This window comes from Sprattus sprattus (assembly GCF_963457725.1).
Source record: "Sprattus sprattus genome assembly, chromosome: 2".
Lineage (NCBI taxonomy): Eukaryota > Metazoa > Chordata > Actinopteri > Clupeiformes > Clupeidae > Sprattus > Sprattus sprattus.
In genome coordinates, this window is record NC_137921.1 from 54,050,069 (window position 1) to 54,194,247 (window position 144,179).

At 40.9% G+C, this 144,179-nt stretch overlaps 2 protein-coding genes across 3 annotated transcripts; one reads left to right on the forward strand and one right to left on the reverse strand.

Moving 5' to 3' along the window:
• Positions 1-17,899: 17,899 nt before the first annotated feature.
• On the reverse strand, positions 17,900-100,242 carry patj (PATJ crumbs cell polarity complex component; the record flags this gene model as incomplete). The annotated part of the gene is given in 30 exon segments (XM_080860297.1): positions 17,900-18,139; positions 18,389-18,474; positions 20,481-20,553; positions 25,103-25,299; positions 51,634-51,751; positions 57,270-57,380; positions 57,525-57,702; positions 58,103-58,174; positions 59,974-60,070; positions 60,597-60,675; positions 61,016-61,072; positions 61,169-61,393; positions 62,976-63,062; positions 63,064-63,183; positions 64,648-64,992; positions 70,764-70,928; positions 73,031-73,165; positions 73,410-73,466; positions 73,606-73,685; positions 80,161-80,277; positions 82,585-82,726; positions 83,403-83,491; positions 84,529-84,631; positions 85,296-85,550; positions 90,534-90,662; positions 92,953-93,118; positions 93,446-93,585; positions 93,833-94,018; positions 99,838-100,016; positions 100,210-100,242. Coding segments are annotated over 30 exon segments (4,050 nt in total). The 5' UTR covers positions 100,232-100,242.
• Positions 100,243-101,617: 1,375 nt separating this feature from the next.
• tm2d1 (TM2 domain containing 1) lies at positions 101,618-115,576 on the forward strand (the record flags this gene model as incomplete). Of its 2 annotated transcripts, none has more annotated exons than XM_080832755.1 (7): positions 101,618-101,751; positions 102,869-102,942; positions 106,119-106,227; positions 106,401-106,492; positions 107,432-107,505; positions 114,251-114,371; positions 115,101-115,576. In XM_080832755.1, 6 exons carry the CDS (start codon positions 101,618-101,620, stop codon positions 114,359-114,361), a joined length of 594 nt encoding a protein of 197 aa, XP_080688881.1. In that variant the 3' UTR covers positions 114,362-114,371; positions 115,101-115,576. The 2 variants fall into 2 exon arrangements, with proteins under 2 accessions (XP_080688881.1, XP_080688880.1); XM_080832754.1 differs by having other exon boundaries at positions 115,106-115,576.
• Between the last annotated feature and the right edge of the window lie 28,603 nt (positions 115,577-144,179).

Here is a 144,179-nt window from a genome sequence, read left to right on the forward strand (position 1 = left end):
GTATAGAGAGTAGACCTGCTGAAGAGGACCAGGGTGTGTGGGCAGGGGTGTAGAGCTCCACAAGGTTTAGAGGAGCATGTCGATGTAAGGGGGAAAATTTAATAAAATAAAATTCAATTCAATTCAGTAGGACAAAGCAAGCCAGTGGAGCTGGATGAACAGAGGTGCTTTAGGACTCCTTGAGTTGGAGCATGTAATGATCCTTGCTGCAGAGTTCAGAATCAATTGGAGCCGGTGAAGGACTTTCATAAGGATGAGATAGGATGAAATTGCAGTAGTCGATGTGGGACGTAACATAAGCATTGACCTCTGCTCTGTACCGAGGGCATAGTCTAGAGATGGAAAAAGGCATACCAAGTCCTCATAGGCAAGTCTCACCAGTCTGCAGCTATCTTGGCAGCTGTTTTGTGAATGATTACAGATCCATAATCTACCCAGAGGTTTATAAGTGATTGTTATTATAGTTGTGTTGCTGAGAGTCTAGCCTTGACTATTTTCCTTAATTTATTTCATCATCTTTTTTTAGTTGGTGCATCATATGCTGGTGATCATGGAGGGCGAATGATGTCAATGGGTCCAGTTTGACATCTCCCAAGGTGAAAAACAAAGATCCTGGAGGGAGAATGATGTCATGGGTCCAGTTCGACACCTCCCAAGGTGAAAAACAAAGCAAAAATCTGGCAGACACAGATCCCACCCATGTATGAGGCAATCATGACCCATTCAGTGTAGTTAATTAGAGGGTTGAACACAGTGGTGACCTTTGACATTACTGAACAGAGGCCTTGGAGAAGAGACGCCACTCACTGGGACCTGGAATCAGATGGAATGTACTGGTGGACTCCCTAAAGAGTAAAGATGTCCCTATGAAGGGTTTGAGCGATTGCACAGTGGTCTGACGGAGCACAGATTGCTGTCTATAGTCTTTGTTGATCTGATAGCAAGAAAACTAACAGTGACAGGAAGTTGTTTCTAGTCTTTTTCTAACTGAATCCCTAGTCCTTCACATGTTCATCTCCACCAAGGAGCGGACCGAGTGTAGAGTAATGTGTTTGAAGGCCAGGTTGACTCGTTTTAGTTCTAGTTCTAGTTCTTGCACAGGGCACAATAGCTGAAAGCAAGCTCACATATAGACTCAGCTTCTCCCTAGACTCTAGTGTGAACACACCATGAGCTGATCATCATAGTCCTCACGGAGGGAAGCCAAAAGGAAGTGGATTTCAAACTCAATGTTTTCACAAGTAACACCGACTCACAACAGAAGTTTTTGTCTGTGTGCACGCATAACTACAACAAACTGATTTAATAATTTGTTGTTTAAAAGATGGGTAATCTGGTTTTCAATGAATCTGTTGATTTTATACATGCAGCAACCTTAGTATGTTCTAGCTGCATAGCTGAAAAGAATATGTTTTACAAATATTGTGGAGATTCGTGCTCTTAAGCATTCCGTTACATAGTCATGTGGGAAAACATGACACAGATTACTTTGTCGTTAAGGAAGACTGAGTGGGAATACAAAAAATGTCTCTCCCAGGTAATTAACAAGGTTCGTCTGTGAAAGAGGCTTGAAATGAAGCAAAGGCTATGTGGTGACTTTGCAGAAAAGTGGTTTCAAAATCCATAGTGATCTTTTGTTGATTATGCAGAAAGTCAGTATATAAAACGTAGCAGCTTGCAATCATCAGACGTTTCACAGGGTTTCTCTTCGTACTGTCAATGGGTTTCCGTTTATGTACAGTCACTCATAGACTACTATTTAACATCTATAAAATGGTCTCAAACTGAATGACATTTAAAAGTAGGCCTTTGGGTGTGTGTTGGTGGTCCAGGTGTCAGGTGTTGGGTGGTACAGTTGTTAGCATCGCTGCCCACCAAGCTACGTATCATATTTTCATGGAGGTTACTACATGTAAACCAGCAGATACTAATTCCTGCATTCAAATAATATTATATGAAAGTTGGGATGAAATGGTAATTTATTATCACATAAGCATTTAATGATCACGGCTAACAATTACGCTGCACTGAACTGTAAGTAAAGTTTTAAAAAGTTAAAATAACTAAACCTGTAATTATTTCTTGTGAACGAATATCATTCACGTCTTACTAAACATAGACACTCCGAAGTGAACTAGGTTAATAAGTCCTTTCTGTTTCCTCTTCTGAGCCTATGCAGGTTACGTGAAAAAATATCCAGAGCCCAGTCAAAATGAACGAAACATTTCGGTTTTCTCTAGCTTCCCATGCTGAGCCTATGCAGATCACGTGAAAAATGATCCAAATACTTGTATCCGGCAGATGACCTAATCGTTCACCTCCCGACCGTCTTTGGATCAACGTTTCGTTCATCTGCCGGATATCGTTCAATGATTCGTTCTTTTGCCGGATATCAGTCTTTCGTTCAATGATTCGTTCTTTCGCCAACCGTGTCTTTGGATCTATGATTCGTTCATCTGCCGGATATGGGTATTTCGTTCAATGATTCGTTCTTTTGCCGGATCGTTCAATGTTTCGTTCTTTTGCCAAACGTGTCTGTTTCGTTCAATGATTCGTTCTTTTGACAACCGTGTCTTTGGATCTATGATTCGTTCATCTGCCGGATATGGGTCGTTGGATCCTTTCCCACGTGACCTGCATAGGCTCAGTACAGTCAGTTAGAGGAAACAGAAATGATTCGTTCTTTTTCCGACTGGGTCTCTTGGATACGGGTCTTCTGATCATTTTTACGTGACCTGCATTCAACAAATCATTTCTGTTTCCTTGGCTTAGCCAATGCAACAGTCCCAGTTGTCCCGATGCGCGGTCATGAACGAGAAAAAGAACGAATCTTTTTTTGAGAGGACTCGTTACTCTCGAGTCGTTGTAAAGATTCGTTCAAAATGAACGAATCGTTCACGAACGACACATCACTACTTCCCACAGAGCTTTATGAACAATATCAGCCTCCCCAGTACATAACGATTCTCCTCCGTCTGTTTGTTATGTTCAAAAATGTTCCGCTGATGCACTATCTAGCTGCCATGATGTTGACCTACCCAAATTTCAGGGAGCAATTGATATGGGTTTTTTCAGCTTTCTGCCAGATGCTCCAGGCCTTTCAATCCACCCGTTGTCCGAACTGAGTCTGCATTAGTACCACTTCCAAACAGACGGCATGGGAAACAGAACAGTGCTCGTTTTGATGTGCTAGCAGTTTCCCATGTCTTTCTGTCATACCATTCCGTCTTGAAAGTTAAAGTCACTTTCTCACCATGCTGCAGTCTGACTGGCCCAAAACTTTTAATTTCGAATTTCTCTTCCAACGAAAATGTATTAAATTGCACCCTCAACAAATAGTCTTCATTATTCATTGTAGTCTGAATTAAAACACTTCCAAAATACTCAACAACTAGCGATAGCTAACCAGCAGTAACGTTACTGGTTGTCGCGGCGTAATGGACTGTCTGATGATACTATGTTTTTTTTCTCTTAGTCTCGGGGTACAGTTCTCGCGGGTTTCGCATTATCCCAGTCTATATTACGTAGAATACGTAGATTACGCAATTTAAGTCTAGGGGCAAATTTGAAATTGCCCCTAGCCTCAATGTTAACTTTGACCTGTGTGGTTCGCGCTCATTGGTGTTTCTATGGTAACGGAGGGGCAGCGTGGGTCCTTGCCCTCCCGGAAACCGGACGTTGCACAAAGCAAGCAGCACCATATAGACATATAAACGTTCATTCATGTCTATGGCAAGCACACAGGCAGAAAAACACACAAATCAAATTACTCCAAAACAAGACTATAATGCTTGTGAGGGAAGTTTATTCACACAAATAGTTACGCTACTTTGCATATAAATATATATATAGTTTGCCACGAAGTAGGAATGGATTGAGCCTTCTGCTCAACAGCGCCATCTGGTGGGGCACTGCCCCACCTGCCCCTAATGTAGAAACGCCACTGGCTGAGACAGTACGGATGTCCAAGCCACCTCTTTATGTAGGAGCTGATGGTTCTCTCTAGCTTCTCACCTTTAGTGATCGGGAGTTTCGTACACTGTCAGATGCCACTATTATTATTCCTACATTATTCCTTCTTTCAAAGGTCATGTTGTAATGTATTCTGTTGTGAGACAGAACATGGAAGTAGTTTTTGGCACTTGGAAGTAATCAGAGCCTGTCCAGAGGAGGGAGTGTGGGATGGATCCAAGAGCATTAGCTAGTTTGAGGAATAAGACATGCAGATCTCTTCCATCAAGGGTCAGTTTTCTACTTCAGGTCTAAATGGAGCTGCAGCAGTCACTTTTAATTTGAGGTGTACAGGGTTCAGGCAAATAATTGGAAATGTGTGCAAAAGTAGCCAGAGAGGCCTCATATACATGTCAGTCTCACCTGCAGGATCTGGTCTCCAGCCCACAGACGGCCGTCCCTTGCTGCTGCTCCTTCCTCATAAACCTCATGAATCACAATAGCATCCTGAAGATGGTGGGAGGTGAGATGAAGAAGAGGAGACAGAAGAGACAGACAGAAAAGGAGTCAGTTTGTCTGTATGTGTGTCATTGCAGTCTTGGGGTTTCCCAGGTGGCTAAAATGAGCAGCCAAGACTGATAGGTAATGGTTCCTAATGCCTCCCAGATGCAGAATCAATCAGTTACAGGCAGGACAACAAAAGAAGAATCAAGGGTTTTAACTAAGTAAGCTGAGATAGATAGTAGAAGATCTAAAAAAAAATGCAAACAAACACTATAGCCAGACATGGCAATACACACAAATGAGGTTTCATGGGTTGAAGACTCAACAAGGGCAAATATAGAAAATATCGTTTAAATAATGCGATGAATCACAGACAACAAATCACAACAGGTTGCGCAGGTGAGATCAAATGACTAAACAAGTTCACATCAGTGACGTGTCAAATTTGGGCATGATCAGGTTTACTTCCTTTAAGTTTTTTTTTTACCTCTTCACTGCTGCCCTCTGATGGTTAGAGAACCTAGACATGTACCGCATATGTCAGACATTTTGACACATAAATGTCATAGATTTCCCAACATAATGGAATAAATGAAATAGATTGGCACAATGGAGCAATGGTATGTCTGGCCTATGGAAATTAGAAGTTTAAAACCCTCAACTGTTTTTTGAGTAGAAATGTCTACTTAATTCACAAAATAAATACTGACATAAATAATGGAGTCCTTTTCTACATGCATTTCTACATTCTTAAATCACACTAAAAAGGTGGTGGCTGGGCCAGGACAAGCATGTGAATAGAAATGATGCAGGGCTGATGTTTTACGGCGAGGGAAGGACAACAGGTTAACATTGGGTTGGAAAGAGATTCTTTTTGTTGGTATTTGGAAATTGTTACATCATCACCAAGGAGGTCATGTTGTAATGTATTTAGACTTGGTCATAGACTATGACCATTTCAAAGTTTGGAAATGGTTATCTGATGATTGTGATGCAGCTGGTTCTTGGATGGCTATGGGATACTGTGATGACATTGTTAGGGTCTGTGATGGCTGTACCAGCTGGGTGTCTTTGCCACCAACGATGCTGAGACCAAGTCCGGAGCGACCTTTAGAAATCTCAATGATGGTCTCAAGCCCTGGCAGGATGGGACATATGGTAGGATCTATGAGAGAAAAAGAAAAAGAACAGCGTCTTGGTAGTATAGCACTTCTATAACACAGCACTTTCAATTTGAGTTGTGAAGCTGCTGTGGTATAAATTAAAGTAAAGTGGCAACAGCACTCAGTCAATATTTTTAACTAAAAGTAAAGATTACGTTTTTTCACTGTTATGCACTCACCCCCAATTCACTTCCAGACACAGTGTTGAATTTTTTATTTTATGTTTTGTTGTAGAGAAGGAGGAGTTCAGCAAAGCAGCTCTTAGCTCTGTAGCCTACCAAACATCATGAGACAATGCTTGAAAATGACCATGCAATCCAATGAGGGAAAGACCATTTTGTGAGTGTTTTTTTAAACACATGTTCTTTTGACATAATCTTGCTTTTAATAATTTTCACATTATCGATCACGTGTATTAAAAAATATCTGTATACAGTAATGATCCTATCCAAAAGGCTAATAACATTGGTCAGCATTACAAGCTAGAAGCAAGTATTAACAACTTCCTAGAAATGGCTTTCAGTCAACCTTTGGTGTTCCTTTGAAAAGTTAGGTACCACTTTACAATAAGACTCCATTATAAATGGTTTAAAAATGTAAGTCATTAATAAGCCCTTATAAATGAGTTATAAACACAATTTTTATACGTCGATGCGGGCTCACTATTTCGGAAGATCCCCATCTTGGCAACCCACTGTCTATCCCTTAACTTGCTCTACTAGCCTAATTGCACACTCCCAACCATTTTTGTATCTGTTACTAGAGATCCATCCCCCCCCCCCCCCCAAAAAAAAAACAACTTTACAATAAGGCTCCATTTTGCCAGTTATAAATGTTTGTAACTCACAACATCTCCAGAGGGCTCACCAGTGGTATCTGGCACATATGTCACAACCCCTGACAACACCACATACACCTCAAGATGCACCACAACAACCATGTCCAAATGCTAAATCCAACAGGGTTCTTTATACTCCAGTAGCAGCCCATAGGTTGAGTATGAAGTATGAGCGGCATGACTTTTCTCAATGGTTTCTGGCTAATTTGACCATGAGGAACAAAACTAGGGTGCTGTCATTTACTGTGACCCGAGCAAACATCGAGATTTTGCCACACCCTTTTAGCAAACGTTCAGCGCATCTGTACCTCAGCTTCTAAAAGTCTGAAGTCTCAAAATGACCGAAATATGCATGTTTATATATACACTATGAAGTTTTCTTGGCTCTTAAACCTTTACCTTCGAGATATTCAAGATTTTTTGGGGGGGATATTCGCGTGTTGGCGTAAAAAGCTTCAAATCTTGAACGTCTTGAATATCTCGAAAAGTAAAGGTTTTAGAGCTTAGAAAGGGAAGGGAAAATGGCAAATGGAAAGGGAAAATGGCAAATGCCCTTCAAGGGGTTCTGCTACAAATAAAGTGACTAAGAAAAGATTAGACGATGTAGAGGAGGAGAGAGACCTACTGAAAGAATATAGTAATTCAGTCTTATCTTGTCATAATGATGGAGCAATACACGTTAAAAATGATCAGGTCAATGACACAAGTTGAGAAGTGTTAGAAGAGGGCATGTAATAAGTCGGTGAAAAACAGCATACCTTAGGACAGACAACTGGATATCTGATATTGGCTGCTTGGCTGCAGTAATGCCAGAAGTGAGGATTGTTGGGATAACCACTCATATTCCCAGGGCAGTAATGACCAGCGTACAAATGTCACGGTTAAATATCCAGTGTCACTAATTCACTTCACCACCGTGCGTTAAATATATATATACTATACTATATATTCACACACCATCACACACCTTAATCCCACAGAGTAAGAGGCAGTGGGAAAGATTGTGTGGAAGACCACCTGACAAACACGACCCTCTAGAGGTCCTAACCACACTGGAGACCTGTGAGAACGTACACAGATAAACAGATTTGGATGCTTGTGTTGTGCTTAGCATGTGTCTTCCATCTTCATTATCCAGAGCAGGGGTTTCCAAATGCCCTCCATTTCTAAATCATTTGTCTTGGATGGTTGGATGGAGCTGGACTCTTTTGGAGATGGTCTTATAGCTTTCCCAAGACTGATGGGCTGTCAGAACCTTCTTCCTGATGTTCTCGGATATCTCGTTTCCTTTCGGCATTGTTGATCTGTGTGGGTACACCTTGGCACTACAGTAGTTTGGTTGGTTTCCTCTCTCTTTTAATCTGTGATGCCCAACCCTTTTCCTAAGGATGTCTCAGTTGATTGGTTTGGTTTATTGACTAATTAAGCACCCAAATATGTTTCACCGAATCTGTTACCTGCTTGACCTTACCAATGCAGCTGGGGGTTCACTTACTTTTGAAAATACACTAATTCCATGTTTCATGTAGTTTTTTGGCTACTCAAACAATTCCCTCTGAACAAGTACGTGCAAATGATAACCATCAACCTGACATTTCTTCTATGGAAAATTGGTGATGAAAAAAATGAACTCTTAAGTGCTCAAGGGGTTCACATACTTTAAAGTGGCACTGTACCTGTTTTGTACATTGAGTTTGTAGGTAACTAGGCAACCTAGTTCTGTCCACTCACTTTATCTCTTTCCTTCATATGGTTTGAAAGAAGGTCTTGTTTATGTTTGAGCAGAACAATGTCAGGTCCCTTTATAGTGAGGAGTCCATTTGACCTGGCACACTTCAATAATTTGGCCTTAAAACTGAAAAATGTTAAAAACCTTGAAAACCTTTACTCCAGTCGACAAATTGTTTTGGTTCTTTAAGTAACATATCGTTTATTGAGATGTGTCACTCTTCTTTTACCAAATGTTAGAGGGACTGAGAGAAAATGGGACTGAGCAATGACTTTAAAGTACATACCAAGCTTCATGGGATGTGTGCAAAAAATTGGCATTGCAACAGTCTTTTTGTCATGTACTATAAAGGACGAAAAACACTATTTACAATATTCAGATGAGGTGCATAGTTTCACCTATCATTCCATGCTGCAAAATTTCACATTTCCAGTGGTGGCTCTCAAGCTTGGGCCTGCTGCATGATCACCAGCAATTGGCACAGGGCGATGACCTGCAGGTCCAGGAATTCTGTGAAGAGGCCTGTCACACAGCTCAGCAGGAAACTCCTCCAGAAAAGCTCACTACACTGCATTTACCAACGATGGCCACTGCCATATTGCCAAACAACGTTTTTGTGATACAATTCCACATTCCCATCTTCAAATGGATCCAGGTTATTTTTGTATTCATCTTCTGTCATGCAATTCAAATTCCTCTGTCTCTGAAGAAGTGTCATTGTTGTCGCTACTTTCCCATACAGCAGCAGCAACTTCAGCAGGAGTTAACTTCTTTTCCATTTTTTGTGAGTGTATCAGATGTTGACTGTATGAAAGGTGGATTGTTTACAAGGTGCTGGTTCCTTAGTGATTTCCTGAGAGCCGTTGGTTATATTCACACAAAATGTAGATGGACACACAAATCCACTAGTTGAGCACGGCGAGATGCAGTTATCGAAAGCAACTTTTGAACCATATACTGTATCTGCTCAAAAGCAGACATACGGGTACAATAAGTATATTTCAGTTATTTATGTATTATGTTAGTTCATAAGTTAACTATTTCACCTTTGGAAATACAGCATAAATGTTCACAATAAAAATACTAAGAGGTACAATATGTATGTATGTATCTTTTGCAACTCAGAAAATAGTGATGACACATGATTTAACAGCCAACCATAAATATTTAAGTAGTTTGTATGCGTTTGTATGTTACTGAGCTTAAAATGAGGATATATTTTGGGATTAAAAAAATTGAAGCAGGGTTAAATATCCATGTAGTCATTGATCTGTTTCCTGAAATGTATATGAGGAAGAGCAAACCTTTGCTACAATCTGGAGAGTCTGGACTGGTGCAGGAAGGGGGTGCAGCTGATGTTGATGTGGACGTGTCCACAGCGTCCATAAGGAGTTCACTGGTAGTCCCAGGGATATTAGGAAGACTGTCAGCCTAGAAACAGGACATATAGGTCAGCACATCTATACACATACAAACATCAACTTGTGTGCACATTCACATGCAAAAAACACACACATACAGACCCAATATTGTGAATTCAGATTAAGATGTTAAGATGACAGTATTGCCAAATGATTTGTTCTTAATCGATTTTCTGGTTTTAAGAGTTATCATTCTATTAAAACTGCTTTATTAATAATAATAATAATAATAATAATACCTTTTATTTATATCGCGCTTTATCAATGACTCAAAGCGCACAGTCATACCAGTGACGGAGAGCGAGGCAACCAAGCCCATACTTATTCTCTCGCTGACATACTCATTCTCTCTATTACACGCCCACACATACTTTGGGCTTGGCAGCCCCCCCCTCAGACCACCAACATTCATTCTAACAATCAGTCTTACAAGCATACGAATATATAATATGTAATATAAGCTCTGAGGGTAGTAGAAGCTTCTATTTAGTGATTTGTTCTTTTCTCACTAGACCTGTCAGATCCCTTTGACACATTGAACCAGCACATTCTCCTTTCAGCACTGTTTTATCTTGCCTACTGGAGTACTTCAGGGTGTGATGCTTGGTCCCCGCCTCCTTTTGATTTACACCATTATCCTGAATGCAGCAGTGTTTGGTATTCGATTAGATGTCACATGTGAATCCTCTGCTTATTATCCTTCGCATTTGTGGAACCCTTTTCAACTAAGCTAAACTTAAACTAAAACAAAAAATATTGAATACATTTTCAATTATTGATCATGTTCATTGGCATTTGATAAGTAATTTTGGATAAAACGAAGGTCTTGGTTTTCACCTCGTCAGAAGGCTCTAGCCTTCTCTAAAGACATACAGTTCTGAAGAGTAACGAGTTCATGAAAAGTGATAAAAACATGGCGATACATACAATCATACATAAAATGATACATATTGCAAATTAGAAACGAATGTAATTTTACTCAAAGACTTCTCAAAGATTTAGATCTTTCAAGTTCAAGAAAATGACCACGCCTGGGCAGATTACCCCAGCTGTCGGGCTATTCTAGCCCGCGGTCAACATGAAACTGCACAACACAATGGAAACTGGCAACCTTGAATATGAGGCCTCTCCTGGACTTGTACCGTGGTTCTGTTTGACCCCATTGAAAGACAGCCCTGGTTGCTGCAGAGCTGAGTCCATACACTATGGCCATTACCACTGTTAGTGAGACAAGGCTCCTGGATGAAGGCTGCTTGACAGAGTAAAGGATGGGCTACACCTTCTTCTAGAAAGGTTACTTCACAGGTGGACAACTGGCCATCAAGAACACAACGTTTCACCCCACTTCTCAGTGCTTATTCATCTCTGCAACCATTTAAGAATAATACCAAAGAATGCGGCGTCTACTAGTCACTTGGTGAAGTTCTTCACCAGATCCCTATGAGCAGGTAGGAACAGGATGTGGAGTGTAGTGCTTGTCAGACATGATATTGCGCCTCCTCTTGTGACTTAAATGGTCCACCAAGAAGTGGCTTAATGTTCTTGTCTGGGTAACATGAGTAAAAGGAAATGTGTTCCAAAAACATCATGGAACAAAGGTGGACATCTATCAGCTCAGCTATCTACTCAAAAAACCTTGGGCCATAACAGATATCAAACATTAAACCTAATGTGTTTAAATAAAATAATTGAATCAAGCTTAAAATCAGAAGTTTTATTATTACTTTTAGACTTTTAGTAGTAGTAAACATTTACATTATTAAAACATTTTATACAAAATATGAAGGCCCCAGGTGGCTTAGTTCAGCCCTTCATGGATTAGAAACACCCTAATTAGACAAACTTTTCCCATGTGGTTTTTAGTTTTGTTCTAGACTATTTGTCTTCCTTGATTTTGATGTATTGTCCAAAGATTTTGACAGCGTCCAGGATGAACTTCAAAGGGGAGCCCTGCTCAAGTTTGGCTGCCCCAATTTTTCATCATCCTCCGCCAGTTCCACAATTGAATGATTGCCCAGGTGACTATAGGTCAAGAGTCTTCCCATTTCCTTGCGTGTCCAGGGTTAAGGCAGGGATGTGTGCAAGCACCAGCGCTGCATCTTCCTTCCTCATAGGCATCACCCATTTTCTCCACCAGGAGATAGAGCACAGTGATGGAGCGACGGTGGACTTCAGGCTAGAAGGCAACCTCTTCAACGTCAGGGGGTTCCAGGCGACTGCCAAGCTGTACAGAGAGTGGGTTTTTCATTTCAGTATGCAGATGACTACAAACTGGTGGCCCACACTCTGTAACACCTCCAGTCTGTCCTTGCTGGAGCAGTGAGAATGTACAGCAGGATGGGACTCGACACCAATAAAACTGAACATGTTGTATCTAGGTGTAAATATAAAACTTATAATCAAGTGTTGTAAGAAAATAAAATTGCCAAATGTTTCCATACTGAGGTCTCATCTGAACATCTGTAAACTATTCTAACACTCGACAGCCAACGACTGACTGCTCTCCACACCCAGAGATTACGGTCCAGCCTGGTCCCTCAGAGGAGGAATGAGCTGCCCAATTTCATCTGATCAGAAAAAAGTCTTGACATTTTTATCATACTTTTCAGAACTCCTTTTTTATTTTAACCTTTTCTACTAATGCCCCTCTTTATTATAAATATTTGATAAATGTCCAATTATTGATTGTATTCATTGTCATTTGATAAGTCACTTTGGCTGATAGCTTCATAATAAAAATATAACTATAGATCTCATTTTGCTACAGACCAGCTCCAAAAACCCATTTGTGTGTTTTCAACATATATGTCCACACTCACCGACTTCACCAGGGTCTTGGTTTTCACCTCATGAGGAAGCGGTTTTCCCCTCTCTGATGACATTTTGACAAGATTCTGGAGAATGAAGAGTTTGTGAAAAGTCATCAAAGTAAAATGAGGGTAAACATTGAAAATCTGTCATTCCTGTTCTAAATGCTGTTATTCAAAGATTTAAATTCAGATCTGTTCAAGCAATGCCTGCAGTGTACCTCCTAACAGTAACCTGGTAAATAGTACTCTGGCACGATTAAAGAAGGGTTGAGGGTGAAAAAAAGGAACGAGAAACGGACACAACCAACAACAAGTTGAGAGATTGCTAGCCTAATTATAAATGCAACGGACATGCACCTTTCATAAACACTGAATGCAACAGACATGCACCTTACATAAACACTAAATACAACAGACATGCACCTTACATAAACACTAAATACAACAGACATGCACCTTACATAAACACTAAATACAACAGACATGCCCAGGGGCGGACTGGGGGGGAAAAGTGGCCCGGGAGTTCCTGTCAGACCGGCCCACTCAATACACGGCGCGCGGCCCACTAAGTACACGGTGTGCTGCCCACTCAGTACACGCCGCATTGCCCACTCAATGGATCACACGAATCGACCAGTCAGTGGCCTACTGGGAAAAATACCCATACACTTAACATTATTTTGGATGATTACAAAGAAATTACATCATATATGCTTGTTTTTTAATAACATTTGGATCCACCAATTTGCCTGGATGGACACATGGAATAAAATGATACTGGCTATTGTAACACTCCAAGGTAGGTATAGTTTGCTAGATGAATAGTATCAGATCAGATCAGATGGTTATCAGATCAGATGGTTATACGTATAACTACAAAGCCTATTGGTTAGTACACTCAAAGCGTATAAGATAAATATACTTGAAATAAGTGCTGTCAAACAATTAAAATATTTAAACACAATTAATCACAATTTTTTGGTCTATTATAAATGTCCCTTCATTTATTTTTTATCCATTTTTTATTCCAGCAGCAGAATCATCAATCTAGATAACATATTAACATTGTTTATAATGTAAGTGTTGTGAAACGCAAGCTATACTTGGCCAAGTCAACACCTCTAGATAACATATTAACAATCTAGATAACATATTAACATTGTTTATAATGTAAGTGTTGTGTGTAACACAGTGATTTTAGCATAACAAACTAGCTGGTTAACTTATTTGACAAAAGTTAATAGAAATTATAAGATTGCCCTATTTACAACTACCACCATGGATAGCTTGCTCATCGATTGTAAGCAAGTGACTACGGCTAACATGTTAAAATAGATAATCTCGATGTTGACAACAGCACCAGCTTGCTTATTTTACCAGACGTTCTCAATATAACACATACCGTTAGCTAGGCTAGCTGTAGGGAACGTTACCTCATCTGTGAATAGCAAGCTAACATTTGGCAAGGTCAACGCCACATCTTACCTTATCACTGTCACCAGTCGGTGGTTTTCCAAATAAAATGTAGGCTAGAGTAATTGACATTTAATAACACCTAAAACAAAATTAGACTAACGGAAGAGATTGACAGAGGCAGCGGCGAGCTGTGCCTCATCCCTGTTAGAAGGGCTGACTGCACACGTCACTACGGTTGCGTGCCCTGACGGGGTGTGTTGCGTGTATGTATGCAAATCCAAATTTATGAATCTTCTACCTCAATCGGCAGCGCTGAGAATACTTCGGCTGTGTAAGAACCAATTTTCAGGTGTTCATTAATAACGTGGAGATATTTTCTTACGTTGAACTTCCAGAGTCCGTAAAACACAAGAAGTAACTTGCAAAAAAAAATCAAAAAATAGTCACCATAAGTGTGAAGACAGATCGCGAGTAGGAGTATAAAATTCAGTCAGTGCTTCTACAAAGTTACGATTCTCAGGGAAAAGTGGATTTGTGTTGTCTTCAAAGGCGTAAAGTAGATTGTACCGCTACACTCTGCTTTGGTAGTGGGCCTGATGGCGATGGGCCGGTTGATAATGATAGTGGGCCGGTGTTTTGGGCCATCGGCCCACCGGGGATTTCCCCGGTATTCCCGGTGGCCAGTCCGCCCCTGGACATGCCCCTTACATAAACACTAAATGCAACGGACATGCACCTTACATAAACACTGTATGGATTGTATGGGCCAAGTGAAAGGGTTAAAAACTTTTAAACGTTTTAAACAAGAGCTCTCAAATAAATAATCAATGCCATTTTTTTCAATGCCAGACAAAGTATCTGATTTATCTCCACAGAGATGTCTTTAAAGAGGAGTGAAAGAAAGAGTTAATTTAAGGAAGATAGAGAAAGGGGGTATAAGTGCTTACTGAAGGCTTCTCCATCTCCAGGCTCTTCACAACTGCTTCCTGAGGCCCAACACTAGTACTGTACACCGGTTCCTGAGAAAGAGAGGGGACATGATCAATACAGCCAGTTAAGCTGTTTTCTCCCTCAACCTGATTTAACATGACATCATTAATTCGATCTCCCTCCAATTCTAATGATGGTCTACACTCACCGGCTTCACCACGGTCTTGGTTTTCACCTCATCAGGAAGTGTTTTTTCCCTCTCTGATGACATTTTGACAATATTCTGGAGAATGAAAAGTTTGTGAAATTCATTAAAGTATAATGAGGGACCTCTATAAAAGGAATAACATGTAAATGTATTCTCTCCCTCAAACTGATTTAACATGACATCATTAATTCGACCCCCGTCGAATTCTGATGATGGTCTACACTCACCGGCTTCAACACGGTCTTGGTTTTCACCTCATCAGGAAGTGGTTTTTCCCTCTCTGATGCCATTTTGACAATATTCTGGAGAATGAAGAGTTTGTGAAAAGTCATTAAACCCTTAGGGGACAGAGGCCTGTTTGACTTTTTTAGGAAGTCTCACATGCCTTGATGTTTTTGTATATTTCCCCTAACTAAAAGTATTGATCCACAAGTGGCATATATGATCAAGACATCAGCAATAATAACATGAGAGTAAAAGGAATGTAGTAAAATTCAATTTTATTTAAATCAAATGTAAACACACCCTTACGGAAACCTTCATTCAGAGGTGCTCAGAATTTGCAATTTTTTTTTTAAAGATTTCGGACCGAGACTTTTGAACTCTGAACCTTGTTAACATAGGTGTTGGCTATACATATGTGAGTTTAGCATTCACCAAGTGTGTGTGGACAACAAGAACACATTTATAATGATATGGTCATCTCCCTCAACCTGATTTAACACGACATCATTCATTCGACCCCGTCAAATTCTGATGATGGTCTACACTTACCGGCTTCACCACGGTCTTGGTTTTCACCTCATCAGGAAGTGTTTTTTCCCTCTCTGATGACATTCTGACAAGATTCTGGAGAATGAAGAGTTTGTGAAAAGTCATTAAAGTATAATGAGGGACCCTTAAAAGGGTAAAAATTGCAAATAAATGTACATTTATTTTCTCCCCCAACCTGATTTAACATTACATCATTCATTTGACCCCCGTCACATTCTGATGATGGGGAGTTCCAGAGCATTGGTGAGGTCACTAACATCATCTGTCTGCAGGTTGAGCGGCTAATTCTGCCTCACGATCATCTTTCACATTGAAGAACAGGGATTGGCAGGCAAAGGGTTCTTATGTTAGTCATATCAAGACAGATCTGGAAAGACTATCCTCTCCAACATTACAGGGGACTTTCAACAGATTTGTGGTCATTACTGAGTTCATCGAAGAGCAGGCACTATGGGATTCTCTGATTCTCCAAATGGCAGTGTTTCCCACAAGATTTTGTGAGACTATGATGGGTGGACCTCACTCTGACCCTCTAGGGTGGTCTGGGAGCATGATCACCCGGAAGAAGAATGTGGTTTAAAAAAAAAGTTAAATGCCTCAATCTGGTGCACTTTAAGAGCAAAGGAAAACGGTTAGATCGATTAAGAACTTTGTGTTCTAAACAATTTTGTGCTTAAGTCATTTAATCATAAACACAGGTTGAATAGGTATGAATGGTGATGACGCAGCAAAAAGTTTCACAACTCTTTCAACAACAACGGCCGTGGAAGTCAGGGCTGTGAGGGGAGCCGCCAGTGAACCGCAATCCCGGAAGAAGCATTGATAAAAGTTCGCAAATCCAAGGAAGCTCCTTGCGGGTGAAAGGAGGGGGCCACTCCAGGACTGTTTCGACCTTTTGCCGATCCATCTCGATGGTTCCGGGAGAGATCACGTATCCTAGGAATGTGACTGTTCTCTGATGAAACTCGCACCTCTCAGCCTTCACAAAGAGCTGGTTCTTCAGCAGGCGTTGAAGGACAGAATGTACATGGGACACATGCTCGGACAGAAAATTGGAAAAAATCATCAAAATAGACAAACACAAATCTATTTAGCATGTCTCTTAGGACGTTGTTCACTAAACTCTGAAACACCGCTGGGGACGAGGTACTCGAAGTGTCCAGAGGTGGTATTGAAGGCTGTCTTCCATTCATCTCCCTCACGGTTACAGATGAGATGGTAAGCGTTTCTGGAGATCAAGCTTAGTGAACACTGATGCGTTTTGAAGTAGCTCAAATGCAGAGGACATTAGAGGTAGAGGGTGACGATTCTTGGTCGTAATGTCGTTGAGCCCTGATAGTCGACGCATGGGTGCAAAGAGCCGTCCTTTTTGTCAACCAAAAAGAAACCAGCTCCTGCGGGGGAGGAGGAGTTTTATGCCCGCTGCGAGAGACTCTCAGATATACTTATTCATAGCCTCTGTCTCAGGCCGTGACAGCGAATAGAGGCGACCTCTGGGGGGAGAAGTACCAGGTAAGAGGTCAATGCAACAATCATAGGGGAGATGGGGCGGGGGGTTGAAACAGTCTTAAGATCTATGTACTCACAGGGAACAGCTGACAGTTCTGGAAACTCCTCTGAAGTTCCAGAGGCCGGGGGCAACCGGGTCTGGGCTTAAAGGAGCCAGTTTGAAAGACAGGTTGGGCTCCAGCCCACAATTCTCATGCCTCTCCAGTCGATATGGGGATTATGCTTGGCGAGCCAGGGGTGGCCAAGGACCAGAGGGGCATTTAAGAGAGTCGATAACATAAAAAATCATCTCCTCGTGATGGTTACCGGAGAGGAAGAGACCCACCAGAGCGTTGATGTGTGTGATGCTGGCCAACCTTTGGCCATTCAGCGTGTGGGCCAACATTGGATTCTTGAGTCGTACGGTCGGTAATCCCCACTAAGCCACGAAGCAGCAGTCAAGGAAATTCTCCTCCGCTCTGGAGTCAATCAACGCGACAACCTCCTGTTGCACTTCAGGATGGCAGAAAGAGAAGTACGTTGTTCAAAAGAAGTGTCACGTTCACTAGTACCCCTCTTACTGTTGAGCGTTAGTTTTTACTGGGCAGGCAGAGATGAAGTGCCCTGGCTTGCCACAGTACAGGCAGGAATGGGAGGCGAAACTTCTCTACCGCTCAGCCAGGGTCAGACAGGTGCGATCCACCTGCATAGGTTCTGGTCCAGGATCCTCAGACGCCGAAAAGAGTTCTGGTTGGGTGACAGGGGTGACCATAGAGAATCTGCGGGACCCCTCGGAAACCCTAATGCGTCGGTGCTGTTGTATCCTCATGTAGATTCTGATGGCAAGGTTGACCAGGGCAGCGCAGGTGTGGGGTAGATTATGGGAAATCAGCCCGTCCTTGATTTCCTCAGACAGCCGGTTCAAGAACGTAAATCAAAGAGCGCATCGGCATTCCAGCCAGAGGATGTTGCAAGGGTCTGGAAGTTCATGGCATAATCCGAAACGGACCTTTGCCCTTGGCACGTATGTACTAGTTCACGAGCAGCCTCATGCCGTGTTTGGACAGATCGAAAACCCTTTTCATCTCGTCAGAAAAGTCAAGTTGTTGCAGGAGGGCGAATGGGCATCCCAGAGAGCGGTTCCCCACTCTCTAACCCATCCGGGCAGCTGGGTGATGACATAAACCACCTTTGAGCGCTCAAAAGGGAAGGAGGTAGGTTGCAGCTCATGACGACAGATCACTGGGAGAGAAAAGAGCGGCATGTGCCGGGCTCACCAGCATATTTCTGAGGAGGTGGCAGCTTAGGTTCATGGGCTGGTGCTGGAAGCTGGGGCGAGGGTGGAGTAGCCCACGGAGGATCGGCTGAGCTGAAAAGCCTGCATATAGGCCGTCAGGTCTCCAAGGCTCGCAAGGGCGACTTCCAGCTGAGTCTGGTGTCGTCCTAGGACTCTGCCATGATGTTCAAGGGTGGCCCTCACTTGGTCAGGGTCTGCTGGGCCCATTCTGGTCTAACAAGCTAGCTAGCTAGCTAAAGGACACTTTTAAATTACCTCAAATGGCAGCGTTCCATTTGCATGACACGATTGCTAGTTATCTAGCGAATGTTACAGTCTTCTCAAAATTATAATAGGACAACCTTCAGGGTGCCTGTGCAGCGTTTTAACTGTACTTTAGTTACTGTAGTTACTATTACTGCCTACTTAAGTTACTATTACTATCTACTTTAGTGACTATGACTACCTACTTTAGTTATTATTACTTTCTACTTTAGTTACTATGACTACCTACTTTAGTTACTATGACTACCTACATGAGTTACTATTACTACCTACTGTTGTAGCGAAACAATCTCTTCAAATCATAGAGTTGATAAAGTCAGGAGTTGAATGCGATGAAGTTTATTCAATCTTGCCGACATTCATTCAATCAGAGTGGTGGTCCATGGAGCAGCTCAGTCAAAAGCTCAGTCGTTTTATACTATGTTTTTCCTCACTATGCTTTTCCAATCGAAAGGTTAAAGCATATCAAAGTTGAGCCAATAGAATATTCTGCTCTAACCTAAACATTTTTCCAAGTTGAGCCAATCAGAATATTCTGCTCATGAATTGCCGAAGCACCTTTCAAGATGGTGACTTACAATGAGCAGCTTTGTCCTTTTCAGTGGTTTCAACACTCCCCTGTTCTGACCGGTTATGTCGTCAAGGCTCTGTTTCATAAATGTCTTGGGAACTTCTGCCTGCCCTATGATGAATTCCACATTCCCTATGCATAAACCATTTAATTAATATGTGGCTGTCTCTGAAAGCCTGACCTGTGGAAACTGTGCTGTCATGGTTTTAGAAAACAGGCCTCTGTTTGACCTGACCTCCATCTCTACACATAGGCCTCTCTGCTTGGCCTTACAAGGCACTAGTTCTTGCGAAACTGCTTAATTTTCACTACACCACTGTATTACAACCATGGTGTTTTCTACACTACTTTAGTTCAAATTAAGCCAAGATGGTTCCCTAAGCACAAGATAGCTAGGATAGTTAAAAAGCTACGATAGGAATAAATCCTCTGGGTGCTTGTGCAGGTTCATATTAACATGAGTTTACATTCACACCGTAGTCAAATGAGTTCATATTACACACAAAAGCAATTACCAACTGTTAAGATGCTAGAGATAGCAAGTATAGTTTGTAGCTAGGTTAACTGGCATGAGACTGCGCATGTTAAGTGGGAATACACACACCCGTTTCATTATCATTATGGAAGACGAGACGAGTGTAAATGAAAATAAGGTTCTATCCCATAGAACAGGTTGTTTTTACCAGATACATTAATGGGATTTGTATGCCCAAGAAAAAGATAGACCCATTCTAACTGGCAGAATTACTGTGCTCATTATCGACTTCCAGGCAGAAAAAAATGCATACCCATGTATAGACTGTGTATTAACCGCAAGGCCGCATAAATAAAATAAAATCTATATATGAACCGCGGTTAATAGTTTGGAAATTACAGTTAATAGAGGTGAATAGTCTGAAAATCTACTCGCCCAAACATATTGACAATTCCCCTTTCAAGACACAAGACTAGTGTCGGTGCCATTTTTGCACACACAAGTTATTTTTATGCTGGTGATTTCTTGCTGCATTTAACTTCTAACTTCTTGAAAACAGTGCATTTTATAACACTTCCAATTTGACTAATATAATTAGGCATCCTAAAGAATTGAGTAAATATATTACATTTTTTCCTTACCTCGTTGGGCAAAATAGGCGGCGGTGGAGTGGGAAATGCAGGGACAGCCATTTGATTGATAGCCTCTCTGTTCCTGCAGGGCGAAGGGGACAAGGTTGTTGCAAAATTCAAACCTCAAAATCTTACCCTGGTTTAATCTCAAATAATACATCAGCCATTAATGCCTCCAAGGGAACAACTTCGAATGGGAACCCTGTTCTCCTGGAAAAAGGCGCAACTGTAGGACTGAGTAAGAGCTATAATGTCATTAAACACCGTTTACTTCAGCTCCTGTTTAGTACAAATGACGGCTCTGAATATTAACCATGTCATCTGTAGATTGTCTACGCATCCAGGTTCAGATATACACAAAAGACGACTTTGTGTTAATGGCTTTATTTTGTATGAGTCTTATACTAGTCTAGACTACTACAGTCTTAAAAGTAAATACCGTAAAACCTCAAATTATGGCCGGGGTCTTTATTTACTTAGGCTGCACAGCGCACAGGCCTTTATTTGGGGCAGGCTTGTATTAGGGGCAGGCCATTATTTCTTACTTATTATACGGCTCTTCAGAATGTTGAAAAAAATCCCTGTAATTTATTGATATTCACCACTGCGGAAAGTTAATGGCCGCTGTCATTGGCAACGGGTTTTGTGTTTCTAATCTTTCATATCATTCCGCAAGCAGTCCGATCATTTAACGTAGCGGAAAGTCATTGTTACTTGAAGTCAGCAAGGAATGGGTTGCTACATAACACCAGGGCCTTTAAAGTTCTAAAATGGCACAAAAAGAAAGGAAATTTGTGTGTAGGAGATTATTTCTTTGTTGTAACAATGCTTCTTCTACAAGGCACATTTTTCATGGGCACAACCCACATACTCAGCTGTGCTGCTCATCCCACAAATGTATGTTCCTTACAAATGTGGCACCATTTAAAAGGGTAATAAACAGGCTTTCCAACAGTTCTACCAAACACACATTCCCTAACTTTTTGTGCTATGTTTAGTAGCCTGAAGAAGAAAAAAATCTTCTAAATCACTAATCACTAAACGGCAACAAAATCATTCAAAAAGAGGTATTTTGGACTGATGTCTTCTATCATTTTGGCAAGTAACTGTATAATAACAAATTTGCCTAGTAGGCTCAAACATTCCTCTTTTTTTATTGCAAACAGCCTATGAAATTAGCCAACAACATTAATCATGTTGTTACAACTGCCATATTTCAGAATTGGAATGGTGTTTCTTGGGGCATGGACTAGTGTTTCCCACATCAAGTTGTTCAAGAAATGTGGATCTTCTTGAACAACTTTTATTCCACCCTCCAATAGAGTCCAGTTTTATGGACAGTTCTTAGGATTGTGGACTCCTATACCTGCACCCAAACTCCAGCCACTGAACTTTGTAGATTTTTCAGGGTGATTGCTGGAGATAATATCTTCCTCGGATGCTTGGTTTGGGGGACAATCTTTTCTCCAAAGCATCTGGATGGTGTGATGCATTTCCACTTTCTTCTATTTCTTATTGATCCAATGGTGCAATCAAAACATTCATTACCATTCTTCATGAACACTTCTAGTCAACAACCTGACTGATGACCCTTAGACAGAGTGATTCTGTATATCCAAAGGTGATTTACTCTACTTTATTCACTCGTAGGCGGTAGCTCATTATGACTGCCGTGATCATAGAGTGAAGGTTTGTTTTCCTTTTTTTTCTTCTTCCCACTGATGTTTGGTTGTTTCGATGTTTTAAATACCATGCCAATTACCACAAATGTTAATGCCAAGTCCACATGACTTTTAGGCAAATGGAGATTTTTAGCATAGCCTATCCCTAAAGGTGAGTTATCTACTGCCAAGGCACCAAACTACTCCGTGTAGTTCCCAAAAACAGTTCCAGTCTTTTGTTCAAGAACAATCTGAGATAAAGTTAAGAGAGCTAAGAGTTACTGACCTGATGAGGAGAATCTTGACCTTCGATGAAGCACTTTTTATAACTGCCGAAGCACTTTGGTGACTCCTACCATACAACACCTGGTTGTTGATCTAAATGAGTGAGGTAAAGAAGTATAAAAGAGAAGAAAGACATTCTAATGAAAGTAACATAAGGACATTGCATGCTACGTAAAACTCATGAAGGTAGCCCATCATATTGATGGTTTATTGATGGTACCCCTCAGGAGTACAAACCCAGGTTAGGGTCAGGGAAGGATTTAGATATGAACCCCGATTTGAATGAAACGCTTGATGCATCGACCACACCAAATAATTCACAGTTTGTTCCCAGAATAATTCTAAGTAAAAAGGCCATGTAAAGCATAACATTTCAAAGTAACTCATGTAAAATACCAAAGTTACCTGAGACTAACCTGAGATGCTATTACAGTAAAAAGCAGTGGCGGTCCGTGCATTTCACGACTAGGCCTTCAGCGATGTCCTACACGATGTTAAACTGAGTGAATCCACCTCCTAATACCATCATTATGACGCCATGGCTCTCGAACCAGTATATTTTATACAGAAAGGCAGTATAAGTGAGCATTGCATCACCTTAACATAGTCGAGTACAACAGACTTTATTAATATTTCCGGAGCATTTCAAATCAATACACCCGTATTAACAATACATTAAGAGTAGTAAACTCTAAGTTATATGATCGCTTGGATATTACTGTCACAACTTAAAAATAAAAGGCGATTTTCAGGGATTAGTCTACAAAGTTTTATTAAGTCCACCAAAAGTAGTCTATGTGACTCAATGTGAGGTTTAACAAGTTTAACAAGTAACATCGCATTGTCCCACCTGCAAAGCAGTTTCATTAAACTTCCCATCCTCACGATATCCAGTTTTTCTTGAAAGTTCCGTCTTGAAAATGGCGTTGTAATTGTATCAAAAACTGGAATTATCAAGTTTGTGTAAACTAATTTATTTGAGTTGGTTAATGTAATTATATTTAGTCTTACCAATTGAAACAACTAGAAGAATAAGCATTGAAACCGATGTACGTCGTTTTAGCCAGCTAAACTGAGCACTGAAGCACTGCACCGGTCTGCCTCAGTATCCAATCAAAGGACGTTTACGTGTCACGTTCAACACGAGGAAAGAAATCTTCCGGGCCTTCTAGAAGGCCCAGTGTCGCCAACTCGAAATCTGATTGGTTGTCACAACTGTCTGTTTCAGTTCATTCAACTTAAATGAACTGAAACAGCAAGTTGTGATAGCCAATCAGATGTACACGGGCCTTCAATGTGAATTCTGAAGGCCTCAGGGAAGATTTCTGTTCTCTGGGAAGATTTAAAGGAGCGTGGCAACACATGATAGCGGAAATATGATTGGATGAAAGCTCTAACATAAATGAACAACGCTGGAAGCATGAAATGAAGATAATGGACTATGGGGAATCATTTAATACATATTTATGAAAAGAAAATATTAAAATTAAATTTATTTTATTACATTTATTTTCTGATGATGTTTAGGCCAGCAGAGAAGGCCTTGAAGGCCCTGACGGACCGCCACTGGTAAAAAGATAATTCTTTCGCATCACCACTCGTGGGCTATGCTATAAAACTTTTATTTTCATAGAAATAGAGCTGACCAGTTCTGCTCCCACAAGCCTCACCACAGCGAGTGACAGAATGTGTGCTGAAACATTTAAAATTACAGCAAAGATGCAAGCTATACATTTTTCGTTTTAGTACCTAGCTAGCTCCAAAGTTGCAAATGTGTGTCATTACACGAATTTAGATCATGAAATTGAATATGTATCACATGCTACACGTGAGAGGAGCTATATTGATCTTGACAAAAATAACATAAGGTTGTCATGGAATCTACGTGAAGACTCTTTCTTTTTTTTAAAAGAACAAAATCATTCAGTTTCGAGGGGATGTGGCTAGGGCATTGTAAAACAGGTCTAACAAGCTACAATTATGTTTCTTAATGGGAATCTGGAAGGACATCAAGATTTTTAGCACAGAAATGGAATGAAATGAGTAATCAAACTTTTTTTGATTGAAATAATCAAATCTTTGGGTAAAAACACAAATTCTGATCATATAGGATTCAATCAGCATTATGGAGTTTTAGTCTAAATACTGCCATGCAAAACCTTGGCATTGGTGAAAGCTTTGGCAATATAATTGATGTTGTGCTTTTCTTACATTTTTACAGGGTGTTTCATCCTGACCATATAACATTGGAATAAAGTTGAAAATGCCTATGCCTATGGAAACAAAAACCTCAAAAGGGGCAAATTGTTGCATAGTGTCACTTTAAATTTCAATGATGTGGCGACGAAACAGACCAAAACCCTAGGTGTCACTGCACCCCGACACTGTCCTCTGTACTTCCAGCACTCACCAGCATCCCTCACTCATCTCCCACACCTTATCCCTGCTCTCTCAGGGCACAGTCTCAAGTGTAATGATGGTACTCAGTCAGATATAATCAGTATTATACTCAGTATAATTCAGTGCTACATTACATATACAATAATCACAGAGTATAGATAATAATAAAAAAAATTCAAGTAGGTGACCTCAAGGTCCACTTTGAGGGGCATTTCAATAGTGTGTGTGTGTGTGTGTGTGTGTGTGTGTGTGTGTGTGTGTGCATGCATACGTGCGTGCGCTCACCTCCAGCAGCTCATCTCCCACTTGGATGCGGCCATCTTTGTATGCTGGGCCACCTGCAGTTATCCCCACCACAAAGATACTAATCTGTTTTCTGTCACGATTCCCAGCCAGACTCAGTCCCAGGCCCTGTCGCTCCTTCTCCAGCTCCAGCAGCACTAGCTCCCCGGGCAGCTCCCCATACCTCTGCCTGATTCCCTCTAGGAAACACAGACAGTAACCACATGAGGCAACATCATTGCAGAATAATTTGTACCTGACCCATGCAAACATTACCATTGGCCATAACCACACAACAGAAATGAGTATGCACACCCATTTATGCAAATATTCATAGCAAGCTAACAACCATGTGCCTCACAGTACTAGGACAGACCATGGAAGTGGAGTGGCTAGCAACAATTTACGACCAAGGTTTTTTCGCCGAAGAACAGAACGTAAGTTTAAATACTTTTAAGTTCTTGTCCTTAGTATTGTATACCGAGAGTGGAAAATACACAACCAGTGAACTTTTCTTTCTTATCTCCTTTGCTGCCATCCAGTCATTCAATATGAATGAATTAAATGATTGGACAGAAGTTGTCAGAGCATTTATTTATTCATTGCTATCAGGATGAAAAGAGGATTTAAAAAAATGTTTTAAAAATATCACCTTCCCTGCCTTGAACATATGGCTCAGATATTGATCTTATACTTCTCCCTGAAAATCCTACCCTGTCTCATTTTCAATATGCATTTAGAACTCTGCACACCACCAGATTCATTCCACTACCACAGACACTGTTTATCTGAGGCACTTGCCTATTCTCACTTCAGGCGCACAAACACATTCTCATTTCTTTTTCGACCTACTCACAGATAATGACAAAAAGGCGCTTTGCTCAACCATCGACTCCATTGCACAACCCATGACAGAAAAAGAGTAGCACCATGATACGCGATCAGACTTAAACAAACTACTGGAGAACCAAGAGAGAAAAGGATACCCCACTAAACAAGAGGTATTTCTCCTGGCCACTCTCTGACACCCAATACGCCTATCATTCTTTATTAATAAAAGCAACCCAACCCAAGTCTTCCTTTCTATACAGAAACAACATCTAAAAAGATTTTCAATCTGGCTTTAGAGCAGTGGCGGTCCGTCAGGGCCTTCAAGGCCTTCTCTGCTGGCCTAAACATCATCAGAAAATAAATGTAATAAAATAAATTTAATTTTAATATTTTCTTTTCATAAATATGTATTAAATGATTCCCCATAGTCCATTATCTTCATTTCATGCTTCCAGCGTTGTTCATTTATGTTAGAGCTTTCATCCAATCATATTTCCGCTATCATGTGTTGCCACGCTCCTTTAAATCTTCCCAGAGAACAGAAATCTTCCCTGAGGCCTTCAGAATTCACATTGAAGGCCCGTGTACATCTGATTGGCTATCACAACTTGCTGTTTCAGTTCATTTAAGTTGAATGAACTGAAACAGACAGTTGTGACAACCAATCAGATTTCGAGTTGGCGACACTGGGCCTTCTAGAAGGCCCGGAAGATTTCTTTCCTCGTGTTGAACGTGACACGTAAACGTCCTTTGATTGGATACTGAGGCAGACCGGTGCAGTGCTTCAGTGCTCAGTTTAGCTGGCTAAAACGACGTACATCGGTTTCAATGCTTATTCTTCTAGTTGTTTCAATTGGTAAGACTAAATATAATTACATTAACCAACTCAAATAAATTAGTTTACACAAACTTGATAATTCCAGTTTTTGATACAATTACAACGCCATTTTCAAGACGGAACTTTCAAGAAAAACTGGATATCGTGAGGATGGGAAGTTTAATGAAACTGCTTTGCAGGTGGGACAATGCGATGTTACTTGTTAAACTTGTTAAACCTCACATTGAGTCACATAGACTACTTTTGGTGGACTTAATAAAACTTTGTAGACTAATCCCTGAAAATCGCCTTTTATTTTTAAGTTGTGACAGTAATATCCAAGCGATCATATAACTTAGAGTTTACTACTCTTAATGTATTGTTAATACGGGTGTATTGATTTGAAATGCTCCGGAAATATTAATAAAGTCTGTTGTACTCGACTATGTTAAGGTGATGCAATGCTCACTTATACTGCCTTTCTGTATAAAATATACTGGTTCGAGAGCCATGGCGTCATAATGATGGTATTAGGAGGTGGATTCACTCAGTTTAACATCGTGTAGGACATCGCTGAAGGCCTAGTCGTGAAATGCACGGACCGCCACTGCTTTAGAGCCCATCTCAGCTCAAGCGAATCTTTGGGATTTTTCAACCTGAGCCCTATTTATAGATCTTTTTGGTATTTTTTTTTTCCTAGGGACAAAAAACAATGGAAATGGGTCAAGTATTGAGTTAGAGCTGTAAAACCGGCAACTGCCAAATGGCTATACATGGAGTCCTATGGAGCAGGCATGCATGCAAGTTAACCTGCAACCCCAGCCCTTCCCCGGTTTGGAAAAATTTGCCATCCAGTTGGGTGCCTTATTTTCCCAACATTTCGAAATAGACAAATCCTTGAGATCCATCATCCAAAAACGTGCACATTTTAGTACAGTACCAAAAGTATCCATGAGGAGTGGTGTCGAACTTATGAATTTTGCCTCAACTATAGTATATTGGTCATTAATTAGTATTGAATTTGAGATTCTATTAGTGGAGTTGTAAACATTCCGTCCATTTTTTCCCACTTAATATACCAAGATCTTTATTCTCTGGGTTATTCAGTAAAAAAATGTGTAGCAATTCGTCATTACACTCAGCTTTAGTAAGGATATTGTGTCTTTTTTTAATCCCTTTTATGAATTACCTAATTTCTCGTATCTCTAAAACAAAGTTTTCTGTTATCCAGTTTTTCAGTTTGAAGTCCTTAACAATCTTGATGTCTTTTAGCTTAGATTTCTTTTTAAGTTTATGAAATGAAGGTACTGAGTTATTATCTATAATATCCGTTCTATTTCTGAATTCACAGTATATTCATGTCTCCCAGTGTAGTTGAGTGTTTAGGATGGTTATTGATGGGTTATTCAAAATGTGTAAATGTTTATGGATTCCTATTTCTTGAATTGAAACATGCAAACAAGTCCACTCCTCCAATAGCAGCCAATAGGTTGAGTATGAAGTATGAGTGGCATGACTTTTCTCAACGGTTTCTGGCTAATTTGACCATGAGGAACACAACCCGAGCAAACCCGCGGCCCATGGGTTGGGAAACCCTGGTGTAATGTATGCATGCCATAAGCAAACTGACTGCCCTGGCACATAACTGGTTTTGCACTTTGTAACCTTGGCATATTTCAAAGGACTTTGTGCACCCACAAAAATAGTCTCAGGACTAACTTTTAATTAAACTAAATGACTAGCTAATCATCAAGCTGCAGTAATAGAACAAGTCAAAAAATTATCTACAAAAAGGAAAACAAAAGAACACAACTCAAGAACACAACAAGGACAAACCCAATCTGAGAATAAGCAAAAACTCAGTGGTGAAACTAGTTCGAGCATAGGATTGAGGGTTTAGAACGTTGGTTAATCCCAACCTGTTCATGTAGATTAAGGTTAATTAGGGCTATACATTTTCAGGGGGAAACTAAATTGATTACACACATGCATCAGTATATAAGCCTGTTTATGCTGTATTTACATAGGCTCTATCTCATTCAGACTGACAAAAGAGCTACCATGACACACACAGACACCCGTTGTCCCTTTTTTTAGTTGCAGGCATCAACCCTATCAATGACACCAAGTCACATGCTGAGGGGGTCACCCTAATTTAGTGTCCTACAAAGAGGTTAGTGTGCGTAGGTTATAACAGAATCACACACCTGAAGACATATTAAGTGACCGCTTTAACAGAGATGGGTGAAACACAGTGACCTTCAACCATTATTTTACTGCCAAGAGGCAAAGATAATGAGATAGTGAGAGAGAAGGCAATGGGTGTGTGTTTGACCCCTAAACGCCTGTGAGTGTACAGCCATGTACAGCTGTGCCCAGATTTAGAGGCTGCAGTAGTCTCCATCTTCTCTCAGTGTCCTCTCTAGTGTCCCTAAGTAGCCCACGCTACCACCATACACCAAGCCTCAGCATTCACCACACAACATGAACATGTGCTAGCATATGCCCATAGGCACACAAAAACATGCAGGTACACACACGCAGGACAGCCACTTAGGACAAATCATTTAAACCCAGATCATTGTAATGCACAATACGGCCGAACACCATGTACATTTGAGCCATATTCAAACAGCAAAACAGTTGGGGGAAATGTAAAAGAGCAGAACAGGCGATATCAAACACATCTACCTACCTGGCAACATCGTCCATGCTTCAGCTCATAGGCTCTCCTGTGCTCATCCTGTTCGTTTGGCTGACAGAGTGTTTGATGGATTGTGTGCGCTTGAACAAGCACACTGACCAGATCGAGGAGAGGAGCGGCTTTTGTACGTGGATGCATGCACTCGAGAACTGAACGCTTGCACTCACATGCTTCCCCATCTCCCTCGCTCCTTCTCCGCCTCCCTCTCAGTCACTCTCTCACTCCCTCTTGCTCATCCACCCTTCCCCCGTATGCATCCCTGGCTTTACCTTTCTCCCTCTTGTGGTCTCCCTCTCAACCACAGGCACATGCAAATAACATTCAAGATAAGCAAATGCTGCGTTCATTTGAACTATGCACGTTCTTTGATACTTGATGTGCATGTTTGTAAGAGGATCTTACTGTATAATCTTGATGTGCATGTTTGTAATAGGATTTTATTGTATAATCTTGATGTGCATATTTGTAAGAGAATCTTATTGTATAATCTTGATATGCATGTTTGTAAGATGATCTTATTCTATAATCTTGTGAATATGTTTTATGACCATAAGGTTGGCCTTGCTTATTTAAAATTGGATAATTATAATTGAATGAGCTGGAAAAGAAAATTATCTCAAGGTGAGCGCTTTATTTACATTCTCAGTAGAGCTTCACAAACATCTGTAAAAGCTGATTTCTGTTCTGTTGATGTTCTGTAATGGGAGTAAAGTAAGTGTGTACGATTTCTCAGGCGCTGATTGTTAATTAATGGTGCTATAGAAATAAATGAAATTTAATTGGACACCAAACCTGAGATCAATAAATAGTTTAAAGGTAGCTTCACAATATAATGCAAAAATACACTTTTGGAAAACCCTGACAGTTGTGAGGAATGTCAGGTTTAATTGGTTTAAAGGATTTACAATACAAAGCAAAAAGAAAGTTAAAATGAAAATATAACAAAATTGTGATCAGTATCTTCCAGTATGTAAGAATTACAATATTCCAACACCAATTATGAAATACCCATTCTTTCTATGAAGGTACTGTCATGCTTAAACAATATTTAAGAGTAATAATAAATATTTACATAATAATGAACGTACAAACTTTCATTCCTGCATGCAATAACTTTGCATGATGTGGCGTCTTTGAGCGCTACGGAGTGAAGCTAACGTTAATGAATCTCAACCAAGCAACATCAGCGTGGCTAACATCAGCGCTTCATCTGTTAATATTGAAGGTAAATTCTTAACAGTCTATTGTGTTAGTGGCATTTGTTTCATTGTGTGAACCACCTTTCACTATTTATTTATGTCAGTTTTATTGTTAGGTGAAGGTGAGTACACTTTAAAAAAAACAGCACTGTAATTTGCATGTTCAAATATTATATAGCACAGCGGTTCTCAAACTCTACTATCAGGGACCCCTTAACTGCCACAAATTAGACCAAGGAGGGATCCCTATTTGATAAGATTATTTTCCAGGCTCCCCTATCTGATGAGATTTTTGAAATGAGATGTTTTATTACAAGAATTGTATGAAACCCATTACCAAATCAGTCATACATTATGTTACTTATGGTTGGAATTATAGTCAAAATAAATACTTTTTTTCTTTGTTGGGACCCCCTGGCACCCCATCAAGGAGGATCCCTAGGCTTTGGGTCTCTGGAACCTACTTTGAGAGTTTGTTGACCTATTCTTAGGTTTGTTTTTGGTTATTTAAAACATGTAAATGTATACATACATACTGTTTAAGCTGTGCATCATCTATTCAGAGAATATTATATAAAAGAAAATTAATGTAAATAAACTTTTTTCCATGCCTAAAAAGAATCGATAAGTAATCGAATCGATAAGCAAGAATCGTTAAGGATTCGGAATCGTTACAATCTTATCAATTCTCATCCCTATTCTGATGCCTACATGGCCGTGGTAAAGAACACTATACACAGCAGGGCGTGATGCACTGTGTGTTGTAACACATTTCTCCTGTAACCATCATTAAAACCTTAATGACGTGGGCCATAGTAGCCCTTCTGTCAGTTCAGAACAGATGGAACACACATTGATTAGGCCTTCGGTGCCCAGTACCCTTTCGCTGCATCATGGTTTGGCCCTCCATGTACCACTGTTGGAAGGCCCCCCGCCACCTGCTGTTTTAGGAGATGCTCCTACCAAGGAATAGGTCATCTGACCATCAAAATTTGGTCCATTTCAAAGTCAATTTCTCCAATATCCAGCATGCCAGCCTGTAGTTTGCTTCTTGTTTAAAGCATTCCACACACTGAAATTCAGTTGTTACACGTTAATCAATGTTATTCACTTAACTGTTTCGGTTCACCGGTTTGATGAGACTTGGGTGAGAGTCAAACATATTTTCATGGATCATGGATTTCACGGAATTCTTGTTTCACAGTGAATTGGCTGAATTTGGTTTAAATGTTGCAGAAAGTGTGGTGGGTGTGGATTATTCCACATGCAGGCTTTATTCAGCAGACCATTGGTATTCCAGACAGCAGATCAACAGTGCAAACCCTAAATCTCAGCACACACATTCCAACAGAGAACCATAGCACAGAGAAGAACTCCCACACCCAAAATGATATCCCAAGAGGCTCTAGGCAACTTTTGGAAACAGGACCTGATTTTGTCTAGGAGCCTTCAAAAGGGACTTCATTATGCAATGGAGGGATATGTACAAAATGTAAAACTAGATATGATGGATGACAAGCTTAAATTGGAGGCGAGAATTTACAAATCACAATGCAAGAGGGAGAAGCCTCATCTCACAGTCATCATGATTGCAGATAACAACATCCCATGCCAGCATTGTTCATGCACCGCAGGGAAAGATTACATTTATTGACCTTAATTTAAATTCACTCATCTGGAGAGGCACTGAGATGTAGACCTACGTTTATTAGTTTATTAACTAGCATTACCCTGACAGGGCAGTGTCCGAGCGTAGCTATGTCATTTATCAGACAGGGACAAACATCGGCCATTCTGTTAAACAATCAAAAATGTTTAATAATGGAATAACAATCGATATGCTCAGTTAAATAATGGATTAACATGACAACGTGAACGTTTACCGATAACACACGCAGTCCGATAATTAACACGTTACGATAACTGTCTAGCTACTGTACCTAGCGCAGCTAGTGAATAGCTAACGTTAGATAGTTTTAACCAGAGGTAACTTGCCTAAGCCTAGCATAACATCAGTGGTGAAAGTAAGCCGGTACAGTCAATGACAATAATGTGAATAATGAGTATGCCTATGATCATGTAGGTTTAGTTGATAACTTTAGCAGAGTAAAATTCCAACCTTACATGTTCCATTTGGGTAGCCTGACGATGTCATACTCATAATTCTAGTCAGAATATGAGTCTGAGTCTGCTCCATTGAGCTGTGATTATGGGGCGTGTTTCAACGAACCAGGAAAGAAAATGCCTCTTCGCTCAATTGGATACCTTGAACTAATCAGAGCAACGTAGTATGACCATCTGATACATTCAACTTTTACCGGATCCCGTAGGAAGGACGGCAAAAACATCTTTTCGATCGACAAATGCCTTAAATCACGTTTCTCTGTTCCTCTTTCAATTTGAATGCGCCGTCAATATCTGTGCGATATGCTTGATCACGTTACACATTAGCAGCTAGTTTAGCTAGCTACCATGTGTTTGAATGAATTTTTTGTGTAAGCGTTAGCAATAACCTAAAAATAATGGTCTAAAGACCAACAATATTCTGCAACATTCGTGTTGCACATACACAACTAACCGAGTCAATTTAGACATTAAAAAAGTCGTGTAGATAGCTTAATTCACATAAAATATTTCCCACTAACAGGCTCACGAGACGGTGCCTTCTTTGTTGGATTTCGAATCTACCGCTTGATCATCTGTCCATCATTGTATAAAGCCCGCCCTGGCACTTTGATTGGCTGTACTGTTTTCTACCAGGAAAAATGTCTCCCCAACGGCCCCTGCCCAAAACCTCCCCTGCCCACACCAACAGAGAACCATAGCACAGAGAAGAACACCCACACAAACAGAGAACCTTAACACAGAGAAGAACACCTCATTATGGGATTGGAATACACAGCCCTGACAATTGAATGAAGGTCACCCCCTGGGTGTGGGATGACACAAGCAGTGACCATTCAAATGCTCCAGCATCTTTTGCTCTCAGACAAACAACGCAGTATGCTAACACACAATTGACATTACCTGACCTGGGAAAAGGAGGACACCAGTGGTCTGCCTTAGTGACCTGGTTCTGGCTAGTAAAAGTGTGAAGGCACATGCATATTACAACTGCAGATGATACTATGCTTAGCCATTGACAATAGATTATATGTATACATATATATATATATATATATATTCGCCGGAAAGAGACCAATAGATAGTGGCACAGAGACATGATGACAAACGTTAAATCAGACCTGCCCTGTTAGAGAGGGAGCTGACAGGGACAGAGAAGACTTCATATTTTTGTTACTACTTCTTTCTGTTTTACTTGTTCTAAGTAACTGTTAATAGCTGTGCCAATTTTATTTAGTCAAAATAGGATGTAGAGTCACAAAGAACACTCAAATAAAGACAACATAGATAATAAAGTGAGCGAGAGAGAGAGAGAGAGAGAGAGAGAGAGAGAGAGAGAGAGAGGGGTGGCTGAAACAAACAATCAAAAAGACTTATTAAAAACAGACAGAATGAAGATTATAAAGAGGAATACACTCTTACAGATCCATTAAAAAAACCTAAGGAGAAGGTCATATCCAAGGCCTATCACAAGTGTAAACCTAAGGAGAAAGTCATATCCGAGGACTATCTCAAGGGTAAAGTCATATCCAAGGCCTATACTATCTCAAGTGTAAAGCTGTGTGTCTTCTTCTTCTTCAGTGACAGACTTGGGATCAGCTCATTGTGACCTTACCAAATCACTTTCCACATCTTCACAAATGCACAAGATCCCATAGACTGTGCCTTGGACTCAAAGAATGCAGTGCTACACTGGGCTAGTTGTAGTGTTGTTCTAGTGGGCAGAGTAATGTCTGTGTTTGAGAAGAGGGAAGTGGGCCAGGTGCAGGCAGGGCTATAATAAACATAGCCAATGGCTCAGGGATATCTCCTCAGCGCTGCTACTTGTGGCCTTGACCTAACTGTTTGAAAGCAGGTGCCCTACATCAACACGGAGCCTGGGCAGAGCCCACTAGACTAGAGTTTGCTCAGACATCACAGAGACTGAGACACAGACATAACAAAAACACGTTCAACATTAGCTCTCTTTGACTCATTAGGGTCTAAGAGTCTTGTCATAGCGCATTCATCCATCATCACTACAGACTCTAAAATTGATCTGACTCTGCTCTTGCAGATCCCAATGCCGATATTTAGAGAACAGGACGGCCGATGGCCGATATATAAAGCTGATATCATGGTGGTTGCAGGAGTGGCGTAACCAGGACAACAATTGCCATCTCAACGTGTTAATCTGGATGGCAAACCTTTGGTAAACGATATCAAAACCGCTGTGTGGGCGGACATAGTTTTTATTGCGAATATGCATACTTGTATATACCTGGGTTAGTGTGTACAGGGCATAAAGCAATCGATCCTCAGCTCATGGATCAAGGGTGTTCAAGGCAGAAAAGGTAGGTAAATTATGATATTATTAGAAATAGAATATGAGCTGAATTTATTCTCTAATTTTTTTCTAATCGATGCCGATTAACAAAAAAATTCCACTTTTTCAAACATTTAGAGAAAAAATCATGTTAATCAATGCAATAACTTTCCCAAGTGTAATGTTATGCAGTAACGCAAAATTGTAAAATCGAAATGCTAAATGTTACATGTTAAATCTACAAGTCAGACTTGAAAACGGAATATGACAATACGAAAACGGTAATTAGCCAATAAACGTCTGCATTGTAATACTCAGTTTTTCAACTCTGAGATGCATAGAGAACATTTAACATTTACATTTAATATTTACGTTTAGCATTGAACATTTAACATTTGCATTTACATATAGCATTTTACACTTTCAGTTTCATTTATATTATTTAACCATTTCTTTTCAATGTCAGAAGAACAGATTACGTTATGTGGTTTACTTCTTACTAACAGATGTGATGTACAAAAGGCAAATGTGCAAACATCAATGACAAACTGATTTTAGCACTGATTTTAAGAACTGTTAAAAGTTTTGGCTTTGCGGGCCAATGGTAATTTTACCTGGGCTAGAACGTAGACTGGTGTATGTAAATGTAGGGTGCATGTATATTAAATATGCAAAATGGTAAAATATAATAAAGATTACCTCTAAAAAAAATGCAATTTGATTATTTCCCATTATTATGTGAATCCTTCCCCCACAAGAATGTATCACATTAACATTAAGTAAACTGATACCTTAAGCCTTTGCACATTGAGGCGGCACGTCCATTAACATGCAAAGGGTCAGCAAGACCTTCATGTCCGCAGACCTTCACCTAGGCAGACCCCATATTTTCATCTTTTTGATATGCCCCACCTTACATCTTGAAACAGACCCACAGACACACCCATTATGTTAAGTACAGTATGTTGTGTATTGTTGAATAAACTGGCAGCCTACCCATCGGCATTCCATCGGGTCTTTTGCTAAATCCTGTAATTACAACTAACTTCAGAGTTAAAAGTTGTGTTATAAAATAATACAACAGTTTACTTTTTCACCAAAATCGTTTAATGATCCTATCCATGACCACATGCCATCAAAATTAGTTCAAGGATGTTATAAAAAATGAGTTATCTACAAAGGAAAGTCACTTTAAAGCTTATTAGTTAAGGCAGAAGTAAGGAGTTTTGGTTGAAAACCTGCAATCTAACTACTGAAAAGACAAGCAAAAACCTTACAACACCATCAGCACAATTGGCACTGATAAAAGGTTTGCTAGCATGCTAACTCATGTCTTTTGGCGATATAGTTGGCGATGTCGTATTGTGACAGGACCACAGAACTTCCTAGTGCATGGCCTCTGCGGCTAGGTCGAACCATAGGGTGCTTATCTGTCCTTTACATGACCATATACCATACAAACTCAAAATACCAGTTCTTGTTGGTTATAAAACCATGCTTCAAACACTGGCAAATAGTTTCATTCTGTCTCTTTAACTAATGATGGTTCATCGTGAATGAACTTAACATGTATGCTGGAGAATGTGGGAAATGGAGTGGAAGAACACTCAAGGCACAAAAACACTGTACACTTATTGGACATAAGTTATACTTAACATTGTCAGTAAGAGGGACTATTTCAGCTTGGGTAAAAGAATAATTGAAATTCAACTATTTTGTTGATCAAAATGATAATGTTACTCAATTAGCTAACATGAAACAAGCCAATACATTTGTATACTAATAATAAGTCTTGAGCTCAGGGAGATATGGAGATACTCGCCAGGCAGGTGAGTATGGGGAGTAGTGACGGAATGCACTGCATAAAATACCACATTTGACCAAAATGGAATCTCTTCTAGAAAACCTCGGCCTGCATTACTGGAAGACAGAACACCACACCAACACAAGTAATTCTGCATGATTTATTCAAGACATTTTCTTCACTTAAAAGTAATAAAGGAGAAGAAACAGAGGGCAAAATGGACTCTTTAGATGTTGGCATCTCAATAGAGCAGAGACTACTGATAGCACAGCGAAGCCTCCAACCACCACAGCATATGATAAAAGATATTTTCTTATACTGTAGCCTTCATTACAAAGAATAATACAATCAATGACACTGACCAAAATAAGAAAAGCCCTTAAACCATATTTACCAAGACCAAGAAGTGTGGAAGAGGGAGCACAGGCAGCATATAGTGTAGTCATGTACCACAGCCCAACACCAGACTAGCCTAGGGTCCTAGGGTTAGGGTTAACCTACAAAAGTCCATCAAAACCCTCACACCAACCAACAGTAGGGGAATTACATTAGAGTGCAAATATAGGAAGAGAATTCTTCAGATTTCTCCTGCAGCTAACTACTGGATCTTGGCACCACATACTCGGCCGATGACATGCACAGAAGTGTTATCCAGTCTAGCCTGTGAAAAGAGAAATAAAAGGTGTTACTACAGAGACCCTGATCTCATTTACACCATTCAAGAAGTATCTGGAGGCCACCTGCCATAGTATGTTACTGTTGATTTAGTCATGTACTGGGGATCTCTGCACTACAGTTTGTCAGAACTTTGTAAAGCTAGTTGGTACTATGGGCTACATTAAAATAATGGTGTGACATGCTAAGGTGTGACATGCTAAGTGGGGAAAGACAGTGGCTGAGAGTGAGTGCTAAGTATTCAGCATTAGCTTGACCTTCAAGACTTTACTATTTAGCTAAATAGAGCATTTAACAGCAGTCCAAACAAATGTCACTAAGATGGCCTCTCAACAGCCATACTGAGAGACAACTCAGAACAAAAGCAAAGGGACGGTTGGAAGGGAGTGCAAAAGAGGAGGACTGATAGGACAGGAGGGAAGGTAAGGTAATGTCACTGACATTTCACCTTTTGGATTTACACAAGATTTGGGTAATTTGATATGCTTACATCATTTTAGACCTTCACCACAGCTCCAAATATATATCCTAAATCCATCAAGAGATGACTAGTATTTTAGTTGTGCAAAAAACATATAGGTACTAATACAATGTACACACAATCTACACAAGCATTTATTCTCAGTAGAAAAAAATATCATAACTTATAAGTCTTAATTATGCAGAATGTAATGATTCCTTCACGGTGTCAACAAACTCTTAAACTGCCTCCCAGCAACTATATCTGATGTTACATTGTTAACTCTGCAGTTGGTAAGACCTTTTGGTCAGACACATTTTGTCTCTCCAAAATATACATTTTCCAATTAAGGGATAATTTATAGAACGCCGGCCATTATCGGGAAAATAAGCCCAGACAGGGTGAACAGCACCCCGACGCGAAGCGGAGGGGGGTTGCTTCACCCTGAAGGGGCTTATTTTTCCTTGACAGCGGTCATTAATGCATAGCAACGGTCAATTATCGGAAAATAAATGACCGCAGAACGTTGGGAAGCCCCATTCAAGTGAATGGAGCATTCTACAGCATTAAGAAGAGCCGTGTAATAAGTGTTAATAATTTTATCAGGGCCCCAGACTAACTTTTTACACTGGTTTCGCTGGCACCCAAAATCTTTCACCTTGCCTTTTGGCACAGCAATAATACATTTTAAGAATGACCCTTTTTGTCCGTTCTCATACACACTGGAAATTCTATTACAGGTATATTTTAAAGTTCGAAAGGAGAACAGGGTGTGGTTTCACACACTCACAAACCCACTCATATTCAGAAGATATCAGGGTCAGAGCCAATCAGAGCCAGAAAAGGGACGGGTCTTCGCAGAACATGGGCTTTTCTGGGGAGTATTGGGGCTCCTTTTGGATGAACTACTGAACTACTCATCTTCAAATTAATAAATTGTGTTAATATATAGTCATGCGAGGTACAAATAAACACACCTGCCATTCCAACTAGCCAGCCAGGCTATGCACTATGTAGTTCTGTGGTCCCAGGCTATGCACTACAGTGCCCTCCACAATTATGGGCAGCCTTAGTGAATGTGACCAAAACAGGCTATGACAAATATATATTTTTGCTGTTAATCCTCTTGGTCTTTCAGTCAAAATTTTCACAAAAGTCTTACCTTTTCATTGAAGTAAAATTATTGAAAGTATTTATTTTCGACATTTAATACAATACTTTTCTCCAAAACATGGGTGCCAGAATTATTGGCACCCCTAGAACATCTTATAATTAAAATCTAACTGAAGTATATTACCAGTCATGTTTAACATTTTTAAGTTCACCTGTTTGATTAGGAACTCTTGAGTGGTCAACCATGACTTCCTTCTTCACATGGGTATAAATATGCGGTGACATAGGCCAAATACCCTTAGTCATTCATCAAGATGGAAAAGAAAAAAGAACACAGTGTCGAAGTGCGACAAAAAGTTGTTGAGCTGCTGAAACCCGAATATAGGGATATAAGGAAATATCTAAGCAGTTGAAAATACCCATTTCCACAATCAGGGCAATAGTTAAGATCAGTTCAAAGCAACAGGAGATGTAAGGAATCAGCCTGGAAGAGGACGTGTCTGTGCATTGACCCCACGCATCATGAGGGGGATGGTTCGACTGGCAAAAGAATCTCCAAGGATCACAGCTGGAGAATTGCAGAGGTTAGTTGAGTCCTGGGGTCAGAAAGTCTCCAGAACTACCATCAGACGCCACCTACATCACCACAAGTTGTTTTGGAGGCTTGCCAGAAAAAAGCCTCTGCTCTCAATAAACAACAAACTGAAGCGCCTACCGTTTGCCAATTGTAAGTCAGACTTTCAATGGGACCGCGATTTATGGTCAGATGAGACCAAAATAAAAGCTTTTTGACACCAAACATCAAAGGTGGGTTTGGCGTAGACAGAAAGATAGCCATACAGAAAAGCACCCCATACCCACTGTGAACTATGGTGGTGGATCTTTGATGTTGTGGGGCTTTTTTTCCCCTCAAAGGCCCTTGACATCTTGTTAGAATACATGGTATCATGGACTCCATCAAATACCAGCAGATATTAAATGAAAACCTAAGAGCCCCCTTCTAGGAAGCTTAATATGGGCCATGGTTGGCCCTCCAGCAGGACAATGATCCGAAGCACACCTCAAAATCTACACAAAAATTGTTAAGCCCATAGAAAATCTGTGGGAAGCGCTGAGGCCGAATCTACAAGTGTTGACCTCAGAATCTGAAGGATCTGAAGAGATACTGTATGTAGAATGGTCTCAGATCTCGTGCCATGTGTTCACCAACCTCATCACACATTATAGGAGAAGACTCAGAGCTGTTATCTTGGCAAAGGGAGGCTGCTCAAAACATTAAATTAAGGGGTGCCAATAATTGTGGCACACCCGTTTTAAAGAAAAATATTTATTTAATGTAAAAAAAAAAATTGCTTTCAATAATTTTACTTCAATGAAAAGGTAAGATTTTTGTGAATATTTTGAGAGACCAAATGGCTAAACAGCAGACATATTTTGTCACGCCTGTTTTCGTCACATTCACTAAGGGTGCCAATAATTGTGGAGGGCACTGTATATAGTTCTGTGGTCCCGGTTGGAACATCCCTTGAATATGCAGGAAGTCTTCATAGAACGACATTGCCAACAATATTGCAAAGGACGCCAGTTATCATGTTTGCAAGGTTTTATATATAGTTGGTGTATGCAAGGTTTTTGCATAATTCGTAAGTAGGTAGCTTGCTAGTTAAAGACCAAAACTCCATGCTTTAACAGCATTACATTTACATTTAGTCATTTAGCAGACGCTTTTATCCAAAGCGACTTACAATTTTTACATTATACACTGATGGCACACTGCACATCAGGAGCACTTAGGGGTTCAGTGTCTTGCTCAAGGACACTTCGACAGAGAATCGAACTAGCAACCTTCTGATTACTAAACGACTATTCTACCTCCTGTACCACTGTCGCCCCAGCATCAAAAATGAGTTGTGTAAAATGAATAAATGTTATAATTGTGTAAATTCTGACAGTCACACAATAATCTAGTCTCATGCAGCACAACTTTAAGTGCTGTGACTCCTAAATCCATCAAGAGATGACTTACAATCACAACTTCCACCTTCTTCAACATATTGTGTCAAGTATTAGCAAAAACCTCATAGCTGTGATAGCTGGGTATGAGGTTTCCACCTAGGTTTAATAGCTCCACATGGTGTTATTTAAGATGAACACATATTATGCATGTATACATCATACTGGCCACCAACACCTGTACCAACAATGTTTTTTTCTAGATGCCTTCAATCTTGGGCAGTGAGAACAATCTTACATTTTTATATTCAGGCCGTACAGAAAGGTAAGTATTTATGCATCGAACACACAGTGATGTATGCCTCCTTTTTTAAACATACACTTTAACCTTATGCTGAGAAATAACTATTAATGTTTAAGAAATAACAAATCAACCATTTAGAAATGTATTGTATTCAATATCTGTAAGTAGTGTTATACTTTGTAGGTAATCAATATTACCACAAATAGTGAAAGAAATACTAAGCATTTACACACATTACCAGCATACTTATTCAATATTCAATTTAATTACCAGACTTCTTTAATGATTTTTCTGTTACTTCAGTTTCAAATTATTACAAATCTGATATGTTTGATAAATGTTGAACAGTTAAAAATCTTAAATGTAAACATTTTGTTAAATATTGTTGGTATACAGCATATCACTTCTGTCATGTTTATCCATGAAAACTCATATTCAGTCCATCAAATAAGGTGCAAAATAAACAGAAAATAAAGTCAAGATGACTTACAACTGTTAGAAATAGCTAATATCGGCTTGAAACTTTGCTTACATCAAACAATCCTCCATTTGCACCAAAAGCAGCAGTTTGATCAAATTGTCAGCTTGAGTGCTCAACGGAGAAATCTAGTATTCTATAATGAGTAGAGTAACCAATCAAAACAGCCCATAGCTATGCACAGCCTCTCTGCTGCATGCATGTGCAAGATAATGTTACCCCTTCTGAAGACATATTGAAGGGTTTGTTAATGTTATTCTATTAGAAACGTGACAGGATGTCTAACCAATCAAATCTTTGATTTGCTGGGGAATCCAACAAGTTAGAAGGTGTGCTCACTACAAACAGCCCAAATTCTGTATTTAAATATTTAAAACTCAGACTGTACATTAAACTGAAATATACAGAGTCTAAGACAACAAATAGGAAAACATAAATGGACAACCGAGAGACAGCTATGTAAAAAAAATCAAGACAAATAGGGAGAAGTAGCTAATATGCTGCAGCTAGGAGCAGAAGTAAATGCTAACAACGAAAGAAATGAGGTGATGAGAACTAATTCAGACAAATGTTTTCACATCGAAATTCGATGGAGTCTTGTCTGATATTCAAGATATTAGGAACAAAATTCATGACATTGTAGGCAGGCTGTCCGAGGCTGAACACTGAATAAGCAACACAGAAGACAGCGTTGAGTGGTCCACCTCCCTTAAAAAGTAGAAGGGACAGATGCCATGAGATTTTTGGAATAGTGGCTACCTGATGTGTTTGGAGTATCAATACCAAATCCAGTTATAACTAAACGAGCGCATTGAATTGGCAAACCTCTGACAGCTGAACAGAGGTATCCCCAATTGCTAATTATGAAGTTCCTGAACATTCCAGATCGGCAAAGAATTATGGAGGCTACCAGAGAGATATCTGATGAATCAGGTGCACAACAAGGAGACACTGAACAGCAGGGTAAACTGAATGACTGACTGACCTGGTTTATGTTTTTGCTAGGTCACAAAGTCCCAGTCTGGAAGGCTAATACATTTTAGGTATAAAGTCCACTTGGAAAATGTTTGTTTATAGCAATGATAGTCTTTTCCTGTCAAGCCTAGTTTGCCTGACAGAGATAATCTAACCTAGTTAAACTATCCAACAGTTATGTGTAGAGAAAAGATCACTAATTGTTGCCTTTACTTTGTTTGTCTGTTGTATTTAGTGGTTGGCTGGTATGACTAGCTCCTCATCAGTTGCGCCCACTGCTGAGTCTTTCATGTTAAGGGGGACTGTTAATGATTTGATTTTTCCTTGCTGACATTGAGTTTCGGTTTAAGTTTACAATGGGCATGGTCTTTGGCTTGAGAGAATACATTTTGGTTTCATATGATAATGACTGGCAGATGACATTTTATCCTGGAATTGAAGGGGGTTGAAAAGATCAAGACTGAAACAGGTCATGCACAGTCTTTAACAACTTAAGGCATCTATGGTTTGATTACAAGAAACCCCACCTACTTATATATATATATAGTGAACTACAGAAAAAACAAAGTGGCCAGGCCAGATATATTGAGCATCATAGGCATCTATGCAAAAGGGGTAATAACATTAACTCATTATCTCTATCACATTTTCAAATCTCTATCACAATTAAAGTATTAAAAGGTATACCTGATGAGGCAGGCAGACATTTAATTCTTCAAAGACTGCTTACTGGTGTGCATAAAAATCTTGAATCAAACCAAATTCTGATAACCCAAAGATTTTTGTAGAGTTACAGTGGGGAAAATAAGTATTTGAACCCCTACCGATTTCGCAAGTTTGGCCACTTGCAAATAAATGTGTGATCTAGAATTGTATTGGTAGGTGTATTTTAACAGTGAGAAACAGAATATCAACAAAAAAAAATCAGAAAACTGCATTTTATAACATTTATGACTTTAGTATTTGAGTATTTGAACCCCCAAGCAAAACAGCAAGAATGCTGGCTCACAATGACCAGTTATGTGCCCAAGAAGCACACAGATTAGTCCTCATTAGGTCTAACAAGGTACACCTGATCTCAACTGGTGACGTTTCTAAAAGTAACCTGTCCAAAGAATCATACTTCACACCTTCAACCTCACCACCATGGGCAAGACCAAAGAGTTGTCCAAGGACGTCAGAGATAAGATTGTAGACCTGCACACGGCTGGAATGGGCTACAAAACCATTGGCAAGCAGCTTGGTGAGAAGCAGACAACTATTGGTGTGATTATTCGTAAATGGAAGCAACACCAAACAAATGTTAATCGCTCTAGGTCTGGGGCTCCATGCAAGATATCCCCTCATCCGGTATCAGTGATCATGGGAAAGGTGCAGAATAACCCCAGAACTACACAGGGGGAGCTTGTGAATGATCTCAAGGCAGCTGGGACCACAGTCACCAAGAAAACCATTAGCAACACACCACGCCGTAATTTTTTGAAGTACCGCAGCACTCGCAAGGTCCCCCTGCTCAAGGAAGCGCATGTACAGGGCCATCTGAAGTTTGCAATTGCACATTTGAATGATTCTAAGGAGGATTGGGAGACAGAATGTGGTCAGATGATACCAAAATCAAGCTCTTTGGCATCAACTCGACTTGCCGTGTTTGACAGGGGGGGAATGCTGAATATGACCCCAAGAGTACATAATACCCACCATCAAGCATGGAGGTGGAAACATTATGCTTTGGGGCTGTTTCTCTGCCAAGGGTACAGGACGACTCCACCGGATCACGGGGAATTTGGATGGGGACATGTAACGTGGAATATTGGGCTTGAACCTCATTCCCTCATTCCCTCCCATTGAAAACGCAACCTTAAAGATTTGGAGAGGATCTGCAAAGAGGAGTGGACCAAAATCCCTCCTGAGATGTGTGTAAACCTGGTGACCAACTATAAGAAACGTCTGACGTCTGTGCTTGCCAACAAGGGTTATTCCACCAAGTACTAAGTCATTTTTGTCAGTCAGTTTTGCTAGGGGTTCAAATATTTATTTTTTGCATCAAATGCAAATAAAGTCATAAATGTTATAAAATGCATTTTTCTGGATTTTTTTGTTGATATTCTGTTTCTCACTGTTAATATACACCTACCATTACAATTATAGATCAAACATTTCTTTGCAAGTGGCCAAACTTGTGAAATCGCCAGGGGTTCAAATACTAATTTTCCCCACTGTATATTAACCTTTATGTCATATTTTGGGTCTTCTTCCTATTGAGGGAGACTTAAACCCAACTCTGTTGACAGACCTTGATAGACTCATAGGTATGAATAATACTAATTTACAAAGTAGGAAGATATTGCACACTTCTATGCAAGACCAAGCCTTGCGTGATCCATGGAAGAGAAAATACCCAAACAAATCAGAATTATCATGCGGTTCCCAAGAAAATCATACTCGTGTGTAGATTATTTCTTGGTTTCAAATACATTCATTCCACACTCATACCACTACCTGTAAGTGCATTGTTATTGCAGATAATGGCCCAGTTAAGCTGATATATAACGTGTCTAAGTCTAGGTCATTAGAGGTCCTCATTGGTGGAGGCTACATCCCAAATTATGTATTTCTTTTGAGACCAATAATTAAGCTTTTGTCAATACAAATACAAACGAAACGACTGCTTTAGCGAAATGGGACATTTTTAACACCTATTTTAGAGGACATATGATTAGCTTCACACGCTCTCTTACCAATAAAGTTAATTTAGAACTACAATTGATCAATGAAAGAATCAGGAATCTAGAGAAAGAAACATATGAAAACGAGTCCCAACAGCACAAATGCCCTAATATAATGAAGCATGACTCATAAGATGCAAACATTAGGGTGTTGAGTTCCACAGCAGCTTATGCAAAGATGAAGTAAAGTGAACATAAACAAAATTATCCGCCCGTCACTACCGTCTCAAATCAATTTGGGAAATGCCAATAAAGAACCTCTAAATGCATTTACACCAAAGCTTTTGGCAGAGGTTTTTATCCAGACGGAGTGATTACACAATGAACATACACACTGAAAAAACAGTTCTTCTCCCTGAATGTTGAACCCATGACTTTGGCCTAGCTGGATCCGTTTATTTCAAGCCGAATAACATGAAGAAAAAAGAGCACCTGATAAGGAGCTAGTAGCAGGGATATGTTTGCCTCTGCTTATGCAATGCAGTGGCAGTGTGAGGGGGAGAGGAGTGTCAGAGAGCTGGGAGTTTAGCTGAGTGGCACTGCAGCAGCAGCAGCAGCAGCAGCAGCAGCACAGAACCTGCTCTGCAAATATAGCACACTAACCACTGGGCTAAACTAGCAGACCAAAATACTCAGTTTAGTCTAAAACACACTATGGTCACACACAGTGAGAAGACATGCTACTAAGACTCATCACCTACCTTGGTACCTCCCCTGCAACATCACAGCTCCTGTAGGCTTTAGTATATCCCAACAGATATACTGTGGGGGGAGGAGGTGGTGTAGGACTTGAGGACGCAAAGAAAGGGGAAGGGGTGAGGACGGGAGTACACAGGAAAAGAAATAGAGAAAAATTATAAAGTATGAAAAAGAAGTAAAAATGAGTGAAAGCCGGAGGAATATAGTTTGGGGTGGATAAAATTGGTATGAAAACAAAAGATACAAATGAGCAACAGAGGAATGAGGACCAATAGGAGTCAATGAGCTATTCTATTCTATTCTATTGTCACTTACTTTGAAAGCGCTGAATTTACTATTTGAGCTTTCAAGTAATCAAGCAGCTACAAAAATGAGTCCACAAATAAGTCGTAATGAGATAGAGGCATTCTTCTCCTACAGGTCAACAAAAGAAATCTTAATTTTTGGTCAACCAGTTGTTGAGCTATTGCCCAACGAGTGCTTTAGCCTACCCCACCTCAGGGGGCACTAGCCCAGGGGACACCCACCAAGGGACACAAACCTTTTATTTTATATCAGCCATGTGGGTCTGCAATCATGGCCAGTTTCATGTGGATTGGTTAAGTCTGAATATGATAGTTGTCCAAACATCTGTGGAAAAAAAACCTTTGACAAACACTATATGATCACCCTGCAGTGCAGCAGTACGATAACAGAATCTGGAACGAGTATCAAATGTAGTAGGTCCCAAATGCTGTTGGCTGTGATAACACAGTTCCTCACCGCCTCACCTAACCTACAATGCTAAGCATATAAGGCAACCTGGCTCTGTCCCCTCACTCTGTCTCTGCTGCACCACTTAACCTACTTACAGAATCCCTGTGCTTACAGCTTCCCATTCCCACAAATTTACTATGAACAATTTCTACTTTGCTTATGGTGCATCTTATAAACAGATTTTGTCAGCCTATTTACCCATAATACAACAAATACAAATCATTGACACTTTTTTGATGGTCCTTGACGACACTGTTTACCCACTAAGCTGTTCAACTAACAAAATAAGTTTTCTATTCACTATCAAATTTGAATGAATCCTTGTACATACGGTGCGTGTATATGCTAATATGTAACATGACTGCTGTATCTAGAATGTATCTGCTTGCTTCTGATTATCCTTCTCCTCCTCCATTCCCTCTCTTTCTCTCTCTCTCTCTCTCTCTCTCTCTCTACCTAGACAGCCAAGAGCAGATGAGTCCTCCCTTTTGAGCTTGGTTCTGCTTAAGGTTTTTCTGTGCCACCATCACCAAGTCCAACATGAAAATCAAAGTTGACATCCTGAGCCAAGAAACTTTGTGAGATTTCGTTTCATGGTTACAAACCATACCAGTAAAGAACCTTTATCTAGATTGGCACAGTTGAGGTTATTTTCTCCAGCTGCATCTGCACAACTGATTCACTTTGCCAGGAAATTACTGATGGAATTTAGAAGGCTGACAATTAGTTTCACCATGACCAGCAGAGGGCGCGTGCGTGATGAGTGGACGCCGCTTACTAAAACTGACCACTGCCACAACACTGAAACGTTAGCCTACTATTAACCTTGAACATGGCTGCTGGTGCTGCCGTTTCAAATGACTTTGAAATCGAGGATGCACCAACAACATATCGATCAGAGGTCTGGAAACATTTTGGATTCCCCTCTTACAATGAAAGAGGTGAGAGGAGGACCGATCACAGCAGAACTGCCTGCAAATATTGCAGACGGTTACTGCCATACAATGTCTACAAACATACAGCACTACAAACATGATGCAGCATGTCACGCAACATCATTCTGAAAAGCTTGCGTAATCACCAATACCTGAGAAGAGGCTACTGAAAGGTCAGTCGACGTTAACGACCGGATTTGCAAGTCTGCTCCATCCGATTAGCGCTAGAGCCATGTAGATAACAAAAAAAGATTGGAGTTTTCATGGCCAAAAACACGAGGCCATTTTCCGTGGTAGAGAACAAAGGATTCAGGCTTTTAGTCAATGCGCTGGAGCCAAGATACCAAATTTCCTCAAGACCACATTTTAGCAAGACGGTCATCCCCGCGCTTATAATGATACTGCCTGCCTTACTTGAACTTTCTATTTAATTAATATGGTGTGTGCAGTCACAGTGCGCATTTATTTAGAAGAAGTTATTTATTTTGGTTTTATAAGATAGGATGTAAATCCATTTGCTATTTGTACTAACTGTAGTATACAGTTTCATGTACAGTGAAATGTAGGCTGTACAGTTTTGTTTTCAGTATTTCAGTATATTTATGTTATGATATGAAAGTGGAATATAATTCCAGCTGGCAGCTGCTGTGTGTTAAATGTGCAGTATAATGCGTCTACTCTACAGTCCTATGTGCAATATTCTTAGTGCTCAGTGCTGTAGTTGAATTTATTTTTCTTAAATAAAAAAACACATATTTTTAATCTAATTTGTATTCAAATTCATCTTAAAAAGGTACCCCAGGAAAATACAGAGGTTATTACATAATATAATCTATTTTATATATATAATTTACAGTATTCCTGCCTGGTTGCTGAAGCTGACAGTTTTGCCTAGATCAGCGGTTCCCAAACTTTTTAGGCCATGCACCCCCTTCTACATCCCGACCGTGTTCACGCACCCCCTATCACCCACACCTTAAAAAAAAAAAAGCAACTGAGCCTACTTTTGGCGCATTAAAATCGGACCTATGAGACATTTTGCTCGCGCTTGGCGTTTGTATACAAGATTTAGTCCGCTGTTAAATGTTGCATTATGAACACAAACCGAACAAAGGGGCAACTGGACCATCGTTTAATTTGAATCCCTGAGGAAACTTACTTAGGAAACTAACTACAGGTGCGAAAACGCCATGAAACACTGCAACAAAGTTTCAATACATTTCAGTTACACAAGGCGTCACTTTTAAAGAGCAATACGGATGGCGAGGACGCACAGGCTCAGAGGCAGATTTCATCATATTTAAATTACAATTAACCATACACAGCGGTTACATTAAGCACAATAAAGTTAGACATCACAACTGACCAGACCCTTGTTTCTCTTGCCTCCGATCTCTCACTCTTTTTTATGACTGAAAGCGTTTAGGTTGTCCGGTAATTGTCGGACATTTGAGAATAGCCCTAATATGTAGGCTCATAAAGCAAACATGCCCTGCCCTTATTATGTTTGAAGGAACAGGCTTATCTGCCGTTTGAAAGTAATTCAATAACACGCATATGCTGCATTTTAAATAAATCGCAAACCGTCGGTTATAGTGAACTGAGCGAGAAGGATCAAACATGGCCAAGCTGACTAGCCTTATAAGCTTTTTTCGGAGGCCAAACGCAACTGAACCGTCTGATGAGAATGAAACAGTAATAGCCTACCTGAAGCCATAGGCTATATGTTCTTAGAAAAGGCCGAAGTCTCGGGCGTTTAGGTCGGAATGGAGTGACGTTCCCTTGGCTATAAGGTGCATCAGACAATCATGTTGTTGTTGTTTTTTTCATTGTAAACTTCGGCAAATAAACCTGTTGCATTCTACACGACCTGATTATGTCATTCTTAAAGCTACATAGCCTGCCGTCAGTTTTATTTAATAGGCTCATTTAGAAGCAATAATAGATATTTGACTGTCTTATCATTAAAATGTCTGGAAAATTAAAACTAAAGTGACCGGCAAATTTTTTTTTCTAGCGGAATCTCTCCCACCTGACAGTTTCCCCATTTTAGCCAGTTAAGCATATTTGCGTGAATGTTGCTGAATGAATGAAGTTAGCTGACTTTAGCGGCACATGCAAGGGCTAGCTAGTGTGTACGTACAAGACAGTCTGGCGGCAGGAGCTGAAGTGCATATCTTATCTTTATTAAATTGTACGTCTTTATGTTCAAAATTTAAATCTTACAAAGGAAATTTGTATAATTCATGGCTTCATTTTGTGAAAAATCCTACTTACATTTTTGAAAATTACACATAATATTAATTATTAGACCATTAGACCACCATTACATTTTTCCTCTCGCGCACCCCCTAGAGGCAGCTCACGCACCCCCAGGGGTGCGCGCACCACACTTTGGGAAACCCTGCCCTAGATGGTAGATGCTTGCGCATCTTTTCTTTGCAAGCAATGAACGTCACTGGTGAGTCTATTGCACTTGGCGCATTATTTTGGTTGAAGGTTGCCTAAAATGTTGCAAATGTTGAAACAATTATGGTATACTGCTTGATAACTCGCCGTTTGTGATTTCACGAGTCTGAGGCAGCCCATACTGAGTTTGTGTGCAGTTTCATTGACGAGTCTGAGGCAGCCCATACTGAGTTTGTGTGCAGTTTCATTAACGAGTCTCAGGCAGCCCAATTGAGTTTGTGTGCAGTTTCATTGACGAGTATGAGGCAGCCCATGCTGAGTTTGTGTGCAGTTTCATTGACGAGTCTCAGGCAGCCCATACTGAGTTTGTGTGCAGTTTCATTGACGAGTATGAGGCAGCCCAATTGGGTTTGTGTGCAGTTTCATTGGCGCGTCTGAGGCAGCCCATACTGAGTTTGTGTGTAGTTTCATTGACGAGTATGAGGCAGCCCATGCTGAGTTTGTGTGCAGTTTCATTGACGAGTATGAGGCAGCCCAATTGGGTTTGTGTGCAGTTTCATTGGCGCATCTGAGGCAGCCCATACTGAGTTTGTTACGCCCCACCATGCATTCCGTGCCAGACGCCACTGTGCAGGAGGCTTGCTTCAGATTGCATTACTCATTTGGAAACACCACTGTTGCCTCACAAGACATGTTGCTTCACAGAGGTGAGGGGCAGATTAGTTTGATAAGTAATGCATCTATGCAAACTAGGGTTGTCACCTTCTCTATGTAGACCAAAGGGCTGCACGCCAAAACTCTCATGGTAAGCAACAGAGTGAATATTGTATTCAACACATAAGCTTACTAATAAAGAATAGATTCCGATGTAACCCCTTTGTAATCACCAACATTTTGATTTAATTACAATGTTTTTTTCTCTGTAATGATTACATTTAGTTCCGTAACTCGTTTCCATTCAACTAGTTACTCCCCAGCCTTATCTGAATTCCCACAGGTCAAAACAAATCACAAGAAACCGTTGCAGGATCCTGGTGGGACCACACATTTTAGAAATTCCATAAAGAATCCTGAAAATCTTGCAAGATCCGGGAGGGACTGTCTTTATATACTACAGTTTCATATTTATTATAAACATGTTTTCTTGCTTTGGAAACATTAATCAACAAACTGAGAAAATGATCATCAATGGCCTAATGTTTGTCTCTATTCAATTAGTAGGTATATATACACACAAAACAAGAGGTAGAGAAAAACAGGAGCTCACCTCTATCCTCTTTCAGCTCATTGTCCTGGTCGAGATGTTCCTCTGGCAGTCTGCTGGGGGGACGGTATGGTGGAGGGAGACGCATGGGAGGAGGGACACCTGCTGTGCTGGCCGGCATCTGCAGTGAGCAGAGAGGAGATATGGTGACGGAGACGCTTGGGATTCAGACAGGAGAGACACAAAGACACAGAGGTGATACTGATGAATCCAGGTGAGAAAGGTGGGAAGAATGTGTGAAGTTATGACACTTGGACATTGCAGTGACACACACATATATACATACAGTGTCGAAGATCACAGTGTGACTATAGCCCCCTTATGTGGATTTGTGGTTTTGTGATCAATGTGAATATGAAAAAGGGGTTGTTAACATTTTTGTTCAGGACCATTAATGCAGAGGAGAATTAATTGCACACTCCGAGTAGAAAAAAACATTGTTACATGTCCAACTTCCAAATTTCAAAGTTAGCCGCAAAATAAAGGAAGAATGCTTGAACCTGGATGGAATTTTCTTGTGTTTCCAGTGACCAGTGGATTTCTAAAACACCCGCATGACCTTATAAAACTTAAAGAAATGACCTTACCATGTGAAATAAACAGCAATGAAGAGGTGGGCTGTTATGCTGTAATTACTGTTGCTGTGACTGAGAAATGTGCGTACCTCTACATTGATTTATTTTATGTACTTTTCAACCCTCCTGTGGTGTTGTCCCAAAATCTACCAAAGGGAAATTGAGTCAGCAAATTAAAGGCCGTGGACCATTAAAAAAAAATCATGTTTAAAAAATGCATTGTGCGCATACGTACCCCCTCATTTCTGCTGCGTCATCTGATTTCACAAATTTCACTAACTATACATATTATTATGTAATTGGAATTAAATTGAAGTAAAATGTCATGCATTGAACCTTTGAACTCTATTCAAAAATCAGAGGTTATTGCTAATGTTCAGAACAGTAATCCTAAGTAATCCTGAACTGTTTTTGCTTAAAGAGAACTGAACAGAAAATATTTAAAATGTGTTGACCATTCCTGGCTTTACTTCACCAATATTGTAGGCCTTTGATAGGCCTATGCATGCATTTAGGAAGGGGCTTTAATCGCTGCCTTTTATTATGTAACATAACACTATTTACAGTTTCACAACTGAATACAAGGCAGAATAACATTATTTAACTTTTAATTAGAGAACAGTTATAGATACAACCATGTTTAATACCAGGCTAACTTCACCACTGTGATCAAGCCATCACCCACCTGACACCAAACGCGTGAGAGAGTGGCCGTGGTTGAGACAGACTGTGCATAACCTTATACCATCAACAGAAGAATTGCCATTCAACATTAAAAGACTTATTTTGTGATTTTGCATTGAATTTGCAATTCACAGAATCATGAAAACTGGAAGGACTGATAAAAGTATGTAGCTAAATATTAAAAAAAGTAAACCTGGGTAGTCATACAAAAACACTGGTGTCTTCTACTTCTACAGTTTCCTGGCATGCTGAGTGAAACTACATTTGCGTCTTGTGCAGACCTGGATGGTGCTTTTCCAGATAAATACAATCTGGCAAAGGTAAATAGCAAATATTTACCATAAATACTATCCTTATTGACTCTAACTGAGATGATGTCAATATCTGGTTAGTATCTCACATACATTCTTAGGGCCTGATTTACTAACATGCGATCGCTGCTTAATCTGCGTTCACACATTAACGCACTGTGTTTTTGTGCATTTTCCGTGGTATTTATGTGGAGTGGAGATAGATATATTGGTTCACGTTCGCTCAATCACTGAACCTGATTCAATGTGTGCGCTGCTATATTGTTGTTCTGCCCGCCATCACCTACAGCGAGATGTTTAAAAGAACACCATTATAAAGAATATGCTATTGGTGGCATTAATGCATAAACTGTCTATTATAACAATATAGATGTGTACATGGCGAGATCAATAATTTCTACAAGGGACATGGGTTCACTACAATATATATGGACGTGGGTGCAATCAATGGTTCCGATTACGTTCGGAAAGTTTGCGATTTAAAAAAAAGTCCTGTTTGATGTCTCTAATATCAGCTATGGTAGTGGGGAAATGTATTGACCAGTGGGCCCTAGCAATGCGTCGAGCACTTGGGTGAATATTTGGCTGAGTGAAGGCTGAGATATACCAACTGCAGATGCTATAACTGGTTGAAATTATCCGGAGGCCAATATTTGCAAATTAGTTTTAACAACTGATGGAATGGAATGTGATCGCCGGGTGGAGGGTTAGATGTCTCTCTGATCTGGTCCAGTAATTGAAGTATTGCGTGGCTGGTTAACCTGTACCGTCTAATGATTTGTGGTTCGCTTAACTGAAAATGTGTTATACGAGTTGAAAAAATTATTTATGTGCGCTGTCTCTTTCTGTGCGCGCTGTCTTTCTTCGCCTTGCTCTTATAACTGCTGCCATATCACGTTTTCAGACTCAATGGAAATGAGCTTCCTGGTTAAGACGTGCTTTTATGAGGCGGAGAATTAGCCCGCAAATCAGGGACGTGCGCTCGCCAGGCAGTTTAGTAAATACCACGCAATACATCATTAGGCGCACTCCTCCCATTAAATAGCGCTTTACGCCCACGTTACCACCCACGCTTCGTGCCATCCCACCTGTTGGCAGGTACACACCCCCAAAGCGTTAATATGCGACTCTACTCAAATGCGCCCCCTTAGTAAATACCGTTTTATGTTTACGACCGCTATTTTACGCCAGAAATGGGCGCAATCCTGTTAGTCAATCAGGCCCTTAGTACTTAGTACAGTTCTAAAATTCTAATGATGGTTTAGGTCCAGCACACCCCATAAATAATTGTATTTGTCAGGGAATTTTCTAAATGTAAAAGACTTCAGGATTTGGACTGCATAGGTGCTGGGCAATGGTGGACAAAGAAAACAAATGTTAATGTGCATCAGGCAAACAGCCATAGGACAGGGCACCTTAGGAAAAAGACAAGTAGCGAAAGGTGGAACAGAGGAAAAGACAGAAAGAGCATGCAGGAGAAGAGACACTAAAAGGAAGATAGATAGAAGGAAATAAGAAGAAAGTGAGACAAGGATAGAAAAACAGAAGCATAAGCAACAGACAAAAAATAAGACTACAGAGATCTATTTTCTCACCATAGGTGATTCAAGTGGTGGCGCAGATACTTTTCTCTTGGCCTTGTGTTTGCTGTAGCTGGGTGCCAACACAGAGATGGGCTGTAGGGAAGGAAGGGAGTGAAAACCCAAGCCAGATGAAAACGGACTGCCACAGAGCAATGCTGGTAGAAAGGATGCACATGAATTTGTCCAACTATCCAAGACAAGTAAAACACTACCATATGAACACATGATCACCAATATAAGACAAGGTGTATGCTCATTTATGAACTTTTATTTTAAGGCTCTTTAAAACACTCCAAAAAGAATGCCCTGGCGACCTAGTACCATGAACAGTAATCTTCAGGTATGCTTACAGTAGGAATTGAAACCATCAAATGAATGTGTTCAAGATGGGCAAGGGGGAGAGGGGACTTTGCCAGGTTAACTGGCATTAGAACTTGCACACCTCTTGTGGAGGTTCGCACTCCATAGTATCCCGTTAAATACAGTCTGGTAGGAACACATGATAGATCTTTATCATTATGGAAGACTGAATGTGACTGAGTGTGAATGAAAATGTATTATCAGATTTTTGTATGTAAAAGAGGGAGATAGAGAGAGAGAAAGAAAGAGAGAGTGAGAGACAGAGGGAGAGAGAGAGACCCATGCACGCTTTATCTGGTAGAGTTACTATGCGGGTTACTAACTACCAGGTGGGAAAAAATGCATTTCTGTGTATAGGAAGCATCAGCGCATTAACCGTAGGGCTGCAGAAAGTTCACTAAATAAATGTATATTGATAGTCAGAAACTACAGTAGATTTCCACCAGCACTTGAAAATTCTTCCACTGTGTTTTAAATTACCTTATTATATTGTATTATTATATAATACATATCTCAAATGGGTAAAGGCTGCGGTGATTTGCATGGTGGGGTTAAGGATCAACTGTTTAAACCCAAATGATAAAACAGGTGTACCTTGGGGTGGTGGATGTGAGGTGTTTCTCTCAATTCCAAATGTTTACACTGAAAATGCTCAGGATAATGATGTCATACAGCCACTTACACCTCTTAGCCTCCTCCATGGAGCAGGAAGCAATGATGAATTCAATCTGAGATGAAATTCCACACACGTTTTAGCTGGCTTGAGAAAAACTGAGACTATAGAGCAGGATAAATCCAAAAAGCTGAAATTTCCTTGGGGCTTAAAAATGAAAGGCCAACACCAGCTAAACCGGCAGGTATGGGGAGTTGTGGAGGGTTGAGCTTACAGTGGCAGCTGAGACGATTCCATTAACATCATTGGCAGTAGTTGACAGTAAGTAAGTAAGTACATTTACTCAAGTACTGTACTAAACTATAATTTTAAGGGATGTATTGCACTTTCCACTCCACTAGATTTTTTTTTGATGGCTTTAGTTACCCTAGCCAAGGAGGTTGTTTTTGGTGTGGGTCTTTGTTTGTTTGTCTGTCTGGTTGTCAGATGGATTACGGAAAAACTACCAGTGAGGAAGAACCAATGAACTTATGGAGCGAATCTGAATCATGGGGTGGATCCCCAAATAACAAGCTTTTGAAATAGAACACATTGTTGAAGATTGAACCAGTGGTGTTCAACCTTTTAGGCTTCTGACGTCTTACAAAAAGCAGTGTGAAGTCGGGATTACATTTCAGATGTAAAGTTCACGTGTTCTAATTTCAATAAGTGTTAAAATTATCCATCATCTCACCAAGAAGAAATCCAAAATCTGGAAACAAATTTTTGTATCAGCACTTTTTTCTCTCCCATATATCATCCCACAACCCCTCCGATGTATCTGGTGGCCCTGTATATAAAATAGATCAAACTAGCCTCCAGCATCAGTATTCATAATCTTATTGTCAAAAAGTATAACAATATTTGTCAGAGGGACCAACCAGAACTTTTACTTTAATACTTTCACTCCTGCTCACTGCTGCTAATACCTATGTACTTTTATTAAGTAGGGTGTTTTTACATTGGCGTTTTGGTACTTTTACTTAAGTAAATGACCTGAATACTTCTTTCACCCCTGATCATTGATAACTGATCCTAATGCTAAGCATTCAATTATGTTTATCAAAAATCATGACTTTACAGTTAGGTCAATTCCTCTGACTACGTAGATGTTGTTTCCCTAGGGTGAAGGCTTGCAAAATAGACAGGTTTCATTTCACTTGAACGGGTAAGGCATGTGGTGCAGCTCGCTCCAGCCAGTTGTGCCTTATCGTTATATCTATGGTTGGACAGTTGTTGTATTAGTTAGCTTGTTGGGTATGAGCACATTGTTTCCTGTGTATAACTAAATACGTAAATAAATGCTTGCAATAACTAATGTGCTGTATTTGTTATAACAATTCCTGTAATAGTAATCTTGAGACAGAACATTTTCTACATCACACCCCTGTGTGTTGGCCAAATCTCATGAAGTTTGAATATGTTTCCAAGTTAAACAAAAGATGTGAATGGACTGATATGGTTGGTTAATTACTCGAGGTGTAGTAGCCAGACTCTGAACCACGAAGACCACTGGCTTTGGAGCTGCCTTGATGGCCTCAACAGCCTCCTCATGACTGGCATTCTGAAGATCCACTCCACAAACCTGACGAGACAGGAAGAGACATGGAGGATTATGGAGGATTTTCAGCAAACGAAAGAAATAAAGAACCAGAAAGGTTAAGGGGTAAGAATATATGTGACAGAGATGCACAGAGGAACCCCATGCCACCCCCGATAGATGTGCCACCTGCAGTATCTTGTCTCCAGTCTTGAGAGCAGCGCTGCGTCCAGCGGGGCTACCCGGGAGCACCTGCTTGATGAAGATTCCCTTCAGCTCTTCCCCATTGCGCAGCCTCTTGATCAGTGTACGTCCACCCACTATACTAATGCCCAGAGACTCGTCAGGCTCCTGCCACACATCCACCCTGCACACACGTATGGACAAAATTGAATGACTTAGGTCTTATATTCAAGCAAGATGAAAAAAAATAATGATACGCACAAGAGCTGACTAAACAAAGAGCACATACACAGTGTTTTTAACACGGTTTTGCCAAAAATCCCTATAAATACTTACGATGAGTTGACGTATTATATATTAAAATATATATTATAACAGAAGTTAGAATGCCCCTGTGCAATATCACTTAAATGTCAAACAAGTCAAAATTGTATCACCTTGCAGTCTTTACATTACTTCTTACTTGAACAGAAGTGTATTTGCTCTTATGCCAAATTTAACACTTAATTATAACTCTTTAGATTTACTTTATTAAAAATACTAGCCCCTTGATAGAAACTCAATGTCAATTTAACCCAACTTGCCTGTGAGGGGGGCCCCAGTGGCTAAACGCTGGAGTCTCCTCTCCCTCTCCCTCCTCTCTCTGGGGCAAGTAACTGGAATACAACAACACATTGTTTTTGTTTTTAATTACCAACCATCCATTCAGACAAAAGTTTAAAATCACCCAGAAATATTCACACTTTTATTCACTGTGCTAGTATTAATTTAACAGTGCAGTCTGCAATTCCAATCCAATACACTTTTTGTGAAATTCAGCCTCTAAGCATAGTGGCTCGGTCAAAGCGATAAACAGTTTCAGCAATTGTATTGCTATTCTATTATATATTCCTTATTATATTCTATTTGGTTTTAGTTCGTTATAGTTTCAGTTTTTGTTTTAGTAATTGTATTAAGGAGAAACATCACATTGAAAAAGGAGAACTTCAAGAAAGAATTAAACTAATATATTCAATCGGCTACATTTGTTGCAGACTGAAGGCCTATTAAAGATGCAGTCCTTTTGGGAAAGGTTGTTGATATTTTAGCTTAACAGCCAATCACATCACACCCCTTCCTTCCACACCCCTGAAGCACTCTGTAGACGGGCTGGGATTGTTTATTTCTCAGTCCAACCCACATTTGTTTCCCATTTACAGAGCCAGGACTGTAACCTGAGAAAAAGTCTATGGGAATAGAATGGATACGTCCACCTTCTTGAAACTTAAAACCTTTTTGGTCTTTCATTTTCTTTTCATTAATTTGTAGCAATCATTATTAGTTTAATTTAGTTTTAGTTTGACATTTTCTTCAGGAAAATGATTTTATTTCAGTAAATTACGGAAATGTCTCAAAACCATTAATTTTCATCTTCGTCTTAATTTACAATAATAACCCTGCTCAAGAGACGACAAGCCCCAGTTACTTGGCCAGGTTTGCACAAGCAATCCACAGACCAGAATAGAACAGAACAACAAAAACCTGGCAATCATTTAGGGATGTTGAATGCTAGCCAGCCTACAAAGCCAACTAAAGTTGGATTTCTCCTCATACAAAATCATGGAAACTAGCTAGGCTGGAGGCTAACAAGTCAATATAGCTGACTTGTTTTGCGTTGCGGTACCTTTGCTCTCTTCCAGGGGGAAACACCGCTGCTGTCTGGCCCTTTCTCTTTTTCTCACTGGAAGAAGTTGGTTGAGACCTGGAATGTCATTAAATATGTACATTTACATGATATGTTATCACAATAAAAAGCTTTTAGTTAACAAACAAATAACTCCACTGGAACGTCTGGATTGGAATGACAACATTCATAATGATGAAACAGACATAAAAGAAAAAAAGAATGCAAGGGCACAGTAATCATACATGTAACATGTAAGGTCAGTGTGACTGTAGTTATTAATTAATTTAAATAGTTTTTGTTACTTTATGTTATACTAGCATTGCTACCCTACACTCCCTACCCTACTAAAGCATAGGTCTATAACCTAGACAGACAAAGATAGCCTATGTAGATTTTGATACTAATCTAACAAAATGTATGATAATGAAGTTAATCAAACGGATTTCAAAGGGCTGTAATTGTGGCCCAGGTAATGTAGTGGCCCAGTGGCGTGTTTCTCCTTATGGTGCTAGCTAGCCAAACTGAGATTGAGAAACATTTTAATTAAGTAATTATGTTTCCATATCCATTGTTCAAAACCTTGTGTTTCAGTGAAATTGCTTCACATATCCTGTGCTGCTAAAGAAACTTAGGCATTGTTTTGTTCATGATTTCAGATATCTTTACAACTGAAAACAGCCAATGAAAGAGAGAGAAAGAAAGAAAACAGTTCCCTAACTTGACTTTCATGTCTTAAAGGTCTGTTTTAGAGAGTTGAATTTTTTGTATATATTAATAGTTGTTTCTCACTCTGAGTATGTCAAAGTAAATCCCAATCCTTCATCATTCTGGGGGTCAGATTCTGCCCATATGGAGCCAGTCTCAACACCTGACGATACTGGCAGAGCTATGGAAACAGCAAAGGTCACACACGCACAGAAAAGTAAGAATTTGAGCAACTGGTCATTAGCAGAGATGGCCATTTCAACCATATCAGTGAAAGAAAAACAGCGTGAGCGCCATAGCAACAGTAATATCAATTGAACTGTAGTCTCATCAGTTGTGAGCTCCATAGCAACAGTAATATAGGCTGAACTGTATCAATTCTGATTGTTAATAAAAGTCCCAGCTGTAGCATGGCTGCAGCAACCAATACGGACATGGAAGATGTCCTCGCTGGTTAAATCAAATTAAATGTTACACACATGCACAAAACAGAATAAGTTGAAAAAGTATGTACATTAATGCCTTAATATTTTAATCCATAAACCATGCTCAATTCAAATAAATCCTAACATTGGTTGAATAATAAAAACTTGAGTTGAAATGAAGGCCTGGCTTGACGGGTAACAGAAGGAGTATTATGTTATATGTTATGACAGCAGAGTGTTGAAAGCAATGGTCATGATCTGGTAGTTGGTGTGTGAGCTCACTGGGATGCAGCTCTGTGGGTAGAGCTGGAGGTCTTGCTGTCTCTTCTTCTTCTGTAGCACTCTCTGTTGCTTCATCTTTCTGTTAGTCAAAAAAGAAAAAAGAATTCAAAAAGGTTTTATTTAGGGCTGGGCAAGTTAACGCGTTATTATCGCGTTAATTCATCAATTAATTAACACCGACAATTATTTTATAACGCAGGTTTTATTATTTTGCTCAAAGGCTTTTATTTTCTAAAACTCTGCCGCGAAACCGGAAACGGATAAACCATAGATATAAAAAGTAGGGCTGTGAAACGATTACAATTTTTAATCAATTTAATCACAGGTTTCAAATGTGCATTAGTAGACATATCTCTCCTAGTGTCATAATGTGCTCTCTCTGGACAGACCCTTGAGGAATGATGCACCTATAAACTCACCCGCTCCTCTAGGTCATGTGGGACAGACGAGATGAGGTCATCCACAGCTTGATCTTCCTTTAACAGTGAAACTTGTCTGGGGTACATGGTTGCATTCCCCTCCACTGACTCCTGTTGTTGCTCCTCCTCATCCTCATCCTCCTCCTCATCCACAGCCATCTCTCTCTCTAAGAAGCCCATGTCCTCAGTGGTGGTCAAGGAGCCGTTGTCTTGGTAGGGTCGGTGGTCATCGTCAATGAGGTGTGAGGAGTAACCGGGGGAGCGGTCATCGTTGGTAATGAGTGGAGAGGCGTAGCGTGGCATGCTATCTAAGATCAGCTCTGGGTCATCTTCAAAATCCTCTTCATCCTTCAAGGCAGCAGACGGATCCTCAGAACCCTAGAACAACACAGTACAGGCACTATCAGTAAACTGCAGAGGGTACCTAGAACAACACAGTACAGGCACTATCAGTAAACTGCAGAGGGACCCTAAAACAACACAGTACAGGCACTATCAGTAAACTGAAGATGTGATGTGACCACAACCTTTATCATCACTATGTATGGACCACAAAGAATACTTCAACAAAAATCATCAGAACAGCAACACAACAATTCACACATTATGTGCTTCTCCTCACATACAGTTATATCCTTTCCTTTATGGATTGATCTTCACAATCAGTTTTTGTAGTCTAGCCTTGTTTTTATAGCTACTTTTTGACATTTCTCCAAATTCAATCCTGATTTGTGCCACTTCCATATGTGGTTCTAAATCAGACACAGGTCTAAATTTTTGCGTCATACGTTTGCTGACTTACACTGCACATCAACTTATAATTGCAGTGTCCGGATAGTGCGGTTTAGCTTTTGTTCTTTTGTGCACTTGTGTCAGCTTAGGGCCGTGACCAGTTCACGCGGGAATATGATCTGATAAACTCAGTCCGGCAGTGGTAAATACTGCTACACAGAACCACCTGCTTACTATCACCCAAGATGTCTAGCAGTTCATTAGTTTTGTTGATTAGTGGATTCATGACCTGACTGACAAATGGCCAACCGACCACAGCTTGAGGTCATCATAACATTGGCACTTTAGGCTGTTTTCACACGTAATGTCTTTTTTGAAGCGGTCAGCATCTGTTTTACATTATAATCCTATTGAGTAGACAGTGTTTTCAAAAACGCCCTGAGCTTCTTTTGGAACACTGTTGCTGGCATGTTTTTCTGCAGCTCAGGGCATTTTCTTGGTTGAAAAAAGTTCAACCTCTCAGTAAAAATGTCCTTAGGCCAAGCTTTTTTTGACAGCTGACCAAACCACAAGAGAAGCAGCGAAACGTGTTGTCCCACGGTAATGTCAAAAATGGAGAAGGAAGCAGTGGAGACACTTCTGTTAAATTCAAAGCACAGTGAACTATATGACAACAATTAAACTGCATCACCAATGTCATCTATCAGCAGCTTAATGACTTGTTAATGGTTATTTGGTTGAATTTCCAACCAGTTCTAACAGCCCAGGTATAGTCAACCTGAGATGTAGATGTACCTTATGGGTAGACAGGTTGTTCTGAACGAGGGAATACGCCACGTCATGCTCCTCCACACCGAGTTCCCTTCCAGACTGCCAGTCTTTCACCCCAGTCTGGTTTTCATCTGCCTGCAAGCGCAACACACACACACACACACACACACACACACACACACACACACACACACACACACACACACACACACACACACACACACACACACACACACACACACACACACACACACACACACACACACACACACACACACACACACACACACACACACTGAATGCCTCTATGCATGTTGTCTTTGTCACAATTGCAATACACAAATAAACTCTACAGAAAATGTACACAGATTTTGTCAACAGATAAACAGATTTTGTCTAGTAGTTTTGGGAGTTTCTATTGTGAGTTTCCGCAGGAAGAGTAAGTCCCGGGACGTACCAGAGGTTTCCGGATGCCTAGATAGACTTTCCCAGCTGACAGAGCCTTGAGCACCTCCACAGCCTGGGCGAGAGAGAAGCCGTCCAAGGTACACATCATTCACAAACACCAGCTGATCCCCAGGGAGAAGGCCACCAGTGTGCTCTGCCACACCCCCAGGCACCAGGGAGCGAATTACAATGACAGAGCTGGTGGCATCCAGAGGATCCTGTGGAGGGCAGCACAGAACATTTATTAGAAAGAGAGTAGCAAAAACAACAGCAAGAAGGGGCGAGTGGGCCTGAAGGAGCCGCAGAGTGAGAGAAGGAGATCACTGAAAAGCTGCCATTCCTTTAGAACGTTAATGGTAAGGACATCAGAGATTTGGCTACTGTCAAAATGTCATTGAAGATCATTTAATTTGTAAAAACTTCTAACAATATATGTATCCACAGTAGAAGTCAATGGGGCCCCTAATGGCCTTCTGGTGAAAACACTTCTGGTGAAATCTGAAAACAAACAACTCCTTGACCCTTCTTGTTGTTTCCTTCTTGGGTTAATTCTATTCCTATTCTAATTCTAGCTCCTCCCATGGAAAGCAATACTCAGCAGAGTGCCAATAATCAAGGAGTCAATCTAGTAACTATGGACCTCATTCTCGAACATCTAAGTGTCCTCTAAAATATCTTCTAATGAACTTCGTAAGACCAACCCTAAGAAATATCCCCGCCGGATTCATGAACCGGTGGAAATGTGTTTTTTTAAACCGCCACAGTGTTCTCAGCTCTGCACTGATTCTTCTCATACACCTGAATTTTCATATATAAAACGCCCCGCCAGCTCCTTGTAAGGGGATGCATCTGCAGTGCAAACAGAATCCACAGGCAACGCGAAAGCAACTTGAGACTGATCGAAATCATGTCATAACGGAAAGTGAACACGGGTGGTGCACCGGCCAGTACACGCAGACCTAACTTCCCTGGTGCAGAGGCGGGTGGAGGTACTGTTGCAGAATGTAGATGTGTTCATTCTATTCCACTATGGCTATATCCACGCGTTTGATTTAAGTACTTATTTATTTATTCACTGCCATTTGCAGTGTTCGTGTAGTTCTTTTATTTATTTTAGGACATCACATTGCTTCGTAGAATCATGACTATAAAAATGAAATGTAATTGTTAATGATACAAATATTCTCGTATTTATTATATATAAAATTAATTAAATCCGAGGATGAAGAAATTTCTTCTTAACTTCTCGAGAATGAGGTCCAATGACGTCAGCATTTCTTCTGAGGTGTCAAATCACTCAAACCCAGGAACAGGATCAGATATGACCCCTATGGATGAGCCTTTATGTGATAAGCATCAATCTATCATACTGTCCATAGAGAATAAAGCAGGAAAGGATGGTCTCCTAACCTGGTAGTCAAGGATGCTGAAGCCTAAACCTTACCTGGTAGTCAAGGATGCTGAAGCCTAAACCTTACCTGGTAGTCAAGGATGCTGAAGCCTAAACCTTACCTGGTAGTAAAGGATGCTGAAGCCTAAACCTTACCTGGTAGTCAAGGATGCTGAAGCCTAAACCTTACCTGGTAGTCAAGGCTGCTGAAGCCTAAACCTTACCTGGTAGTCAAGGATGCTGAAGCCTAATCCTTACCTGGTAGTCAAGGATTCTGAAGCCTAATCCTTACCTGGTAGTCAAGGATGCTGAAGCCTAAGCCTTTTTCTGCCTTCTCCAGCTCCACCACCTGCACCTCAGGGGCCCAGAGCGCCAGCTCTTCTTCTTCGTCATCATCATTCTCTTCATCACCAGCAGCACCATCATTATCCTCTCTATTCAAGTCTGCTGGACCTGGAGCTAGAAGCTCACTTTCCACTGCGGACACAGGTGCGCAGGGTGGACCTGGAGCTATCAGCTCACTTTCCACTGAAGACACAGGTGCGCAGGGTGGACCTGGAGCTATCAGCACACTCTCCACTGCAGACACATGTGTGCGGGGCCGCTCCTGGTGGAAATATAAACTGTTAAGGACCCCCTGAAGATAAAACAGAAACAAACACCAACACTATTGGTTAGGGCTGTAACGATATTGGATCGAACCGAGAAATCGCGACACTCTGGGCCACGAACCTGCATCGCGATGCGAGGAGGCAGAACGCGACATGCCCTCAGCGGTCACTTGATACAAAAAGTTTGGTTCGCTAGTAAAGGCGGCTGCTTGCTTCAGCGTTGGGGTTAATTGTTGCGCAAAATTTACTCAGTGCAGTTCATGCTCCCAAAGGTTGCGCGTGTTGTCATGAGCCTGCCATTTGCTTGGCAGATAGAAAGCTGTTTCCCTAACAGAAAGTCTGAAGCTTGAAGTTCTTTTCAAACCTTTGCTTGGGTAGCACTGCTAAACTGAGCAGACATGCAGACTACATTTTAGTAATCTCATCACGTAACATTCGTTTTCTAAAAACAATCACATAGTATTGCATGTTTTACTGTGGTAGAAAATACGTTAGCTTAATGCTAACGTATATGGGAATCCTATAGAGACCGCGCTAGGTATTAGCATCAATTAATTCACATTAATGTTTTTGTATGAGCCTGACATTTGCTCTGCAGATAGATAACGGGTTCCGAAGTTTGTTGAATGTTTTTCAACAGCATTGCTTTGATTAATAAAAACCTCAATATTTGGTTATAAATTGTTTCTTCATTTTTTTATAGCTCATACTTATTCTAATGTGAATTAGAAAATATATTTTAAAAATCGTGAGGTAAAAAAATAAAATAATAATAATAATAATATCGTGGGGTGTATCGAACCGTGGGTCAAGAATCGTGAGGTAGGTGTATCGTTACAGCCCTACTATTGGTGCCAGAAATAAGATTACTAGGAACTAGAATTCTAGGAATTTTTAAAATAACTATCTCAGTGTTCATCCCTTAAGCCTCCGAGTCAGACACCTAAGAAAATCATCACCAGTTTTGACACATTATATATATATTGTATGGTACGCTTTTGAGAAATATCAACATCATCAAGGCTAGTTCAGAGCACTGCCACCCGGTGGCCCTTTAAAACAGTTTTGGTTCTTGAGGCTTTATTCAACTGCCTGACTGTTTGCGCCCCTAAGTAGGGTCCTAGGGCCTGATTTACTAACAGGATTGCGCCCATTTCTGGCGTAAAATAGCGGTCGTAAACATAAAACGGTATTTACTAAGGGGGCGCATTTGAGTAGAGTCGCATATTAACGCTTTGAGGGTGTGTACCTGCCAACAGGTGGGATGGCACGGAGACGTGGGTGGTAACGTAGGCGTGAAGCGCACTTTAATGGGAGGAGTGCGCCTAATGATGTATTGCGTGGAATTTACTAAACTGCCTGGCGAGCGCACGTCTATGATTTGCGCGCTAATTCTCCGCCTCATAAAAGCACGTCTTAACCAGGAAGCGCATTTCCATTGAGTCTGAAAACGTTGATATGGCAGCAGTGATAATAGCAAGGCGAAGAAAGAAGACAGAGACAGCGCACAGAAATATTTTTTTCAACTCGTATAACACATTTTCAGTTAAGCGAACCACAAATCATTAGACGGTACGGGTTAACCAGCCACGCAATACTTCAATTACTGAACCAGATCAGAGACGACATCTAACCCTCCAACCAGAGATCACATTCCATTCAATCAGTTGGTAAACTCTGGACAACATTGCAAATATTGGCATCGGATCATTTCAAACAGTTATAGCATCAGTTGGTATATCTCAGCCTTCACTTCACCCAGGTACTCGACGCATTGCTACGGGGCACTGGTCAATATACATTTCCCCACTACGATAGCTGAAATTAAACTTTCAGAACGTAATTAGAGCCATTCATCACACCCACATGCAAACAGCCCCATCTTCAATCCACGAACACGTTTAACGAAACAGAAAGCACACATATTCAATGAATGTCCAGGTCATATGTGATGCCAACATGACCATTACTTACGTGGTAGTGGTCTGTCCATGACAGTTTTATCTTCCGGAATAGTGCCATCTATCCATGATTGAGCAACGGTGATTTTGGAGAGGCCTGGCTACTTGGTAAATTTATTTGTTTCAGTGGGGATATATTGTAGTGAACCCATGTCCCTTGTAGAACGTATTAATCTCGCCATGTACACATCTATATTGTTATAATAGACAGTTTATGCATTAATGCCACCAACTGCATATTATTTATAATCGTGTTCTTTTCAACATCTCGCTGTAGGTGATGGCGGGCAAAACAACAATATACAGTACCTTGCGTAAGTATTCACCCCCTTGGATGTTTTACCCTTTTATGGCTGTTATAAATCAGTCATGGTCAATATAAGTTGGCTTTTTGGACAAAAAAATTCACAAAATAGCTCTCTTTAATGTCAAAGTGAAAATATATTTCTACACAGTTATGTAAATTAAATACAAATATGTAATGAAAATAAGTGCTTGCATAAGTATTCACCCCCTTTATCACCCCCTTTTTATAGACTGACCTAATTCAACAGAGGTCCAGCCAATTGGTGCTAGAAGTCTCACAATTTGTGTAATGGGGGTCAGTGTGCAGTAAATGTGTCTCAAGTGATTGTAGTATAACGACACCTGTGTCTGGAAGGTCCATTCACTGGTCAGTATTCAGTAATCAGTATTACTGGCTATTGTTAAACCATTAAGACCCAAGATCACTCTAAGCAACTCAGAGAAAAGGTTGTTGAAAAGTATAAGTCAGGGGAAGGATACAAAAAAATGTCCAAGGCACTAAACATCCCCTGGAATTCTGTTAAATCCATCATCAAGAAATGGATGGATTGTGGCACATGTGTAAATCTGCCTAGATCAGGCCGTCCTCACAAACTGAGGGGCCGTTCAAGAAGGAGACTAGTAAGATAGGCCACCAATAGACCTATGACTACTCTGAAGAAGTTTCAAGCTTCAGCAGTTGAGATTGGAGAAACTCTGCATACCACCACTGTTGCCTTGGTTCTTCACCAATCTAAGCTTTATGGAAGAGAGCCACTGTTGAAAAAAAGGATCGACTACAGTTCGCCAAAAGGCATGTGGAAGTCTCCATGGTCAAGTGGAAGAAGGTTCTGTGGTTTGATGAGACCAAAGTGGAGCATTTTTTCAACAGTGGCTCTCTTCAATGAAGCTTTGATTGGTGAAGAACCAAGGCAACAGTGGTGGTATGCAGAGTCTCTCCCATACCAGCTGCTGAAGCTTGAAACTTCTTCAGAGTAGTCATAGGTGTCTTGGTGGCCTCTCTTACTAGTTTCCTTCTTGCATGGTCACTCAGTTTGTAAGGACGGCCTGATCTAGGCAGAATTACACATGTGCCATATTCCTTCCATTTCTTGATGATGGATTGAACAGAATTTCAGGGGATGTTAAGTGCCTTGGACATTTTTTTGTATCCTTCCCCTGACCTGTACTTTTCAATAACCTTTTCTCTGAGTTTCTTAGGGTGATCTGTGGTCTTCATGTTGTAACAGTAGCCAGGAATACTGATTACTGAATACTGACCAGTGAATAGACCTTCCAGACACAGGTGTCGTTATACTACAATCACTTGAGACACATTTACTGCACACTGATCCCCATATCACTAATTGTGAGACTTCTAGCACCAATTGGCTGGACCTCTGTTGAATTAGGTCAGTCTATATAAAGGGGGTGATAAAGGGGGTGAATACTTATGCAATCACTTATTTTCATTACATATTTGTATTTAATTTACATGACTGTGTAGAAATATATTTTCACTTTGACATTAAAGAGAGCTATTTTGTGAATTTTTGTGTCCAAAAAGCCAACTTATATTGACCATGACTGATTTATAAAAGCCATAAAAGGGTAAAACATCCAAGGGGGTGAATACTTACGCAAGGTACTGTAACCTATTGAATCAGGTTCAGTGATTGAGCGAACGTGAACCAATATATCTTTCTCCTCTTCGCTGAACCTTAGTTTTTTCTTCCTCGAATCTCCATGGTGGCAATAACTTGCAAGCAATTTCTCCAGTCTTTTAACGGTGCGCTAAATAATGATTGCCCATGCAGCGCGAATCTGGCTTGATAAATATCACGGAAAATGCGGGGAAACACCGTGCGTTAATGTGCGCCTCGCAAAGGCGCATATTAAGCTGCGTTCGCAAATCAATGTTAGTAAATCAGGCCCTTTAAAGGGCGGAGTAAGCACCCCAGTGCCCAGCGCAGATGTGGTTTGATAAATACCACAGAAAATGCGCAAAAACACCGTGCGTTAATTTGCGAACGCAGATTAAGCAGCGCTCGCATATTAGTAAATCAGGCCCCAAGTGCCTGAGATTTCATGTCAACACGGAAATAATCAGACAGTGAGGATTTATAAACATTTAAAAGTTACAACAAGTAAAATGATAATGAAATATTTAATATTCAGAACTTCCATTTCCATTCCATTTAAGCTAATATGTGCTATTTTTTATAACTACTCCTTTGTAAAAAAAAAAGGTCAGATTTCCTTTCCTTCCATTGAGGCACACACCCAGATGACTCATGTGGATGCGATCTACTTATCAGAGGCTTCTACAAGGAAATCAATGTGCACCTGTTGTTCATCCTTTATAAAAATGACTGTGTCTTAGGTTTCCATTTCAATATTGCTAACTAAGTAGCATTGTGATGATGGGAAACATGGTATCAAAACTAAGTAAAAATGAACAATTATTCTTCTAAGCAACATCAAATCATGGCTAGACTGAAGGTTAGACTAAGGGGACAGTGCTTGGCACTTTGTAACACTATGTAAGACTTATTATCTGTTGTATTAAAGTAACACTATGTATGTTTTTTATATGCAACTAGTATCATCTTCAAATTCATGTTGAGTGTATATGACCATTTGAATGGCAGATAAACACAACTGTGGTTGCCACTAGCTGTTCTAGCTATGCACTATGGAGTTATGTTGTCTGAAACGGATGTCTGTCAGGGTTTAGGTGCAGCTGACAATTTTACAAAGGAGAATAACCACTCCATTCTTCAAAGCCCTTTGGTGCTTCCATGGTGCTTTCAAGGTTATCTGGTGCTTTCATGATGAATATTGTCCAAATTACAACAAATACTTTAATATATGAGACTGCAGAGCACTTACGTCTCCCTGCATGGAAGTGAAGTATGGAATGAAGCAAAAATGTATAGTTGTAGTAAAATGTATACAAATATTTCATTTTTTTGTCAATTTGCTTTTGCTAAATGTGTGAGAGTGACAAACATCACTAACTAAGCAATGTAAAAGGCATCTTACAAATAGGCTTCAGCTCTGTGTTGCTAGTTCACAAAACTAATCCATACCATCTACTCTGTTGATTTCCCCAGTTGTTTGAATCCTCCTGAAAGCTCCTATATGAGTGTGTATTTCAGTGTGTGTACCTGCTCTAGTGTTGTGTATTTGAGTGTGTGTATGAGTGTGTATTTCAGTGTGTGTACCTGCTCTAGTGTTGTGTATTTGAGTGTGTGTATGAGTGTGTATTTCAGTGAGTATACCTGCTCTGGTGTTGTGTATTTCAGTGTGTGTACCTGCTCTGGTGTTGTGTATTTGAGTGTGTATTTCAGTGTGTATTTCAGTGTGTGTACCTGCTCTGGTGTTGTGTATTTGAGTGTGTATTTGAGTGTATGTACCTGCTCTGGTGTTGTGTATTTGAGTGTGTGTACCTGCTCTGGTGTTGTGTATTTGAGTGTGTGTACCTGCTCTGGTGTTGTGTATTTGAGTGTGTGTACCTGCTCTGGTGTTGCGTATTTGGGTGTGTGTACCTGCTCTGGTGTTGTGCTCACAGGGCTGCCAGGTCTCCAGTCTTGCATCTCTGGTTCCTCCTCACTCAGCATTCTGCAGCAGACCAAAGTGAAGGGCGGAGGTACTTCCCTAAGGAATGCCACTACTTCACGACGAGTCTTCCCATACAGCTGTACTCCATTCACCTACATTCACACACATACCACACACACATAAGCAATACAGGAATACAGAAAAAACAGACACACCACACAGTCGATTAATCACACTACAACACACACACATTAACCACAAACATCTGAAAACAATGAGAATTGCACAGATGAAGTTGTTCATTTATGACTTTTACTGTGAAATCATCAGTCAAGTGTCATCATGCGTCATGGCTGTGCTGTCTTCCTTCAAAAGAGAGTAATGCTGCTACGCTGATGTCCTAATAGAAGTCAGAGGCTGAATGGCACACAATTTCATGCAGTTCAAAACAGAAGGCCTCCTTATTGGCTCAGAAAACAACTCCAAATATAGCCGCAAGCGGTAATCAACAGGGTCCAAGCAGCATCCGCAAAGCATTCCAAGTGGCGAAAGGCTGAATGATTTGAATGCTTCCACAGAGGGACGAGGACCATTTGAATTTTATAAATGTAACATCAGGTTTCCAATTGAATTTTGAAGATCAAACCATGACAGAGAAACAGAGGAAAACGTGTTGTAGTTTCATGAAGATCGGCCATTCACGATTCACAAATACTGACTGCTGAATTTTGATTGCCGATTTAGTGGCCATTTTGACAAGCCAGCCATTTGGCAGTTTATGAAAAGGCTGCAAATGGGGCAAATTCTCAGCATACCAGATGTAAGACTTTTAACTCAAGCACTTCTTGAGATATTGACAAATCTCAGTTTAAGTGCCCCCTATGGACAAAATTATATCTGATAGGAATCAGATTAATGGCATCTCAGTGGTTCTTTTTACTTGGGTGTGAAAGTTGTGCCTTAGATTCGGCAGCTTTGGAAAATCGTACGGTTCTGGAGGTATAAGCCAAAATGGAGGTATAAGCCAAAATGTAAATGTGCTTATCATAGAGCCCCCTAGTGTCATGCAGAGGTTATTCAATGTTGTGTCCTGAACGTGTGAACGTACTACACAAAAACTGATACCTCGATAACTTTAAGCACACATGTTTACAGTAAAGGCAATGTCCGGAAAAAAAAATCAGATGTATATTTGCACAGCACACACAAGTGCTTGTGTTACTATTGGTACATGAGCAGATGTTGTGTAAATATGTGTAAGTTTATGCAGTCACTGACCAAAAGTTCACCTTTTTTATCTTGTAGTTCCATTTAGAATGATGACACTGAACATGAATATATTGTCTGAAGACAAACATGAGCATTCATTTAACAGTAATGTTTGTGTTTGATTGCCAATGCCTCAGCAGGTGGGTTGGGCATAGTTTGTGGGTTTTTGATGTAGATAGAAATTGTTAAGATTGAAGATGTCAACGCTAAGCTGTTTCATAACCTACTTCTTTCACACAACATTGCTCAAAACACCAACACACTGGCACCAACACACTGGCACCAACACACTGGCGTTTCAAAGTTATTAGGGTATAATGAAATTTGGTAGTGTTGGAAAATGACCAGAAGATGTCGCTATTGCCATACATTTCTATGTTCTAATTCCTTTGTTTCACCTTGTGAAGTACCCTGATGTACGCCTCTAGAGACATTCAGAGAATGGTCAGTGCGATGTTTGGAAATAAATAAAACTAAAAGGATAAAATTATATATGCACACTGGTTTATTTGGCCTATAGCTGCAGTGCTCTGTTCTATGGCCCTATTGATTCTGAATCTATGTCAATGATCAGCCATCAAAACATTTTCTCTGGTACTCATCTCCATGGGGTCCTAAAAATCAAATGGGCAGAGTCAAATGTCCTGAATAATGTGTGGATAAAGCTGTTGAATACAAACACATTTTGAAATTGAAACTAAAGAATTAACTTAATTTGATCCCATTTCCCAAAGTTACCTCAACAAAACCTTTCTGTACCAAATGATGTGAGTTTGTTAGTTGGGATGAATCATGTCAGAACATGGGGAAATTGGCAAAACTATATATGGCAAGGAATGGCCACAGCGAAAGACCATGTCGCCAAGCATAGTCTAAACAGCCGATAGTCCTATCCCTTCAGCCACAACAGACCAGAACAGGAGAGAACTTCACTTGTGTGGACAGCACAAGAAACATAAGATGAGAATACATGTTTTTTTCTTACCTCAAGAAGTTCATCCTCTGGCCTTAGTGAGCCATGTTTGGCGACAGGGCCATCAGGATTTATGGTAGATATGTAGTGATGTCCATCAAAGGAGTCCAGCTCTACACCTAGACGCATAGTATGTATTGGATGCAGCTGAGAAGACAGAATGCCAGTGAGGAAACAAATACAGACAAATCAATATGTGACAATGTTCACGACAACCTTTGTCTTCCCTAAATGTTATATAGTATATCTATTGTATTAATGGCAGCTTAGATTTCACCAATTATGCAATATTATCCCTAGGAACTGAAACCTGACCATGTGATTATCATGATTACACTTTCCTCCAGCCCAGCCACAAAACTGATGAGCATTTTGAAATGTCCTTCCCTACCTTTGAGCTTTTCTGAAGCTCTGAGTCATCCTCAATAAGTGGGTCCATCTGCAAAACCTAAGGTGAAAAACAGCATCAATCCCAAACAGCATCCACATCCTTCAAAAGACTTATTACTTAACCATTGCATGACCTGTGTGTTATTGCCTATTTTTGGCACTTAGAAACAATGATTGCTTTAATGGCAAAATCTCACCAGAACATCATAGCGTGGTCCAAGTGCCTGCTCCCACTTCTCCCTCAGCTCACGCTCAACCAGGCCACTTGGGTCGGCAGCTGACCACAAAACAGAGTTTGAAATAATAAGACTTCACAATCATTGCATTTACAGTAGGACAGGTAGGTTTGTTTCAAATGTTGTATTTTATCAGTGAAAGTAACATATTTGAGCCTATGTGGACAGAGCAACAGACATGATATTGATGGCTATTCAGATTTTGTAGTTGTTTGTGCTGTACTGGACAGTTTGAGGAGAAGGTATCACAGTGCATGAAGGTGGAAACTAAATGGACCAGATCATATTGAAAAGGTTCTAATATGGTGCCACTCACAATTAACCTGGTGAAGAGAGAAAACGGCACCAACACCCCAAAAAGAACATGCTAATTCTGTAAAAAGAGGAGATCCCTCCGATACAAGTTTTGGTTTTAAATGTCTGCAATGGTTTAACCCTCTGGAGTGGTGGGGCAAATTCAGTCATCATTATTCTGGCACTTTCTAGTCTTTTTGAAAATGTAGACATCTTTAGGTTCTGTAAGCATCTTTCACGAAACAGAAATGACATTCTCAAAAATCTTAGTGCATTTGGCAAAATAGCCTATATGGTTCAGCACAATTACATAGATCACCTTCAAAAGGTCATCTTACCCAAAACAGTTTACCCAAGCTTCAAAACCAAATCATTTTCTCATATGAATAGTCATTAGCCCCCAAAATGAAAGGTTCCTTCTCGATTGCTGTGGCTCATCTCTCAAAAAAAAGGCACATTCTCAAAGCTTTAAATACATTTGCCAAAATGACCTAGATGGTTTAGCAAAACACTAAGGCACACCTGCAATATAATATCTCTCCCAAAACAGACAACTCATCAGTCAAAACGAATTCCTTTTCAGATTACAAATAGTCATTGCCCCCAAAATGAAAAGCCCCTTTGGCATTGTTTAAGCTCTGCACGTCAAAACGTTTAGATGTTTTGTCAGTATGGCAGTGGACCATAGAAATATCCCTCATGTGCACATTTCAATCTTGACTCAGTCCTTTGACACTGAGGGCCCTATCTTGCACCCAGCGCAATTGACATTGTCACCGACGCATGTATCATTCCTATCTTGCACCCGGCGCACAGCGGGATTTTCCTCCAGAGGCGCGCGTCGAAATGAACTTGCGCTGACATGGGCGGGGCGGAACAGAGAAGGCGTTTTTCAGGCGCAAGTGGTATTTTGCAGTTTCAAAACAACACTGTGCCGTTGACCAGAATAAACCTAGTCTAATGTCAGAGGCGCATTGTGTAGAGTCTGTAGCGCGTATTCAGACGCTATTTTAAGGACGCGTGCTTGGCTGCACAGTAGGCTACACTTTACTTCTCTCGTCTACACGAGAGAGACCAGAATAAACCTAGTCTAATGTCAGAGGCGCATTGTGTAGAGTCTGTAGCGCGTATTCAGACGCTATTTTAAGAACGCGTGCTTGACTGCACAGTAGGCTACACTTTACTTCTCTCGTCTACACGAGAGATTTACACCAATTTTTTGGCAAGCCTTATATAATTACAAGGAAAATAAAGTATTTACCACATGAGGAAATCATTGTGATATCCATATCCAAGATATTTTTAAAATAGGCATACATCTAGCGCAGGGGTCTTCAACAGGGGGTCCCGCGACCCCCAGGGGGTCCGCGGAGGTACTGCAGGGGGGTCGCGAAATCTTTGGTTAATAAGACAATTTTTTTTTATATTTCTAAAAAATAAAATAAAATAAAAAATTCAACCACTGTACAAGGTCAAAAAACGTTAATTGTAAATGAAAAATAAGTCTGAGAGGATGAGTCCCCTAGCTAATGTTAGCATGCTACTAGCATGCTACTACAATGTTAACAACTTGCTAGCGGTGTGATTGGTTTGTTGACCTGTCAATCTCACTATAACATCTATGTTGTCAACACAACTCCATCGTGTTGGATCGTGTCAGTCAGGAGTTATTGAAAAGAAGATACATCTCACTTATGTGGGAGGATGTGTGCCATCGACAGATGCTTGAGGATTCACTGTCCCTTTTTTATGTATGATGAAAAAAAAAACATATATCGGTGAATTATTTTAATAAGTTGATATTAATTGTTAGCTCAGAGTTGTTTGCAAGATGTATGTTTATAAATGGCAGTGGCACGGCCACCCTGTACCTTTCATGTTGTTAAATGTTAAATTAAATTCAATGTTAAAAAATGTTAAGTTAAATTCTGTGTTTAAAAATGTTAGGTTACATTCGTTGTTCAAAAATGTTAGGTTACATTCGTTGTTCAAAAATGTTAGGTTAAATTCAATGTTAAAAAATGTAAATGTTAATGAATATATTAACCTTTGTATTATTTGAATAGCTTAGTATTGAATACACAATAACAGGGTAGCTATGTTTATTTGGCACTAGGCCCAGTATATTATAAACAAAAATGTATCCAATTTAAATAGAAGGGGGTCCCTGCTCATCTAGCCATCAGTTTGGGGGTCCCTGGCCTGAAAAACGTTGAAGACCCCTGATCTAGCGTACACATTGACCCAAATGATACAGGTTAATTGTAATGGCGGTTCTGATGTCTGCCATCTCCTGGCAGATGAGCTGGGGACAGACACACACTGTCCCTATCACAGTCTGCGGCGAGATAAGGAGAAAAGGGAGGGAGAGGGAGAGATCGGAAGAGAGGAGAGCCTGATCAGTGGCTGGCCGCAGTTACGTCAGGTCTAGTCCGACATGCTGGGGAATTCATCAAATTTCCCGTAACACCCGACAGCCAAGAGAGGGCTAAGCAGGCGTTCTGGGAGAAGTATGGGTTCCCTGGCGTCCTTGGCGCTATAGACTGCACCCATATTCACATACGTGCCCCCCCAGTGTTTTACACAACATTGCCATGAATCATTAGTCTGGGAAGTCCCGCCCCTCTTCTCCGGCCAATTTGATTTTGCCTCTGAAGTGGGTCTGGCAAAGATTGCACAGCCGTTCATTACAGCATTCTCAGGATCTCTGGGACCAATCACAAACTGGCTTTTGGCTACCTGGCGCGCCATTGGCGGATTTAAAATAACCACGTCTACGTATCAAAAGCGAAACCAAAGAGAAAAGCACAGCAAACTATATACGGCTCTCGCGGCTGTCTTGGATGATTTCAAAGGCAAGTTTTCTTTGAAAATAGAACAGAAACCTGCTCTGAAACAATTCATACAGAAAAATATGTGTTTGCTTTATTACCGATTTTTGTATCGTTGTATAGTATCGTTGGTCTGATTGGTTAAAGGCGTGTCCAATTACGTGAGTGAAGTGGACCTGCATTTAGTAATTCGCCAGACTAACTGAGCAAATGAAATGCAGTGAAGGGGCGGGGAATTCCCAGACAAATGAATCATGGATGTGTCAATGACATAAATGAGGATAGATTAGAGGACTTTAGAAGACGTGAGGTTGAACTGCATGGGTGCAATATTATTACCATGCATACATAACCTAGTGATTCAGTGAGGGTGAACCCAAAACATCGGAAAGCATGTTTTTGCCACCAAAAAACGAATGCTAGTAACTGAAAAAATACAAACGAGAAATGAAAAGTAGAAAAATTTTTCCAAACAAGCATGGGAAAATATTGCTGTGATTGTTTCTGGTAACACACGTTCTGGTGGCCTCACGGTCTTCCTTCAGGTAATTCCGCCATTATAATAACAAACCGCTATGGAATATGCGCTCCTCGCTCTTAAAGGGAATGTGAGATGACGCTCTGATTGGTTTATTGCATATTACGCCCAAACCACACCTATGGCTGAGTAACCTCCTTTGGACCAACCCAATTGACATTTGTGCCGGGCGCAAGTGTGTTTTTTCCGCCGTTATAATAGCAAATGCGCCATAGAGCCGCCCACACAGCTACTTGCGTTTGGCGCTGTCCTACTTGCGTTTCTGATCGTTAAAATAGGGCCCTGAATGTTTACTGCAGAAGAGGTTTCCTTCCAGAATACTTTGTGCATCAAACAGAAAAAATAATAAATCAAGCGTAGCCTACAAGGTAGCACTCATCCTGACATGGAAAGTGTTACAGTTATTGCCATAAATCGTGGTTACAGTAACAGGAAATGTATTAGCACAATATACTGTCATACAATAAGCACATCAAAACTCAAATTATGTATAGCCTACACTAACAACACAAACTGGAGCTTCTGGGTATTGTATGGGCCAAGACTGGGAATGTGTGAGACTACACCATTCTCTGAAATGGCCTCACACATGGTGATGTTGCCCATGTGCTGGCCTGGGATATCCACCGTTGCTCCTCTTCTTCTTCCTCCTCTTCCTCGAACAGGCAGTTGCCCTTGGTTGTTTCCCTGGCCAGGTGCTTCCATGTTCATAAATTGTACTGAACTTGGTCAAGCTCTAGATATTTGATGGAAGCATTTATACTCTTGGATAGGACCTGTCAGCTAACTAAACTTACTGTGTGATTGGTGATCGGATGTGTGAATCTCCCCCTTGATTAGTAAAGTTCTAGTTGCACCTGAAAATTGCTGTAAGCTGATGATCTAAGAGATCCATATTACAGTATATAGCTTGATGTTTTTCATGGTATTATGTGCCTGAAAGATTTTGACAGTGGAGTGAACTATTTTGCAGGTGATGATGTCCACAAGGAAATTATGCCAACATGTTTTGCAGAGAACAACGACTTGACTGAGAAACAACAGTCAGTTTAGACCAGCAAGATATATTCAATTGGTAATTGGGCTAACGGAAGTCAATTGAACCTAACCATTTTCAAAGATGTACTACATCATTTGAAATTTGTGCAAACTTTAGGCAATTGTACTTGTCATTTACAAGGATGTGCTAATACAATTGCAATGTGATTAAATGAATGAGAAATTCCAATCTGAACAAGTGCCCAGTGGTTTGGAGGTTTGCACGTGTTTGAGAATGTCATTTCTGTTTCGTGAAATGATCCAAAGCAATGGAGAAAAACTGTAAATTCTCATACAATATAAGTTCAGCTGCAATAATACTGTCATTTTTGTTCTAACATCAATCATTTTAACAACCAAGGTGATTCTCTAAGGTCTTGGGGTAATGCTATAAGCAAAACACCTTTTGGTGATCTAAACAGTTACCCCTCTCATTCCAAGACAAAGGCCCAATCTCAATACTTCCCCTTACCCCTTATCTTACCCCTTACCCTCGAAGTTGCGCTTTCATGTGAGAGCTAGTGGTGTCTCAATACCCAATTTGATCAAGATTAATGGGTAAGGTTGAGGGGTGAATGGCCCTTGTTTTTAAGATTATCCTTGAGCTCACTTGCTCCTCCAAGGGCTATCCCAGAGCACACAGCGAACCCGGCTCGGGAATTTTCAAAAAATAATGGCTGCTTGAAGCGAGGAATATTTTACATGAATAAAGCTATCTACACAACTTTTTATATGTTTATAATGACTCGGTTTGATCTGAAATGAAAGACACGAACGATGGATCTTGTAGGTCTTAACTGAAGCTTTCAAACGGTAGTTTTAGGTAACAGCTAGCGCGTATGCCACCACTTCATTGGGTTATATGGTAGCTTGCTAGGACTAGCCTGACTCCATGCATGTGTACAGATAACTTTATTATCCACTAATTACGTTTGATATCTGTGAATGACAGCACTTGCTTTGGAGACATCGATCCGTGCTTTACATGTACCGTCCACAAAACAATTACGACAGTCTAGTTTTGTGCTCTATACAGTCGTGTATATTTGCAACCATAATTGAAACTTTTTTTAAATCACTAGTTTCATAGCTCATACAGTCACGCATGTCTACAGATAACTTATCCGCGAATTCCGTTTGATATCTGTGAATGACAGCACTTGTTTGAAGACATCGACCTGTGCTTTACATGTACCATCCTGTATTATCCAGGGACGCCAAGTGACGTACCCGAAACTGAGTGGCGTCTCATTTCATAGGGGAAAGTTTTCAGCCCTTGGCCCTTACGCTTGCAAGTGCTAGGGTTAAGACAAAGACAAAGACAAAGCAAAAGGGGGCAAGGGGAAGAATCGAGATTCGGCCAAAGTCTTTTCACAAGAGGAGGCCACATGATTACCAGAAGACTATACCAGAAAAAAACTTTATTGATTGACTTAACATGATTGACCCCTTCTGACCAGAGTTTCTGATTTAACAGTTAGTTAGCTAGCAAAGATTTGAGGCAACGAGCCACCATAAGATTTACAAGCACTTAGTCCAAGTGAAAGATTGTTTAAGCAGATCAGATGAATTTGCATTCAGTTATGAAACAAACGAGGTTTCACTCAGTTTATAACCTAGCAAAAGTTTACCATTGTGTGTACTTGAATTGGGTATTCACCCTGGGGAATCTGGTCACTCACACAGATTTAGAAGTGAAATACTCAACCTTTTGTGCCCTGACCACTATGGTCTGTCTGCTCTCCTATCACCAGGAAACACTTATGTAAACTGTATTATTAGACTAGAGGATTTAGTGAGGTGATAGGAACTCACTTTTGATTAGTGCTTGTTGCTCTGAAGCAATGTTGGTGACGACAGCTTTCTGAATGTCAGTTCGATCTCTGACCTCTGATGACCTCTTCAGCGACATCAGAGAAGACTGTCTAGAGACTACACACACACACACACACACACACACACACACACACACACACAGGAAACATCTGAGAATATAAGCCTTACCAACCTTACATACTCAGAACAAAATACATTTAAAACATATTAGAACCTCAAACTGAAATCTAAAGACTAAAGCACCCAAAATTAGTTTTGACATCCAAAGTTCCAAAGCAACCCCCAGGTTGTTTGTTAATAAATAATGAAATATTTACAATACACTGTAGAACTGAAGGAAAAAATTGGAAAATACTCAAACTATCCTTCTCTCTTACTTTGGAAAAAGAGAATTTAATATTTGATCAAATTAAGTTATAACTGGCCATTTTCCTCTGCTGTTACCATATAATGATGGTCCAGTCAATAAAACTAATTTGAGGAAGCTTAAAGCCTGATGTCAACAGGCCCATTAAGGCATGTTTGATTGCAACAAAATACAAATAAGCTCGTTGTACAAGCTTACCAAATGCATTTCAGATGAGCAAATAAAAAATTATACATACAGTCATGGACAAAAATATTGGCACCCCTGCACTTCTGTTAGATAATGCACCACTACTCCCAGAAAATTGTTGCAATTTCAAATGCTTTTGTATTCATGTTTATTTATTTAGTTTACATTGGAAAAACGCAAACAATCTGAGAAATAATGTCAAATCTGACTTTATTTCACACAAAACTCAAATAATGGAGTGGACAAAATGATTGGCACCCTCAACTTAATAATGGGTAGAACACCCTTAAAAATAAAGAAATAAAAATATCTGAAATGAATTGCTTCCGGTAACCATGAATGAGGTGTCTTACACCTCTCTACTGGAATTTTGGACCACTCTTCTTTTGCCAACTGCTCCAGGTCTCTCACATTTGAAGGGTGCCTTCTCCCAACTACTGATTTGAGATCATCTCACAGTTGTGCCATGGGATTAAGATATTGACTTATCTTGGACACTTCAGAACTCTCCAGTGCTTTGACTTAACCATTTCTGGGTGCTTTTTGAAGTGTGCTTGACCCATGACTTCTGACGGAGACCCAGCTTTCTGACACTGGGCCCTACATTGCGCCCAAAAATGATTTGGTAGTCCTCAGATTTCCTGATGCCATGCACACAGTCAAGGTATTGGGTTCCAGAAGCAGCAAAGCAACCCCAAAACACTGGTCCAGCTCCAACATATTTGCCTGTAGGGCCCGTGTTCTTTTCTTTGAAGGCATTTCATTGTCTGTAAACTGCTTAACCAAAAAGCTCTACTTCAGTCTCATCTGTCCACAGGACGTTCTCCCAGAATTATTTAGGCTTCTCCAGCCAAGTTTAGGCAAACTCCAGTCTGGCTTTTTTATGTCTCTGTGTCAGCAGTGGGGACCTCCTGGATCTCTACAATAGCATCTCATTTCATTCAAAAGGCGACGTATAGTGCGAGCTGACACCGTTGTACCCTGTGTCTGCAGGGTAGCTTTAATTTATTTGGAAGTTGTTCTAGGTTTTTTATCCACCATTCAAACAATCTTTTGTTGCATTATGTCATCATTTTTTTCTTCCTTCCACTTCCAGGGAGGTAAGTGACAAATGCCATGGGCTGTAAACTTCTTGATGACACTGCTCACAGTGGACACAGGAGCATTTAAATCTCTGGAGATGGACCTGTAGCCTTGCGATTGTTCATGCTTTCCTACAATTTTGGTTCTCAAATCCTCCGACAATTCTTTGCTCTTCTTTCTTTTCTCCATGCTCAGTGAGGTATACACAGACACACAACACAAAGGTTGAGTCAACTTTGCTCCATTTTAACTGGTTGCAAATGTGATTTCTATATTACCAGCATCTGTAGCTTGCCACAGGTGAGTTTAAATAAAGATTAAAGGAGCATTACATGATTGAATTTGTGTGGAATATTGTCAGATTTGGCTTTTCTTCTCTGCTTTTTTTGTGTTGTTCCAATGCAAACAATAGAAATCAATATGTGAATACCAAAGCATTTGTAATTGCAAAATTTTTCTGGGAGAATTGGTATCTGACAGAAGTGCAGGGGTGCCAATATTTTTGTCCATGACTGTATATATAAAAAGTATTTCACACAAGTCAAGGCCACATGAATTACACAGTTCGGCAGTGAGCAACCAAGTGTGATTCTCTCCATATCCTATTTATAAATAATTTTAGTTTCATGATAAATATTCCAAAAATTTTTGGGAATTGTTTACCTGCTTATAAAAAATAACCTTTCCACCTAAATATCACACTGCAGCAGGAGTACACTCTTGCGGACAGAAATGAGACTCCAGCGATGAGATAAGTCACTCACCCTTGTCCAGGGATTTCTCCATAGGCACACGCTTGGATGAAGCAATCCTGCGTACAAGCGTGAGGGTAACTGTCTGGCCAGTCTGCTTCATCACATCCAAAACTTCCTGGTTGTTGAACCCCTGCAAGTTCACTCCGTCGAGCTGTGGGGGCACAGTGGACAGAGGAGGATGGGATAAGATCGCTGCGGAACCGGATAAACCGCGCTGTCAGAAGTTTTGTTTTTGTTTCTTTACTATATTCCAAAGTGGCTACAAGTTGGTAACCTCCAAAGAGCGCGGACTAATTTACAGTGGTTAAAACGGCCTGCATTCAACTACGTCTGTCAAACCACCTTTATCTCTCAGTCTCTTACAGTGGAAACACTTTTCTAATTGAGCTAATTAAGGGGCTGGAACAGTTGCAGGTACAATCCATTGGTGATAGGGGAATGTGTATTCGTATTCGCATATAAAAGAAGCCTCCAGGATCGGTTTACATACAAATTCGCTTTATTATTTCATACATACGGACGTCGCTGATGGGATTTGATGGTGACAACAGTGAGGAATAGAAAATTTGTCCTGGTTATACTAAATAATTGTTTATATATGATGACAACTTTACTGAAAACCTCTGAAATTAGTAAATTACGAGTTAAGCAATTTATGTTCATACTGATGTTGTTATACTGACACAAGACAGACGCAGTTCCCTTGTATCTCAATGTGGATTGTCTGACAGTGTCTTTGTGGCTTGCTTACATGTACAAACACAGGAACACACATATATACCCACAGGGTTAATTAAGGCGGTCGTTAAAAGTGACTGGTCACCCACCGCTATTAGCCTGTCCTGGACAAAAATGTTCCCACTCTGATCTGCAGCACTTCCCGGAACCACATGCTTCACATACACCCCTACAGCACCTGGTAGAGGGACAGGAGAAAGTGAAAACGGATAAACGGGACAGACAGACAGACAGACAGACAGACAGACAGACAGACAGACAGACAGACAGACAGACAGACAGACAGACAGACAGACAGACAGACAGAAAGAATCAGGGGCATCAGCTGTTGTATTATTTTCAACATCAGGACATGTGGTGGTGTCACAGGAGTTGCTTGAAGATACATTTCCAAGGTCACATCCATGATTTCACCATGATTTAATATAAGCCTACCCCATAGAAACAGGAAAAATATAGTTATTATTATAATTGCTTTTGTTTTAATGTGACCGTATTATCACGGTTGTATATTATTTTGTAAGTCGTTTGTGTGTATCCAAAGAATGTCTTAGAGATTGAGTAGATCATGTTTCATTTAGTTTGAACATTTACATCACAAGGTATTGGCCATGAAGTCCAATATGGACCACACTATTTGATTGATGCGTAACTTTTATACGTTTTGACGGATACAGATTCCATTGGTAACGTTTTGGATTAAATTACACCGTCCAATGTCTATTAAGTATGTCGCCAACAACATTTTATTACATAACACAAACTCCACATTCAAACGCTTAGAAAACAACGTATATGTCTCCTACAACTTCAAAAGACAGTGTGGATCTTATTTTATGGACCCTCAAAGGATTCTTCCTTGGAATGATTTGTGAAGCTCATGTTCAGAGACAAGCATAACTCGATTTTATATATGAAAGGAGAAATATGGAAAGACAGCGAGGGATGGCATAGTTTGTTTGGGCCAAACAGCTAAATTTGCTTTTTGTTCAGCTATAAATTGTGAGATACAATTTCACATCAGTTGAACAATCCTGCAGTGTAGCGTCTCACGGAGTTCACTTGTTTTGTCAGATACAGCTGGGTGTCATCAGCATAGCAGTTGAAATTGGTTGTTATACCTACCAACTACACAGTGTTTGCATGTAAGGGCTTACAAAACCAGCCTAGAATTGAACCCCATAAAATTGATGTATTACATAATATGCATATTACCTTCACTGCTTAAGGTATTGCGCCCTATGATGGAGATTCCAAGACTCTGACCGTCCTTCTTCTTCAGAGGAACTTCATGGATCTCATAGCCCTCCAAGTTGGGCTGCAGAAAATAACAAAGCAGCAGACACAATTTAATTAAAAACAATTCAATTTCAGTTATAGCACCAGTTAAAGTTCTTTACAGAGCCCAAGGGCTGACCCCCCAGTCACACCAAGCCTTTTTAGTGCCCTTAATCTTATATAATCTAATTTTATTTTATTTAAATGAAATTGTGTTCAATTTTGTCTTTTTGGAAAACAGTTGCATTGTAGACTCATTAAATCAATACAATGTTATTTGATTATGCATTTAGATTTAGTAATATTTTGTTAAATGGCTTATTTAATGCATCATGCAACAACAACTACACCAACTGGTACCAATATTAAAACATCTGGAGAAGTTGATGGCACAGTCAAATGTTGCCCAAGTGTATTCAAACCTTGCTCAACCAGGTGTGCTACAAGGATATATTTACAGTGAATACAAAAAAGTCTACACCCCCAGTTAAAATATAATGTTTTGCCTAATTTCCTTTTTAAAGTGTGAGCATGTAGGATTTAGTGGCATCTAGCGGTAAGGCTGCAGATTGCAACCAATTGAAGACTTCTTTCTTTTCATGGGTGTAGGAGGCACTACAAAAATCATATTAAAGCAGAAAAAAGATTTCCCTGTCCCCACACATCTCCTGTGTTGTAGGTGTGTAGTTTCTCCCACCACGTACAGCTTGGCTGGCTTGGCTGGCTCTGCTGGTCCTTCGTAGAGGTACAGGTGGGGGTAAGGCTGCAACAGGTGCCGTGACAGGGGTTGGGGGTGGAGGGGGAGCCTGGTGAGGCAGCCTTAGAGGTTCACGAGCGATGAGCATACGCACATGACTGCCACACTCTTGCAAAACTCGAACCACCTGATCACTAGCCAGACCCTGTGTGGAGGTGTCTCCAATGCACAGAATGTTATCCCCAGTGCGCAAGCGTCCATCCTACCAGAGAGAAAGACAAAACCAGACACAACGGAATGAGAGAAAACAGTCAAAAGAAAAGACAAAAATAGACTGACTGAGTTACTTTACGTATACAGAGAAATCAAGTCCATCTACACTGGTCAGCTGCAGTCAGAATATATTTCCTCACTTCAACAACCAATGGTTTCTTTCCTAGCTGTTGTGCGGTTAATTGTTCTCAACACAGAAATCACAAACCTTTAACATCCTCAAAACCTAAACCTCAGGTAAGCTGCATCAGATGCAAAAACATTTCTCTGCTGCTCACTATGGCGATTATTTAGGGTAACATCATTGCGAATTTTATTTGTATAATATACCTATACCACAAAATGGCTAGCATAAGCACTGGACCAGATCCAGCATATGGACAAGGCATATAAACTAGGGGTGTGCAGCGGGCTTACAATCTGTATCGGTTTGATATTAAATCATCTGTATCTGCATTTGGATAGAAATAGGAAGTTGGTGGGGCCACTGGCAGAAGCACCCAATAGACATGGTTACAGCTCATTTAGCCTACATTTCCATGAGTGAACCAACTGCCTCTCTGATATCTGGTATGTCAGTCTTGTGAACATACATTGCTTAAACAGGTAAGAGGAGAATCTAAATTAAAATTCCCATCTCACGAAGCAAAATTATATGATAAGGACATGTTTAATGGCCCTCATAGACACTCATAGTATGATTAATGCACAAATGTAAACAAAACATTGCATCTTTAGTGGACCTTTATATCAAAGCCAGCGAGGTGCAATGGTGTAAGTAGGCTATACCTTTTTTCTGTGTCATTATTCTGAAAGTGTTACACCTAAGATATGTGATAAGTGCCCTTGACTCCAAAGTAGGGAGGATTCTGCCCCCATTTTTTGGAACTAAGAAATACCGACTGAACAAGCCCTCCGCGCTTCCTTTCACGTTTGACGATCACACAAATGACTCTTGTTCTGGAAAGATGTGGTCTCGTCCCTTAGAACAAGGGCTGATTTCCCCGGTGCTATGGAGTGAATTAGCCCTGTACGGGGTGGCCTGCAAGCAAACTGAAGTTGACTGTTCTCAACATCCACTGAGGTGCTGTGCAAGCCTGCCACTATGTGTAGTCAGCCAAGAGAGGCTGCAACGATGCTCAGGTGCCCTCTGGTGGATTCACAAGTCTGAATGGATGATACATGCATATAATGCCGGGGGAAACTGGTGCAGCTTCTATGGTTGCCGTGGGCACTGCACAACCATGGCCAAGCCTACCGGCTGGCAAAAAAAATATTCTTGAATCAGAAATATGTGTTCAACAAATGTTTAAAACACATTTTCTGGTGTATTTAATACAACAATCCAACAATTGTCCCAACAATCCAATTGAGTGAATTTGATGCCTGGTGAACGAGTGGTAGCTCATTCTATAGACAGTTAAGTTGAAGCTTCCAAAAACATGCAGCACTAAACAGATAAGACTTTCAAGGAACGCAGCAAGTGAAGAGGAAGAGGTGAAGAATGAGAGATTGGGTCTGTGCAGTAGGTTTTTTTGTAGGAGATTGAACAATTGGGGAAAGTATTTTTTGTAATTGAGAAAATGGTAATGATTTTCAGAAGGGGTTCAATACTTCTGCAAGGCATTGTATTCCACTTATGCATTCGCTATGGGCTTCTGGTGGCTTAATGTGACCAATTTAGTACCAGCAACAACAAAGGGCTGATTTGAACAGCTTTTTGGAGCATGAGATTCAGTGATGTATGAAATGTAGAGCTCTGGCCTTTGAACAAGGAGGGTTTTGTGTCAGTGAACAGGAGGGACAGAAACTATGATGTGGAGACTGAGAGGAAGGGCAGGGGTGGTTTATACACAGAGCAGTGTTTTGAATTCAGGTCCCTTAAAAACAACTGATTTAAAATGTGCTTTCTCCATCCCTAAAAAGTAAAGTTAAATATTGCTTGCTCTCTTTTGATCGTACAGCTGTAGAGATTTACCACAATGATGCTTTTTGCAACACGTTGTTGATAAGAGCTCAACTGGTAATTCATTTTCTATACTCCTGAACCAATGTGTCAGTGGTGTGTGGCTCGGTCTGACCACTGTCCCATTAAGCCTGGGTATGACCACGAGGGAGAACTACATGACATGAGGAGCAATGTGATTCATTTAACAAAAAGTGTATTGGATTAGAATATTGGACTGCACCTGTAACGGCTTTAAAAAGTAAAGTTTCACGAAAATTCAATACAATAAAAAACAAGCAACTTTGCTTAGTTAGTTAGCTTATGCCAGCCTATGACACATTACACTGCAAGAAAGTGCCAGCGAAAAAAACTCCCTACTGATATCAATCAGCATTTAATTTAATACTTATGTTTCAGTCAACATTTTAATTCAATTCATTTTTATTTCAATGGAATAGGAGTCTAGTGCCAGAAGGTTGTTTTGTCATTCTTGGTGGTTGCTCTTGTAGTGTTTGATTTCAAGGTTGCACACACACTGTCTATTTTTTTTTATTGATTTGCGGAATGAAAAAGAAGATGATATAGTAAGGTAATAGGTCTGCTTAGTTAATAATTGCTTGTGGTACACTTAAAGTAAAATAAATTAAAAAAAAAAAGAATTGTTTTACAAAATGACATCTAGTTAGAAAATTGAAGGTTAAATCCTTGAAGGTTATTTAGTTAATATAAATTTCGTGCATAAAATATTTCAGTCAATTGCCAATATGACAATGAAATGCCCAATTCTGTTGATCTAGCAGAAGAGAGAAGTACCATTTGCTCTTCTTGAGGGGTTTACCAATCGTGCAACACAAAGGACACAAACGTTCAATTTGCATGTGCCCATTCTAATGTTCTCATCACTAGACCACCAGGGCCCTGTTCAAAAACTTTTAAAAGTAAGACAGCCGTCTTACTACCTTGGTGTCTCGTCCTTTAACGTCCAGTCTTCTTTTTTGTTTACTGTAATGACCTCACACTGAGTGCTTTTTAAAGTAGCCTGCCCTGAGCCATCATTTCCAGGAGTAATATGATGTCTGAGATTATTCCGTGAACAAATAAAGAATAAAAGACCCTTACCAAATAATGTCACAATACATGATCAATTAATTCTACTGCCTATAAAAGGCTAGTGAAATCTGTTACCTTTCTTTGAGTTCCTTTTTCAATTAAGGAGGAATGCATACACCTCCTCATAAGAAGAACTAGCCTGGATACCAGCCTGAACCCCGCCCACAAAACAATTTTGGGAAGTTCGGTCTGGCTCTTCGACCGTTTGGGAGAATTTTTTCCTGGTAGAAAACAGTACAGCCAATCAAAGTGCCAGGCTTTATACGATGATGGACAGATGATCAAGTGGTAGATTCGAAATCCAACAAAGATGGCGGCATCTCGTGAGCCTGTTAGTGCAGATATTGACGGCGCATTCATTTTGAAAGAGGAACAGAGAAACGCGATTAAGGCATTTGCCGATCGAAAAGATGTTTTTGCCGTACTTCCTACGGGATTCGGCAAAAGTTTAATGTATCAGATGGTCATATTACGTTGCTCTGATTAGTTCTAGGTATCCAATTGAGCGAAGAGGCATTTTCTTTCCTGGTTCGTTGAAACACGCCCCATAATCACAGCTCAATGGAGCAGACTCAGACTCATATTCTGACTAGAATTATGAGTATGACATCGTCAGGCTAAAGAATAACTGGATTCACTCATGTTATTTCCTTGAATGATGTTTGGGGGTGGTCTGGTTTTGTGGGCTAAAGTGTTGGAGGGCTAATATCTTCAGGTACTTACTGGGGTTTACTTAGAGAAAGGAGGGATGAGTCCATCGCACTGCTGTTGGAATGTTACAGGTTATACTTAGAGCTCCGATAATCAGTGGGTCAGGACAGGAGTGTCGCTGAAGATCCCTGTTGGATCTGGTATTTGGTCATGGTGGTGAGAGAAAAGTCTCTCAATAATGGTTGTCGTCAGGGGTTAAATTGGGATTTTCTACGTGGGGGGGCTCTGATCCGGAGGGGCCGCCGCTCCCCATACGCAGAGCCAAAATGAAGGTTGCTAAAAAAAAAATCCATGATAGTCGTTATATTAGTACATTAAAGAAATTATATAAATTAGCTATGAACAAGCCCACCGTTGTTTTTTTCTTAATTGTGTGCCCTATTACTCAATTTGGGCAAATTCGATGTGTTGACCTATAAGCTGATGATCTAAGAGATCCATATTACAGTATATAGCTTGATGTTTTTCATGGTATTATGTGCCTGAAAGATTTTGACAGTGGAGTGAACTATTTTGCAGGTGATGATGTACACAAGGAAATTATGCCAACATGTTTTGCAGAGAACAGCGACTTGACTGAGAAACAACAGTCAGTTTTGACCAGCAAGATATATTCAATTGGTAATTGGGCTTACGGAAGGCAATTGAACCTAACCATTTTCAAAGATGTACTACATCATTTGAAATGTGTGCAAACTGTAGGCAATTGTACTTGTCATTTACAAGGTGTGCAAATACAATTGCAATGTGATTAAAGGAATGAGAAATTCCAATCTGTCGTGAACAAGTGCCCAGTGGTTTGAAGGTTTGCACGTGTTGTTTTCGAGAATGTCATTTCTGCTTCGTGAAATTACCCAAAGCAATGGAGAAAAACTGTAAAATACACAGGCTTGGGGAGTAATGGACTACATGGAACTGTACACATGTACTGTGTGTATGGTCTTTGTTGTGTATCTTGAGGTGTATGTGGTGTTGTCTCGGGTCTCGGGTGTCTTAATCCATTATAGGTAGTTTTACGCATCGGTATGGTAGTTGTGGTGCACCCTGATATAGTCTAGATTGTTTTGGTAAGATTACGTGCATGTGACATGGAGAGGTTTGGCCACTGCGGGAAGTCTCCAACCAAAAGCACAATAAATTGAACATCTTGATCTGTGTATGTCACGATGAAAGGTGGGTGAATGCAGAAAAAAGAGCACAAACCTTGTGGGCCACACTATTGGGAAGCAGCGTCCTCACGACTACACCTGTGGCTTTGCCCCCAACAATGCCGAAGCCCAACCCTGAGCCATCATTTACCAACTCAATCTCCTCCACATGACCCCACTGTTCCTGCAGAGACAGACGGGGGGGGTTAATGGTCTAACATATAAAACATATAAATATACATACCTTTATGGCCTGCAATATCATATCATGGCTGGAACAACTAATATTTTTCATGATGAACAAAACTTCTGACACTGAAAAACATTTCAAAATATGTACTCTTGACATACTCTTTCACATTGAGACACATCAAGGAATAAAACAAAGACATTTACAGGCACATGGCAGGAACATGGGAGTTTATGAATGACAAAAACGGTGGAAAACTGGAGGGCTCAGACACTACATTTTTCCACTTAGAAAGGAACTGCTCAGCGTTGTAAGTTCTTCTTATAAGTGAAGGTAATGTCTGCAGTATGACCAAATGATGGACATCAGCCGCATGAGGGCTTTAATACCTGCTTAAGCCACCACTACACACAAGCATGCACTAAAAACACACAAACCCAAACACACAGAGAGACACAGAGACACAGACACACACACACACAGTCCTGCTTCTATGTCTGACTCACTCACTTCTCATACACACTCCAGCACACACACCTAATCGTGCAGGTCTTCTTGGGTTCTTATTAACAACCCAAGATTCCTTTCCTTCTTATTACCTGAGCCTTATCTGATGCGAGTGTTCTTCACTGGTTTTTCTCTGCCATCTAATGAAACATCTAAAGCAGTGCAAGGCCAAAGAAAAGGCCCATTTCAGATAAGCATGCAGCTGCAGTACTGGAGCCTCTACTCAGAGGGTTTGTGTGGATACTTCAAGCTCAACCAGCTCTAAAGTCACTGTTCACACCTGAAAATGGACCAGCTGTGGACAGCTCTGGCTGGTTCTGTTGTTGGCTATCAGGCTACATTCCTTTGAAAGGGCCGTTGATTCAGCAAGCACACCATTTAGAGGTTCACAAGAAGATTAATATCAACTATTATGGGGCAAATTGCCTGAGGATGCAGGACGTATTATCAGTGCAGATGGGAATTTAGGCATGGACCAATTAATCACCGACAGGCTGATAAAGGCAGTGCAACCCAGTCTTGCATGTACTACGTCAAAAGCATTATACAGTTAAACATCCAATAATAGCAGACCAATAACTGCAACCCTCTTATAACTGCTAGTCAAATAAACGGGCAACTTCTATTAAAAAATATGGGTCAAAAAGTTGGATATTGCCCTGCCATTGAATGAGTACATTCATTCTGAGCTTAGAGCACTAAAGACCAAGAAATTAAAAATAAATTGGTGGCAGCACATCATCAGGTTTGTCCACCCCTAGCTCCTCTCTCGCCAAGATGGCGGAGGCTAAAGGCTTAATTTATACAACTGAAAGATATTTGGGCGACCATTAATGTCTACATCAAAATCAATTGAATGTTGCTTGAATGTTACATTAACTTAGTTGAGGTAAACTGACAGACTTAATTTAAGCATCCAAGCTTTTGAACTAGCTGACAGGCTAACCATAAACATTAACTGACCGGCTTGCCACAAACTACAGGATAGCCAAACATGCTGGCTGTTTTTGATTCAATATCACCTCTTGAGATCCAAAGTGGTATTACAAAAGGTTGTGCGGCAGCTAGCGGGTTACCATGCTAACTAGCAGGTGCATTTATGCTTTTAACCTTAAAAATGTTATAAACTAAAAAAATCAGTAGAATATAAAGTTCTAAACTATAATACATACTGTACATACAGATTTGAAATCACACGCATGGTCGGAGATAAGCAATTGGGTCAATTTTTATCAGAAGTTATGCACTTTAAGTTCAGTCTGAAAACTATATTGAATATATTGTTCAGTTGGATTCATGATTATTCTATGGTGGTATGATTGGGCTTTGTGGACTACATCTGCTGCTAGGACGCTGCTGCTGATTTTGCAGCTGCTACTGAATTGCTCTAGTTGCAAATGCTGATGTTTTAAACAAAACCAATAAATGAGCCAAGATAAAACAAGTAGAGAAAATAGACCCCATGACTAAAAACAGGCGGGCAAGTGAGAAACTTGAGAAATCAAAAACGAACTAAGAGTGCGAGACCTACAAAGATGGCAGTACTGAGGTAATTGATTCCCCAAGTAAGTTAATTTTTAGAAACCGGAGGATAAAGGTGGACAACACTTTCTCAAAGAAAATAAGATGATCAACCCTCTCACATTACTGGACTTGGCAATAGCTCTGCTTAGGCTGCTACAGAGTATGAGTCTCACTGACCATTCCAGGATGGAGCAGGGTTTCCAACAAACATGGATGATATCCAGTGCAGATTTGGGTTATTTAGGCGGATTACCGTATTAAAGGATTCAAGTGCAGAATCCTTGTCCCTTGCCACAATAAGCTCAACGTGCTCCTTCTCCTGCTGCAGTAGACTAAGGGCCTGCTGTTGAGTCACATTTTCATCCAGAGGCATTCCATTAATGGCCAGAATCTGGTCATTCTCGTGGAGTCTGCCACTCCTAGGGGGTAAAGCACAGACAGCCTGAGTGGGTTAATGATCTTTATGGTCCTCTCTGTTCAGTGTTACTTACTCTGCAGGTATGGGTAGTTCCTTGACCTTTGCTAGTTACAGAGTGTGTAAGATGAAAGGTCTCCTGCAATTGTGAACTCTTATTGTCTTTATTGCTCGATTAACAGTGACGCACAGCTGCTGTGGGAGTCCATAATAATTCGGTCTAATACTAGGTTGATCAGGACCAAAATATGGTAGAACCACAAAAAGGGTTATCTCACAAACTGAATTCATTCAATACCAAGACTAGCAATGTTATAGTGGCATGAGTGACCTGTCAGCAATGCTTCCTGGTTGTATGTGTCTGATGAAGACGCCATGGCTGCCTACTCCCTCGGGTCTCAGACCCACCACACTGAAGCCCAGACCTCCAGACAGTGGCTTCGGTAGGCTGACATGCTCAGTCTTCCTTCCCTGTGGAGAAACAGGCCATCTCTTAACACACAATTGACCATGTTTGAACAATGAAAAATGCAAGAGGCATAGTCTTAGGCTATCAAAGTAGAGACTTTATAGTAATCTTGCTGAGATTTTTTTGTGTCATCAACCAATTGTAGCTATAGGTATTAGGATATTCAGTGTTGGTATTGGTACTGCTTTAAAAAAAACTGACGAGATTATGAAAAGATAAAGGGTGGAAAAAGAGAAACTTCCTCACTACCTTAGCAGCTACCTGGAGCCACATCTGTAGCTGTTTAGAAGAATGCACACTGGCCGAGGATGATAAGCCTGTGCCATTAGACCTGACAGAACTCCCACAGCTCGGGGGAACACTGGCACTGAAGATGAGCTGGCCTTTACGGGAAAAGCTGAATTCACTGCAGGCATCCGGGGGCACACGATTCAACTGGCCAACAGAGATGAACAGAGAAATGGATTTGTGAATAGTGCTCAGTGTACTGTACATATATTAACAACAAATACATAAATAACATAATCAATAACCTCAAAAACATCTGGCTTTAAACATTGACATGTTGTATGATAGTCACTTCTCTGTCATCAAAACAATTTCAAATGAAGTTGAGGACACTTAAGCATCATAAAGTTAAAGGTCATTGAGATTATGCAATCGTAATTATATAACATAGTAAAGTCTTTTAAGTGATCCTCCTGTAATCCTCATGTACCTGTCTCTGTAATAGGCAAGGTGCAATCAAGCGGTAATGCTGCAAGTTTGTTACTGCTTCCAACAGGATTCCTTGATGAAATCAAAGCTTCAAGCACAAAATGTATTTCAAAAAGGCATCATCATTTTAACATTGTCAGCATCTTGACTGAAAATTCTATTAATTTTACACCTTATGTGATATATAACCCGTATAAATATATGGGTCTTCCTGGGTGATTCCAAACATTTGAACGATAGTACATATAACAATCTAGAGATTGTTTTTGCCCAATTAGCTAGCTAAATAATAGAAACAGTGCAATAGCTAGCTAACTAACAGGCCTCCACAATCAGTGTGGACAATATACAAACTTTTCATTCTCCATAGAATTCTCACTGGATTTGGAGCACATATACTGCTACAGTAGCTCTTTTCCACTTCCATGTATTTTGGAAATTTTGCACAATATTTTTCCTCATGATATTAAATGGATTTTGTGACCCGCCATTATCCTCACACTTAATGAATTACAGCCCTCCATTGGGAAAGTAACCATACTTCCCCAATACAATAAGATAATTAAGAGATTAATGCTATGATTTATGAACATGGTGAAATACTTCATGTACATGTACAGTCATTCCTCAGCTATCCAACAAATCACACAGCGGTCAAAGCATTACCTTCAGTATTCAGGACACTGTCAAGTATTGAACAGCCTCCAGATGCATTTTTTAATACATGTTATGTTATTTTATTTTACTGATAAAACTGAATTTGTTTCAAGTATGGGATAGTGTATGGGAAAGAAAACACTGACATCATCTGACCAATGCATTCACATCAACAGTTTGGTAGATGTGTATACTGTATAGGACACATTCAATATTTACTGAGATGTTACTCCTATTGTATTCAATAAAATCAACATAACTACATATACAGGTCAAATACCTGAAGTTGTATAGAGGCAGGCTTAATGGGTACGCTTAGCCTGGTCATTCATTTGTCAATAATTTTCCCCCCTTCCAGTAAATCTGATCCCAAGTTTTCAAAAGTCTGATTTTAATTTTGCGATTTTAAATGCCTTCCACAACACAAGTTGTTTACATGTTTTCTACTGCATGGAGTCATTTCAAATTTGTGATAGACTTTTTGGTATTCACTGCATCGTTTTGCTGTTAAAACAAAACAGATGTACAGGTAACATACCCATGACCTTATCATTTACAAACAGATCAATGACAACAAACACAAAATAATTGCTAAATGTTTTCTAATGACATAATGCATATAACTTGTTTCCATACTTTCCACGACTAAGCAGCATGATGCTATGGAAGAGAGGACTAGAAAAGCCTTTGGTGAGCTTGCTGTCCACTCTCCAACATGCTTGCCTTCTCAAGGGTACACTTTACACTACACACTCAGAGTGCGGAGTAATAGCTGTAGGGCTTGTTATAATACCACAGTCATCTCCACAGGAACAAGAGGAAGAGGAACAGGGGGAGGGGGAGGGGATCAATACATTCCCTCACAGCTCCTGCTGGTCCTAAACAGGTAATGTATTAACGACCTTTAGACTCAGATCGTGGAAACTTATTTGTCTCCAGCTTATTTAGCCTAGGCTGACAGAGCAAGTTCCAAGCCATTCCATCAATATATCTCAAACAAGGCAGTTACTCAAACAAGACAGTAGATATTAGGGCTTGATAGATCCAAACACAAGCACAAAAAAAAAGCTTTCACCACAGGCTTCATACACAATAGATTTTCAACTGACGCATTCATTGGCCTTCATTGACCTTCCAAGCACTTAGAATATGAAGGCAAGGTTCTGTTATTGCTATTATCTTAATTTGGTATGCGGATTGCTTCTTGTGAAGAGATTTTTTTTGTCGCTTGCATCAATAAAAACTCCTGCTGAATATGAATATCCATGGGTGGGTCAATGTCTAGCTCCAGCATTCTGCTTTCATGGGGGTATTTTTCAACCCATTAAGCCCACTGACATGGAAGAAAATTCACTCTCCACTAAACTCTGATCTTCCAATGTACATAATGAACATTTCCCTTGCTGTGGCGAGGTGACTCAGTTTCAACCGCAGAGGTGACAAGGTCACAGCATTAGTGATTCAGGCTGCCTCCACAGTCTTTTCTACAGAAGCCCATCCTACTTCTGCTCTAATATATAATGTTCCTCCCCTGTGGAGTTAGGAAATTGAGCATCTGTTTCCATCTGTGTCAAATCTGCTTAAATATTTCAGCTGCTTGTTGTATTCAATGTGAACTGAATGTAACCGATAGTGGGAATGGTCCATGTGTAAAAGTCAGAATGCAAATGCCAATTGCAATTTTTGTGTGCATGTTCGTGTAATCTAAAGAAAACATTGTTATGATTTTGTTTCAGATTGATGTCAAGAACAGACTTGTTAAGACAGCTTAAAAAAGAGGAGTCAGCTGACAAGCAATGATCTATAGCAGGATATGAAGTGGTGAACAGAGGGTAATATCATATTAGTTCAGTGGAGGGACGCCATTATTTTCATGTTGCAAAAGATTAAGATGATGCATCTAAATTACTGCTGAGCTATTCATTCTGGGAAAAGCCTGCTGCACGTCATTATATTAGTATTGACAACAAGCATTCATATACAGAGGCCTTTGTAGGTCAGACCAAATGATACAGTGAACAGACAAAAAAACACAAAACACTTCCTAATCTTCTAGTAACTTCATTGCAAGGTTGTCCACCAAGATGTTTTCTTTTATCCTACAGGTATGCATCTTTGATTTTTGCCGGCCAAGCTTTTACAGCACGCCATTTTTTCACTTTTCCCCCTGGGTAGATCATCCAAAAATCGATCTTGACACATCTTTTTTTTCTTCGTTTAATGCAAGTGCTTCATTTTGAAAATGTCACAGTTATTTAGGATATACCAAATGTAAGGTATGTATTAATTGATGATGCTATTACAAGCAACAACTACAATTGTAGTTATCATTTTAACGCATCACTTTGGACATCTTTGATATAGTATATTTCCTAATACTTGAAAAAGCCAGAGTATTATTTTTGTTGAAACACTTGGAAAGCTCCTGACAGTTCGCATGGATCTATGAAGTAAACCTTATTTGGCAGCTTGTTTAGACTCCATTAAGATTGTGTTTTCCATTTTTATTAAAGTAATACAAAATTAAAAATGCTTGTTTACATTTTAAGGAATGTAAAAAGTGTATTTTTACAGGAAATCTGGCCACTTGCACAGTATTTGTTGAAACCTTAGAAAAGCTTTTCATTTCGGTGGGACAACCTTTTATCTACCCATAGGTTTGAAAACAATAATTTCTATATTCAGTGTATTAAAGGTCAGTACCCTTTGACGGGAATACTCCGGCACCTGTTCACAGCTCAATGCTACAGTTAACTTGGCTAAGATTGCCTTTAGCCTTGCTGGCTTGAGTTTGTGGTGTAACTTTGCTATAGTAGCAGTATGGCAGTTTAATGCTAGCTTCTTATGTGTTACATGTTCTGTGAGTAAAACCTGTTTTCAGCAAGTGTAATATTTCTCTTAAGTGCAATAAACAGGCAGGCTGACTACATTACTGGCTACGATTAGTTCACCACAGCAAAAATCACCGTTAACTTCCAGGCGTCAGCTGCATTTCCCCTGAAGCAATAGGAATATATATATAGCTTCTTCATTCATCCTTGCATTAATCACCAAGGGTTTAAACTTAAATATTCTAATAGCTAATATTAAACTACATACAATGCATAATGTAGTCAGCTTATTTCTACTATAACATCTCTTACGGATACGAGGACACACTGTTGTACTGTAATTTGGAAACAAACACCAATAATTACATATAGGTGATACTTGTAACATCCAATCATGATACTTATACTATTTCATTTTCAAATACTTATGTATTTGCTGGCAAATTCACCACATCATTTAGATAGAAATAAAGCTATCAACTTTTAATCTCATTTAAAATGTTTTGTGTGAAGACAAAAACAATGACTCAGCTAAGGAGTTGATGAGCTGAAATACTCCTCTGTTTTTGCTAAAGGAAGCTAATACACTTCCACTACAGGAGGGAATAAGCCACAGTACAAAGTTCCATCCTGATATCCTCAGCGGTGTTCACTACAGAAAGTAGAAAATGGAACTCCAAGTGTGCAAGTGTGAGGGTACCGTTATTCAAATTGCCAACATTTTGTTAACTTTTGGTATTAAGCTCTTACATTTAGCCTGTGGACCATATCTTAACTACAGGTATATGATCACCTCTAGGGATTTGGCTTGGAATGACCGAATAACGTTTGGAGAAATACCCCACAATTAATTCTGTGCTACAATGTTCTTACTGGTCTTCTTACAATGTAACAAGGGTACTGTAGTACAAAGTGAGACCAAATTCAAAAATGTGCATTTTGCATTTACATTAAAAAGTAATTCGTAAATTCAACAGAAAAAGGTACACTGCCTTCCAAAAGTATTCAATCCCTGTGAAAGTCATCACTATTTTCTGTTTTAGAAAATAAAGTATTTTCCCATCACATCAGTATTTTCATTGTGAACACTTATGGTTAAGTATACAGTATTTCTGAAGGCTAAAGAAGCTATTTGTATTCTTGGTAGATTTATATAGATCTTTTAGGTTGGAGGGACAATGTCCCTGGACTGTAGCGCCAAAGATGCTCAGTAGTCATTTGAATTACTAGTAAGTACTTGCACTCAGTTGAAATTGCTGCTAATTTAACATTCAGTCTGTTGTATACATGCAGTCTCCATTTTGGGGACCATAAATGTAGCTTTTTGTGAGATGATGGTCATCAAAGTTAATAATTCAACGGGCACATTGCGGTTGTTAAAGGAATTTGTGTTGTGTCCACACACTCTGCGTACATGGCCTTAAAAGTACAGTCTTTCATTGTAATCCAATACACAGTTTGTCAAATTCAGCTAATTGCACCTCATGGTCCTCTAGCTGTCTGTTCAGTGTGTGCGCGAAAATAACTCGTCATATCCGTGATATTCGTACAGTCCTAGATTTGTAAATGGGGAAAATACCTACTGGCTCAGACCGAGCCATAAAAAAATCCAGCCAATCAACACGTTGCTTCAGGAGCACGAAAGGGAGAGATGTATTTTGATTGGCTATAGAGCTAAAATATCAACAACCTTTCTCCAGAATCGTGGACTGCATATTTAAATCATCCTAAATAGCTGACAACTCCTGATTAGTCTATTGATCCGTCAGGCAACTCAATTTGGAAATATCAAAATGTGTACATCCTAGGAGGCATCTTCATTGTTTAAGCATTAATTTGCCATAATTCAGATTTCATAGAGAGGGAGGGCAATGAGTATGAGAGAATAAGAAAAGAAGGAAAGAGGGGAGAAAACAAGGCATTAATGGTAGGTGGGGGTATTAAATGGGGAAGTTTAGCTAAGAGGTAAACCAAATGTCAAAGCACAAACTTTCTCATATCAACAATCTTCCAGTAGTGTTTCATTTGGCTTAGCTGTGTTACACACACCTGGTCTTTGAGCTGCTTCACAGAGTGCTGCAGGGTGAGGATGTGTCCAAGCAGGGGACTCTGCAAAGCATCTCTTAGGGCCCCAAGTCTCTCGCTGTGGGTCCACTCCTCCTGCTGCACCAGTTTCAACTGCAGCCGCTCAAGAGCTTGAAGCACCTGCTGACGCTCCACTGATGACACTTGGTACATGGAAAGTGCACATTCAGTCCACAAGAAGTACAAATACAAGATTCAACACAAAGACAAACACACCGTGACAGATTATAAGCACAACTGTAATGCATACTAGGCTATTCCTGAATGCAATATACACAGAGATGTTTCTACGAAAAATACAGTGACATAACTGACACATACTATTGTGTAGCCTACCTGTAGGGACATTTTCAAACATTTTCCTTCCAATCCGTGAATTATGTTATTGTAACTAAAGAGAAGGAACAAAAGTTTAGATGATATAGCAAGTAGGAGTAAGCTAGGAAGTTAGTTGTAACCTGAGAGTAAATCATACACTAGCACATTCATAGAAGTCTAAAAACATGTCAAGTCTTAACATGACAGTGATTTAAGAACGCGAAAATGTTGTAAACAGTATTGTTACTCAGTATAGTACTTAAAGACAGGCCCGCATTTTCTTATTTTTTTTTTCATAGCAATGCCACCCGGTCGTATGGCAGTGAGAGCCGATAGATTAGACTTTATATAGGCTAACTTTAAAAACAAACCTATTGGAGGACATTATATCTAACTCAAAAAGCAAGGCTGTGGAAATCGTTATGACAAGACATGATTAGTGCCCTTACAATCGAATACATAAATTCTTATTTTAGGTACCCTTACCTGGCCGACAGAAGTTGAAAACACACCTCACCTTAAACAGGAAGTGTTGTAGATCCCAGGGGTAAAGTTAGGGCGGGGAACGACGAACTAGCAATGCCAGCTAAACGTGTATCAAACTTAGGCCATTTAGTCTGTTCGGGGGGAACGCATCAATCACATGAATTAAAGTGAGCAGTAAGTTAATAACCCGCTTTGAAACAAAAAAAAATAGACAAGTGTCATTATCTTTTTGATGAACATGTAGTAACAGGTGCAGTACAACGCTAGCGTTGGCTAACTTGATCATTCATTTGCCATTAATTATATTGTTTGTCACAAGAAAGACCATTCACATTACAGCAGAGACATTATAAGGACTTTGCATTAAGTTGAGCAAAAGCAGTAACGCTGGCGACAAACTGATAAGTTAGCAACCTACTCAGCACAACAGGTGAAACGCATAGGTTCGTGTATGATGACGTTTAATGTCAATCACAAACTAATGTTAAGGTTACTTCAATGAAAGTCGGGGGGAGTAACTAGTAACATAACTTAGCAGGTACCTGCTTGCCACGAGAGACTTACCTAAAGTAAAATGTGTTGCATCATATACCGAGGCAAAGGCTGCTATATTGACTCCTGTGTTCTTGTGGCTATGCATATTGATTGCTTGCCTTCAAAATTGGCTAGCTAGTTGCTCGCCATGTAACTGACTTAAAAATATACAGGCTATGCTACGTTAAGATAACGTTAACCTATTGATATCAGTTCACGTATCACGGCCAGGCACATTTAGCTACGACTGAAAAGATAGAACCTACTTGCAGTTCGTCCGTTGTTTTTGGGGGGCTGCTTTGGGTAACATTTAAGGATATAAGAAAAATAATTGTCCTCAATTTTTTTGCTGTGCGCCTTTAAGAACAAGCATCGTCACGTGACGCCAAATAATCGTATTTTCATCATGGCTCCTCCGTGGGTCAGGCTGCCTGTGCGGTCCTTGTTTGGGGTTTTGATGATTACTTTCTCCCTATGTTGGAATTTACAAGGAAGCCGCGTTAGTGACATCGATAGCTGCGAAAATCTACGCCTTGGACAATATCCTTTTATAGTCGATTACTTGTTCACTGTTGATATATTCTGCTGTGGCTAACAGGTCGACACTGACTGGCAAACAGTTGCTAATGCACTAAGACAGCTATCTAACTAGCATCCCTCTATATCGTTATTATTCCATGTCTGTACTATAATACTATGCTCTCATGGGTGAAACTGAGAGAGGAATTTAATATGAAACTGCATATAACACTTAGCTGGGTTCATGATATTTTGATTATCACAAGTGGTAAGCTCCAGTGGCAGTCAATACAATTGTGTTTGGTTTGTTGTAACGTTAGCCTAATTTATGTGTAACGCCGTTAATATGTATAGGCTCAACTCTCTCTATGTTATATGTGATGTTTAGTGACCCATGTTTCCACATCTTAGTTGATCAGATGTCATTCAAGTTATACACTGTGTGTTGTGGAAGACAAGTTACATTACAAATAATAGTAGGATACTCTTGCCCAGGACCTGTCGTTTGTGAAGGCAATACTTTATTTGAATAATTGCCGTCAATATGTAACCGCTTGGTGTGTTTAATCACCAAGTAAGGTGAGTTACGTTTAACCTTCTTGTTAAAGATCAAAGTAATAGCATTGTACTTAGCTGAAGTGAATTTAGTTGACTACACTATTACTTGGATCTTCAAACACCTTACTAGGGGATTATTCAAATAAAGGTGGGTCCTTAATCAAATAAAGACTCGTCTTCACAGGCTGGTCCTGGGCAAGAGTATCCTCCTTTTATTTGTAATGAAGCACCACGTCTTTGACAGGCTTAGTAATACAATTCATAGGACAGACAGGCCTATGCATTATGCTTTCCCTTCAAGAGAGGGCGCAAAATGTCACCGGTTATGACATTGGGTCGGAGTTTTAAAAGAAGATTTCTCTCAAATGTGTCGATAGGTTTTGATAATTTTTGTGTGACCACCTTTCAGGTGTGGTGGTGCATTATAAAACTGAAATGGTGTAGGCTATGTAATATGGCAACGGTGTGAATAAGGACATTCACGCGAATAACTTCAAATGGAGTGAATATAATTCAATGGACAGCCTAGCCTAGCCTGGATTGGATGGAATGGAAACGTAATGACCTTAACTTGGATCAGGTATCTTTGTTCAGACCCTAACATCAATGATGCAACTCAGGAACCAGAAGTCTGCAAAGATTTAATTGCGTGGGGTGAGTCATATTATTCATTCACATTGCAACTTATTGAGACGTTAAAGATACAGGCTGCGATTCTAATCCAATACACTTTTTTGTCAAATTCAGTTAATTGCTCCTCACAGTCCTCTCACTGTCAGGTCTGTGTGTACTGTATGTTGGAGAAAAAAAAACCTCTGTTGTTCCTACACTCTTGTAAAGGGGATACAAACATAGTGCCTTGGACCGAGCCATACACAATACCTGCCAACCAACACATTGCTTCAGGAGTAATTTGTGATTTGATTGGCCTTTGACCTTAAATATCAACAACCTTTTGCCAGCACTTCTCTGGAGTTCCCATAGAGTTACGACAGTAACGTTGACGATAGACAAAGCTTCTTCATGTTATGTCATTCACTGAACAATTCTATTGGTCTGTCATGGAACAGGGCATTTATTAGACATGTCAGAGTGGTTGCCAGTTTTCAATGTTTTGTCATGTTCATGCCTGTAAACCGTAGAATAAGAGTGAACTACACTTGTAATGCAATGTCTGTGTATTTGATCACCAGTGGTAAATAATGTAAAGTCACACACGCTGTCATTTGACTGTTCTTGCAAATCATATCTCATTCTATGAATTATGGATTTAGGCTTTGTCTGATTAATCTGGTAAATTGGTGAGTCGATGACATTGTATTGATACATATGGGCTATTTTTTGTGTTCCTTATTACCATTATGATATTTAGAAATATGGAGATTGTAACATTTTAAGAATATGTAAAAAAAAATAATAAATATGAATCGTCCATAATTCCTTCGGCCACATTGCCCAGCCCAAGTGTGATGATTTTGATAGTGATTTCAGGAGCAAATAGAATTATTCCATGCATACTGCCTGCAGAATATTGAACCGGAACAAGCGCTGAATATAAAACTTAATTCGAGTTTGGAACCACTGCTAAACTATTAGTATCCACCAGACGCAGCCTGTGTCCAAATGCATTGGAGATTCCTTCCCCTTTTGGTTCTATATTTCACAAACTCATTGCCTTGTCAAAATAAGGAGCAGGACTAGCCCTTTCCAATGATGCTAGTCTGTGCAACGAACTGCTATGAAGGAATCCAGTTTTGAAATTATGTCAAATCTCAGCCATCATAAACTGCTTCCATCTCTGCATCTAAACACACTCATTACTGTTGTTTGAGTTACTAATAAAGTTGTTATTATGAAGACATGAATGAGGTATGTAATGAAATAGCAGACCTTATGCTTCACAAAGAGGCTAGTAACTTGCTTGTTACTTACAAGTGATGTACCAAATGATGGCGGATCTTTAGAAGTTTCGAACTGAAGGTAGTAAAATCATGCTGAAAATAGCCTTGGGTAGTAAGAGCTGAAGTTGTTCAAATTGTCAAAAATATTTCAGCATCAGCATTATTTTTGAATTTCATACAGTTCTCGCGGTGTAAGCCAAAAAAAACTACATTTGCTTACAGTAGTGCCCACTAGTAGCATGTTTGGTGAGTTCTTCGTGATTCTGGCTAAAGGTTTTTTTTTTTTCTTGGGTCAACAGCCAATCAAATTACACTTCTCCCTTCCATGCACCTGAATCAATATGTTAATTGCTTGATATTGTGTATGGCTTGGTCCGAGCCATTTTATTACCCATTTACAGCACCAGGACAGAACATCTGATTTTTTAAACACACACACTCACACTCACACATACAGAGTGGCCAACTAGATGACCATGATGAGCAATTTACTGAGTTTGATAAAAGTGTAGCGTATTTTCCCGACTATTAACCGCAACAAAATATGAACTACATTACAGTATTTTAGGTAAATCTATAAAAACAAACCTGCGTTTCGCCCCTGTGTATTCCCCACAGTTTATTGAACGTTACGTCATGCCATGTAGTTTGAGTCTAATGTAATTGATCCCCTGCTGACCTAGTACCTCGTAGGAATTGCAACCATTAAATGAATGTGTTCGAGAAGGGCAAGGGAGAGGGAGGACTTCTCCCCCTTATTCGCTAACATTACATTGATATCAGAGTAAGCCCCTGCTCTGTTGATGTCCCATTATTTCTCTTAGGATTGTTTGATGTGTCCATGTTAAGCCGCAAGTGGTGAGCTGTTTCCCGGTTGCTATGGATATATAGTTATATTTCAATAACCTTAATAAACAGTTTAAATGGAAAAGTTACATTTGCATAATAATAGCTATAGCTAGTTGTTTAGCTGATGGTTTCCTCGATTTAACTTATAAAATGGATAATGGGAAAAGGTAGAAAACCTTAACTAGTTAATACTCATGAGTTCATACATATTAACCTGAGTTCATCACACACTAGCAGCTGCCAACTGTTAAGATGGTTCCCTAAGCTAAAGAAAGCTGGGTTAGATTTTTAACTATGATAGGTAGAAACCCTCTGGGTGCCTGTGCAGCCTCATATTAACACAAGCTCATATTCACTTCATATCAAAATGAGTTGACGCTAGCTACTCCTAATTCTTAAGAAGGTTTCCTAAGCTACATATAGCTAGGATAGTCCATAGCCAGGTTTACTGACATAAGATCTCGCACACCTCTTGCAGAGGTTCCTGCTCCATAGCATTCCGTTAGAGTAAGAATGTGACTGAGTGTGAATAAAATGTGTTTAGTATCCAAGGTTTTTATCATATGTGAAAAAGAGAGAGAGAGATCCATTCACGCTTTATCTGTCAGTCACACTTTATCTGTGCGCATTACTTTCTGCTAGATTGGGGGAAAGGGCATTCCGGTGTATATGATGCACCTAATTATTAACCGCAGGGCTGCAGAAATTCTGCACAATCAAGGTATAAACCACGGTTAGTAGTCGGGAAATAACGGCAACAAAAAAAGCTTTCACCGCACAATTATATCGCCAAAAGACAAGAGTTGGCATGCTAACAAGCCTTTTCATCAGTGCCAACTGTTCTGTTGTTAGTGTTTTATTAGGGTTTTGCAGGCCTTTTTCAGTAGATAGATCGGTGGTTTTCAGTCAAAACTCCTAACTGCTAGTTTAAGATATTGATACTGTTAAGCAAGTTAAAGGGGGGTGCCAAAGTAAGTGTTGTCACTGTAATTTGATTTTAGATTATTAAGTCAGGATCATGCCATGTGTGTGTGTGATTTGCAACCTGCATTTTGAATAGCTACTTGCTTTTGTTTACAGTGGAATGTAAGCCAGCTCCAAATGTCACCTGCCAACTGGCTAATGGTACGAGGTTTAAATTCAGTGGAGAAGAAGTTGGTTTCAACAGAAGTATTCCATGCAGGAATGTGTAAGTTAATTTACCCTATAACATCCAGTCCATGTAGTATTTTTTTCCATATTATAATCATATAATGCATTGATATTTTAGTATAGAATAGAGGTGTGGATTCTGTTGGTGTTCTGTTTATGCAATGAAAATAATTGCATAAACATGATGTGTACAATTTGCTTTCTTCTCAGGAGCGGATACTCTTACAAAGTGGCTGTTGCGTTGTCTCTCTTTCTTGGCTGGCTTGGGGCAGATAGATTCTACCTTGGGTATCCTGCCTTAGGTAAGTCACCTTATTATTCAAACCTTAACAGTCAAGTAAAGAAGACACTGGACACTGTCATGGTGCCTTCGGGGTCGAGAAGTAGGCAGGGATAGCAAAAGACTGCGTTAGCCACTTCACAGCCTGCTAGCCACGATTTTCTTTGGTACCATTCTTTGAAAATCCTTGGTGTAGGATTTCCCCTTCTTTGTAGCTACCTGTTTAATTGATATATTTGGTTTAGGAGGTCCTAATTGTATTGTTGCCCATTTTTTACGCCGACCGAAAGGAGTTTCTTTCACAGAAAGAATTGAGTTGTTGCACTGAGCACTAGCCATCTCGACAGATGCCTTGGTTGAAGCTGTATGACGTTCTTATACACTTTTACGTCCATTACTTATGACGAAAGCATGGAGGGGCGAGCCCTCCCGATAGCCATAGAGAATGCATTGAGAGCCCTGTTTTGTGAAAAAAACGGATTTAACATGGGAGTCAATGAGAGAGGTCTGGGGCGATTTCAATTTCGCCCCAAATCGCCCAGAAGGGGCTGGGCCATTTTTAAGCACGACTTGCCTGATTGTTACCTGATTGGACAATGACATTCAGAGGCAGATCAGACGGTCTAGTGGTAGAATCCGACAGAAAAAAAAATATCTCCTTTTCCCAAGGCAGTGTGTCGCCCCTTTCGCCCTTATGGACAAGCCGCCCCTGCGTTTGACCATCAGATTTTGACATCAAGCCACATTCTAGTCAATCTTAGTATACAATTCTTAAGAATTCAAGAAGTCAGGTTTCATTGAACCCCTTTCATCAGCCATGAAACATACAATACTGTAATAAACTGGAGGCCCCTGAGCTCGTACTTTTACATGATAACAAAGGGTGCAGGGAGTAAGCCTTGGCTTGGAATGCTGTGGTATTCACCATACCTTTGCTTAAACCTTGCCCTTGTCTTCTCAGGCCTGCTGAAGTTCTGTACCGTAGGTTTCTGTGGAATTGGCAGCCTGGTGGACTTCATGCTGATTGCCATGCAGGTGAGTGATGATGCCTCTCACTGTGTCCGAGAAACAACTCAAGCAAAACCAACCTTTCCTGTCATCGTAAACTGTCTACCAATCCCAATGACCAGTAGTTTCTGTCTACCGTTCCAAATGACCAGTAGTTTCTGTCTACCGATACAAATGAGCAGTAGTTTCTGTCTACCGATCCAAATGACCAGTAGTTTCTGTCTACCGATCCAAATGACCAGTAGTTTCTGAGCTTTATTTCAGCTTTGTAGATTGTACAACAATGGGTAATCACATATGTTACCACATTTCTCTTCCATAGCACATGATGTCTGTTAAAAGAGATTAAAGTTCAGTTTTAGCGTTTATAAAGGGGCAGCCGTGGCCTACTGGTTAGGGTTTTGCGCTGGAAACCGTAGGGTGGCTGGTTCAATCCCCTACCAGTAGGAAAAATGTTGGCTGCTCTCCTATGCCCACATCCACGGCTGAAGTGCCCTTGAGCAAGGCACCTAAGCCCAATCACTGCTCCCCGGGCGCCTTCAAAGGCAGCTCACTGCTCCGGGTTAGTGTGCTTCACTGTGTGTATCACTACCCTGGATGGGTTAAATGCAGAGATAGAATTCAGAGTGTGTGTGTGTCACTATCTCTGCCATAAACATAGTCACTAGTCACTAGGGTTCATTTCCATTTCATTTCCATTATGAAAAGGAGCTTCAGTACTAGGAGATATCAGGGCTGGGAAGCATGCTTTGTAGGTCATCTTTTAGTACAGATGAACTTGATTGAGTGGATAATTAGCTTTGATTTTTGTGATGTACTACACAAAGGATGGTCTTTCTCAGTGACGTGCGGTGAGGTTCCTATCTGATGAGGCACAGAAACCGGAAGTGATTACGTCATTCCGATCTCTAGTTGTTTAAAAAAAATGTAAATGTATACATTATACATGTAAAAATGCATATGGTTTAAAATGTGTCATCTGACCAGGACTGAAAAAACTTTGTTTCATTGTCTAATACTAAACGATCAGGGTTTTTTTTATTATAAGAAGTTATGCGGCTCAATACTCAACTGACTTGTTAACCTAACTTTTACAAGGCTATAGGCTAACAGCTAAACGTACAACCGGTGTGCTAATTGAACTTTTACACCCTGTCAAATAAGATATTTAATAGTATCAAGCGAGCGTATGTAGCCCTCCCACCAATTATGTGGCTCATTTCATTTTGTCTAGGGACAATATAACTACGGTTTTGGGATGCTAATTTAAATGACTCGGACAGAGTTTTGAATTTGCAGTTTAGACAAAAACAATTGCATATTTATTTACACAACATATTCACAAGCAAACAGTTAAACACCGCAGACATAGCAAACAATACCAAAATGTTCTACTGACCAGTATAATTCAAAGTTGGTGCACTTTCTTTGGAGCTCGTAACCGTCAATTAGAGGTGAAACAAACGTAATCCACTCACGACTATCCGTATAGTTCAGTGGAAATCCGTCGTCTTATCCCGCGATTTCCCTCCTCTTCTTGAGCGAATGCTGTCAGTAATTTAGCTCAGGAATAGCACCTAGTCTGCTCACAACTTCAAGGCATTTTTCCTGCGCCAGCAGCCTTTAGCGAGGTCCGTGTTTCGCATGAATATGTAGTCCCGTTGGGAAACGTGAAACACTCCAATACCTTCTGTCCCGTTGTTTGAAGCAAACCTTTTAGCTCCGGCATTGGTCTCCCATTATCAATCATTTCTTGTTTGGACTGAAAGTCCAGTTTTGAGAACTGCTTCAGGTTAGCAATGCAATCTTCCATTTTCGCTGTCAAGGTCAAAGTGAAGAAGAAGTCCAACGTCAGATTATATACCCAACAAGTGCCCTCTCGCTCGCCTCCCTTCTTGAAGCAGTGGTACTGCGTGCCTCACAAACCATATTTTTCAATGCGTTTTGAACTAAACTCAAAAGGTTCTACGCTTGTGCACGCATGCGTAAAACCCAGTTTGGAGTGATTGCGCAATCTTTAGTGTGGCACTGCCTCCCCTGCCCATAGACTCCAATGCATCTGCCTCCCTTGACGGCACGTCCATGTTCATTGGCTGATCACTGTCACTGGGAACCGGAAATGCTCAAATTCAGCGATTTTGATAATAAAAATGCTCAAAATGATCGGAATCATGCAGAAATGACACTCGTTACACAGATAACTAGAGAAATATGAATATTTATTTTATAATACATAAATATATATGATTATTATATAAAAAAAATATCTGCCTCCCCTGCCTCCTATGACTGCACGTCCCTGGTCTTTCTTACATACTGACAACAGAAATACTGACTTCTGTCAATCAACTGAATTGTCTATATGCTTGCCAACCACCTTGGCCGCCTGACTGGTTACAAATCTCTCAATGTCTTGCTCTCTTTTATAAATGAAATTAAATCGGTAAGTTTGGTTATCCTTTGCTGTTTTTCCCCAGCGATGGCCACATTTGCTCAGGTTGGCGTTGAAATTTTGAAAAAAGGTTGATTTTTTTTTTTTTTTTACATTTCTGTAGATGGCAACCTCGACTGATCTTGAGTGGCACAACACAGCTTATTTTTTCTCTTAAAGTTTAATGAAGGACTGGGAGAGAGTAATGCATTTTAAAAGGTGCCACTGGCACAGAGACCCAACACATACTTACACTCTCAATTAGCTGTATGCTGTCTGGGTTCATTCTTCATGCTTTTTTTTTATAAAGTATAGTACCTCCCCACTGAACCCATTGTTTGCTGTGGCACTCAGTTAAACAACTTACTTTAAGAGTAACTACCCTGCCTTGGAGCAGGGCCTGGAAATTTGCCTTTGAAAGGGAATAATATATACCTGGGACACAATGTTATTAATGCTATTTTTTCATGTATTTGGTTTTTGTACATAGTGTTAAACATATGGAGTATGTACCTAAAACTTTGCAGTTGTAAAGAAAGCCTGTTTATGTAGGAGAGAAAAGCAGGAGAATATAGGAAAGTAGAAAAGATTCTCCTGAAGAGGGCTGTGTTGGACACCCAGTTCTTTTGGAAGTAACTAACCCACTCCCAGCACCACCCCACCCCACTACAAACACATCCACTCATTCCCCTCGCTGGTCAATCCACGCTAGATAAGGAGCAAAGGAGCAAGATAAATGTCCACAGTTGCCCACATCCCACAGCATTATCAGAGCAGGAAGAGATGGCTTTGGTTGGTCTCCAGACAGTTGTGTGCTAATCTTGACTAATCCAGAATCCCTCTGCTGAATGTTTCACTGGCTGCTCTTTTTTCATCCACTCATCCACCATCTCCTTCATGGTGGTGTGTTCACAGTTCCAGGTGTCTTTTATCTCCCCAAACACACATGCACAAAGTCTATCTCAGACCACCTTTACCACCTTCTTGGAGGAAAGCAGGGCAGCTCATGTATAGGTCAAACATGTCAACATCTACCATGCATTTGAAACGATTCAACCTCCTAAGCCCTCATGACATTATTGTGTATTTGGCGCTCTTGTCGTATTTATTGGAGATATACCAATGAGACAACATAAAATTAAGTTTAGTGCAAACGAGATGATGCTTTTTCCATGTTAAGTCAGAATGGCAATAGTATCTGGTGTGTTTTTCCATATAAACCAATGGATCTCAACAATCTGAATGGTATACAACTTCTATGCCCAGGATAAACACAACAACCATTTCAGTGTCAAGAAATGTAAACATGTCAACTGTGGTAGAGCACGTTACGCAGGAAAATGTCGAACGTAGGGCCCTCTGATTTCTGTGATGTGGTAAACGAACAAATGCAGTATCCTGTAATAAAAATGGAATTCAGATGCAGTAAAGGGTATGCATTGACATCACCTCCCTGCTATAATACGCCCCTTCAGTCGGACTGAGTGGCAAAACATGCTGCATTGTGGTTAGGGAAGCTGTAGAACTGTGAGTAAAATAAAACGATTATCTGCTTCATTTAAAGTCAGTTGCACTCTTACCAAGAACTAGTGCTCCATGGATGTTGACATGTGGCCAGGAGTTTCCTGACATTTATATGATTTTGATAGGAGTTGGGAATCAATGGGAGAGGTGGACGGATGCCAAAAGCAGTTATGTGGATTGTATTTTTTTTGTCCTTATATGCACGGGTGGAAATAAGTAGCAGCGTTTTTGCTGACTTTGAGGGCAACCTGAATCTTTTTTTCTTTTTACTTTTTAGACTGATGCGCACAGGCACCGTTTGTTTTTGATATACCACTATTAGCTGTGACAGGACTCTTAAAGACATTGGACCTCATTTACTAACATTGGCCCTCATTCTCGATCTTTTTCTGTAATTCTTCAGAAATGTTTCTTACACGATTTTGCAAGGGAAACGCCTCCGCTGCATTCCCGCACGCTTGAAAATGCGTTCATAAGCAGCCGAAGTCTTCTCAGCTGTGTTCCTTCTGATTAGTTTCTTAGATTGATGCGCGTTCTCGTGAAAGTGGATTTGCATACATACACTCCCTGCCAGCTCCTTATTAGGGCACGCAGCCATAGCCAAGTGTGCTGTCGGAATTACCCAAATCCACACGAAAGCAACTCGTAACAGGTGTTTCTTAATAAGGTGGAGATGTTTTCTTACGTTGAACTTCCGAGGTCCGTAAAACACATTTAAGAAGTCACTTTTTAAAAAAAAATCAAAAATGGCTACCATAAGTGTGAAGACAGGTCACGAGTAGGTGTATAAATTGCAGTCAGTGCTGTTAGCCAAAATAGCCACCATAAGTGTGAAGACTGGTCACGAGTAGGCGTATAAAATGCAGTAAGTGCATGTGACAGTTCTTAGAGATTGGGTTAAGTGTTTATTTGTTTATTCACTTACATTTGCAATGTTCGTGTACATTTACATTCACATTCAGTCATTTAGCAGACGCCTTTGTACAAAGTGACGTACAAGGGAGAGAACAGTCAAGCTACGAGCAATAGAGACCTAGTGTAACAATAAATACTACCTCGTAGAATCATGACTATAAATGTGAAACGTAATTGTTTATGATACAAATATTCTCGTATTTATTATTATTATAATTATTTTAATCCGAGGATGTCTGTAGAGTTCACGTGAACGCAAACACCAATGGGTTCTCACAAATTCAACCGTTAGCCTAACCTTTTTAACACATAGAGTTTTTTCAAACATCATTCCTCAACGCGATTCCTCAAATAACCACAAGAGGGCCCCGTGGAATCGCATTTGAGAAGATTCCGGAAGAGTTACTACTGCTATTTCGTGTTCTGAAAGTCTTCTGAAGTTCAGAAGAAATCGCAGAAGAAAAAACTATGGAGAATGGCAAATGTTTTCCTAAATCCACCGAAGTAGAGTTCCTTCTGAAATCCTTCTGAAAGTCTTCCCAACTGCTGTCGAGAATGAGGGCCATTATCTTGAGGGGCTTCTTAAATATCTTCTTAGGAACTTGTTACCTGCCTGGCCCTCATTGAGTGTGCCACTGTCACTTGCCTGACAAAAATCAGTATAATGGAGACTAGCTGCTAGATTTCCTTTTCCAATTTAAGGAAGACACAGGTAAATTCAAGTAACAAATAGAGAGTTTAGCTACGGTATATGGAGTATATTCTTACCTCTTCCTCCATCATAATCACCTCTGCTATTATCTTAATAAATATCATATCCTTGGTGCCTTGGTCTTCCAAGAAAGCCAGGTCTTTGAAACGTGGATCAAGCGCCAGTGTTGTGTCTGAACGCGTTCATTGAATGAAAGTTCATGAACTCGTACTGTATTACTGCCTGATGAACGATACTGTGAACGTGTTCATTCTGGTGTCTGTGAATGGCACATTTACTCTTTTTAATTTCGTTCAATAACGTGCCAGATTTATAGAGACTTCCAGGCGAAAAACAGCGTTAACAGTCCATTATCCCACTGTCTTTGCCTGTGACAGCGTTGCGTAGCGTTGTGTAGAGGCCGAGAGCGGTATTGCAGACAGATAGAGATTTTAGAAAGATTATAGACTTCACGAGAAGCGGCCATTGACAGCAGTGGAGATGAAAGCGCGTTTAAGAAACATTAGAGAGGTGGAATCTATCTAAATATAAAATTATTGGTCTTGTATTGAGATTATACTGATACAAAAATGTTACAAACGTTACTGTGAACGTGTTCATTCTGGTGTCTGTGAACGGCACGTTCACTCTTTTTAATTTCGTTCAATAACGTGCCAGATTTCTAGAGACTTCCAGGCGAAAAACACCGTTAACAGTCCTTTATCCCACTGTCTTTGCTTGTGAGAGCGTTGCATAGAGGCCAAGAGCGGAATTGCAGACAGATAGAGATTTTAGAAAAATTATAGACTTCACGAGAAGCGGCCATTGACAGCAGTGGAGATGAGAGCGCGTTTTAGAAACAGTAAGAGAGGTGGAATCTATCTAAATATAAAATGATTGGCCTTGTATTGAGATTATTCCGATACAAAAATGTTACAAACGATGCATCGTGATTCATCCCACATTGTATCCGGTGCACACTTTTTTGATCCGGGCCATCGCATCATGGGCTTTGATGCTGGTGCATCGATGCGAACCGGTGAATCTTCCCATCCCTGCTATGCACTGATTCTAAAATGAAACGCACATTCTCGTACACACAGACATTTAATGACAAATGTATGCAAGTATATCCTAGTTTGGCAACAAAAGCTGAACTGGTAGAGGATGTATGTGATTCTTGTTATAATTGCAGTTTTGTGTATTCTCAGATTGTGGGCCCCTCTGACGGGTCAGACTACATTGTGGATTACTATGGAGCTCGACTGGTCCATCTCTCCATCACCAATGAGACTTATAGAAGAACGCAGCTCTCTTTGTGAGAGGGAACATGTGAGTAATGCCTGAACTATTCCAGACGGGGAATCTTTATCTGACACCAGCGTACATTCAAAGCTCTGATGGATAAGGTACCATAGGAATCTACAAATCCATCACCCTCGTATGGATGCACAGATAATTCCCTGTGAGCATACGGTAGACTTGTCTACGACTGCTGTACAAGTCTGATTCAGACTGGGCAACCTTTTGGTAATGAACAGTTGGGTTTGGGGGAAAAATGGGGGGACCTTTTAAGTTCTGTACCATAAATATTGAACTCTCCTTTCTCTCTCTCTTTCTACTTTTTCCTTTCTTTGCTCTTTTTCTGTTCTTATTTCTTCACCGTGTCTTTCTCATCATCTGCCTCATTTAGGCAATGGTTAAATGTCAGGCAGTGGAGCAAACATAGGCCTTTGACCTTCATGAGAAGAGTGGCTGGAGCCGTGAGGCCGCACTCATTAGGGCCTGAGGGCACTGAACACTGAACATGCCCACATGCACCTGCCATACTTCTGCTTTCTTTGCTTCCCCTTCCCTTCCTGTAAAGGAGAGTTCCAATGCAGAGCTAGATATTTGTTGTCTTTTGTTAGTTTTCTGTAAACTGGTCCTTGGTCGTCCGACACTTTTCATTGTATTAGTAATATGGGCCTAAAACCATAAATATTTTAGGCCAGAATAGATTAATTTTATGAAATCACTGACACAATTGTTGAGACTGATACAAACATTTTGTCTGATCAGTTCAGGTGGAGGATGTTCGCTGAAGGTGATCCATAGACTGGGTGTTCCCAGTAATACATCCCAAAAATGGGAGCCTTTCTTCTGGAGACGTCTCTGATGAGAACCCACAGTGATCCATCAGCAGTGGTGACCGGGCAGTGGAGTTTTTAAACACTGTGTTTCAGTAACTGCAAGACTGGGTCTGAAATCTGTAAATACTTTTGTACATATTCTGTAAAGAATGACTTCATCTGGACTGGCTTGAGAGCAGTGTGTCCGACCATGTGGACATCTAAAATCCCCATGGCTATCTCGTACTTGACCACGTGGACATCTAAAATCCCCATGGCTCATACTTGACACATTTGCTCCATGAATCCCTTCCTTGCCTCACCTCATCAGCCCTGCATTTTTTATTCTTGAACTTTGAAGTGCATATATTTGTACCACTTATTTATGTTTTTGTGTCATCTGTTCATGCATACAATTAAGTTTCATGTGGATTAGTGAAGTGTATAGTATCATCGAGCAACAATCAGTGATGAATAAAATGCAAGGAAAACACCACATTCCTTCTTTGGACTTTATTTATTTCAACTTTATTTGTTTATTTTTAAAACGGTGTATGAAGTGAAATCAAAGTAATTTAATACTTACAGTACATACACAGCAAAGCAGTGCAATAGTACACACAACACAGTGTACAGCAACTGCCGCCTTCATTCTTTAAGTCCATATTCATCTCTATAACCACAATGTGACATATTCCAAACTCTAAGTCATTTCACATAAACCTTCAGTAGTATCCTTTTATAAGTCAAATTTGTATTAATACATGAAATTCATTCTCAGAGACTGTTTGGAGCCTCCATTAGATAAGCTTGTCAAATATTTGATCAGTAGATGGCATTTGAAAACAATGGGCCTCATTCTCGACAGCAGTTGGGAAGACTTTCCGAAGGATTTCAGAAGGAACTCCACTTCGGAAACATTTATGAAAACATTTGCATTCTCGTTATTTTTTTCTTCTGTGCTTTCTTCTGAACTTCAGACAACTTTCAGAACTCGAAATAGCAGTCGTAACTCTACCGGAATCTTCTCAAATGGGATTCCACGGGCCATCTTGTGGTTATTTGAGGAATCGCGTTGAGGAATGACATTTGAAAAAACTCCGTATTACAGTAAAAGGGTTAACGGGCGAATTTGTGAGAACACGTTGGTGATTGCGTTCACGTCAACTCTACAGACATCCTCGGATTAAAATAATTATGATAATAATAAATACGAGAATATTTGTATCATTAACAATTACGTTTCACATTTATAGTCATAATTATACGAGGTAGTGTTTATTGTTACACTAGGTCTATATGGCTTGTAGCTTGACTGTTATTTCCCTTGTACGTCACTTTGGACAAAGGCCGCGTCTGCTAAGAGACTGATTGTGAATGACATGAACAATGCAAATGTAAGTGAATAAATAAATAAACACTAAGCTCAATCTCTAAGAACTAAGGCATGAATTTATTGCAATTTATACTACTACTGGTGGCCAGTCTTCACCCCTATGGTGACCATTTCGAACGACAGGACGGACTACAATTTATACTCGTACTTGGGACCGGTCTTCACACCTATGGTGCCTATTTTTCGATTTAAAAAAAAAAAGTGACTACTTAAATGTGTTTTATGGACTTCGGACGTTCAACGTTATACAATATCTCCACCTTATTAATGAACACCTGTTACGAGGTGGATTCGGGAGATTGCGACAGCACACGTTTCTAAAATTGCGTCTCCTAATAAGGAGCTGGCAGGGCGTGTATGTATGCAAATCCACTTTCACGAGAACGCGCATCAATCTAAGAAGCTAATCGAAAGGAACCCAGCTGAGAAGACTTCGGCTGCTTATGAACACATTTTCAAGCGTGCGGGAATGCAGCGGAAGCGTTTCTTTTACGCTGTTTTTGCGAAGTCGTGTAAGAAACATTTCTGAAGAATTACAGAAAAAGGTCGAGAATGAGGCCCAATGTGATGAGCTCCCATAAGAGAGTATTTATTTGCAAAGGTCAGTTGCTGTGGCCATATAGGCCTTTTGTATAAATCCTTTTTCCATAACCTTGCTTTTCATAGTCATTCTAATCTAACTTTAGAGTGCAACATAAGTGTCTTTTTTTGAGCACAGAAATTAGATGATGTGTTTGGAGAAAAAAATTGTCTTTATCAAAACAGTTGACCAAGCTCTAGACATTATTAATTCATTGGCAGATTGTAAAAATGCAGAGCGAGGACTAAAACGAAAGTTACGTATGTAACTACGGTTCTATGAATCACTGGATGACCGCTAGACGGTGCTTTCAGCACTGAATGATCCATCTCGCGCACGCGCATGTCGAGGAATAATACCAACATTGTCACAACATGACCCCGATGACCCCCGGATAGTCTAAATCTTCCGGTGGGGTCAGGGAAACTGTTCCTACACAATCTTCTCGCGAGAGCACGAGGATTCTGAGTGACAGAACGGTCTAGCGGTCATCCAGTGATTCATAGAACCGTAGTTACATACGTAACTTTCGTTCTATTTCATCCTTACTGACCGCTAGACGGTGCTTTCAGCACTGGATGACATATACCAACAAAATCACGAAGAACTCCAGCACTTACCTCACTGAGGGGAAGCAGCAGAGTCAGGCAACCGGACCACAGCCAATGGATGGGGAGTGGCGACGTTCACCCGGTAGAACCTGGAGAAGGTACTAGGCGACGCCCACGACGCTGCCTCACAGATGTCCTCCAGGGGAACGCCTTGCAAGGCTGCCCAGGACGTTGAGACCGCTCTGGTGGAGTGGCACCTCACCCCGGATGGCAGGGGGTGCCCACTTTCTCTATATGCCTGGGTGATGGTCTCCACCACCCAATGGGACAGCCGCTGTTTGGACAGGGCAGAGCCCCTCCTAGGGCCCCCATAGCAGACAAACAGCTGCTCTGACCGTCTAATGCTAGCGGTCGCAGCCACATATGCCCTCAGGGCCTGCACAGGGCACAGCACCTCCAGCCTGTCTTCCCCTTCAGGGGGAACAAGCTGCGCCAGGTGTATAGGGCGATTGAGGTTCGCCGTAGTCAAGACCTTCGGGAGGAAGGCGGAGTTTGGCCACAGGGTAACCCCCGAGCCATACAAACTCCACCTCAAGCAGGAGCTGCTCACGGACAGTGCGTGGAGCTCCCCGACACGCTTCGCCGATGTGATGGCGAGGAGAAAGGCCGTCTTAAATGAAAGCCACTTCAGCTCTGCCTGAGCCAGGGGTTCAAAGGGAGGTAAGCCCAAGGCCTCAAGCACCAGGTGCAGATCCCATGCTGGGGTGCGCCGTGCTCGTGGGGGGCGCAGCCGTAAGGCGCCCCTCAGAAAAAGGGACACCAGCCTGTGGCTTCCCACTGTTCCATTGTCCACCCGAGCATGCCGGGAGGATATAGCCGCCACATGCACCCTCAGGGTAGCCGGGGACCGGCCCCCATCCAGGAGAGACTGGAAGAACTCCAGGACACTCGGGACCCCGCAGTGCACGGGGTCCTTGCCCCTGCCCGAACACCATGCAGTGAACAGCTGCCACCTGTTTTCATACTGCACCCGGGTAGAGGGTGCCCGGGCATTCAGTATGGTATTGCGGACAAAGTCCGAGCACTCTGTCAGCAGTGGGTTGGGCCCTGCAGCGGCCAGACCCGCAGCTGCAACCGATGAGGGTCGGGATGCCAAATCCGACCCTGTAACTGAGACAGGAGATCCTGGCTCAGAGGGCCGCCCCCCCCTGTCCAGGTGAACCAGAGGGGGCAGTGGGTGGATTCCTCTGAGGCAAAGAGATCCATCCCTGCCCTGCCAAAGACATCCCAGATGTTGAGGACCATGCTCAGCATGCGGGACCTCAAGACCCTCAGAACCCTGCCGAGGCCACTCAGGTCGAGGATGGGGTGGCGTCCGCCATCTTTCTCTGCCACTAGAAAGAAGGCCGGGCAGAACCCCCCAGGTTGCGCCAGGGGTCCACTGGCTCGATGGCACCCTTGCCCAGGAGGGCGGACAGTTCTTAAGGGCTTGGGATTTGGCCGGTCTTGTAAGATGGTAAACTTGACCCGGCCGTAGGCTGGGGGCCGACGTCGGAACCAAAGTTGGTATCCGTGGGCTAGAGTGGACAGCACCCACGGGTCCCTGATGGAAGCAGCCCGAGCTGAGCTGCTGCTGGGAAAACGCCGACGCCGCCCCCTGGGCCTTAGCGCCTGCCCCCCCCCCCGCCCCTAGGGGCTCTGGGGGGACGATAGGCTGCAGGCAAGCCATGAGGTTGGCCCGAGGGCTGTTGCTCCGGACTCTGAAAAGCCCGCGCTTGCTGTGGGCAGGCTGCAGGCGTTGGGCCTCGTAGCGACCCCTTGGGATGGCCTGTGCCTGCGGGCCGTGCCATGGGACAGCCGCAGACCATCTAGGCCTACCAGGAAAAGGCGGCACCCTCCTCCGGAGCCCAGACAGCTCCTCCCGAGTCTTCCCCGCCTGGACAGTGCGCTGAAGCGCCTCCAGGGCAGCGGGTCCGAACAACTCCCCTGGTTCCACCGGCACAGTGAGGAGGGCCTTCTTACAAGCCTCTGTGAGTGGAGACTGTGCCAGCCACACCTGACGGCGAGCCTGGACGAGGGTGGACATAACACGTCCCAACTCTCTGGACATCAGCCCAAATGCCTGAAGAGAAGCGTCGCTCAGGCTTTGGACTGCCGGGTCCACTTCGGCGCCCTGTAGGGATGCTGACAGGGCGAGGACTAGGTGGGACATAGTGTTCCCTATGCGCCCCATGCATGCCACTGCACCATAGGCCTTTGTAAGGGAGGTTGTCCGTAACCCGGCACTGGGGACGAGGACACCTCAAATTCGGCCTCAGTGTCTCGTCAGGCGATACGATGAGGGCAGCTTTGGTTGGGTCAACCGCTGGCATATCAGCCAACCCGTGCCTGGGCGCTTCCTGCATGGCAGCCAGGGCCCGACCATCGCTCGTCAGACAATGGAGGGCTCTGGAATCCCTCCAGCATGCCTTTAACTCCCCCAGATACTCCTCTGATGGGGGTACGAGCAGTCTGGCGGGGGCTGGGCCCCGCCTGAAGAAGGCACTGGCCGGAGCCGGCTGAGCCCCTGGGACGTCCAGCGGTAGGCGGGCCAGGGCCACACGAATGGTGGCCTCCATTGAGCAGTCCTCAGAGGCGCTGGCAGAGCTGTGGGCTGAATAAAGGGAGCCCACCTCGGAGGCATGGGAGGGAACACCCTGTGGGGTCCCATCCGCCCCATATTCAGTGAATTCCGAGGCTGATGCTGCCATGGATAGCACATCCTCCTCTGGCTCGGGGGCTGCTGCTGTAGAAGCAGGTCTAGAGACGGCTGGCATCCCAGCGCTGCTCCTGCCCTGGCAGGCCAGGCGGAGGGACCTCAAAGAGTCGACCTCTGCTGCCCGCTGGCCCCCCCTCCCGGAGGCAAACGTGGCCCTTGTCTGCTTTCTGGTGGTGGGGCCCGTTGTCCCAGCAGCCCGACGTCTACGTCGGGTCGGCAGAGCTTGGCTGCATCGCTGGGCGGGGGTCAGTTGTTCAGGTGACTCAGTGAGGCCCAACAGCTGCTCCGCCCCAGCCAACCTAGCCGCTCTTATTGCCCGCGGCATGAAGCTGCAATTCATGCAGGGGTCATCTGAGAGCCCTGCTTTCAGGTGCTCAGCCCCGAGACAAGAGGGGCACCTATCATGGCCATCCTCCACCTGCAGAGGGGCCATGCAGGTCGCGCAGGAGTGGTCACCCACCATGCCTGCAACCCACACAGAGCTAGCCCCGGTAGGGGACAGTGGTCCCAGTGTAATGGGGACAACCGGAAAAATAAGGTGCTGGGAGAGGGCGGCAGGAACCGCTGCCTTCACCAACAGATATTAAGACTGACAGCCAACCACAATGCTGGGAGCGGGGAGCGAAAGCACTACCTTCACCGGGAGAGTGGCCAATCTCAACGGGTTTAAGTGCAGAATAGATGCCGGGAGAGGGAGGCAGGCACCGCTACAGTCACTGACAAATATATTCGCGGGCCGAACTGTACACCACACCTGTGCTGGCAGCGGGGAGCGAGAGCGCTACCTCTGCCAGGAGAGGGTGGATGGCCAACGCGCAATGAGTAACCTGGCGCAGAGCAGATGTCGGGAGAGGGAGGCAGGAACCGCTGCCGCCACCGACAAAATATATGCAGGAAAAAATAAGGCTATTGGCGTTATTATTAGGCAAGTAATTCCCCTAGGGAATTGTTAACTGCGCTAGTAATCTAGTAAGCTGAAGAGCAATATGAATGGTGGGAGAGGGGCGAATGCAGCCGTCACCACGATTAACACAAATAATAGGGAATTGTTACTGCGCTAGTAACGTAGTAACCGTAAGACACAGAAATGAATGGTGGGAGAGGGGGCGGAAACGCGGCCGTCAACACGACTAATACAATAATTCCTCTAGGGAATTGTTCCGCTAGTTGCGTACTACCCGCAAATACAAAGAAGGTGGGAGAGGGGAAAGCAGCCATCACCACGAACACAATAATTCCCCTAGGGAATTGTTACGCTAGTAGCGTAGTAACCGCAACACAATGAAGGTGGGAGAGGGGCTAGGCAGCCGTCATCACGAACACAAACAATTCCCCTAGGGAATTGTTACGCTGGTAATTTAGTAATCGCAACAGAATTAATGGTGGGAGAGGGGCGAAATTTACCCCTAGGGAATTACCCCGATTATTACCAACTTCTTGCGGCAACAGCTGGCTAAGCAACGTAACTGGCTGTCTAGTGGTAGGAAGGGCGAATACGCTACTTGACCACAACGAACAGAATAATTACGGCCTCACAAACTATCGACACGCGCAGGCGATGCCAATAGTTGTAACCAGCGATAATAGAGAAACCAGGGTACTTATCCCACAGTCAGTGCGGCCTCTGGAGGGTGAGAAGTTCACGGCTCCGACAGTGTCGCGAGGCCAACGGCACGGGACAGGATTAAGCACCCAACTTTTTAGCTTCCTTAGCTTCTTAACGAACTCCAAACCTGCGTAGCGAGAAGATGAAAAGGAACAGTTTCCCTGACCCCACCGGAAGATATAGACTATCCGGGGGTCATCGGGGTCACGTTGTGACAATGTTGGTATTATTCCTCGACCTGCGCATGCGCGAGATGGATCATTCAGTGCTGAAAGCACCGTCTAGCGGTCAGTAAGGATGAAATAGAATGGGTTTTCAGGATGTTAGTGTCCCTGATAACAATGCCTTGAATCTGAAATGACCTTTCTGAACAAATAGCAGGACACCGATTCCAACTGAAATAATCTTGCTGGTCAGGCACAGTTCAAAGAAAAACGGGCTCATAACAAAGAGGAAATGTGTTTGATATCACAGATGTACAGAAGATTTACAGTTGGCAAGCACTACCAATTATATCGAGAAGCCAGCCGGTGAATTTAGGAAACCTTGACCTGTGCTGACACTTGACAGATGACCCTTAATCTGACATTGATCATGTTTTCATTACTTAGTAATTTCTTGTTGTGTTTTTTCCCGCGTACACATAGTGTGTCTATACATTTTGCTTTCATTCTGAAAATAAATAAAACATGCTTAGAATTGTGAAGTCAGTCCTCACCCTCCAGACCCCCAAAACTGCTCTGAATCCAGTTTGGGTTACTGAGCTGAGCTTATCAATACAAGGGAGGATAAGAGGCTGGAGATTTATAGGGCTTTCTGAATGAGAGTGCTGCAGTAGCGTAGCACTCCAACCTCTTCCTCCCCCAGCCTGCAGAGTGGTCATTCCTCATCTGGCCAGGGGCTTTATAGGAGTGCAACCTGACAGAGTGAAGGAATTAAGAAATGGAGAGAGAAGAGAAGAGCAGAGCAGAATTGCAAGGTGTTTGTAGGGGAAAGAGGTCTGCCTTAAGTGGTAAGGATGAGGTGTAATATTGCACATAAGAAAGCTATGTGTGCAAAAAAGTGGGTAGGTAGCACGTTTTTAAAACAGATACATTAGTGGAGGGAGAGGGTGCTTTATTTATCCCTAAAGAAAAATGTCAGCATTGCAGCAGCAATTCATATAAATGACAAAAAACACATAACTTAAAAAAGCAACACATAGAGTGAGGTAGGTAAAAAGACAGCACAGAATAACAACTACTACTGTGTGCATTGATATGTGCTTACAGTATGTCAGTCATGTCATATGTTGGTACTTGGCCTGTTTTGTATGTTGCTTAGCTCACACAAAATAATGTGGAGCCATTCTTAAGCCAATCATAAGTTATCATGTCTACCGGAGCACACAGTTTGCTGGAAGCTTACTGAACTGAAGAGCTAAAAGAGCTCCCACGTTCACACCTCTCATGAACTAGTTCAAAGTTCAGTTCATACAAGTAAATATGAATCGTTCACGTTATTATTTTTCAGGAGGACATCATTTGCACAGAAAGGTGATATTTTTACTGTCGGAAACTTTATCAGACAGTATGTAAAATCCTGCACATAATAATAAGGTGCATCGGATGAACTTGCTGAGTCTTTGAGGTTTAGGTTAGGCTACATTCCAGGAATTATACGGGTAGCCTACTGTAATAGAGGGGGTTCAGGAAATGTGTAATCACTGAGAGACATCCGACATGCTTTTGTGTGTGCCTTTGTTTGAAAATGAAGTCACAGTGTGTTGCTACAACAGATTAATGAACATTTGCTGACTTTGAGTGACAATAGTGAGGGGAATTAGCAGTTGTTTGTATATATAAGACAATTTACAGCTCCACTATCCACCATGCACTCACCCCCGATCCTACTTTAGTGACTCTCTTAGAAAACAGTTGTCTGGCCATTCCAGTTTATGCTGCAGAGGCAGAACAAGTACATGAATCACAGTCTGATGAGCACCTCTGATATCTCCATCCTTTACCTCTTCATGTGCCCCCCTTTACACTCCCTTGAAATGTTTTGAAACACATCATGCATTCAGATGCAAATGCGACAGCTCACTTTCCCACCTTCCCCCAAAGACCATTTTGTTTTCTGTTCTGGGCACAGGCAAAAATACTGGCTCTCAGGTCCCTCAATGCAGGATCACAATCCATGTGCGTTTAATCAAAATGTAATTATGACTGCACAACGTGCCTGTACTACGCTCTAAAGCCCTGCCCTGCCCAGCCCAGCCCAAGTTGTAGAGTATGATAGAACAGGCCAGCACTAATGGCTTCAGTATGGAAGCACTTACTGGTCTAACATGTCCAACAGTTGGTCCTAAGCTGCTTCCCTCTCCCACCTCCTGATGATCACACCGTGCGCCCTCCTCAGCCCCAACCCATTATTAAAATCCAAGGATGTCTGTAGTATTGTTGTGAACGTATTCACCAACGATTTCTCACAAATTCTGCATTTACTGACCTGCGCACCACTAGTGTTTGCTTTCCGCTTTCGAGTTGCTTTCGAGTGGATTCTGTCGATTCGGACTGCACACGACACTACGGTTGCGTGCCCTTTATAAGGAGCTGGCGGGGCGTGTATGTATGCAAATCCAGGTGTACGAGAACGAGCGTTCAATTTAAGAATCCTCATTCGGGGGAGCAGAGCTGATACACTTCAGCTGTGTAAGAACCCATTTCCAGGCGTTCTTTCGAAGTTCGGAAGAAGATATTTAAGAAGACACTTAAGAAACTTTTCGAGAATAAGGCCCAATGGTTCTCCATTTCAGGTTCAGGTTCATCATTTCAATTCAATCAGTTGTTTTGTTTGCAGTGTCCTAAAGCAGACCTCATCTGAAAAGGCCAGACTTAAACATATATAAAGTAGTGTCTTAAAAGGAGACCTCATCTGAAAAGCCCAAAAGGACTTAAACATATATAAAGCTGATTAGTGCCTTCCAAGAGTTTTCTGATTGGTTGTGCTTTTGACTTCTGACATTGTTAAACTAGGCTATGTGTGTACTGTATGCAGGGGGAGCGAGTGGACAATGCAAGTGGACCTTGCAGTATTCATAGATGAGAGTAACATCAGGCCTGAGCTGAGGAATAGCATGTTATAACAGCTGGGGAATAGAATGTTATAATAGCTGAGGAATAGCATGTTATAACCCATGTATATAAGATAAGTTTTTTATCCACAGGCAGTGAGACACTTAAATTCAAATTTTTAATTCAACACCTTATTTTTATTATAGTTATTTTTATTTTTAAATCTTTGATTTTATTTACATTTTTAATTTTATAAATGTATTAATTTATTTTATATTTTATTTATTTTTGCACAGTGTGGAGCATAGACCCTTTTACATTTCACTTCAATTTATTGTATGTGACAAATAAAAACACTTGAACTTGAACTTGATGTACACCAGAGGCCCGGATGAATGAAGAGGCCTGGGTTTACTGAGCCGAGTGGCTTTATGAGGAACCAGCATTTCGGAGCGGTTTGCCATAAATGCAGACGAAGAGTCTGTTGCTCTTGTCTAATGCTTTGCAAATAATGACATGCAAGGATGTGAGAGAAGCACCGAACAAGGAGAGAAAAGAGAAGCTCTAAAAGGACAGATCAAAATGGTAAGCTTTTAAGTGACTGGTCATAAGGTAGGTAGGTCGAGTTCCATGTCTAATCAGAGGAATGCACATTCTTATCTTGCTATCTCTGCTGCAACTTAACATCTGTACTGATTTGTGCAGTTGAATAAAACAAGAGGCAACATTTTCTTGCTGTTACCTTTAACACACCAACACATCCCCTGGTGCAGTACTGGTTAGAGAAGCCATGAAATTACTGTTATGTCAATCGGAACCGAGTGTTGGAATAAATTAATGATAAGGTGACAAGCTTCACGAAATTGTGGTTGTGAATTTAATAAATAAACGCACAGCTCTGCCTCTCTTCTATAATCCGTTATTTTAATTTCCACATGTCTTCCTGGCGTGTAACCTGATAAGCTTGTCCAATATTCACACATGGTCTCAGCACCAGCTTTGTAGGCTGATGCTCGGCTTCCCTGCCAGACCCGACTGGCACAGACTGGCACATACCACAAGCCCATGGGCATAAATGCATGTACACGCACACGCACACACACAAACACACATGATGCAGTTTAGTTTAAGTAAGTCAGACATCTAACTGAAGGACTGTTTTGGATATGTATTTATTTTGGATGTGGTATTGTCGCTGTTATCACTGTGCCTTGGGTTTGATTGTCTGTCTTTTTGTGTTGTTGCTAGTGTACTTAGCTAACCAAAGAGGTTTTTTAGAAAACTCAAGATCTTTGAACAGAATGCTACTTATTGTCCAGATCAAGTTGTTGTTCCTAGAACTCTCTAACTCTCTACCTCCACTGTGGTGATTTGGATCATATGTGTTAGGCATGACAACTCAGAAGTTTGTTTACTTCACATTTTAGAGCACAGTAAATGTAACAAAAAAAATTGCAGCAACAACTGTTCATTAATTCACAATGTTTATGTCAGCTGTAACAGCATTGTATGTGCCTATCAAACTGGTGCTAGTGCTAGTCATTCCATATCTTTTTCTCCTGGGAACCTAGACAATGTCAGCAACCTTTTTTTTCTCAAATCTGTCAAAACGATCCTTCCTATTAGTCTTCTATGCATTTTAATTCAGTTACTAAGGAGAGGAGAGATGAAGATCTACACATTATTTTGAGTACAAAATCCTCTAGAGCACTAATCATTTCCAGCACTGAAGTGAAAAGAAAAACAGGTGCAGAAATGTCAAGGACTTAAGTAAGGGATCATGTATTTTCTGGTCAATATTAGAAATTAAATCCACTCCGACACTCCCACTTAGCATACGGTTACTTGCCAAAGCGATAAAAGTACATTTCTCTACAGTTGCTCTTTTAAGTGATTTTGTTGCTGTTCCATTACATTGAATTTCTGTTCTGATAAGTGAACGGATTACTGGATATGACTTGGAATAATATGAAAGATGTGAATCAGAAGCACAAAACCCTTTGCCAATGGCAGCGGCCACAAAGAAATACCTTTCAGGGCCAGGGTGTCACGGGACTGACTGACGCAGAGATGGAGTTGACGAAACAGAGTGTATTGTGGACGAACAGCTAGTTGACACATAGGACAGAACTACAGGTTGAAGTTGACACACACGTTGAGGAACAGATCCTCTCACACGTTGATACACGTGGACAAACCCACGGAGGGGTGCAGGCTCTAAGCTCTGGCGTTAAACCAAGGAAACTGGTACTTAAGGCGCAGAAAGCAAAAGGCAGAGTCAAACTCTCAAATATCCGCCAGTCTGACAAGAGGCTCTACACACAAGCTAGGCCATACACTCGACCTAGTCTTATCGTGTGGTTTTCCAGTCTGCAACATAGAAGTTATTGATGCCTGTCTGTCGGATCATAGTGCTATTCTATTTTAAATCATTACTGCCTTTTTTTTACCAACTAATTCTCATATCCCTGTACGCTGCTCTGCTACCTCAACACTTCGACAGCCCATAAGTTCTCCCAGGCCCTCATAGCTACTTCAAATACATGCACTATTGAAGCTTCTCCTCCCCATCTCAGCACTGAAAAACTAACTTCCCTATTCTACACCACGTGTTCTTCTATTTTAGACTCTATTGCCCCCCTTAAATGGAAAAGGCCCAAACCTAAAGGTGTACCGTGGCTCAATGACGCCACAAGAGCCTTAAGGAGGTTGTGTAGAAAAGCAGAGCGGAAGTGGAAACATTTAGGTCTATTAACTCTGTTATTGGTCCTGCCCCCAGTCCCACCTTAGATATGTCCCTAACTAAGTGCGAAGAATTAGAATATATAATATATATAGAAATATTTTATTAGCAAAGTTGAGGACATCAGAATGAACATTCCCCCTCCACAAGTGACCTAGCTGTCTCATTTGTCTGTTCATCTGATTTGGTCTGTTTCCAACCCATCACACTGCCCTCCCTCATAGAGATTGTTTTTACCATGACATCTGCGACCTGCCCCCTTGATATAATCCTCACTGCTTTCCTGAAAGATGTCTTTGATGTAGCCAGTTCCAGCATTCTCTCTATAATCAACAGCTCTCTGGCCAGTGGCCACTGGTTCCGTTCCAACCTGTTTCAAGCGTGCAGTGGTCCAGGCCCTCCTGAAAAAATTCAACTTAGACAGCACCCTCCCGAGTAACTACCGACCAATCTCTAAGCAAAAGGTAATTCTCTGCCAATTGATGCCCCATTTACACCAAAATAACATATTAGAAAGATTTCAGTCTGGTTTTAGGGCTCATCATAGCACAGAGTCTGCCTGGTTAAAAGTGTCTAATTACCTACTCCTCTCTGATGACTCTGGTGACTGTGCTGTTCTGAGTCTTCTTGACATCAGTGCAGCTTTTGACAAAGTGAATGAAAACATTTTTCTCCAGTATTGCCTTAAGCTGGTTCTCATCCTACCTCAGCAATAGAAGTTTTGCTGTGAATATAGGTAATTTTTCCTCCTCATCTGTTAGCCTTTCCTGCGGGGTCCCACAGGGTTCCATCCTAGGTCCCATCTTGTTTTCTATTTACATGCTCCCCCAGGGTCAAATTATTCAAAAGCACAACATCTCTTTCCATTGCTATGCAGATGACACACAGCTTTATCTCCCCCTAAAACCTAACGAGCGGCAAAATTTTAACAGTCTCTTGGACTGCCTTGAGGACATCAAGTGTTGGATGGCACACCATTTCCTACAATTAAAGAAAATAAGTCTGAAGTTATATTATTCGGCCCCCTTGGCCTTGCAGCCTAGGCAATCTGTCTACTCTGGTGAAGCCCCAAGTCAAAAACCTTGGTGTAATATTCTGCCTTTAAATTTGACAAACAGGTCAATGCCATAGTCAAAGCCAGCTTCTACCAACTTCGCACCATTGCCAAAATCAAGTCTTTTCTGTCACCTAAAGATCTTGAAAAAAGTCATCCACGCCTTCATATCCTCCCGGCTAGACTACTACAATTCCTTGTATACCAGTGGCAGCTCCTGAAAAAATTCTCAGGGGGGGGCAACTTTTTTGATAATGATTAAGGTGACCCATTCAGTAGGTACATTAAGTTAGCCGATTTACTCATACAGCAATACCTTTTTGTCCACTATTGGCAGCAACTAACAGTAATATTTCTCCTCTTTTTACATAGCTAGGGTAGCAAGTTACAGGTGGAACGCTATGGAAGAAAGTTACATTCAGGAGCCTTCATAAGCAAACATGATATGGCTCCACATTAAATTATCCCACTTTTTCATTATCCACATGTCTCAAATGTTGTTTAATGTAACATAGCTGAACAGGGCACATGATATGTCCACTAACAACAAAATGAATGGGGCAACATAAGTCGAAACCAACAATATTTATTGACTGATCTTGAAAGTATTGGCTTACAAAAGCAAAATAAGTCATCACATAAAAAAATGATTCACAGTTAGTTCACACTGAGACCAATGATTATGACGGGCGTTGAATATTGGATATAAGGTACCATTGTCTTGATTAATGCACCTACTGAATGGGTCGCCTTAATCGTTATTAAAAAAATTGATGATGTCCGAGGCCATCTTACTATGCTTTTTGCAATGTACAGGAACGCTGAAAAGAAGGACAACTAGTTCTTCTTATCAGCCCTTGCTTACACACACAAATAGAAGATACACTTTTAAGCACATACAGTACACAGAGTTAGAAATGTCAGCACTTAGGAACGGAGACAGAAATGACCTGTTTCAGCTCACAAAGGCATATGAATAGTAAGTAAGTAAGTTATACTTTATTTATATAGTACATTTTGTACAAGAGTTGCAGTTCAAAGTGCTTAACATAAAATAAATAAAAGCAAGCAGCAAGAGCAATACATGGAGTTAAATAATGAACACACATTCATACTTGATTAAAGTCAGAGTTTCAGATTTCCTTATCAGGATATGAGGGTCAATGATGTGGGATTTACTGTAGCACCTGTAGGGGGTGCTGTTTCTGTACTTTAACTTGAGTCTACCAGTGAACAAACCCCTTTTGAATAATCGTGAATGATATATTCTTCACACAGCATATAGAGAAAGAAAAAAAAAAAGAGGAAGACCCCAAATATCTTTTGAAAGGATAAGAAAACAGGGGGAAAGAATGACAAAAACCTATGTTCATTAGTCACTCTACTAATAAGAAATAAATACTCAGGCTGACACCACTTGCCAGGTCTACATAGGCTCCAGTGCTACAGAAACACTTGTTTATAAGTCATGTTATGAATGAAAACACACATCACTCCACTGCACCTAAACCCATCCACGTCTAGTATATGTCTACAGCACTGGGAAATGTAGGCAAAATGTGTACATTTTTTGAAGGAGCGCAGTTTCATACTCCATGTATCACATACTATATCACACAAATGTACTTTTCAACTAAGCAGGAGTTACATGGTTAAGTTGACATGGAATGACCAGGTCTTTTTTTTATTATGGTCTTCATCCCCATTTACAGTGAGACAACTGCAAGGGAGGTTAGAACACAGAAAACAAGGTATCATACTGTATATATCTAGCTAAACAAAGATATATAGTAAGTTAATAAAACACAAGCTAAAACATGATTATAGTTAATCTAGCTTCACTTTATGGCATACTGTATGTTCCTAAAGCAACAGTAAAGTGTTTTGGGTTAAAACCTGCAAATGTAATGACAAGCACTGTTTGGCCAGAGGCGACTGTCATGTTAGTTCCACTTAAGACGGACAGACAACTACAGTAGCAGTAAGTGTATGAACATAATACATTTTACGTGTAATGCAGAGAAATAGAAGGCTTGAAGACAATCATACTCTGGCAAATAGATGAAATACCAACACCTGTAGGCTACTCACATTCATCTTGCCTCTCCAATAGGCTATTCCACTATCACATGGGGAAGCCAAATGTTAAACAGAAATTAGTTGTGAAAACTGAGTGAATATTATGGAGTAAACAAAACACTAATTAGTCATCAAAACTGAGTGAGTATGATGGAGTAAACAAAACACTATCATACTCATTACATCTGACTCTAAATTGTTCAGTGACAAAAGCCCAGTGTCATGAAAATAGTTTATTTTACTCATAAATGGACTGCATTTATGTAGCGCTTTTCTACTCGTAGAGCACTCAAAGTGCTTTACAGATTAATGCCTCAGACATCTACCCATTCACACACCGATGGCGAAAGCTACTACTTAAAGTAAAATATTTTATTCTAAATAAAATAAGGGGTGTCAGTGTCAATTCTGTAACTTTTTGAAAAATGATATAGCCCAAAGCATTACAGACGACTTTGATATAGCTTATACAGACACAAAAGGCAATCTTATCTACAGCGACACAGCTGGTGCCGTCTGTGATAGCAGTGAGGGCTGAGTCAGTTTGTTGCATGTGCTATCAGAACATAAGAAAGAGGAACCCCACTGCCCCACGTTTAAACGCAGGTTCATATGATGTTTTTATTGTCTGTTTGACCAAACCTATGTGGAGTTATGGGTCTCTTCGCATTCATGTATATAGGACCTGATCTTGTTTGCCTAAAATAGCTGCCCTCCGGACAGCCATGTTGTTTGCTCAAGATGGATGCCGAGTACAGAGACCTGCCTATAAGGACTAAGGTTTGACCATTTACGAGGTTGAACTAGTCAGTGCACAAATGTTTAGAGTTAAATTAACGCTGGATTTCCCAAAGGGCTCAAACCTTGGGGACATTTTTATGAAATGCTGAAATACTGAGAATGGGCTACTAATTTCTCTACACTAGTCTTATTCATGAATCATTTTTTGCATTATAGGCACAAAATATTTGCTAGCCAGCCCATCAGTAAAAATTATGTCTGTTAAATACTTACTCTACAATCTAAACAAACAGGTGAACATGGCAGTGGGAAGAAAGAGAAAGGAGGGATCGGATTTAATATTTCAACCAAACACAAACAATGCAAATCCCCCTGACACCCCCACATGTATTCAGAACACTTTGTTGACACCTGCTGGAAGCATCAACAAATTGTACATTGTAACAATTCACTCCCCCAAGCCCCTCAGTTAGAATTGGTTGGTTGTTTAGAGGGGCATATGTGTATGTCTGGAGGGAAGAGGGTCAATTGTCAGGCAGGAATGCACCAGTGGAGCACGCCACACAGAGAAGGTGACCATGGGGCTGAACAACACCCTACATGCCTGTACCCCTATGCTCTATGTATAAGGAAGGGTTAAGAGTCATATCAGACAAAAGGTTAATGGAGCTGAACCAGCAGAACAGGAGCAGCAAAGGGTAGATGCACAGCAGCTGCAGTACAGGATACCACAGCAGTGCAGACCACTAATGCAGTAAGCTGGCATAACCAAAACAACACCACAACAGCAAACTAAAATATTGTGGTTATGGTCACAAAACAGTACTGTCTCAGTCAGACCTTTTGACGGGTACTGAGACTGGTACTAAGACTGGAAATAAGACATGTTTTGAAAGGTGAGAGAAATTGGTATGGAAGGGATAGATAGGAAGGTATTGTTGCTGTGAATGACAGTATGTCACACCTACCCACTACTATTAGTCCACATGGGATCAGTGCAGTGTTTGTTCACTTAAACTCACACATTTGTTTTCTTAATAAGCTTGTAGTGTTGTAAGGTATAAGAAATGACGGAGTAGACAGAGCTTAACCAACAGGTACTTTACTCATGGCAGAACTAACTTGGCATCTGGAAGTGCAACTTATTCACATGTATACCACCTGTATAAATACTTCCTGTGTCAGTAAAAGTACAGAACACAACAAAGCTAATATGAAACTATAAATAATCTTACATGAAACATTTGCAATAATGCAATAGTGGCATGCAGGGTCAAACCCTGCTGTAACTGACATTCATACAGATATACTGTATCTCTAGTACCTTTCCTCATAAGAGCTCAGTTGTCACTGATAACTTGCTAGCATGCTATCTGGATACTGGTGATATAGCTGGCAATGTTGTGCTGGATGATTCAATGACTCTTTCCACTGGTATTACTTGTCTGTGTTTTTCAAAAAGGTAACCATGAGCTCATTCCAGCAGATAAACATACCCCGTATTATTTCCAGAGATGCACAAAGGAGCTATGTTACTGGCCTCTACCAAATCGTAAGGCTATTAGCTACTGATGAAGTACAAACACTGAGCTATGGATGCCATGGATGACAATTGACAAGAATGGCAGTTAACAGAGTCACAGGGGAAGCCTAGCAGATTGTGTTATCATGCTGTGTTGCACTTTTGGAAAAGCGTAGCTCCAGTTTTGGCTCTCTCTCTCTCTCTCTTTCTCCACACCTGCCTCTGTTACCATTCACTGGCCTCACTGATTGTGGCATCATTAAGCATCAGGGAGGCATTGATTTTTGGCCCCTTGTGCTAAAACACTTCTAGCAATTAAAGAGCACCAAGCTGGGGTTCTGCCCTGGGCAGCTCATTGCCATTCCACGAGCTGGATGGCGAACTGGTCCCCCACTTAGTATGACCTATTCCTTCCCTTTACACAACTAGCATTTGAAGAATACTAATTCCTCAATGAATGTTATCTGGTGTGGCTGTAATCCTTGTCTCTAATGGCACAGTCATTAAGGGACTAGGCATGGCAACACATCACCCTGGGCTTTGTTAGCAGAATCAGTGACGCGGCCAAACTACCCTTCCTGAACCAACCCCCCATCCACTGCCCATGGGACACTCGATCACACAATTGACAGGTAGACAGGGTCTCCTCCTGTGATGGCTTCTGCTTTAGATGGCTTACGAGGGGTTAAGTGTTATCCATCAAAATGAGCACATGTTTGCCGATGAAAAAAATCAGCCACAATAAAGCAAATTGAAATTGCATTGAAACAAATATTATATTTCTGTTAACTTAAAGGCAGGTAACTTCTGAATCGCATAAGCTTTGGTGTTATACTACGTTTATGGTAAATTGATACCCGGAATTGTAGACTTTGGCCTTAAATAGAAATAGTTTTCAGATCTTGAAATCACCGGTGGGATTTTTGTCTTTGTCTGCTCGATGTATTGTAAGGAGAATCACAAGAGAAAGGAGCAGCGGTTGGGTTTTACCCAACAATTTGGCCAGTGTGCTGAAATACTGTAATCATGCCTCTAAATGTCCCACCCAGAACAGAACTGTATTGGCACAAGCCAATACCAAACCAGCAAGCAGAGATAGAGAGAATAAAGGATAGAGTCCAGAAGGATAGATTAGGACAAATACAAACCAGTGGAGAAGGGCTAGTGAGAGGGGAGAGAGAACGGGTGTTTGAGAGAGATGGAAGGGGATCAGGAGGGGTTTATTCAGCCCCGCTCCACTGATCTCCACATGACTATTCCTCGTTTTTATAAATCCTAGCCTGCAATTTTCAGTCTAATAGTTGTGCCTGAGGTGATAATTTGATAATGGGCCAGCTAACCTGGGGCGAACTTTTTTCAAAACACAGGGAGCCATGGTCATTCCTCAGGAAATGGCTTTGATTAGTGAACCAGAGTAATCCTGGACACACACCGGAGGTGGGATCCTTTCATCAATGGGACTCAAAAAGGTATAGGTGTAATTAGTGTAGCTTTAAACCAAATAACCAATGTGTGCCTGACAGTATAAGCCACACTAAGCTATACCAACTGTCACACACACAAACAACTAAGCCTCTGTCATTACATTTAATGATTAAAGAAGAATTATGGAGTTTTGGTCTAAAACTAGCAAGCTATCTACATGCAAAAACCCTGCAAACACCACCAACAGCTTAACTGGCACTAAAGCTGGCTAACATGCTAACTGCCATCTTTTGGCAATATTTGCGGTAATGTCATGCTGTGAAGACTTTTTAAAGGTACTTAGCAACTTTTATCCAAAGTGACTTAAATAGACATCCTGTTTTTGGAGTGTTTTGTTAATTTATTAAATTGATAGACTGAAATAGTTGAGGGTGGCTATTCTTGTTGACATTTGAAGCATTTTTGGCATCAGAAATTGATAAATACAAAGTATATAAAACCTGTTCACTCTCATCTTTGTGCTGTGAGTGAGCCCAACAATTGATGCTGAATAAATATACTGTCTCCAGACAACTACAACTCCAGAGTCCTGAGATAACTTGAGGGAATTTCACTTAACACAGACCCTTCACTTGGTACTTTGTTAAAGCACCTTTATCAGCAATGACAGTCTTAAGTCTTCTTGGGAATGATCCAACAAGCTTGGCACACCTTCCATTCTTTTTGGCAGAATCGTTCAAACTCAACCAGGTTGGATGGGGATTGCACAGCCATTTTCAGGTTCCTCCAGAGATGTTCTATTGGGATCAGGTCTGGACTCTGGCTGGGCCACTCCAGAACTTTCACAGAGTTTTCTTGGCGGTATGCTTCAGGTTGTTGTTTTATTGAAATGTAACCCTTGGCCCTAGTCTAAGATCCTGAGCTCTGACCACTGGAAAAGGGTTTCATTCACCAAAGAGTGATGTTGCCACCACTGTGTTAGACGGTAGGGATTGTAGTGATGAGGTGATACTCTGTGATTGGTTTCCTCCACACAATGTTTGGACTTGTGGCCAAATATTGCGATCTTCATTTCATCAGACCAGAGGATTTTGTCGTTCAGTTGTTCAGGTGCTTTTTAGTAGACTCCCAGTGGGCTTTCACGTGCCTTTAAGTGAGGAAGGGCTTCCGTCTGGCCACTCTACCATGAAAGCCTGATTGGTGGAGTGCTGAACTGTCCTTCTGACAGGTTCTTCCATCTCCACGAAGGGACTCTGGATCTTATTAATTTGGGACCATTGGGTTCTTGGCAGTGGTGGAGGAAGTACTGAAGTTTAGTACTTAAGTAAAAGTACAAGTACCCAGGAAAATAAAAGTAAAAGTAAAAGTACTACATCAACAATCCTACTTAAGTAAAAAGTAAAAAGTACTTACTTTTAAATTTACTTTAAAAGTAAAAGTACTCACGCAATGGGTTGTCGCTCAATGTCTAGGTTGTGCCATTTTAATAAAGAAATACAGTACTGTGCAAAAGTTTTAGGCAGGTGTGAAAAAATGCTATGAACTAAGAATGCTTTGAAAAATGTAAACAATAAATGTTTATTTTTTTATCCATTTACATGGTAAGACTGAGCACAGCAACAAGACACAACGTAGTTATACTGCATCAGCAGGGTCTCTCCCAGACAAAGATTTCAAAGCAGACAGGGGTTTCAAAATGTGCAGTTCCAGCTCTTTTGAAGAAGACGTTGAGGATCGTAGACGCAGTGTTCAGCCAAGGAAACTTAATGCAGCTGATGAAAAACACATCAAGCTTATTTACCTTCGAAATCGGAAGATTTCAAGCAGTGGCATCAGCTCAGAACTGGCAGAAACCAGTGGTACCCAGGTACAGACATTTACTGTCCGGGGAAGTCTGGCCAGAAGTGGTCTTCATGGAAGAGTTGCAGCCAAAAAGCTCTACCCCGACAAGGAAACAAGGCCAAGTGACTGAACTAAGCACGTAAACATAGAAACTAGGGTGCAGAAACATGGCAGAAGGTGCTCTGGACTGATGAGTCAAAAGTAGAAATATTTGGCTGTAGAAGAAGGCAGTTTGTTCGCTGGAGGCTGGAGAGAGGTACAATAATGAGAGTCTGCAGGCAACAGTGAAGCATGGTAGAGGTTCCTTTCCAGTTTGGGGCTGCATTTCTGCAAGTGGAGTTGGAGATTTGGTCAGGATGAATGGTGTCCTCAATGCTGAGAAATACAGGCAGATACTAATCCATCATGCAATACCATCAGGGAGGCGTATGATTGGCACCAAATGTATTCTGCAGCAGGAACATAACCCCAAACATACAGCCAATGTCATTAACAACTATCTTCAGCTTAAAGAAGAACAGAAAGTCCTGCAAGTGATGGTATGACCCCCACAGAGCCCTAATCTCTACATCATCGAGTCTGTCTGGGTTTACATGAAGAGACAGAAGAATTTTAGGAAGCCTACATCCACAGAAGATCTGTGGTTAGTTCTCTAAGATGTTTGGAACAATTTATCAGCCGTGTTCCTTCAAAAACTGCGCAAGTGTATCTGGAAGAATTGATGCTATTTTGAAGGCAAAGGGTGGTCACACCAAATATTGATTTAATTTAGAATTTTCTTCTGTTCCTTCACTGCATTTTGTTAATTTATGAAGAATTGATGAAAATAAACTGTTAACTCTTCCATTTTTGAAAGCATTCTTAGTTTACAGCATTTTTTCACACCTGCCTAAAACTTTTGCACAGTACTGTAGCTACTGGTAATAAATGCCTCTACAGATGTCACTACTAGTAATAATTATAAGCAACAACATTTGTTAATTGTTGGTGTACTTATTGGGCCTACTGTCTGTAATACTGTTCACACTCTATCTTCAAATTCTGCAGATGACAAGTTATCTACCAGGGATTATATAAGTTAATGTGAAAGAAATGTTCGTTATTAATTTTATCATAATGTGTTTTAAGGTTTTAAATGGATTATCCATCTCTGGTTCTGTGATTTGTTTCTGTGTTCTGTTTCTGTGTTTTATTTTGGTTTAGAGACAAGGGACAGAAACTCAGCAAAGAATGTGAAACCGTAATTACCTCAACAGAAAGTTCACGACCTGATAAGAAAGGGGGTCGCTCATGTTACCTGAGAATAGCTCTTGGCCTCGTTTCCCGATAACGACGTATCTTAACGGCCTACGTGGATTTTGGCGACATCGTAGACTCATCATAGCCGTAAGTGCGGCGTCGGGAAAACGCTCTGCAAGGATCCCTCTTACGACCGATTTCAAGTCCTTTTTAGCGTTCGGGAAACTAGGCCCTGTTTAGTTAGTTATTTACAGCTGCGACTTCTAGGCTGAGAAGGCACTGTTGTGAAACTGAAACTGATGTCATGTAATGTTTACGTAAGACTGGGATAGTGATTGATGATGCCATGTGTTCTGCAAACTCCTTTTGACTGTTGGTTTTCAATCAAGCAAGCTACTCTGAGTGAGGGGGTTTTCTTATCTTTGGAGAACAGAGTCCAGATCGCAACATGTGAGAGACCTGGGAGTGGTCAATGTATTTTGTAACATGTGAATTATAATAAAAGCATATGTACCCTGTAAGCAAAATGACGTCCCCTCGACGTCCTGTAATGGTCTCTCTGAACGTTCTAAAAACGTAAATGTGTATGGTTCCCTTGACAACTTTAGGACGTTTTGCACGACGTTCCAAGACCGTCCCGAGGACGTTGCGGTGACAATTGGGAAACGTTTTCTATAGGTCCTGGGGACGTTCTGCAGGACGTTGCAAGAACGTCCCTAGGACATTGCGGTGACGTCTGGAAAACGTGTTTCTATAGGTCCTGGGGACGTTCTGCAGGAAGTTGCAAGAACATCCTGAGGGCATTGTGGTGACTTCTGGAAACCTTGTTTTAGACGTCCTGGGGACGTTATTCAAGGACGCACCGCGGACGTAGCAGGCACAGTGTTTTTGCTGAGCTAAATGAAAAAAATAAAATAATAATAGATCGCGGAGCCGTCATTTCGCTTACATGGCTCACACACACACAAGTTCATTTATATAGCACATTTCATATGATATACATAGACACACACAGAGACACAAACTCGCTTTCAAACTTGATTGCGAGGCATGGGAATTGAACCGTAAACCTTCCTATTACTAAACCACTTCGCTACCACTTCACTACCATTGTCAGATTCTTATTTTGTCACTTTAACACCTTTATCACAGTGTGAGACAGCCAACAAACTTAGTCATTTTTTCCGAGGGTTTGAGAAAAAGCATATTGTAGCGATCTCAGTCACTACGCATTGAGGGTTTTCCGTAATGATTCCTTTTTTAATTAACATCCATGGCACGGACGTGCGGGCAGGGAGGCAGAATAACTAGCCAAACTAAGAATGATGAAATAAAATAAATATGAATGCTTCTCTACTGATCTGTGCTATAAATGTAATGTCTGCATGATTCCAATGCAATGCATAGCCTACATAGGAAGGTCTATCAAGTCTAGTGTTAACATTGAGCTTTCCACAGGCCTTCAAATATGCTGCAACAGAAATCTCACCGGTCAAATTGTCTGGTTGGAATTTCTTAAACATCCCGTCTCGCAAACACAATCTGGATTTGACAACAATCCAAATATTTAGGCCTATAAAGCAAACGTGCACTGCCCTTATTATGTTTTAAAGGAACAGGCTAATCTGCCGTTAGAAAGTTATTTAACAACACGCATATGTTGCATTATACTGTCTATGCCTGTACGTGAGTGCGCCGGAGCCGCCAGAGCTCGCACTCGCAGCATATTGAAAATTGGAGCTGTGAACTTAGTTAAAATTTTTGAATTATGAACAATGAACTGAACTAGTTCATGTAGAAATTGAACTTTCCAAAAACTGAATACCTGAAGCCCTAGATGTTCGAACAGCTTCACCAGATGATGACCATGTTGCGGCGCTCATTTTAACGCCACAGCAGGTTGCGATTAAAGGCCACTTATTGACGCGCATCAGACATTAATGTTTTTGTTTCCCATTGTAAACTTAGGAAAATAAACATGTTGCATTCTAAACTACCTGATTATGTTATTATTTAAGCTATGCAGGCCGTCAGCTTTCTTCAATAGGCTAATTTAGAAACAGAAATAGATATTTGGCCGGCTTATCATTAAAATGTCTCGCAAATGAAAAACATTTTTCTCTAGCGGAACCTCTGGTTCAGAGAGGACCATCAGAGGACGTCAAGGGGACGTTTTGGAAGGACCGAATGCGAACGTCCCGCAGAGGACCACAGGTAAAGGTTACGGGGACGTTTTTAAAGGATGTCCTGGGGACGTATGCTGAGAGACCAAATAAGAACGTTCCCTAATAGTCCGTTTTAAGGCTCATGCGAACGTCACGCAGAGGACCTGCAGGTAAAGGTAACGGGGACGTTTTTAAAGGATGTCCTGGGGACGTATGCTGAGAGACCAAATAAGAACGTTCCCTAATAGTCCGTTTTAAGGCTCATGCGAACGTCACGCAGAGGACCTGCAGGTAAAGGTAACGGGGACGTTTTTAAAGGACGTCCTGGGGACGTGTGCTGACCAAATTATAAGGTTCCCTAATAGTCCGTTTTAAGGCTCATGCGAACGTCACGCAGAGGACCTGCAGGTAAAGGTAACGGGGACGTTTTTAAAGGATGTCCTGGGGACGTATGCTGAGAGACCAAATAAGAACGTTCCCTAATAGTCCGTTTTAAGGCTCATGCGAACGTCACGCAGAGGACCTGCAGGATAAGGTAACAGGGACGTTTTTAAAGGATGTCCTGGGGACGTATGCTGAGAGACCAAATAAGAACGTTCCCTAATAGTCCGTTTTAAGGCTCATGCGAACGTCACGCAGAGGACCTGCAGGTAAAGGTAACAGGGACGTTTTTAAAGGATGACCTGGGGACGTATGCTGAGAGACCAAATAAGAACGTTCCCTAATAGTCCGTTTTAAGGCTCATGCGAACGTCACGCAGAGGACCTGCAGGATAAGGTAACAGGGACGTTTTTGAAGGACGTCCTGGGGACGTGTGCTGAGAGACCAAATTATAATGTTTCCTAAAAGTCCGATTTAAGACTCATGCGAACGTCACAGAAGGACCAAACGTAGACTTGCTACGAACGTCAAAAACGTTCTGGTAACGTCCTTTAGCGAACGTTGTGCCAACGTGTGGACGATTGGGGACCTTGCGAATGTCCTGTTAACGTCCTGGGGACGTTCCCTGTTTGCGGGGTAGCCGGCTGAGAGCTCAGAGTTGATACTAGTGGTAACACTGCACTGCAGTGTAACACCATGGTTGCTCTCCGCTCTAGGCCGGAGCGTAATAGATCTGTTAAAAACTTTACTTCTGGTTTGTTGGTGTCATTTTATTCTAAGTTATTCTAACAACTTAGCAGAGTTTAGGATTTTTTCCTGACAGTTAATACCATTAAGCCAAACCAATCAAGACACATTGCTATATCTTTCAATCTTTTATTTAATTGTAAATGTGTAAAAAATGGAAATATGAAACATGAAAAACAAATGGAGTTGTTAAACTGGTCAATGCAGAGTTTATGCTCTATTGATTGCAGAAAAGGAAAAAAACTTATTGAGTAGCCCAAGACTAGGTATTAAGTTTGCATGCCAGGCAATAACCAGTCAATTAAAAAGGCAAATCTTCACGTTAGCTTGACATTGCTAAACTACCAACTTTATCTTACCACTACGTTAAATAAATAATCAAGGTACAATCGTGTTATTTTGATGCAATTGTAGCGCCCCCTATTGTACAGCTGACTACGCCACCCCTTAAGCTACCTTATGATAGTGTCAGAGTAAGGGGAACTCTGCCCCAATGACTGTAAAGACACAGGTACGTTTTTAGAAAAGTAGGAAATTATATCTTTATTTAAATTCCATGAAGGAAGCTGTACAGTGTGGTCAAGGAACACATAAAGGGAATAGTAACAGCCGCCGGTTAATCAGTCTACCCACTGTCTAGGGGAAGGAAGCTAAAGGAAGCTATGGTCTCAATACAACACGTGAATAAGTGCACAACACCCCTTCAGGCAACAACACTACAAAACGTCAAGTGAACCACTCAGATATGCTAAAGGAGACACAGCAAGGCAACACTAGTTGCTAGGTGAAGTTTCACACAACGGAGACCGGCTTCCCCAGGGCCTATAAGGTGTTGCGGCTGGACCAGTACCGGGGCTGACTATGGGGGAGACAAGGGACAAAACAAAAGAAAGAAAAACCCCTCTAACCTGGGACTCACAACACATTCACCAGGACATACAAACAGTCCCCAGGCTAGAGGGGAAATCAAACCAAGTCACTGAGTAGCAAAACTCACACACACACGCATACAAACAATCTTAAAAGAACGGCAGCTAGCACCCTGTGAAGCTGCGTCAGTCTGTGCAAAAGTCATGCGGTCTGACCAAATCACCTCTGATCAGAGCGTCCCTTGGGACCATAATCCACGGTTACATCTGCGTTGGCCTCCTAAACTCACAAAGCGGCACGGCATCCACAACGCTGCCTGACAAACACCCGGAGCTAACAGCATGGAAGAGCTACCTGGCTAAGGACCCCAGGTATCCAGATATATGCCCGTCCTAATTACTGCCCAGTCCCAGCCCGTAATCATGACGAAACTGAAGTAGAGGGTGCGAAAGGGAAACAACGAGTCCCACAGGCTACACTATTGCTGTATGTCAACAAGTATTTGGCTAGATAACAGTATAAAATCATGTCAGTAACCGCATACGATATGCAAAAGTCATAGACATTAACTTAGCATAGCAAGAACTCTGCATAACTCGACCTGTTTCCCCAAATTTGAAGGCGAATTTTTAAAGGCTAGCAACTCCTTTTTTGAGGTAGACAGGAAAGGCACTGAAACCTCCACGAGTCATTCTTGGGGCCTCTAATTTTGAACATGTCTTTTAAATAAGGCCAAGGGTGGCTCATATCAGAGGGCTCAGTCGAGGCTACATCTTGATCCATGTTGAATGATAAGGCCGTTTGTCAGGCTGTCTATTGAATGTTTAGGTAAATGGCAAGTCTACCACTCGGGCTGCTGGCAGATGTGTACTCTGCTATCATTGGAGCTGATAGAGACACCTTTTTGGTTTAAACTTCCAACAGCAACAATGCGGTTGCAGACATGTGAAATACAGGGTGAATACGGAGGTGCGGTGGAGGTTGGAGTTTGAATGAAACTGTGTTGATCTGTTTAATGATCACAAAGGGGCCAATGAAGCGAGGACTTAACTTGTGGGAGGGCAGCCGCAAAATGGCTGATTAGGTTAACAAGTCTAAACATGAGGGAAAGTGTCTAAAGATGTCTACTTTTTTATGTGCATGTAATTTTTGTGCTGTGTGCAAGTAATGTATTTGCTGTAAAGCATTTTGAGCTGCATTCCTTTGCATGAAAAATCATTATTATTATTAATATTATTATTATTATCATGATTAAAGAAGCAAGGTCAGTTATCCATTTTCTCTTGCTGAGAAAAAATCAAAATGTTCATTTTGGTCCACAGAAATTTTGGAATATATGATTGCTACAGTGCCTACTGTCTTTGAGAGATTATTACGTTTGTTAATGATGCTGAAGAAAACATGAAGGTGTAGATGCAAAGATAGGTGTGGCCTACACCCACTGTGTGTGTCAGTTGTTTTACAACACGTCATACTGAGGCAATTTAATGTTCAGTGGACACCTGCGTTCAGCTTTTCTGTTGTGTATGTGATCAAATATAAACTATTTTTTAATATATCTGTATTCATTATACTGTGTTCTATCTGTAGTACTAATTAATGTTATGTGTAGTACCAGTGGTGGAGGAAGTACTGAAGTTAAGTACTTAGTAAAAGTACAAGTACCCAGGAAAATAAAAGTAAAAGTAAAAGTACTACATCAACAATCCTACTTAAGTAAAAAGTAAAAGTAAAAGTACTCACGCAATGGGTTGTCTCTCAATGTCTAGGCTGTGCCATTTTGATAAAGAAATAGCTACTGGTAATAAATGCCTCTACAGATGTTATAATTATAAGCAACAACATTTGTTAATTGTTAGTGTACTTATTGGGCCTACTGTCTGTAATACTGTTCACACTCTATCTTACAATTTTGCAGATGACAAGTTATCTACCAGGGATTATTTGCAAAGTTAATACCATTAAACCAACCCAATAAAGACACAATGTGATATCTTCTTTTTTGAGCGACAAAGAAGCTGGCGGAGGAGTCTTTTTTAATAAATTAACAGAACACTCCCAAAACCTGTTTTTGCTTTTTCTTTGTGGAGTATATTGTGTGTAGATTGATAAGAAAACAGGGTCCGAATGCACTGTGTATTAAGGCCTGTGTTTGTATCAAGGAAGAATTCGGTTCAATCTAAGCCACCTGTTTGGGGTACTACTTTATTTGATGATGGGTGAGGATATCTTTGATAGTTTGCTTTTATCCAATTGATTCTATTGCTTCTAATC